This window comes from Drosophila innubila (genome assembly GCF_004354385.1).
Source record: "Drosophila innubila isolate TH190305 chromosome 3R unlocalized genomic scaffold, UK_Dinn_1.0 2_E_3R, whole genome shotgun sequence".
Classification (NCBI taxonomy): domain Eukaryota; kingdom Metazoa; phylum Arthropoda; class Insecta; order Diptera; family Drosophilidae; genus Drosophila; species Drosophila innubila.
The window spans coordinates 8,599,693-8,743,871 of NW_022995380.1; the positions used below are offsets into that span (position 1 = coordinate 8,599,693).

At 38.3% G+C, this 144,179-nt stretch overlaps 3 protein-coding genes and 1 long non-coding RNA gene across 5 annotated transcripts; 2 read left to right on the top strand and 2 right to left on the bottom strand.

Annotated features, from left to right (window-relative positions):
- The first annotated feature begins 2,471 nt into the window (after positions 1-2,471).
- Positions 2,472-29,497, top strand: LOC117792478 (ankycorbin). The gene is made up of 8 exons (XM_034632640.1): positions 2,472-2,586; positions 2,776-2,891; positions 16,384-16,657; positions 16,713-17,025; positions 18,270-21,113; positions 27,688-27,967; positions 28,036-28,156; positions 29,112-29,497. The coding sequence occupies exons 1-8, from the start codon at positions 2,472-2,474 to the stop codon at positions 29,495-29,497; spliced, it is 4,449 nt and encodes a 1,482-aa protein (XP_034488531.1).
- Positions 29,498-32,978: 3,481 nt separating this feature from the next.
- On the bottom strand, positions 32,979-80,439 carry LOC117791652 (nephrin). Of its 2 annotated transcripts, XM_034631463.1 has the most exons (17): positions 80,290-80,439; positions 60,689-60,821; positions 58,936-59,150; positions 58,756-58,866; positions 57,826-58,038; positions 57,592-57,761; positions 55,963-56,098; positions 54,576-54,712; positions 51,975-52,113; positions 50,329-50,477; positions 49,349-49,499; positions 48,266-48,483; positions 46,472-46,646; positions 43,422-43,704; positions 40,315-40,559; positions 38,981-39,160; positions 32,979-34,545 (listed from the first exon to the last, which is right to left on the bottom strand). In XM_034631463.1, exons 1-17 carry the CDS (start codon positions 80,426-80,428, stop codon positions 34,481-34,483), a joined length of 2,859 nt encoding a protein of 952 aa, XP_034487354.1. In that variant the 5' UTR covers positions 80,429-80,439; the 3' UTR covers positions 32,979-34,480. The 2 variants fall into 2 exon arrangements, with proteins under 2 accessions (XP_034487354.1, XP_034487353.1); XM_034631462.1 differs by lacking the exon at positions 38,981-39,160.
- Positions 80,440-125,140: 44,701 nt separating this feature from the next.
- Positions 125,141-125,953, bottom strand: LOC117791404. Its single transcript, XR_004618043.1, has 2 exons — positions 125,627-125,953; positions 125,141-125,554 (listed from the first exon to the last, which is right to left on the bottom strand). It is a non-coding gene; the product is annotated as an uncharacterized LOC117791404 (long non-coding RNA).
- A 13,514-nt stretch (positions 125,954-139,467) lies between these two features.
- Positions 139,468-140,853, top strand: LOC117790648 (actin-binding protein IPP-like). Its single transcript, XM_034630150.1, has 2 exons — positions 139,468-139,621; positions 139,681-140,853. Exons 1-2 carry the CDS (start codon positions 139,554-139,556, stop codon positions 140,825-140,827), a joined length of 1,215 nt encoding a protein of 404 aa, XP_034486041.1. The 5' UTR covers positions 139,468-139,553; the 3' UTR covers positions 140,828-140,853.
- Positions 140,854-144,179: the final 3,326 nt, after the last annotated feature.

Below are 144,179 nucleotides of genomic sequence, written 5' to 3' on the forward strand. Positions count from 1 at the left end.
TAAGGTAAAACTTGACTGAGGTTTAAATTCTAATTGAATGAATGTTACTTATTTAGGAAATGTATTCAACATATATTTCAATTAAAATACATAAACATAATTGTGTGCTCCATCTACATAAAATAAGGGAAAGTTAGGATCAAAACAACAACAGCAATAAAATCGATTTTCCAGTTCAATAATATTAAGAGTACATAGAGTCGAATAAATAACAAAATTGAATTAACTTTTTATAGGGGTTGGAAGTTTAGGAAGAATAATTACTGAATGTGAGTGAACTTTTTACGACAAAACATTGCTGTCAAATTACGTAAGATTTCTGATAAAAATAAAATATGAATGGCTTTTTTTTTAGATTACTTTTATTTATTGTATTTCTTACAATAAATTTAATATATGTCTTGTAGTAAATATTTTTCCAAATTACAACGATTTAAGCAAGATAAAGTTAATGTATTTGACGTTTGCTTCTATTCCAAATCATTACATATGTATGTATCTTTATTAAAAATACATAATTTTGAAAAGTTAGTTTAAATAAAGTAATACTTCTAAGACTAGGAAGACGCTTTGTTAAAAATGTTCTGCTTGACTGTACATTTGATCAAGTTGTCCTTACTCAGTTTCGCAACTGGCAGTCAGTTTTAAGTAAATGAAGATTGCTTTAAATCGCATTTGTGTCTCAATTCATTGCCAACTCGTTGTCGGCTAATGAACCTCAAAACTCTTTGCATTACCAAGCCACGATTCTTTTCACAGTCCGTTGTTGAGCTGCTTTCGCTAGTTGCCAGTAAAACTTTATTGCATTTTACTGCGGCTCGAGTTCTTTTTTTCTTTATTTTTTTTTTATTAATTTATTAAAAGCCAATGCCTGTCGACGACAACGATGACTATTCGCGATTCGAGTGGTTCGAGCGATTCAAGCGACTCAAACGATGCGAACGCATCGTAAACCTTGCCAAAATCATCATCAGGCGGCGTTTGCTGCAACCCACTCAAATGAAATGTAAATCTCGCTGCGGGCCGCACATAAAGCAGCCGTAAGGCAACAAACGGTGGCAAGCAGTCGTTGTGGCAGCAGCGAAATAAGCCGCACTCGCAATGGCCTGCGATTTACGTGCTCTCAAATTTAATGCGGTGCGTTGGCAGCACTGCCAATACACCAAATACACCAAATACAACCAACATGGTCAACATTGCCGCCATCATCGCAAGCTATCTGCGTACTCGTATTTATTTAATTCCATTTTGGTTTTCAATCAACCGATAGAATTTGCGCAGCTCTTTCATTTATCGCTTTATAAAAGGCAAAAGCAGCTGTTGTCATTATCATTCTCATCGTCATTATTATCCAACAGGCTTGCTTTAAACATTTTTCATGCTACTTTCCGCATTCTCATAATTTATGCATGATGATTGCCAGAAATAAACCAAATTTTGTGCAAGAAAAATATTATACTCTCTCACTCTCTCTCTCTCTCTCGCTCTTTTTCTGTCTTGCTGGCTTGTCATTATTTTTGGAAAACTATTTGCCACGCGATTTAACAGTGAAATTTACTTTGATATCGCACAAAATTCGAGTAAGCAGCGCTTATGTGTGAAAAAGGGAAATTTAAATCAAATGTGAACACATTGAATTTTTCATAGCATTTTATAGTATACATCGCAGCGTTGACAAGAGGGTGAGTCACTTGAGGGTTGGGGCAGGTCGATTGGTTGGTTGCTCTTGCCACGTTGTCGTTGTCTATTTGGCAGTTGCCAAAGCGTCGCGTCGTCTAATTCCCCAGTCAGCTATGGCATTCAGTCAGTCAGCCAAGCTCCAGAGTGCGCACATGTGCAAGCATGTATGTGTGTGTGTGTGTGTTGGTTTTTGCTTTGATAAAAACCGAAATTAATTATTGAAAAGGCCGCTGCTGAGAGTCTGCCTGCCTGTTGGCATAACATCGCGTCGATTCGCGCTCATTTCATGTCGCAGCCTGTTGAAATTTTAAAAGGCGTTCAAGCGAAAACAGTTGGCGCATTAGTGCAAGCACACACACACACATACACACATGCATACAAATGTATACTCTGCACACACACACACATACAGCTTCCGTTTACGCTTGAAATCTCAAAATGTATTTACTTTGTGTGAGCAAAATTGTCACCATTAACCGCAAGTGGCAACTAGTTTGGTGATTAAAAGGGGTAAAAGAGAGAGAAAGCGAGAAAGACAGAAAGACAGAGAGGCAAGCAGCAAGCCCGCATTCTACTACATACAAGCTTAAGCGAGCAAACAAATTAGGATTTAATTATACATAGCCAAAAATCCTTGAAAGAAAAGTAAAAACTAAATTCGTCACTTGTGCGTTTCATTAACTTTTGTGAAAATGCAACAAACCAAGCGAAAATGAGTGCAACAACAAATACAAGTGGCAGCAGCAGCAGCAACAACTCCAAATTCAACGACAATAAGTATCTCAAGTATTATGCAACAACGTCCAAAAGCGACACCTGCAAAACCACCGCGTTTAAAGGCGAATACAGGCGAAGTTGCCACCAAAAAGCAGTTGCAATTTGTAAGTCCATTGCCACGACGCTCACGTGTGCCATCAGCAGCGACAATGACAATGAAAAAGACAATGCTGTTGAAAACAACAACGACAACAGCAACAACAACAGCAAAAACAAAAACAGCACGGACAACAGCAAAAACGAAGATGCCAAAGGAAACTCCAACAGACAGCAGCAGCATTCGAAATGTGGATGCCACTGCTAACGTGGCAACTGCAGCTGCAACTGCAACTAGGACAGCAATAAAAACTCGTCTCGCCGAGGGTTGCAGCAGTTTAATGTATGCGTGTCAGCATGGCGACATTGTCCAAGTGCTCGCCCAGATACGAGCCAAGGTAAGTTTGAAAGGGAAGTGGATAAAGGGGCAACAATACATAGTAAACTGCCAAGTTGACTTCTTTGGCGCCCCCAAAATATAAGGAAAGCCAAGTTAAAGCCAACATCATCAGGCAGTTATCTTAACAAAAGCCTAAAATCAGGCGAAGGTGTAACAAGATTTTAATCTTTTTTGTTGTCACGATGAGCAGGCGCAAAAACTTAAAGCCAGAAGGATGCTAATACCCTTTCGGTTCGCTTCAGCTCAGTTCGGCAGCTGAAGGTGTTTGGCAGGATGACAAGCAAGTCTTTAAATTTCCGTTGCAGTCATTTGGCCGCATTGTTCTCTTCAGCTCTGGGCCTAATTGCTTCATAAACATTTCTACAACAAGCCAAAAACATAACAAAAGGCCTCCACCAAAAGTCTTCTTCCATTTTGGGTGTGCTGTCGGGTGTACGGCTGGTCGAATTAAAATGCTGTAAATGGCAGGACATTTGAAATTGACAAAATAATCCTTAGGCTTAGTTATGGCTCTGCAATTTGGTAGACGGGGCGAGTTTGCCTGTTTTTGGCCAAATGTTGAATGGTCTAAACGCTGTTTGGCTCATTTCTCGTCTCGTTTCGTCTCGTTTCGTTTCGTTGTGTCCTCGTTCGTCATGCGCCTAAATATGCCAATTTCCCATTTAATTGAAATTTGAAAAGTTTTTAATTGAACGCAGATAAATTTCCAAGGCTCACTAATGGCATCAAACTGAAGTCGCTCATTCTACCAGCTCTCCTTCCACTCCCTTTTCAAATTGTCATGTTGCTAGTTTTGCAATTATTATTGTGGGAAGGGTCTGACAAAATGCTTTCATTTCCGGACCGTTCAAGACTTGTGCCTTTGGCTCCATAATTGATATTGACGCCAAATTTGATGTGAAATTGCCTGGCATTGAGCAGTGCCCATTTGAGATACTTTTGTACTTTTGCGCGAATAGCAAATGCCAACGACATCGACATCGACAACACCAATTTCACGATTGGCCTTCAGCCTGACGTCAGTTCACTCAGTTATGTAATTGTTAAATGGTATTTTTGGGCTGACTAACCTTGACGACGCCTCCTCGCCCTCTTATCATCCTCCTCACTGGTTTATATTTGCCTGTGAAATATGCCAAATGTTGGCAATTATTACTTACTTTCCTGACGCACCACAATGACCTGTAATCAACAGCAACAATGAGCGCACATTTTGTTTGATTCATAATTACAATCAAAGCAATGAGCATGTCAAAATTAAATATGAGTATTCAGTCAGAAGTAACGTTTCATCCTTTACCATTGCTTAATTAAATTTCACATTCCGCCTGAAAGTATGCAATGAAATTTCATAATGTTATTCGACACTTGAGATATATCTTGAATGTATTTTGAAGGTAAATTTGAACCATTGCTTCAATTTAATTACATTTATTAGTATATATATATTAAGTATTATTAACTATTTATTAAATTTAACATTTTCTATACAATTTTATGCCCGTATGTGTGCTGTGAAATGTCTTAATCAAAGACTTTGATTCGACAGTTAAGGCACTTTTCATCCTTTATTTGACAGCTACTGAACACGAGACTCTTCACAAGTTTAAATTACTGTTCCAGATGTAATTTAATTTAAGTTTGTGTATATAAATTAAAGCGATATGATTATATTTAATAAGTAGTATGTGCAGTCAACTGTTAGCTTATAAATATATAATCTCACATGTGAAAGTAACTACTCTCTTTTTTGCAATGTACACTAAAGCTGACTCCGCTCCTTAGATTGTTTCTGATAAGAAGCATTCTTTTGTTCTTTACCAGTACATAAAGCTTACTTGTTTGTTCATTCAGACTCGAATTTACACTTATTTCTTTGCACTCTCAGTCCTTTTTTGAGCTGGCCCATCTAATAATGTCGCCCATTGGTAACAGCTCTCAGCAATTCTTTTTAAATTTGTAATTTTGTTGTTGTTCATGTTGTTACATTGAGCGCTAATCTTGTGCCTTTTAGGCATGTTTTAATTTGCCTTGACTCGATAAGGCAGCGTAACCTATTAAAACTTTTGGGGGTCTGTAGTCGAACCGTTCTGCCAGCTGCGTTTGTTGCTGTAATTTGGCCAAAAAGGACTGCCCTATTGTAATTTTGTTTGTAGAATATTTTAAACAATTCCTGTTTGTCGCGTTGTTTTCGTTCGTTGCTTGCTTTACATTTTATGTATGTTTTTTTTTTTAATTAGGATTATGCCTAATACCCCAATAGACTGACTGACAAAGTGACCCACTGACTGACAGACAGCAAGACGTTTATAAGTTGGCAGTTTAGTTGTCTTTATGGCTTTCTTTTCGGTTTTTCATATGTAGGTTGGGACTCGAAATATTGCTGTTCAACATGTCGTATGGGTAATAAAAACTAGTATCTAGTTGGGGAGTGAGGCAAATTGAAACTCCTTTGTGCTCATACAATCCTTGTTGCCGCGTTGCCGTCTTTGGAGCTACTTAAGAGAGCACTCAGCAACATTCATCGGCATTGTTTACTTGCCTTCTATTGTTTTGCTTAAACTTTTCATTGATGTTGGTTTTTCCAACCCACTGTACCGCTACCGGCTGTTGTCCTCGTAGTCGTTTTTATTGTCTTACTGTGGCTGTTGTTGTTCTTGATGTTGTTGCTGTTGCTGCTGCTTTTACCAATTAAGTCTTAATTTCTTAGAAAATAAAACTTTTTGTCTTCGAGCATTGTCTGGCACGCTGCAAGCATTTCCTCATGCCAACAACCTCAATGTGCCTCAATCTCAGGTACCTAGCACCAAGCACCAGGCACCTTAGCGTCCAGGTCTAATTTTATTGTTACCCTCGTACCACAATTTCGTTTAAAATTCGAAACTGAAACTTTTCACCACAGTTTCTGTAAAAAGGGGGTAAGTAAAGTAGCGAGAGGGGATCTTAGTGTTGTCCATCTTTACGAGTAGGTGCGTCCTACAGCACATACAAAGCGAGCAGCCTCCCGCAGTTACCTGCAGGTGTAAATTATTTATTTTCACTCAAGATTTGATCCCCCTGCTCTACTATTGACCAAGCATCTAACCATCGGCAGTCGACCAAGCTAACAATCTCCCAGCACCAGGCAAAACTTTTGTTGGAAAGTCAGCTGCAGAAGTTGATTTTTGCTGCTGCTAAAGCATCAAGCAGCAGTCTTTTGTTTGCTGCAAATAATATTAACAGTGGTACGGCGAATGCTCAGAATACTCGTAAACATGTTTAGCAAAGACGAAGCTCAGCTACATTCATATCCTGTTAGCTAATCTCAAGTTTTTAGAACGTGAAGAAGAGTTACTCTTTAAGAATAAAAATAAAATCAGTTAAGTGAATGTTAGCGTTGCAAAATAGACTGTTAGTTTCGGCTGTTACTGTTATTGTATAAAATTTATTATTGCTGTTATTCTTGCTGTTAGTTAACCTATCACTGTTAAGGGACATTCTTAAATTTAGCAGTGCACCGTTACTGTTATTGCTGCTGTTACAAGATCTGTTTATTTCTTGATTCTGCTATTACTAACAGTGTCAATATTTATATATAATTTTTCTTTTATGTCTGCTGTTGATATAAAAAACTCTAAAATAATCTGCTACTGTCAATTAGATGAAAAGGAAAGAAAAACAACAAATCTATGTAAGTCTGTCATTACAGGGTATGCATGTACTAGCTTCCGCTGAAGTCTGTGCTAAAACTGATGAGTCTTTGGCTGTGTGGCATGTTGAAAGTTGCCATTCGAAATAAATTTTTGATGTGAACGCACTTGTTTCACAGAGAGAGTGCAAAAGTTTGTGAAAAATTTAATATTTAATACACGACATAAAGTTACAGATGCAAACGCTGTACTATCAGCTAATAACCAGACTTTTAAAGAACTGATTTGAATTGTTTAAGTCTTCCTAAACATATTTCAAGTGTCCGCTTGAAGCGAATAATGCAATTTGGCATTATGCTGAGAGTTTCCATTAGCGTTGATTGGTTGACCTTCGACCTGCTATCGGAAAATTGCTATACCATTTTTTAATTACGCTTCTCTCAATGCACTTTTATTTGGCCATTTGTTTTTAGTCTTCTCTGTTTTTGTTGCCGTCAATGCGCAAATTATTATTAATTTGGACTCGGTTCAGTCTGTCTACACCTTGCGCGGGGGCGGGAGGATCAGGGTGGAGGGGGCGAGGCCTCGCCTTCTGTTAGCTTGGCCTTCGTTTGGTAATTTTAATTGCAATTTTTGCTTTTTGCTGGCTACCCCCGTACCGCTTTCGATTCAACCTATATAAGGCACTCCTTTTGGCCACGTTTGTAACATTTTGTTGAAATTTCATTAAAAATGACGTCGAAAAGTTTGCATTCACCCAGTTTCCGTTTTAGTTTGCGCTGAGACGAATTCACGTTGACTGCATTCGCTTTCGGCGCTCATTTATTCAATTCCAATTCTGTTCCCATTCTCAGTCACCATTTTCATGTCCATTCCCATTTTCCATTTTATTCAATGCTCGATTTGTTCGTTTGATTTTCTCCCGTCTCGGTCATTCAAATGAAGTATTTTACAATATCTATTTAACTTTAGTTGCAGTCACTTTAATTCTTGATTAATCGCCAGTTGTTCGTCTCGTCGACGCTTCGACTGTTGGTTTGTTTCGACAGTCGACTTTTTCGTTTGTTGTTTTCGAAAGGTAGAAACCAAATTGGCGCGGTATTGACGAAAACGTTTGTCTGAAAGGCTGCCAAAGCAATTTACGCTAAAATAAGGATAAATCGCGCCCATTTTCGTCTGTTTCCCTTTTACTTACCTCACTTTCGGTTCTATTTTATGTTCATTTGAATTGCCAGTCATCGGCGAATTTCTTGTAATTACTGGCAGACCAAATGGCCCAGCCGAAAGGCTTCCCGAATGTGAGATGACTTCATAAACTTGACCTGGTTGTGACTGTGAGTGGCATTAATTGAAAATTGATTAGGCCTGTTGCTGTTGGCTTTGGCTTTGACATTCAAATTCGACCATTTGAACATCATTACGCTCACCTCAATGCTAAATTTATAGCCGCATTTTGACAGTTCTGCATGTTCAACTGTAATTAATTACGTCTAACTTAATGAAGGCCAGCAATAGTCGATATAAAAGTCAGCGTCAATGAGTTTAATGAATGACCCCGGAGTGTGAGCCTTTTGAGTCATGAGAAAAATGTGTTCAAACCAATAACAAAGTTGGCTCAAATGAGCATCAGCTAATTGAGCAAAAAACCGCACAAAACTTTCCATCAGGCTAACCAGACCAGACCAGAGATATCATATGTATGGTAAATGCAACTTCCATGTGTCCATATGTGGTTGGTCTACTCGTATTTAGCCTGTCCGGCTGGCCAATTAATTAGAAACCAACAGACAATTAGATGATGATGGGCAGCTGTGTGGTTTAATCAAAGGATAACTGTCTCTATGGCTGGCAAACTTTGAAATGACAAATTAATTACTGAAATCATAGAAATTTGTCTTGCCACGACAGTCGGTAGTTGTGCCGTGCCCCATTTTGTTGTCAACTGTTGTTTGGCTTTCGAAATGACTTCCGTTGCGGTCAGCCAGCTCCACTTCCAGTTCCACTTCCAGTTCCAGTTGCAGTTGCAGTTACGATTCTCGAAGTTGCAGCCGAAGTTAAACTTGTAACTGTCCTGGACTGTCTCCCAGATACATATAAAGGATATCCGTGTATGAATTTGCTTGCTACGCAGTTCGGTTGCAGTTGCAACATATTTGATCAAGGAAACACTGGGGAGGATAATCACATGTGAGCGTAGCAAAACTTTTGCCAACAGTCCAACAATATTTGCTCAAAGTGCATAATGACATGAAAAGTTGACACAAATGAGCAGTGCTTGTTACTAATTTTAATGCGCATCGGCGCTCTGTTTGAGCCTGGCTAAGAGCTGCTTCTCTGCATCTTTCCTTTTGTCAGTTTGTTGGCCGGCAAAGTTTTTGTTGCGGAAATTACTTTGGGTCCAGCATAATTTTTAATTGAGCTCAGCTAGAGCAAAGTTTGGTAAATATTTTGTAAACTTAATTTGATTTAGAGAAAACTTGAGCCTTGACTTACAACTTGGCCAATGAATTATGCAGACGACACTTCACTGGCTAAATCCAGATTAGCCAATTCACCAGTTTTACCTTTTGCGTCAGCTTGTCTTCTTAAAGTATTCATAAGTTACATTTTGTACACTTTATATAATGGCCAAAGGGTATAGAAAGGGGAAAAGTTATTAGCATATGACGTTTTTGCAATGTCAGAGTTGAAATTTTAATTAAAATTTTACTGTAAATAAATGAAACTTTACTTAATTTTTTCGCACGTCAATTACATTACTTTTTGCAATATATTTAAAGAAATGTTAATGAATGTGACAGAAAAGGATATTTAATACAAAGATGAAATTTGAATTTAAATACTTCTTATAATTGACTTTGCTTAAAAACATAAATGTTAAATAAAGACAAACTAAAGCCATTTTGCACTACAAAACAAGACGAAAGTACAGTAAAGTACTTTTACTTAAGATTCCAATATTTGTGCTTTTTTAATAATATTTACATAGCATTCAGTGATAAATGAGTTCTCCATCATTGTGTATATTGGACTATCAGATGCTGGTTATGGTAATTTGTGAGCCATTTAAACATCGAAGAGGCAGAAAATTGCTGCTCATATTTAGTAAACCGTTTACCACCTGAGATTGAACGAACCGGCAGAATGCCGACAAAGTTTGTAGATCAAAATGAAAGTTTGCCGTTGTTGTTAATCCGTTTGCATGGCATAAAAACTATGCAAAAGTTGAACACAGTACACGGTACACGGCACAGAGTAGAATGTAGAATAGAATGTAGAGAGAAGAGAGTTGGGTGCGGAGCGCACACACACACACACACCACAGTATGGCATAATAATAATAATCCGTGCGGCAAGCCTTAAGTCTACGGGTCGGAGAGATGCACGTGGCAAAGTAGCTGTAAATAATTGCCAAAACTACTTAAGAATGCTGCGCAGCGAATCGCTTCCTGCTGTGAATAGGGGGATAGAGGGGAGAGAGGAGAGGAGCAGTAGACAGAGGAAATGGGTTGAGAAATCTAGCACTAAGACTATGACAGCCACAACAAAGGCAACGGCAACGGCAACGGCAACTGCAACAACAACGGCAACTGCAATGCATGCAACAGCTATTGTTAGTTTTGGGCCTTGTTGCTGTTGTTGTTGTTGCAGCTAGCAACGTGTCACTAATTAGAAGTATAAAAGGTGCTGCAACAACAGTTAAAGAGCTGTCTCCATATCCCCTCTGCGATCCTGCCTCTTTATTATTCTCTTTATCCCATCTTTACTTTCCAGTCTCCGGCTGGCTGTGCACATTGTCTGCTAAGCATGTAAATTGTAGTCGCTGCTTGAGACGAGACCATGACCACGCCCACATCTACGCCCATGTCCATGACAAGGCTTAAAGCGTTGCCTGTACTGACAAGTGCTTGTATCTTCGTATCTTTGTATCTGGCATGTACGAAATACCTGCGCATTTAGTCGCTTGCATTAATTAAAAGCTTGACTGTGTTGGTTCTGTGTGGATGCGATTAACATATGAATTACGTATTGTGCGCATAAATTAGGCCATTGAGTGGAACTCGCTTGCTGGTCACTTGACATCTTAAGCCGTCCACAGGGCAATGGCGACCTTAAGTCGCCCGCAAAAGAGTTTCCGGTATTCAATGTCTAGAATCTGACTCTTTCTATGGTTGGGATTTGCCTGTGGTTTTGGTTTTTTGGTATTTCCCACAGGAAAATGCGATGTGGTCTTCCTGAGCCGAGGATGTCCCTGTTCTGGCCCTGTCTCAGTCCTGTCCAGTCCAGTCCTGTCCTGGCCTTTTAATGTGCCATTCTGCTGTCGCGTCACACATAATTATGGCGGATGTGATGCCCAACGAAGCGTTAAGTTGAATTCTCGGTTCATGTTCTCTCTTTTGTCGGCTGTCTCAGGGTTCCCCCCGCCCCCCTTTTTTTTTGCCCGCATGCCATTTGGCATTTGTGCCCTTCCATGGCTTTCAGACCATGCATGTATTTTATTTTTTATGCATTATCATGTAACTGCCTGTCTCTCTATCTCTCCCTTTCTCTCTCTCTCTTTCTCTTCTCAGTCAAATGGTTGTTTTTGCTGCCGCTGTGTCTTCTTTCATTATTATTTATGCTTTATTTATATGTGTACGCACTTCCTGCTTGTAAACAATAAAATCTATGGGTACACCATGTCGTATGCGTCATATCCATATAGATATTCAAAAGGCCAATGTCTTTTGTGAGCATTCGGCTGCTGCGACTTCTGGACGTCTCCATTTCATTGTTATGCTAATGCATTACGATATATGAATAATAAGCCCTGGCCAACACACACAGAAGTTATTTGAGATTCGAGTTGGGGACACATTCACAAACAGTCGCCCCGGAAGTGCAAGCGCTTGAGTTATGCAAATACCATGCGTCAAAGCCACAACCGAAACGTGGCTCACAGCAAGTTTTAAGTTTAGTTCTTGTCGTTGTTAGCCTGGCCGGAAAGACTTAAAATCATTCGAGCTGCCGTCTTGAGCTTTAGCTTAAACCAACTTAGTAGACTGAATGGCAAATATAGAACTCAGATATACGAGTAAGTGTACATATGTTTTCAGTTTATAACCACGTTGGCCTAACTGTTTCTTTGTTGTTACTGATTGTTGTGGGCCATAAATCGTACCGCGTATTTCAAATGCCGACGCTAGCGAATTGTCGCTTAATCAGGTGAATTGCGATACGAGTATTCTGACCCAGTTTACTTGTTTACTGATTCACGTAAATGGCGACAGCAAAACCGATGCATATCCTGCTGAATCACGCTTTAATATGTATTAATGGGTTATGTTTAGATACATTTAATTAATAGGCTATTTCGACTCCCACTCACATTTGCCACATTTGCTCACATTTGAATGTGTCAGATTTTTGGCTTTCCGCGACCAAATGTGAAAATGTTAAAACATTTTCCATTCACCCGATATGAATCAGCGGTTAGATTTCAGTGCAAAAATTCTAAATAGCTGGAAATAAGAACATTTTCAATTTTATTTTGCAACTATAATTCGTGCAAACTTTGTGCTAAGTTATTTATTGAACAAAACAGCTGGTTAAAGTGATAGTTGCTTTATTTCACGAGTTTATCGATAAACATCGCGTGTTTGATAAAAAAATTATTGAAATTCGCCGGGGCAAATGGCAAAAAATTATAACATTCATTTTGAATGAGCCAAAATGATCATTCGTACTTTGTACTGAAATGAAGTCCACATTCGGGCCAAATGATGAAAATGGCGTCGGAAATTGGCTTAAGGATCTACAATTATTCGACATAATATCCTTTGACTTCTTTAGTTTGGAATGTATTAAATTCATAATAAGGACTGGCTATATCCCAAAGCTATATATAATCCTGATATTTTAATTGGGTTGCTATAAAATTTTTATAGGACGTAGGAAAAATAGAGCTACAAACGTTTATTTGGAATACATCTAGCAAACGTATTATCTTTGATAAGACCAAAGCGGCAAAAGTAAGAAAAAACTAGATAAGTGTCCAAGTCCTCAGATTATTTGCTAGCATTGCAGTCTAGAGTTCATACGTAAAGACAAATACTCATCTATAAAAAATAAAAGAATAATTTTAGTAGACCTTCTTATTATAACCATGATTTATAAGAAAATAAAAAGATTTGATGAATTAAACATAGCAATGCCTCACAAATGTTGTTGACTAAAGGAGTTTTGAAAAAAATTTGGTAGGACCTTTTTAACCTGGCGTCGTTGTTGTTGCCATTGTTGGCTTTGTGGCTTTGCTTTTATGTGGCACGAGCGTGTTTTATTTGTTTTCAAAACTATTAAAATGGCATAAACAGCAACAGCAACAGCTAAAAGACTGGGAGTTGGCATTGGTCTGGACTCGACTCGACTCTACGCTCAATGGCAATGCCGAAGTTTTATCTTAGCTCGGTTTATGCACACAGCACAGCAGTGGGAAGTGGTGGGGGGGATTTCTTGATTGAGAATGGAGTGATGGAGGGGGGGGGGGGTTCTGTGTTAAGCAGCTGGTGCTGCTATTGGAGCGCATTGTTGTTGGACGTATTTGATTATCGCATTTTATTTTGTGTTGGGCCAAAGTAGAAGTTGCATGCAAATTCGCAAGACACCGACACCAGTTATAGCCGGGCGGGACAGGGGCGTGGCAGGGGCTGGAAATGAACGGGACGTGACGGATGTGGAGACTGGAGAGGCAACAATCACACCAACCATCAACGTAAGAATAACAAAAGCATCCCCTTCCTGCCTCCTCACCACCCTCTTTTCATACCTTCTCCTACCCAACGAGCTTTGACCCCTAGCTTGTTGACTGAGAGACGCTATCAAAGTTTTGAGGTATCATTTGAGTTTACTTGAATTATTCATAATCCGAATGACAGCAGAGGCTCGCTATAAGAAACCGAGAATGACTCGGATATAGCCAGGACAACACAGTAAAAAGGACACCTAAAGATAAAACCAACAGGCGCCCAAGAAAACTCATTGTAAATACTTTTACTTTTTTGTTTGCTTGAGTAATACGAAATGCAAATTTTTGGCCGTTTTTTAAGCAAATAAACCCAATAATTCCAAGAAAACAATTTTGATTTAATAAACAGAAATATTATCGAAACAATAAATGCCCTAAAAAAGCAGTGACAATTGAGGGAGCTTCAACTGTGATGAGACAATTAACAATTCATTGTCCTTATTAATGAAAAAGAGAAACTGTATAAGAATTTGTATTGGCTTCAGCTGCAATCTCTCACTCATCACAACTCTCACTTTCTCAGTCACAGGAAAACTTCATGCAAATTTCAAGTCGACATCCAATTAGAAATATTGTGCTAAAAATTTCAAAATGTTTCTAACTAAGCCAAAAGCTTCAGTTTAATCGTTTTAGCTAAGCCAAATTTGTAGTCAATATTAATACGTTTCATACTGCAGTTATTTCTGGCCTGCCAAATATTGGAAACACGCAAATTTTCTGCTAGTTTTATTTAACTTATGCTGGCTTTTCTCTTCTTTTTCTTTAGAGGCAAAAGTTTTGTCTTAGTTTTTTTGGGCTGCTATCGAACTATTAGTTGACTCGGTTTAATGTGCAATAAATTGAACTACAACGACTTTGGCATTTACTGCCGTCAAAAATATACACAGTTCAGCGCCTTTCCTATCTCTTCGCATTCCCCCCGCCACGCCAACTTCCCGCCAACTCCACTTTTTGGCCAGCTGACAGTCACGCGATGGCTTTGCGCCTGATAAAAACAGAGAGAGCGACGTGCTTAAAATGTTTTTCTAAAAATTGAATGTTGGTTAGAAAAGCAACACATTCAATCATTCTGCCCAACTGCCAAGATGGCTGTAACAGACAGAAACTACTTTAGCTATAGAGAAATTGTTGTAACTAAGATGGCAGGAGCGAAGTGAAAATAAAGCCGACGAGTTAATATACTTTCTGTTGCATCGCATGTTCACTTAAAGTAGCTTCATAAGACTTTTCAATCTAGTCATTTATAGCTCATTTAAGTCCTATACCCTATCCTCTGATGATATACGATATTACCTCCAATTCAACTCTATACATTGAGGCATTCTATGGTGTAGATAACCTTATGATACGGTTGAATTACGAGTACACTCTTTTATCCTTCGGCTGTGCGAGTGGAGTGAAAGTGGAACGCGATTCGTCGGAGTTATTTAAGCAAGGTCTTAGCCTGATATTCCACTGTTTACGTGTAAAATGGCGCTGATTCCGACAATTTGGCAATATCTGGAGTATAACATTTTTGGGTTTGCGTGCCACACTCAGCGTCAGCGTCAGCGTCATCCGTCGCCGCAATGCGAACTTTGAGGCAACGTCGAGTTAAGTCTTAGCATAGTTCTTCAATGGTGGCGACAGTATTTTTTCAGCACTTGACATGTTTTGACACGCGGAAAAGGCGACGCTTGAAACGGTCTCGTTAAGATGTTTGCCAACCCGTTGGAGTTCGATGTTGTGCTTCGCGCCAAAATGGCAAATGTGAATTTGGTAGGAGTATAAGTTGTTTTTTTTTTTGAGTCGAATTGGCCAAATTGCGATAACACACCTCGAGTGGTGCAAGTGCAATTCACCACGTTGCCACCAAACGTTGCCAATCGCAACCAGAAGCGGCACTTGCACTTTCCAAAGCGACGCCAACTTTCCGCTTTGTTTATGTTTGTATTCGTTGTTGTTGTTGTCGTTGTCGCTGTTGTTATTACTGTTGGTTGTGGCCATTGTTGCTTTAGTTACTAACAAGCAACGGCCACAGGCGGGCCGCAAATGAAAAGTAATTTTCAATTATTTATACATATCACAAATTTCACGTGATTAACGCGAAAATATGTTCAATTATTAATTGTTAAGCTGCTGTTTAACATGTTGCACTCGAAAGTCGTCGTTGCATTAACATCAGCTCCGTTGCCATCATTTTGTGAAATATAAATTATTTAATTACACACGCTACACTGCATCCACACAACAACTGTTCGTGCTCAGCACATATCGCACATTTGAATTAATATTAACATAAATTAATTGCAAACAAAAAATGTGAAAAAAAAACAAGCAAATTGAATACAAGAAAAACATTCGAGTGTAATTAAAGTTTGTCTTCGTGCCTGAAAGGGACATAGGACTGTAAAGGGGGAACTGCCAGAGATACGTAATTAATAATGCCACAATTTATTAAACAGTTTCACTGCAAAATGCAAATGACGTTTTAATTAGTTTATTAATCGTTTCACATTTCACATTTCGGAGATGCGTTGCCACGGCATTTGTATATCATTTTTGTTGCATACTTCGAGGCGCGAATGTAAAAAGTTTTCTACATATTAGCAAGGATTGAATACTGAATACTGCTATATATCTGTCCTATGGCAGCTATATAAATATATATGTTTAGTACAACTGAGATTTGATGAGGTTGATTGAGATTTATGCTTATAATAGACAAGCGGTTATTAGACAGCATGATAAAGTTAATAAATTGAAATTTAAAATTAAGGCAAATTGACTTACACGTACAAAAATATTTTATTTACTTTTAAAACTACTTTTTTGACGGCTTGTTATTAAGACAGCAGAATTTTTAAAATAATTCAAATGCAATTTAATTTCAAATTATATTGCTGTCGACTTTTAAGAGTTGTCAATAATAATTAAATAATGAAATATGACTTATTTGTTATATTGCAAAATACGTGACAGAATTAAATTGTTTGCTGCAATTTTAAGCAGTTAAATTTATAGCATAAGCATAACTCTGGCTTAGAGCAAAGAATGGATCTCAATAACCCGCATTCCTGCTTTCATTCCCTTTGCAGCCCCAATTGCTGCGACAACGTGACCGGAGCAACCGCAACGCGCTGCATTATTGTGCCGCGCAGGACTTGGAACAGACTCGCGACCTCGTGGCGGCGGCAAGCATTGCGATTGCAGCTCCAGAGCTGCTGGAGTCTGCCGACGAGGATGGCTTCACGCCGCTTCACTTGGCTGTTATTCAGGGCAACTTGGCAATGGTCAATTTGCTGCTAGCGAACAAAGCCGATGTGAATGCGGTGGACAATGAAGGTCACTCGGTGGTGCATTGGGCAACGGGTAGGCAAAAGATTCCCACGTATTTGAACAACTAACTGAATTTGCCTTTCTGCAGTGTGCGGCGAAATTGAGGCATTGCGGGCGGTTCTGGCAGCTGGAGCCAATGTGGCAAAGCCCGATGTTAACGGCGGCACGCCCCTCCATTATGCGGCCCAAATGTGCGGCGCCAGCTATGACAGCAAGCTGCAGTCGAACTCCAGCAAGCTGGCCCTTGAAATTCTTGGCATTCTGCTGGCGCATCCACAGACCAGCGTCGATGTTCAGGACAAGGATGGACGACAGCCGCTTCTCTGGGCCGCCTCTGCGGGCTCCGCCAAAGCGGTCATAGCGTTGGTGAAGGCGGGAGCACGTGTCGAGAGTGCCGATAAGTGGGTTGACCTCAAGATCTTTAAGTCATATGTACTATAATTATTATACTAAGTTATAATTTCAACGGAGCGAAGCAGAGCACACATAATTTTTAGATAAGCATGAACAGTTTAGTCGCATTTGTCGGTCTGCTTTATGCAAGCTAGAGTCTCGGGTTGAGGAAGATATGCACAAAATCAAGGTTTAGTATAAGTAGCTACGCGCGTGGCAGACCATATAAAGTATATATGGTCTTGATCAGCATCAATAGCCGAGTCGATATAGCAATGTGCGTCTGTCCGTCTGTCTGTCCGTCTGTCACTCCGTCTGTATGAGCGCCTAGATCTCAGAGACTATAAGAGATAGTGCCACCAAATTTGGTATGTAGATTCCTCTATATTGCAGGCAGGTCAAGTTTGTTTCTTTTTTGAATCAGACCACTATATATAGAAACAATCCGGTCGAAAATCAAGTTTTAGTATGAAAAACTTTTTTGTTTTATGAGATATCTAAAGCAAACTGATACAATAAGCATATGACTTAGTTTTATATATCCTGTCCAAAGTTGGTTGAAATCGGACCACTATATCATACAGCTGTCATAGGACCGATCGGGCGAAAATTAAGTCTTAGCATGAAAATCTTTTATGTTTTATGAGACATTGTAACCAATATGATAGAATATGCATTTAAGTCAACTAAATATTTTTTAATTTTTTCAATTATTAGTTTTTGCCATAGTAAGTACGGGGTCTCCGACAGTCGAGTATGCTCGACTGTAGCACCGTCCCACTAGTTTTATCTAAATATTTCATTAAATGTCGATGGAAATTAAAACTTTTTTCATAATTTTGTTTTTATTACTTGATCGTTTTTCACAACCTTTATTTTTAATTACATAAAAAAAGGTTTTTAAATTAAGGTTACTTTATATGATTCAATCGTTTTCATTGTCATTTTTGTAGAATTTAATTAAATTTGTTTGTAGTATTATTTAAATATAAAACCATTTTAAACTTTCAGTTAAAAATCCTATATTTTAGCATGTATTTTATAGACATTCGTTTAGGATATAATTGTTTATTTAATTATTTTTCTGTGATCCAATAAATTAAGTTTTCCCTCCGTTAATTGTTTTTTGTTAAGGTCAAATAAGTAGATAAAAATAAGGTCTGTAAGGGTATCAAGTCTTCGGTGTGTAGAAGACAAATTGTCGTTCTCCATTTAATTGACAATTGTTAAGATGTTTTTCATTTGCTTCCAGGGACGGACTCACTGCACTCCACTGTGCCGCATCTCGTGGCCACACCGAGTGCATTGACACGCTGATCAGTCTTTGTGGTGCACCCACAGATCTCATAGACTCCAACGGCTGCACGGCGTTGCATTATGCGGTGACACTGGGACATGCGGATGCCACAGCTCGACTGCTCGACTTGGAGGCGGATCCCAATCGGCAGGATCGCAAGGGAAGAACGCCGGCACATTGTGGCTGCTCCAAGGGACAGTTCGAGACGTTGAAGCTGCTGAAGGAGCGTGGCGCGAATCTCTGGCTACGCAATGCCAAAGGCGATCTGCCCCTGCATGAGGCAGCTGCCTCAGGTCGTCGGGAGCTGCTCGAGTGGCTGCTGAATCAGCGGCCCAAGCAGGTGAACACCACGAGCAACGATGGCCGCAGTCTGCTGCACATTGCGGCCGCCAATGATTACACGGACATGTGCAAGCTGCTCCTGGACTATGGAGGCGATGTGAATGCCCTATACCGCAATTCCCGTGGCATTGTGCTCACTCCCTTGGACTGTGCCCTGCAGCGTGGACACCGCTCGACGGCCAAGTTTCTGCAGTCTCACGGCGGACAACCCTCCAGCAAACTGAGGCTGGCAGCTCGACGGGGGAATCCGTTCCATGAGGGCACTGTGGCGGATCCGGTGCGACCGCTGAAGTATGTGGAGAAGGAGGAAGTGCACGACTTGCGCAGCTCCAAGAAATATGTGGTTTATCTCAAGCGCACAGACTCCGATGGAGCTGCTGCGGATGACGTGGGCCAGGACGAAGGGGAGGAGAACGATTGCAGCTGCACGGAGCAAACGTATCGCAAGGAGCAGCGTCTGGAGCACATTTGCCGACGCCACAAGCGTCGTCAGCTGCGCCGACGAACCAACAGCTGTGGCGAGAATAAACATGAGAAGTGCGGCGACATTTGCCGCTCCAAGAGCAACATTGAGATCCGACGACGCAAGTCCAGGGAACGCTATGCCAGCACCAGCGACGGCGATAACGACGAGGATGACGAGGACTCCTGTGAGAATTGCTGTTATCACAAGCGACAGAAGCAGCGTGTTGTCCAGCGCAAGAGAACGGTGTCCACTCGCAGATCCAAGGAGTTGGCGGACAGCGAGGATGAGCAATCGCCAAAGCCAGTTGAGGAATCCCCTAAGCAGCTGCCCATTATGCCGGAGCAGCCACAAGCCGAGAGCAAGTCCCAGACTCCTCTCAAGGAAGGAACCTTCATCAAGTCACCGCCACAGAGCGCCAAAGGCGAGAAGCCAACGGATGCGGAGCCGGACACCTTAAAGGTGGCAGAAAGTCATGCCTTGGAGCTAACAGATGAGGAGCTGGAAGCAGCCAAGTCAGTGGTCACCCAAGTGGATGTGCATCACGATGCTGAGCTGCACTCAAAGTCATCCGAGGAGTTGCCGCCTGCTCAGGCTAAGCCTGAAGCCAAGCAGGAGCTCAGCGAGGAGGATACCAAGCTGTTGTCCAACGAGGTCGAACAAATGATCAAAATAGCCGCCACAGCGCTGAGCAGCGAGTCCAAGAGTTCCACCGAGGAAGCCACTGAAAAGGAGAAATCGGAAAGTGAAGAGCAAATGAATGCAGAGAATGAATCCAAAGTTAGTTCCAATGCCAACTTGGCGCATATGGAGACAGCTGAAGCAGCTGCTGCTGTCACGCCCACAACGCCACCTCCAGCTCCACCTCCAGCTGCTGTTGCTGCTGCTGCTGCTCAGCCGAAAGCCGAGCAACCACAGCCAGCTGCCGTGCTACCACCGGGTCCTCCCGCAGAAGCCGCAGCAGCAGCTGAAAAACCCGAGCAACCGCCGGCTGAACCTAAAAGTGAGACAGAGGCGACACGTAGCCCAGGCCCAACCCCTTCCAAACCGCAGACTGAGCCCAAAAACTCACAGCAAAAGCCGAAAGCCGCACAGATCCAACCACAGCCCCATTCCCAGACACCGCCCCAACCACAGCCACGCCCACAGTCCCAGCAGCAACAGCAACAACAGCAACAACAACAACCACAACGGGAACAGGAATCAAGACGTTCCTTTACGCTGCTTCCATCCGATTCGGCTGAAGATGAGCCAGGCAGAACGGATATTCCCCCCGCCGCCGCCGCCGTCGTCGTTGATGAGCCCGAACGCAAGTCCAGCTTCACTGTGCTGAAGAGCGATGAGTCCATGGGCGAGCTGGAGGAGTTGCCACGTCCCAAGGACATCGATTTCAGCAGCAACAGTCAAGTGTTCCAGGTGGTGCACGATGGCAACGTCAGCTCCAAGTTGCCCAGTGCATCGGAACTGGACAAAGCCGACTATGACTATGAGGAGTACGACGATGGCGACGATTATGAAGATGAGAATGGCATTGATCCGGAGCATGACAGCGCTCTGCGTCGCTTTCTGAGCAGTGGCCATCGTCAGGGCGTGGCTGGCGAAGCGGCAGAAGTGGGCGTAACTAGTGATGTCACTGCAGCCGCTGGAGTCTATGATGGACTGGCCAACGGACGCAAGCGGCGCCTGAAGAAACGCGTGCGAAGCGGCGCCAAGTCGCGCAGCAATTGGAAGCTGGCCCAGGAGACGAGGGACAGCAACGTGGCCTTGGCCACCACCAGCAAGGATCAGGATTCGGGATTTGAGCCGAGTCCCCGTGCCGAACGCACCAAAATACCCACACCACGTTCATCACACACGGCCATGCCACGTCGTCCCATTTATGCCACACTCGACGGACGCTCTTGCAGCAGTCGCCTGGAGAATCGCAAGCCCGGAGACAAGGGAGCCTGCGACATGGGGGCCGTCACACGGTCCATACAGCGCAACATTCGCAGGTGAGTGTGCCGATTTCAGGTAACTGATTCCTCAGCATTTAAGTGGCCAATGACCAAGATTCATTCGCTTAAATTAATCACTAACGCATTGTTGATTTGCCACCAACCTGGACTGTCGTCTCCGGTCTCCAGTCTCCAGTCTGCCTTTTACTGCCCGTAGATTTATTTACTTGATGCTTGATTTTAATCAACTTGAATGTCCCAGTGCCGTCGGAGCATTCATCCTGGATTCGCATTATATCACGCACGCTGTAATGTAATCAAAGTGGCGGGCGCCACAGTCGCTTGATCTGAGTCTGAGTCTGGGTCTGGGCCGCCTTAAAGTTAATTTAGTTGGGCACTTAATAGCCTTGGAAACATTTCTCATTTTTGAACATGGCCAAAGCGCCGTGGCGCCATTGTTGGGTCTGGTCAACAAATAAATTGGCCAGCTTCCGCAAGCCATAAAAATGCGCGCTTTAAAGTTATCATAATGCGGTTAAAGGCAATAAACGTGGCATTAATGTCCATTCTCCATGTACTTGGGCATTAACGATGCCCACAATACTTTTACCTCAATTGTGCCAAGTGCTAGCCATTATCAACTACATTGAGCGGTGGGGGAGGGAACGCTTGGGGGGCAACAAACAAGGGATATCAATTAATATATTTTCGTAATTGAGCTATTTTATTTTCTCTCAGCTTGAGTAAGAGTGCAGTGCTCTTTTTAAAGTAGCTATTTTTATCAAAAAAATTCAAATATAATTAATGCATCATATTTATGAAACAATGAATATAAAAAATAAAAATAATAATCATGAATAAACAACAATTAATAAATAAATATTTACAAGTTCACATAAATTATATAAATATTTGACTTGACTTACTAGTCGATTTTTTTTTTTAATCGATTTAATTATCGCGATTGATCGTCAAAAATGTTATTGAGTTAAAGTACTGCAAATTCTTGTTTCTCGAAAAGTGAGTTGTGGATTCTTCGATGTGTTTTTTCTTCAATAAGTAGAAGAGACTGACATAGTATTCACTCTCACTTGCTGCTGCTCAAACCACTTTCACTTGATTTGTTTTTCTTAAAGAGTACAATTAATTTAGAGTTAATTGTCAATAATATTGATTTATTTTCAATTTAACTTTCTCGCGCTTTTAATTAATTCATAGTTGTCAGAGATATTTGTATCGTTAAACGCATCCGCAGCGGATGCTATTATATTCCCTTTACCCCTAAAATGCCTAACTTTGGCCGGATGTTCGGACGCGGATGCGAGTGTAGAAGAACCAAACAATTGTCGAGGCAATATTTATTGTTATTATTATAATAATTATTATTTTGGTCGGTTGAAAAACCATTTATAAAATGCAAAAATCAATTTAAATCAGTTGATTAAAATTGTGAATGAATGTAAAACAGCAGTTAAATAACTGAACAGAGGAATATCGTATATAAAATTTAAAATACTTGGGTTAACGCATTTATTATTATATATTTTTGCATCGGCATTGTAACATTTTCGGTAAATTTGGGAATTAAATTTTAAAAATTGCTTTAAATTTGTAGTTTTAAAGACGCCGCTTTAATCATCAGAGAGATTGTTGTTTGTGATTGCTGATTTATTTTAATTTATACGAACGGTTACAAATCCGAGAGCAGCCCCCAGACTGTTGTCATTAGCTGAAACGCTCATTTCCGGCAAAGAGTTGCGCATTTTAATTAAGTAGCAAGGTCCAACAGCCACTGACCACGCCCCTCGCACCCACAGCAAACGCCCACCTGCGGTGAGTGTTTTGTTTATGCAAAAGCTGGCGAAAAATATGAAAAGAGGACGCAACTTGCAGTCGCCGAGTCGAAAGAGAAAGACTTACATTAACAAGGCGCTAATACTAATTGTAAGTGGAATTAGCGGAGATTAGCGAATGAATCTTAAACAAGAAGGCGACCATGAAGATGAAGACAAGTAAAACGCAGTTAGACTGTTGGCATTTGTTTGAATTGCCGTCAGCGACCTTGTTGCGGAAATCCCTTCCACAATAAAGGTATTAACTCTAAATGCTTACTTCGATTTCCAAAATTAGTTTTTCACTCGTGGTCGTTGTCAGTTTGTTTCTCACATGATTCATTTACCACTTCTACATATAATCGTATACAAACCTATTGCCATTAATTTATTTTACGCCTATTATTTATTTAAGATTTTAGCTGATTAAATCTTAAGCGAAACTGAAAGTAAAAGTAAAAAGTCAATTGTAATTGTAATTAAGGGATTTGCATAGGCCACGCAAGAAACTTAAGAAACTTAATTAAATTTGAGTAAGCACGCTTTTATTAATTTTCGTAATCTGTCTGGAGGGCTATGAATAATATTTGGAGAAACAGCAACAGAAACGAAATTCATAAATAAACAATAAATAATACATTTTTCACTTGACTAATAAAAATATTTACGCGGCAGCTCATTCACTCGGTTTGCAAAAGTCGAGCTCAAAAGGAAACTGGCAACTTTTTCGTCCTTTTTCGTGTAAGGAAGCCAATGCAAATACGATGCGTATACGCAATGTGCGCCAAAGTCAAACAAGCATCTTGCTTACCAACAGTAACGAAATTTTTAACAAGTCGACAGTGTGAGTCAATTAATTCATGCAAAATACATAAAAATTCAACGGAATCCACTCGAGGGACTGTCGGCGGTGGATTGCCTGTTGGTTGGTTGGTTGGTGGTTTGCTGTTGGTTGGGCGGAAAAAGCAAATCTAAAGCACCCAGAAGAATTCTCGTGGTCAGAGGATTTTGCGCTGTCAGCTTACACTGCACTGTTGGCAAAACACCATGAAAAGTGTGTAAATAGAGAATTTTATTTATATCAGTAGCAGGTTTTTTTTCTGTATTATTTTTTTTTTTTTTTGGTTGTTTGCTGATTTTTTTTTGTGTTGTGGCAACTTTATTTTGCTTTCTCGCTTTGGCTCTGAACAGATTAAAATTTTATCTGACGCATAAATTAAACAAATAACTTGCCAGCATGGCCTGTATCTGTGTGTGTGTGTGTGTGTGTGTGTGTCCCAACAGCACAGGTGAGATTTGAGATTTGGGATTTATAATGTGCGCACACGTAATTGACATTGTTAAATATTTGGATTTTCGTTTTGCCTCGGCCAACTTTCACTTTCGCTTTCACTTTCACCTTGTGTGTTCCTGCTGATTTGCTGATGAAGTTTGCCAAACGTGAGTCTATTAGGTCAAATGTATTTATGTCATAAGCTTATGAATTTTGTTTATACATACCCACTCGTATTCTCCATCTTTCTTTACTCATATCTCTTACTGTCTCATTGTGTAATGAACATATTAAATTAATATAAAGCTCTGTGCAACACTTTGAGCTGCAGTTTGTCACTTTAGTCACGCGATTGAGCTAATGTTGCCACCTTACAGCATGCTTCCTTCTTCTTCCTACCTTTCTCTGCTCTCTTCTTACTTATTTTCCTTGCTTTTCATCTCCTTTTTTTGCCAGCTCGAACTTATTAAGCTTTTTCAGCAGCGCTCTTCAAACTTTTGAGCTTCAGCCTCAGCAAGTTGGCGTTTCGATGAAAAATGAGGCGAAAAAGTTTTCCAAAATAAAAATTATGAAAACCGGTAAAAATTTGATTCTTTTTTTTTAAGTGTCTCCGATTGATGCCCCACGTCAGCTTGAATTGCCATCAAATTTGAGAGCTGCAAATTGGCACACAGCTTATTGAATGCATCAAAGTGAGCACATACGTTTGGCAATGTGTGTGTGTGTGTGTGTGTGTGTGTGTGTGTAGGTGTGTGTGTGCTTGCACATCAACACCCAGGCAAAAGGTTTCTTAAATCGTTTGCATTTTTGTTTGCTTTTGTTGTTTATGCATTGCAAATTGCTGGCGGGCTCACAATTTGTTGCTGTTGTCGCTGTTGTTGCTGTTGTTGCTGTTGTTATTGTTGCTGTTGCAGTTGTTAGTGCAGCTTGTGGAGCGCTTAATTTCTTTGAATTTCGTTGTCACTCGCTGTGCCTTTTTGGGCCGTGTTTCCACTCCATCCACTTTGGTGCAACGCGCACTATTTGCTTGTCACATTTGTGTCACAAACAGGATGCCGACGGCGGCGTTGCAAGAATGGTTGGGCGGTGGGCGGCTCAAAAACTGGCCGGGGGGCGTGACAGTGAGTCCGGCACTGAAAAATGTAGCACACTGAAAATCAACGCGCACAAGAAACTGCAATGAAAGTTGTGCTAAGCGAACGTAAAACGGAAACGGAAATCAGCAGCAACAGCAACAGCAGCGGCAACAACAGCGGCAACAACAGCAGCAACAGAGGCAGCATAAAAAAAGCGAAAGAGAAATAAAAAATGTGCCAAGGACACAATTGTAAAAACTATTTGCACTGGCAGAAAGTGACGAGCATTTGGCCAAGGCAACTAAAGCGAAAAAAGAATCAGCAAGCGATGAAGGAAGGAGGAACGGTAGTTAGGTTAAAGGGAGTGAGGCAAAGGATTTGAAAGTGCAGCTGAGTGAAGCCAAAGCGAGGCGTAAAATTGAAAAGCGCTTGGACAAACAAGCAGAGCGTTGATGCCACAGACGATGACCAAGTAGATGGCGATAGAGATGTAGATGGAGATGGAGATGTGGATGGAGATAAAGCTGTAGATGGCCGATAGCCAATGGGATTGCAGTTGCAGGATGCAGATACTTGTGCAGTTGAAGATGCCACAGCGGTGTCTAAATAAGCGGAAGAGAGATTTCCAAGTAGCTGTGTTGCGGCTGATGTTGCAAGAGCTGCTTGTGCACCTAGAAGGGGCAATTTGTTACGCAGTTTTAACGCTGCAAGCAGCACTTTGCTAAGGGAACAAGCAGAAAAAGAAAAAGGAAAATAAAACAAAAAGGGCTTTCAGCATTTAGCTTCTTCTATTCGCCCCTTTCATTATTTGGCAAATTGTAGGTTTTGTGCCATTTTTGTTTCAAAGTCAAATTGTTTCGCATAATTTTGCAACAGTGTCAAGCGGCAACTGCATAAACTGTGCGTCCCCCTCTTGCCACTCTCTCTGCTCTGCTCTTCCGTCCGCCCTTTAATTCGCATAAACAATTTGAGAGAACGCTGCTCAACGTTGCGCCATGCGCCGAGTGCACTCAACAAATTTGCTCAGTTTTTGGCCAAAAAGGCGGTTGATATTCCAAAAGTTGTTGGCCCGACCAACAAAGTTTCAAGTGCTTTAAGAGTATTTTCAACAATCCAAAAGGCGATTTTAAAGCCAATCCCAAGACGAGTCAAGGCATTTCAATATTTGCTTAGTTTTTTTAATAACAATTTCAATTAGATTTTATGGCATGGCTTTTGTCGGCTTTAATTTGACTCTCTCTCTCCCACCACTGCCAGCTTTTCCATCTCTCGATTTTGCTTGGCTTTATGTTCTCTCAATTATTAATAGAATTTTCTTTTTTTGCGCTCACGCACTTTAGTATTTTTGAAATTTTAATAACATGATGCCTTTTATTGCGTTTCGCGCATTGTGCGCATTGTGTGGACGGAGAGCCATCCAATCCCATTGCTCAGCTTGGGGTTTGGGTTCGGATGCTGTGTCAGGCACAGGCATAGCCAGAGATTGAGACAAAAACAAGTGGGAAAGGCTATAGTCGAGATCCCGACTATGGGATACCCGTTACTTATTTCAATATATATAAAAGTACTTTAAAGAAAATATTACCTAATAAAAACTACTGCATACTTTTAGGTCATTGTATTGAAATATTAACTTTATTAATAACTTTGGTTAGCTATTACTCCCGTTCTACTTGTCAGATCTTGCTGCGTCTAAGTCAGATTATAGATAATATTAATAGATAACGTTAATTAACATAAAAACTGTATTGTCTTAAAAACTGTGGCTGTGGTGGTTTTTCGCGATTTGTGGGGGCAGAGGGGGGAGTGTCAAAAATTAAAAACAAAATTGATCTGCGTGGGGTCAATAGAAATCTGCATGCCAAATTTGGTGTCTCTATCTTTTATAGTCTCTAAGATCTAGGCGCTCACACGGACGGACAGACGGACAGACGGATGGACGGACAGACGGACATGGCTCAATCGACTCGGTTGTTGATGCTGATCAAGAATATATATACTGTATGGGGTCGGAAAAGCCTCCTTTTCCCTGTTACATACATTCCAACGAATAGAATATACCCTTTTATATATTTTTTAAGTAACGGGTATAAAAAAGACAGAGAGTGGGAAAGAGAGAGAGGAAGTGGAGGGGGCACAGCAGGCGCACGGCCTTTGTTTGACTCGCGAAATATCAAAATGACAATTTACGTACATTTGCAAACATTTATTTTATTCGCTGGCTTGCTGATGATGATGATGAGATGGCAGACAACAGACGTCGGACAACACTAGCAGAGGGGAGGGTAGTCGGGGCGATAGTCGGAAGCCGGAAGATGGAAAAAGAAGAACAATGCTGCGCTTTTCAGAGGCAGCCTTTTATTTTCGCTGCTTGGTTGCCATGACGCCAATGTTTACTCATTTCTCTCTCTCTCTCTTTGTCTGTTTTTATGTGTATACTTTTTGCTTAGATACTACATGGAGCGCAAGATCTTTCAGCATCTGCTGGAGCTCAAGTCGCTGCAGATACGCTCCAACAAACTAAACGAATCGGTGCTGGTGAAACGCGCCGTTGACGACTATCACAAATCATGCGTGCTGCTGGGCGGTGAAACTGGCACAAGGTTGCGGCGTTACAATTTCAGCGAATATACATTCAAGAACTTTGAGCTCTTTCTCTATGAGACGCTCAAGGGACTGCAGAAGCCGGGCACCAACAACTTTCAGAACATCAACGAGGTCTACGAGGAGGTAAGTGCATCACATCCCAGCTCTCACACTTGTTCCTCTCAATCCTCTAACATATGAACTGCTTGCAGGCCGAGCGTCGCCTCAGTCCGGATTACAATGCGTATGAGAAGGCGCTGCAGTGCACCACGAAGACGCATCGTTGTCTCCATGCTGCCCACGCCTACACGGGCATTCCCTGTGCCGCCTACAGTAAGTCAGTGTTAAGCCCCTAAGCAGATCTCTGAGAGCGTGAAAAATGGCACCAGTTGGACACTCCGACTCGCAGACAGTCGACTTGTTACACTTATTTTTTGTTGCCGCCATTTGAATGGGTCAAGCGGATGGCCAACACTCGGCATTCAACAGAAACAGAAACAGAAACAGAGCAAAAAAAAAATACTGAAAAGACGTGGGCGCCAAATGCGCCGACAGCATTAAAATAAATCCTAATTACGAGCAGTTTATTCATTTGACCGAGCAGCTGAGCATTAAAAATATTTTCTGCTTTTGACGCTCCCCTTTTTGGCTGGCACGTTTCGTATTTTTAGCTTTTATTATTGCTTCTGTGGCAGCTCCTTCCAGCTCCATCCAGCACTTGGGCCCAAAGGATGCCGCCGGCTTATGCCAAATTAAAAACGCATTCATTTCTATGCGGCCCTCTGCTTTCAAAAGACATCCAAGTCAACACAAATCCCTAGCCTGAAATCGCGCTTAATCCCGCCAGATGGGCCGCAGTGTTGCATGCAACAACAACAGCAACGAGACTAACAAGAAAATTAAGTCTTTCAACTGAACTGAACTGAACTTCATGGCAATTGGCTTCTTTTTTTTTTTGTTGGCATATTCTAGTTGAAATTTTTGCGCGTTGGCTTCATCTTGATTTTTCTTTGCGAGCTTTTCATTGAATGCAATTTTACAGAGTGTTCTCGCTGGCTGTCACCTGACACATGTCTCCCCCGAGTCGCCATTCTCCCCTTCCACTTGACACTGGCAGCTGCAATTCATTTCGAGTGCGCTCATAAAAATGGCATCCACTTAATTAGGCTGATCGCCATGGATCATTTATCTAATGTCGCAATTTCCTCTCACTCCCTCTTTAACTCACTCTCTCTCACTCTCTCTCTCTCTCTCTCTCTCTCTCTCTCTCTCTCTCTCTCATGTACAGTTCCCATGATGAATCACCACACGATGCCCAAGTTTGGCTTTGGACCATATAAAAAAGCCGGCAGCGTCAGTAGTTTTTATCTGCCAAAAATACTGACCAGCGGACGCGCCTCCAGTGGACGAACTGACGTTGGCGTCGGCGTCGACATTGGCGTTGGCATTGGCAGCGGCGCTGGGAAATGCAACCATAAAGTTGCTCTGGAGCTGTCACACGGAAAGAGTAAACAACTAATTTCACTGCCAGCGGATAAGTTGGACAGCAATAAACGTTACTATGTGACGTTCACAGTTAAGGACTCGCCGGGACAACAAAACCAGCAGCATCATCAACAACAACGGCAATCAAGCTCGCTTGCAAACGCTGGCGGAGATGCGAGCGGCAAGTAGCACGCGGCGTATACGTAATGTGACATGGCTGCAGCCACGGGCGTTGGCTGCTGTGGTTTCGTTCGCGATATTACCCATACGCAGTGTGTGCCCAACAACAGTTGTCGTTGTCGTTGCGCCAAATACATTAAAACAATGCGACATTTTGTATTTCAGCCGTTAGCTTTACTTTTTATTCGACCGCCCGCTGTCCAACTGCGCTTTTTGTTGCTGTCGTTGTAGCTCTTGTTGTTGCTGTTGCTGTTGTTGGTGTTGCTCTGTTTGTGCTTTTTGGTCTGCTTGCTGAGCATCTTTTTTTCGCTGCACTTTAAGATGGCCAACTGCTGATAATGGATGATGGCGCTGCGCTGCGACTGTCAGTTGAAGTTGTCACGCTAGCAGCGGCAACAGCAGCTTGAATTACTTATGTAGAACCTCCCCCTCTCCCACACACACACACACACACAAAGCAGTTGTTTTCTACTCTGTCCCTTTCTCTCTGTCTTCTGTGTTGAATTCTGTTTTGTTTGCCATTCAGCTGTTTGTCTGTTAGCGCTCTTGTTGCGCTTTTATTTCACTTTTTCATTATCATTTTTTCTTCTTCGTTTTTTTTTATTTCCTTTTTTTGGTTGTCATTGCTTTTGCTATTGCTGTGTACGCTACTAATGCCACAGATAAGCGTTGTTATTAACGCTCGGCTTACCAGCGCCAACCAAGCAGTCTCTCCCTCTCTCCCTCTCTCTCTCTCTCTCTCTGTCCATCTTTCTCTCCCTCTCGCATCTTTTGTCTTCGGTTAAAAGCAACAGCAACAACAACAGCAGAAGCAACGACAACGTCAACGAATGAATAAATGTAAAATATGTACCATGCATTTCTTTCTTTTGGCATTTCAACATTTTTACTTTATTTGCAATTTTATTTACTTGTCTGTGCCCTATACTAGAGCTGCTTCTTCGCTTTAGCAATGCTTTAAGCAATCAAAAGATAAAGAATTCTTTAATTGGAACTCACTTGAGATATAAACAAAGAAGACGAGCCTTACGTAGTTGTAGATAGACATGCACTTACCTGATCATATCGTATTTGTAGAGTTATCAAGATATTCCAGTTGCGGTGCAGGTATCTGCTAGTCGGTCAAACTGTCGACAGTCGTTGCCTGCGTTGCCAACCACTTCGCTTTTGAGTGCATTGTAAATGGAGAGTAATTGCATTCAGCATAAAAAAGTCCAGAATATAAATAGAAATTCGCTTTATTGTAATAAAATAAAAATAATGAATACTATAATTTTAACTATTAACAGCAATATGATTTAAAGAGTTTACAGTTAGATTTAAGGCAGCTGTTGCAAAATAAAAGTTGAAAATATCTGAAATTGAAGTGTGTTTTTTATGACAGGGCAGATGGAAAAGGGGGAGAAGAGAGAGGAAGAGATGAAAATACAATGACACGACCGCTAAGAGAATTGTGCAAGTCATGTCCTTGGCACAGATTCGCGCTGACTGCTCCTCTAACAGGCAGACAAAAAAAAAAGAGAAAATAGTAAAAAACAGCCTCGACAACATTTGTGGCTTGTCAAATTTAAGCTGTCGACCCGGCCAGGATGTCTACGTTGCAGGAGCAGCCGGATCGGCCATTGCAGTGATGATGATTTCATTGTGATTGTGATTGTTATGGTCCTGCCGTCTGTCGATGCACGAGGGAGTAATTTGGGGAGGATGTAACAACTCCATTGGCGGTCTTGTCAACAAAAGAGCCCAATAATTGCTGCACTGCATCAATACCATTATGGCCTCCCTCCTCCAATTGCAGAAGCTGTCCTACGCTAATTGAATTCAAAGCTGACATTTATGGTCTCTGAATGGATCGTCGTCGGGGAGCTGTGCCAGGCATTTAGTTGGCGCATTAATATTTTAACACTTGTGTCCCAGCTAAGCACGCCATTGTGTATTGTGAAGGCCAAAAGAGTTGGCCAACCAGCCATCCTCTAATTTGCTTGTGAGCTTTAAGGTTAAGCATTGATTTTGACATTACTATTGGATTTTAGTATAGCAATATTACAGCTTCACTGGAATCGAATGTAGAACCAGTAAAAAAATACGAAAAGTTAGCACAAGCAATTTATTTTTTAATTTATTTTTATTTTATATATATATTAAGTGTCAACCAAGAACAGTTGACTTAAGCTTAAAATAAAATTAAAGTTGAAATTATAAAAAATAAAACAAATAAATAATGTTAAAGTATAAAGTACAAAAGGAGATCTTAATTACTTTTCAAAAATAAATAAATCAATAAATAAACCGAAGCAATAAAGCATTTATTTGGGAAAGCAATTTTCTAGTGACGTAAATACAAACTTTTTATCGAGCTCTATGGTATATCGAAATAGAAAATAGCAAAAAAAAGAATAAAGTATTTTTGTTAATCATTTTTTATGGTCGCTCATCAAAAATGGAGTGACTAAACCTAATTCTGTAATTTAACTACGGTACATTTTTCTTGAATATCGATTCAATCAACTCGATGGATCGTCGACAAAATTATCGACTTGAAGTGTTCGATAATCGATTCCGCGTAAAATCGAGTTGTCGATATTTTAACGTAGTTTTACATCACTACAATATTCAAGATATTCAATTGTCATCAAGAGATTAGGGGGTTATTTAGAGAATCTGAAATAAGAATACAAGAATAGAGTGCATAATATGATATTGAATACTTGCCAAGCTCGTAGACTAGAAAAAACTAAAATAAATACAAACCTAATGATGCCCCGCCGCTTAATTAAATTCCAAGTAATATTTAGAGCCAGAAAGAGTTTAATTGCAAGTACAAGCATGAGCTTAACCTACTGAGAGGCCACGTTGTAGTGCAAGTTTTGGCTAATAAATATGGCATGAAATTCAGCAAACTGGTATTAAATGGTATAAACTGCAGTTGAAAAGTTTTCCAAGAGTTTGCTTCAAATTTCATTGACTCCATCGACAGCATTGACTTCATTGCTCCATTGGTGGCAAGTGTTTTACGAGTAAACTAAACTGCAAACAAGTTGCAGCCAGTTTCAAGAGGGAGCTGCCTACTCTCAACGTTGCCGGGTAAATTAATGAAGTCCGACTTAGCTGACCGCCTTTTTGTTGTTTCGATTACTCGCTTCGGGTGGCAATCAGGAGTGCAGTTAATGAAGGCAGTTGGGGGTAACTGTAGAAGTCTGGAGCAGGTTCATTCGCTGGAGGATTTGGGATAGCATTAATATCACTTAACCCTTGGGTAAAAGTTCTAAAAACTTGGCATTCATCTGCAGCCTGTGGGTGTAATTGAAATTGATTAAAAATGCTTAGACCTGGACTTCATTTTTTCTTATTTTTGAATTCAGTTTATTTATTTTAAGTATTCATTAATATTATTAACACACTCAGTAGTTTCGTCTTAATTATTAAATATATTTATCATATAATTTAAATTTAAATATATGTTTAAGTGTAATTTTATTTTTTATTTTTCGTAAATCTAACCACGCCTTAAAAACAATCAGTTTAGTTTTATCAATTTATTCAGAGAGAGACACAGAGTTAGAGTGAAAGAGACAGTCACCGAGACAGAGGCAAGGACAGAGAGAATAAGAACTCATAGGAGACAGTTCAATTTGCCCAATTCCCTTTGCTTTGTCTCCAAAACTATTCGGTTTTTTCTCTTTTTGGTAAAATTTTAATTTATTTTATTACGCATACGCAGTGTATATTTTGCTAGGCTGCCATTTGGTTTCGTGTTATCGTATTTGGTATTCACATTCACATTCAAATACGACTACATGAATTATATTTTATTTAAGATTTGTTGTTGTTAGTCGTTTGGTTACTTCAGAGTTATTTATTTATAGCATGTACATACAATGAATTAATTCGTATTATTGTTGTTGTTACTATTTCTTGTTCTGCTTCTGTTTAGTTATATTTTTGGGCCTGTAATTTATTTAACATTTATTCATTATGTTTGCGAAGTTTGCGCTTACTTTTCAGCCTGCCTTTGTTATGGTAATAGAATATTCATGAATTCATATAAATAGTTGCTAACTTGGCCAGCAATTTTCTTTTGTACAAATCTATTATGAAAATTGCATAAATTCAAATGCAAAAATGGGCGTGGCGCTTGGGGGCAATTTCTCGAATTTCTGTGAGTTAGCTGCAGGACCAGTTAACTGAGTATGGCTAATCGATATTGATATCAGTTTTGTAGTAATAAATTCTTGAATATCATACATACGCATACAGATACAATTCATGCAAATATATTGCAAATGTGTCCTAGTTCCTAGTCTGAGTTATATTTAATTACTCTTCATCTGTTTGCTCTTTGAGTCTTATTACAATTTAAATTTATAATGTAATATAGTTAATCTGCCTAGCGACTAAAAGATTCCTATTAACTAGCTTAACAACTTACTTGTTCAATAATTAAATTTATTTAATTCAACATTTAAATGCAGTTTGATTAATGTTTGCCCGGTATTTCTATGTACATTTGATGTCGCTGCTGCAATTGAAATTACAGAGGCCAATACAAACATTTTATATTTTGATTTTCAACAGTAAGAGTGTATGAGTGTGACAGTGAGTGTGTTATGATATTTACAAAATTCACTTTTTGATTTGAGTTACAGGATTGCTGTGTGTATTTATAGAGCAAGGCAAAGGCAGCCATTTCCTTATATCCATTTATCCCTTTACCATTTCCATTTCCCGAATATGTTTGCAATTTATGCTGATGCACAGACAAGGATATATGCATAGATGCACTTATGTAATACCTTTGACATTAATATATTTAAATTTATGCTAAAAATTTACAGCTATGTACGATAAAATGAAATGCCCATGAATTACGAGTATGATGCCTAAAGCCTTCATAGTGCAACCTCGTGGCGATGAGAGCGGCTCGGCCTGGTGTGAAGGGGTTCATGTATATATATATGTATGTACTGCGGTAGATATTATTACTTTTTACAATTACTTCAGCGTTGGATCCAGAGTCGTAAATTCCAATTCACCGCGCGGTAATATCAGATCCGGGTCTGCAATATACACTTTGGTTGGTTGGCATAAAACAAAATCAACAACAATGGCAAGCAGATGTGTGTGGGTGTTGTAAATTGTGTGTATTAGTGTTAGTGTGTTAGTGTGTGTGCGTGTGTGCGTGTCAGATGCGGGCGGGCGGTCGGGAAGAAAAACAAAAGTACAAATTGTGTTTACCGATTAGTTTTGCTTATTTCATTGTTTGTTTATGTTTTGTTTTTGTTTTTGGCTTTTGTGTAATTCACAACACTTGCAAAATGACATCATATAACAGTTGAAAATTGTTTTGGCAGCAAATAAAATATATATAAAAAAAAGTTGTAGAAGCAAATGGAAATCGTAACTATTAGCAAATATTAAAAGCGTGACCAACTGTGCGCCGATAAGAGCAACAACCAAGCAAATAGTCAAACAAGTGAACGATAACAAAACAACAATAACAACAACAACAACAACAAGAACATCATTTAAATATTATTAGCTATACGAAGCATTTCCCCAACATGGTCAACATCGTAAACATAAAATAATTTAACAATTTCTTAATTTTTATCGCACATTCAGACGCATTTATGTCCGAATTCAGTTTATTATTGTTAGTTGCTTGCCGCCCCAAGTTCGAGTGAAACTTAAGCGCCATCTAGCGCTCACTGGCGGCATTCGCCATTGGTTGTTTACGATTTTGCAATTTGTTATTTGACGTTGCGTCCCTGTGTTATATTTTATTATTATCGCCTTTTATGTCACATTTGTGTGGCGTCTTTGAGTCATAAAGACGCACAAACTAAAGCAACCGTTGTCAGAATGTGCGTGTAGCAGATATAGGACACATATATATGTGTGTGTGTATGTGTGTGTCTTTCACGCCATGCCTGGCAGCCTTAAAAATGTCAAAAGTCGCAAAAATGTTGCAAAAGCAAATAGGGCAAAGAGAAAGTACTGAGCCAAATGAATAAGCGTTGGTTGACATTGAAGTGCCACACAGCGTAACCTATTCTGTGTGTGTGCGTGTGGCAGCATAGGCCGCATCAACAATGTTGCCAAAGCAAATTGTGCGGCACTTCGTGTGGTTCTGCCACAGACATCAAAGTAGATGCCAGGCCAAAGGTCTACAGCTTATACAACAACGTACAGCTATCGCTTCGGTGGATGCTACCAGTTTTATGGCATACTTTAAGGCGCCTTTAAGTTAACTCACTTGCCGCTGAGGCCGCAACAAATGATGTGTCTCAGTGCTGCAAGATGGCCGCTTTTTCACTGCGGACTCAGTCTTAACTTTGTCTAATTAGACGAGTGCCGCTGAAGTGCGCAAGAAACCAGCACGCACACATTGAGAGACAGATGTGTTACACACACTCGTGCAAGGACGACTACACAAATGTTACCCAGTTGGCGTCCCGACTCTTGACGCGACACACAAACAAACAAACACACAAAACAATAGCAACAACAACGAACGAGACAAAATGAATGGTGCAACATGAAATGAAACAAATGTGCACAAAAAAGCATAAGCAAAAACAAACACACGAATACACACTCACACCCACTTCAACACACACACACACACATACACATATGTAAAACTTTAAGCAAGCTGAAAAAGTCAAACGCATTTGCTGTCTCTCTCTTTCCCTAAGCATTTCTACAGTGAAGCTCCATTATGAGGCCACCTGCCTTTCAATTCGCATTTGTGGGTGGAGGAAGGAACTTTTTCAGGCTATATGCAATTAAAATGGTTGGCTAATGACAAATGCATCAACCAACTTACATGCTGCTTGCACTTGTATGAGTGGCTCAATTCCTTGACTGAAATTACTGCGCTCACAACGCTGAGCTACTGTCTGACCTATGACCTCGAAGTACATTAGTTCTCATATGATGATACAAGTTGAACAGATGAACATTTTGGCGCACAGACAAACGAAAATAATATAGAAGAAAATCTCTGTAACATAATATTAAATTACAAGTAATACAGAAACAAAATGCGGAAATAAGTTAGGTTATGTAAGAAAATTCATTTTTCCTAGATTTTGTTAGTCGATAAAAGTGTCTTATGTAAAGCTTGTTAATTTTGTTAGGAATATAACATGAAAAATAAATAAATAAAATAAAATTAAGTTTGCAAATATCTAAGCTTATTATTTTATGAAAATTGCAATTCACTGGAAAAGCAAAGTGAGAAGTGAAGTAAACTGAAGAGACAAACGATGAAAATAGCGAAATTAAAAGTAAGGTATGAAGTGAATTTGGGATGTTAATTGAAAAGTGAAGTCAAAGCGGAGAAAGTTGTGAAGTGTAAAGCAGAATGAGAAAAGGTGAATAGTAAATAATGTGAACCAATTTTGAGAAACGATGCGAATTGCGGCGAGAAAACAAAACGCAAAGTGAAATGAAAAGCGAAGAGAGAAGTAAAGTTGAAAATTTACTTAAAACTGGTGTATTTATTTACATCTTAAGCTCAAATAAAATAAACAAAACAACATACAAATAGCATTTAAAATGGGAAAAGTATTTAAAAGCAAAGCAAACAAGTGAATTATAGAACAATATATAATAATAAAAAAAAAAAATCTCTTAGTTCACTGGCTTCAACATTTTTTGGTTTCTTTTCCCCTCTCAACGCATTTACTTCTAGACCTTTAACCACATTTATTTTCCCGCTTCGCGACCACTTTGGGCCCTACTATAGGGTATTTCTTATGCGACCAAGTTAACGCTGTTTGTTTCACACTTGTGTTTTCCTTTCTTTATTGAGAGAGAAGCAACAGTTTCAGCATTTTCCCAAAAGCCAAGGCGCACTTTAGTCTGACTTCAGCAGTTGTTAGTGTCTTGTAAGCAAGGCCAAGTCAACTTGGTGTGAGTGTGTGTGGGAATGTGTAAGAGTGTGTGTGTGTGTGTGTGTTGAAGTCAGAGGGCAACTTTGGAGAGGCTTTGCAAGTAAATACAGACATACGTCAAGTGTGAGAGTGTGTGTGCCTTTGGCGCACATAAATTAAAAGTTGTCAGGGAAAAAGCTAAGCAAAATGTACAAATACATGAATAAAGCAAATGAAAACGCTGACAAAATCAAATGTGGCTAATTTGTGACTTTTGAGTAAGGCAGAATTTCCATTAAGGAGACAGCAAACGGAAATGATATGAACTGTGTTGGGGTGTATTATATATTTAAAATAATATCACGTATACGTCACATCTGCACATTAAATAATATTTGCATTTGTCGACATGTTGGCATCACATCCACTGTGCGTTTGTGCTTTTTAATTTAGTTCTTTCGCAATATATAATTGAAATTAATGCAATTCAAAAGTTGAAACAAAGTCTACACAAGCTCACAAAATAAACAGAGCTCCGTAAATTTGTTGCAGTCACACGATACACCATATGCTCATGTGCGTGTGTTTGCATTTGCATATGTATGTGTAAATACATATGAGTGCTCGTAAAATGTATCTAACTTTGTGCGCTTGTATCTGCTGTGTGTTCCAATGCTACACGGACTTGCTATGTTGCATATGCGGCAATAAACAGACAGACATAAACACAAATATCAATATGGTACTTTTTAAATACAGTATTAGACTAGGAAACTATTTTATACTGCCTAAATTAAGTAATAAAGGGTATACTAAGGGTATGCTCTCTTCACTGTATCTTATCTGACAGTTCTTAAAAGCTAGTTTGTGTTAAAGAAAAGCTTTAAGCCATATTGGCACAGAGTACAAATTAGTCTCAATCTATTTAAACTACCAATTGATTTTTAATGAAAATATAGTATTAAGCTTTTCTGAACAACGTCGATAAAAGCGGCTGAGAGTTCTTTAAATGTTTGGGAAAAGCTGATTATTTGCTTGAGTTGAGCAAAATGCTGTTGCACTCACAACAAAGCAAGGCACAAAGCTAAGAGGATTTCTATTTCCACAGACACGCACACACGTGTGGCTGCAACAATTACGAACTGGTTTTGACTGCAACAGAAATCCCATCAGCAATTTGAAAATGCCCCAAATTAAAAGAAATTTGTAGCTTTGTTGCACAATTTGTACGGCCGACAGAGACAGAGAGCAAATGGCAAAGACAAACGCATATCAGAGATCAGAGAAAGCTAAAAACCCAATAAAAATAGTGAAAGAATTGTGAACGGAGGGGGAGTGAGTAAAGAGACAGAGCATGACAATGACAATAAATTAAAATGTGAAATCAAGTATATTGTTGTATTTTATTGCATCCGTTTTTCAAGCACGACAACTCTTGGCTTAATTGAAAAGCTGGTAAAAGCTGTGCAGGTGCTCGGTATTTAAGACATGCATGTGCCCAGTTCTTTAACTTGTTTCTCCACTCGTTGTTGTTATTGTGTTTGTTGCAATTGCATTTGCTGTTGCTTTTGCAGTGCACAGATTTTAGTTAGATAAAATTGAGTTTGCATACATTTGGGCGGCCAGGCAGCTGCATTGGCAGCTGTTGCACAAAACTTGGCAGCAACTGGTTGGGGCATGGCCACGACCACGTCCGACATTGTGGCTGAGACCGGAGCAGCTGCACGAAGGTAACGATGACTGCTCGACGCTGGCTGGCTGGTGGTAACAAGCAAAGGTAGCAGGACATCGCCTACGAATGAGGGTAACGTTTCAATATATTGTTAAAAGCACCACAAAGTGTGGTGTAAAAAGGACTGGTTCTATGGAGGAAGGGGAAAGACTGGAAACTTGAAACTTTACTAAAGTATTTGTGAACTATGTTGCCTCTAAATATTAGGCAAGGTATTTACAACCTGAAGTTTACAATGTAGTTTGATGATTAGATAAGAGCAACCAACAGTTACAAAGTCACACAAAGAAAGAGAACGAGAGAGGGAGAGAAAGAGAGTGAAATAGTGAGTAAGAGAGAGGGGAATATAGTGCTACTGTTGGACAGGATGTCCATGTCCATGTCCATGTCAACTAATGGGAGAGCAGGTGAGCTAATCTGTGTGCACACATTACACATACGCACTGTGAACACTTCAAGTGCTGGTCCTACTATCAGAAATAAGTACTATAAATAAATCAATTTAAATCGAACCATTTCGATCAAAGCTAATTGGAAAATTATAGAGGGAGAGAGAGAGAGAGAGAGTGTAAGCTACTTTACAAAATGAAATAAAGGCCAATTAGTAATTCCATTTGTACGAGTATTGCATGTACAAAATGCAATTCCAACTATTGTCGTTCCTCTTAAATTGCGGCATTTAGCCCCATTTGAATTGCAAGTGTTTCAAGTGTGCGTGTGTGGAAAAAATAAATAATATTTATTAAGCACAAGCCAGCCCACATATTATCCAGTTCAACTCGACTCAATGCTAAACTCACATGCACTTCAAAAACATACAACTAAAAAGTGAATGATCATTTTATTAAATTGATTTAATTTGCTGTGAAACTCAAGCTAATCTACATAATAAGTACTTCTTGTATATACACAGGCCAGGCAATTCATGTTGATGAATATCTCTAAAGTATTTACAGTCAACAAGATTCAATTTAATTTAGTTTCGATTCAATCAACTTAAAGTATGAATACAAATTATTATTATTATACTTGAACAGAACTCAAGAGCTAAAAAGCAAACCAAGTGGGATGCAAGACAGAGAAAGAGAGAGAAGAAGAAAGGAAAGAGATAACTAAATACTTTACATACTACATTACATACTAAAGATAGACAGTTTGATACTTGACTACGTTTATGGACTATAGTTTGTTGAGTATAGATTTTGGAATAGTACCGTTTAGACTGGGCTGCGCGTACTGTATGAAGCTCTCGGAGATGTAATGATGTGGCCCGCCAACGCCCACAATGCCACCACCGCCGGGGCCAATACCAACACCAGCACCACCCCTTCCACCACAGAGGTGCGAGGTCGCAGGTGTTATGCGTGCTCGTATCTCCGCTGCTCGTCCGCCGCCCTCCTCCAGCTCGTTCAGTTCGTCCTCTTCAATGTACATCGAGGGTACATCGTTTCGCGCCGGCCTGTGGGACAACAAAAAAAGAAGAGAGAGGAAGAGATGAAAAACAAGTCTTACAAATCTATTAAAACTTTTCACACACAAAATCGCTTTGTCGATGGCAGCAACTTACTAATAGTTCCCAAGACGATGTCCACTTTTTTTTTGCATATTAACAAAAAACGGAACAACAAACTAGTGGGAAAAGCAACAGTCGGGTGAAGACCACTGTAAGAGACCCTGTACACACAAACATATATATGCTTCTTATATAAAATTAAATTTTTTATCAGAGGTGTTCTACAAATCTCTAACAGCGCCAAAGCAACCCAAACGCAATTGTTGAGGTTCCTGAAACAAGCAAGCATTGCATTCAATTGTCTAAAAAATTGTTAAGAGATTTTACAAAATGAAATAATTATTGATTTAAACAAAGTTAATTTTTAAATTGAATAAAAATACATAAAATTAATTTTTTATAATTTTGTTAAATATATGAAATAGTTCTCAACCTAAAAGTGTTGTTGAAAATGGAAGAAAGTCGATGTTTTTGACTTCGAAAATATGTTCGAAAAACTCAGTCTCTTACATTTGAGGAACACCGACATTTCGACGGTTGTTTTCAAAAGCATTTCTCTTCAAAAACTCTAAAGCTTTCTGAAACACACCTAAGAAATATGTATCAAAAATTAATTGTTGAGCTGATCAAGAATACCTATACTCAATAGAAGCTTCATGCTCTTTAAATACAGGGTCTCACAAGTTAAGCGACCTCCCTTCACCTAACCTCAACTCGTTGGCCGCCACAAGTCAAACTTCAACATGGGGCAGCCATTGGGGAGCAACTGCTGCTGCAACTTTGATGCCATTTCACAGAGGGCATTTTTTCAATTTAATCGCCAGTCGCACGTGGCGTATACGCAATGCGACCACAACTGGTGTCAGTTGCGAGGCACATTCAATAAACTATTTCCTTATTAGCAACATTTAAACTTAATTAAAAGTCAACTCTTGCCCACGCGAATGCTAATTAATCCATGCCCTTATCAGTTGCAACTTGTGGCACACAACGTGTGTATGAGTGTAAATATTTGTACTATTACTTTTGCCACAAAAGGCAAATCATTCAAATTTATGCACTGGCGCAACTAAAAACGTAAACAGTGAAGAGTTAAGTGAGAAGAGGTGTGGGAAAGGGGAACAGTTGTAATGACAGCGGTTGAAATTATTTTAAATTCGCAATGTTACATATTTATGTGTGTGGCATGCCTCACTTTGACATAATATGCTTAAACGCTGCGAAATCATTTAATGACCCGCGTAGAGTCAACTGTTTATTGCTGTTTTAAATAATTCTTTTTAATTAATGTTTGATCATGCGCACAGTGGGGCAAAATATAGTTGTACATGGCTAAAGTTCAGGTGCTAAAAAGGGCAAGGAGATGGACTGATAATATGACGCTTGGTACGATTAAGCACCAATATCAATGTGAAGGACAGCTAAATGGTCCAGAGATGTAGATAGAAAGAGATAGAGGGGCAAGAGAGAGAGAGAGAGGGAGACACACACACAAAGGGCGGAGCTAATGCCGCAGCAACTGCAAGTTTGTCTTTCATTAGCTTCAACTCGCACCTGGCCACAGCTCTGACAGTTGACAGAGTCCGTAAAGAGGGATAGACCAGGGAGAAGGGCAGGGAAGATAGAAGAGGGACGCTAAGCAGCTGCTTAATTATCTACTCCTTGCTGGGGCGACCCTTTCAAAGCAAACGCTGATTTCTTATCTTAAACGAAACTCACTTGGCACTGCGGCAATGGCGGCAAAGCAGGCAAGCTACTTCCGTTTCCGTTTCCCTTGCCGAGAGTAGAACGAGAGAGGAAGAACTTGTATGTGCGTGGGTGTGTGAAAGGGAACCGTTCATTATGATTCTTTTACAAGTTCTTTTGTGGGTCGCAGTCAGGTGCAGGTTTAATTAATTTAATTACAGTCTAAGCATAATTTAGTGGGCAGCTGCATGAACTTCGTTTAGCCTCAATGCTCCTGCCCATTTCCGTTTCAGATTCGACGTCAGGCTAATCGATTCGGCCATTCCTGGCCAGTTGCCTAATGAACCCGACACCGTTTTGTGGTTGGTCATTGATTTAAGCGTACTTTAAAACTAAGTTGAACATTTGAAAGGAACTGCATTGAACTATACTTTATTTCCTAAATTGTATCTTTAGATATTGCATTCATTTTTTAAACTCGAAATTTGTTTACACATTTAAACTGTACTTAACTCAACTGAATTTTATATATGCATTTATTTCAGCCTTGCAACTTTCGCCATTAATTACATTTTGTTATTAAGACGAGCGCAAAAAAGTATGCAACAAATTTTTCAAGCCTTTGTTTGCCTTGCTTTCTGCTCTTTACACGTGCGTTACATAAATAATGCTGTAATTATTTCTGAGCACACACACAAACATACTGGCCCAACCGCAACACAGCAAACAATTTTATTATTAGTTTTTATATACGCTCAACAGAAAACAATAACATCAAGGCAAGAAAGGGACTTTCAACAGCAGATAACTCGACTAAGTGATACCCTGCGCCAGTGTTGTTTTGTTATAAGTCGTTTTACATAGTGACTACTGTGATATCGACAACTTCGTCATTAATAGGGTCATATAGTAAGTAATTTTGATTACTAGTCAAGAAATATTATTTTTTCAATAAGCAAAATCATCAAATTTATAATTTTTTCTAAGTATTCGTATTGACATCACGATTGTCCTATAGTCACTGTAATTTCCTCTACAAATTTATTAGTTTGTGTTACTACTATTAATACCAATTGCAAGTGAACAACCCTTCTGTTCAGTTGACTTTTACAGGGTACTTACCGCATGCTCTTGCGCACTTCCTGCGGCTCAGGTGGCCGCGGCCGATGTCGACAGACAACGACGATGCCGGCCACGATAATTGACGTCACAATGACGGCGCCTATCGCCACAACGGCGGCGAGTATCAGCAGCGTCGATTGCTTCTCCGGTCCGCTGCCAATGCTGGCGCCAGCGCCGACGCCAACCGCCGAGCTGCCGCTGCCACCGATGCCGTTGCTGCTGCTGCCTCCGCCATGATGCGTGGTTTCCGCGGGCGTTGGATCCTCCGAGAGTATCGATTCATCTGTATGTGGATGGCAAGAATAGTATTGTAGTTTCTCTTTTTCTTTTGAAAGTGATGGGATGGTTGGGGTTGGGTTTAGGGGTTGGGAAAGCACACACAATGATTTGTTATTTGCTTGAAATTAGTTTGATACGCGCGCCGAGTTTTCTCTCTAACATTTCTTTTGCTTTCTTTTCGCCATTTATTTATTTGCTTTGTTTTCTTCTGTGTGTTCGGTTTTGCTTAACTGATTGCTTTAACTGTGTTTGTGTTTGTAATTCTATTTATTTATTTATTTATGTGTGTGTTTGTGTCCTTTTTCTTTTGTTTCTGGTTTGCCATTTTGTTGACTGTTTCTGTTGCCGTGGCAAATTGTGTTGAAAATTGAAATTAGCCAAATTGGAAGACGTGAGGGTCGTCCTTGACTCGACTTGGCTTTAATTGTCGTTTTCCCCTTTCCTACGTTGCCAATCAAGTATCTTATTGCCAGAGATTGCCAAAAGCTGCGGCAATTATTAACAACATGAGAACGACATTGTTTATATTTATTAGATTTTCAGCAGAGAAATGAAAAGATGAGCAAGCGGAAATTGTGCTCTCAGTGTAGTCTGTCTGAGCTGATGATCCCTGTGGCAAGATTTATGCGATACATTCGTTTATGTCTGTCCAAAACTCACCTGCCACCTGCCACCCACCTGCAGCATTTCCGCTCCATTTGCGAGTTGAAACACTGCCAAGTGTGGCAAGTGGCATGTAGCAAGTGGCAGAGCGAGCATTTATGTGGAAATTGCCTACACCTGCGGCTCAATTTAATTTTTCTTGTTGCGGCTGCTTGCTCGGCCTTTTCATTCAATTTACTTGGCCCATTCTTATTAGCCCGTTTCTCTCTTTTAACCAGTTGCTGAGTCTTGCTTCGGTGTTCGGCATTTGACTTTTGACTTTTAACTGTGGCTTTTGTTTTCAGCTGGCAGCCTTATCCAGTTATTTGCTTTCTCATTCGATGAGAAGCCAAGAGTAGATTTCTCTCCTGCCCTGTTTTTTATTGGGCAAAATGTAATAAATTTACCAGATTTTCCAGATCTTCCTGTATTTCTTATTACTTTACTTTTTTTTTTTGGCATAAACTGATTTAAATCAGCAGCAAAAATCAGCGTCAAGCGTCGACGGATTTGCTATTATTCACACGTAAATATTGTTACTTCACTTTGGCTGCTGTCTTTACAATTTATTACCACACACAAGAGAGCAAAAGACAGAGAGGAAGATAGAGAGAGAGAGAGAGAGATGGCGAAAAATCCCAAGCAATGTGTAAATAATAGAAACTGCGTAGGCGTCTGACGCTGCCACTGTTAAAATTTCGCATAAATTACTTGTACTTGAAGCGCATTGGAGCCTTCGGGAGATCCTTTTGCAGTCCTTGGCCTGGCTATGTCTATGGCCCTTTGGTAATTACAGCTATTGTACCAAGGCCTGAATGGTCGCACTGCTGCTGTCCTTAATGCGACCGCATAATGCTGACAGAGAATCTCTCGACCAACCGATTCATTTGCTTACAGACTGAAAATGTTACTGAAACTGTAGATTGACCTGGTCTCCTACCCTCATTTAATTGAACATTTGCGTATCAAACACAATTAGGTGCATTAAATTGGGTAATATGTATGTGTGATTTATGGTCAACGCACCGCGCACCGTTAAGGCAAATGGAAAATGGCGAAAATGGCCAAACAATGTGGTAGACAGACGTAGTTGGTCTCTGGTTTGTTTGCTTGCAAACGAGTACGAAAATGAAAATGAAAACGGTAATGGAAATGCAGATAAAAATAAAAATCAGCATGAAAATAATGACAACGTTGTTGTTGTTGGAGTGCGAGTGCGAATGCGAGGCAAACAATAAAAGCAAAGTGTCTACGGCGTCCCGTTAAGCAAAACGAAAATTGAAGCAATTTCACTTTTGCCTTTGCTCGATGGGTATGAAATAAAGAAAGGCAATGCCAATGACACACACCCCTTACACACACTCACACAGCTGTTGTTATATCGTTAAGCATGGGGTAAAATGAAGAGGCTGTCGTGGCACGCCCTTGCGTATACGTAATATGCGTATGCGTGCTACGCTCTTCCTGTTCTTCTCTCTATCCTACCCTACCTATCTCTTCTCTCTCTCTCTCATGCTCTCCGCTTCTCTGCCTCAATGATGGAAAATGCTGTAATGCTTTACGCATCGCTGCATAACTCAGTCAGTGGATTAGAAAAGGGCGTCTTCAACGCCCACAATGAAAGGCAAGACCTGCCGCCAGGACATCAGGTTCTGCTTTATTCATTCTCTTCTTGTTCTCTGCTTTCTTGCTGCCAGAGACATGTGCACAGTTTTCGCGGCGGCTGATTGAAGACGATTTTCCTTGAACTTGCGTTGATTTGAAAATGCACTGAAGCGTTGAATTAGACACAGCCACGTCGATTGTGTGCAGAGAGTGAACAGTCAAAATCAGCAACTACAACCCAACTCAGTCAATTCTATTGACTTGGCCAAAAAAGTGACCCATAGCTGGCAACTGGTAACTGACAACTGGCAACTTGGCAGCAGGCAAATTCTGCCTTTGGCAATTGGCAAATATTTTGGCACACTTTATTTGGTCGAGACCAGAGATGTTTGCGAGTGCCATTTTTCTATTTTTTTCCTTTGGTCCCGTTCATCTCTTGGCTCGGGAACTCGGGTACTCGGTTATTCGTTCAGTCGCTCAGTCGTTCAGTCGGTTATTCGGTATTTCGATATTCGGGTACTCACCATATGGTCCCAGTTGTGCAGCCACGCGCACACGTTCAATCACCACCGGCGGGTCGCTGCGTCCCTTGGCGTTAACGGCATAAACTAAAAATTGATATTCACGTCCCGGCTCTAAATTATTCAAACGAAATTGTGGACTGTTCTCCTGCATGCGAAAGATGGGTGCAGATGTAGCCTGGAAAAAAAAACACAACACAAAAGCAGCAAAGATGAGATTAAGTTGAAAACAAACTAGTACAAAAAGATAAAGTCGAGCGAACTCGACTGTTATTTGCCTGATTCATAATACAAATAGTGCTAAAAAAAAAAAAAATTAATTTTGAATTATGTTTAATGTTAAATGTTCATTTCCGTTGCATACATTCCTCAACACTAGGGAAATTGCAGTTTGTATATTTGCAATTGTTTTTATTATTTTGATTAACGAGGGCATTGCAATATTATAAAATAAATATGATCTACCGAAGAAGTCTCTATAAAATCTAGACATTTTAACAGACAGACGAGTATATTTAGTTAAATTGATTTAATATTCCATTGATATACTTTTACCTGTTGTGCACATTTTTATAGACCCTTTGAACATTTTAAGTACAGGGTCTGAAAACAAGGCTATTAACATATCTCTACTTTTCGCTGCGTTATCTGTTTTAAAACGATAACCAGTTGACAGTCTGAGATACAACGTATGCTTAATAATATGCTGGACATATGGCTGCACAGCATGTCATGTTTATTTGTTGCCCAACTTTTGGGACAACAAACACAACACATAAATAATTATTCATGCCTAAAAATGTGCTTTTATGGGAGGAGTAGCTACTGCAGAGGGACACATTGTTCTGTGCAGGACGTTGTCTGAAATTTTAAACTGAATATCCGTTTGCCGTAATGGGACACAATCGAGTGAGCTTCGTTGGTTACGCACAAATTCCCACTCAAGTAAGCGTAAGTAATTTATGTTGTCCTTGCGGCGCATTTGCCACCAGCTCACCCGCTCACCCACTCACCCACAGAGTGACCAAGCTGCTGTCAATGGGACTCCCAGTCTTCCCACTGTATCCCTCTGCATCCCACTGTATGCCATTTTTATCTAGCGTAAAACTTTAAAGCACAAACGGTCCAACATTGGTCAATGTTCATGTCCTGCTCGTCATCCTGTAGTCCCTGTCCCTGTCTCCGTCTCCTTCTCCCTCATTGTCTCATTTTCTATCTGCATCTCTGTCTGTTTCTTTGCGCTTGGCTACTTTGCTAATAAACTCAACTCGGCTAACGCTGCATGAGCAAACCGAGCAAGTTGATTCCCCTTCCTCACACAGGCAATACGCTTCTCCTCTCTCCGCCGTAAGCTGCTGAAAGCAACCAAACGAAATGAAATGAAATTTTCATATGATATTCTCTTTTACGAGTAACAGAGATAATTTAATAACTCGGCATGAGTTTGCCATTGGCTTATGGATGCGATGAGATGGGTCGAGTCGAGGCTTGTGTCCGGTCTGTCCACTCGGTTGGTTAAAATGCCCCGCCCACTTTCAATAGCAACTTATAGCATTAATTACGTCGTCCTTTTTCCGCTCGAAACGAGCCGAAACTGAACTGAGCTGAACTCTGGCTCTCATGCTCTCAAAATCATATTTATTAATAATTCAAGCGGAAAAGTCAGAAAGAACGAGCACACTAATTGACCATATGGACATCGTGTTTCTTAACCTAATTTTAATTTCAGAAGCTTATCCTTTTATGTCCACTGCATGTCTTGTTTGCTTGCTTGTTTTCGTTTGAAGCTCAACTCACCTGATCATTGAGCGTGGAGATCTCGTTGTCGTTTTGGCCAAGCGTCTCACCAAACTGACTTCTACCCCCCGCAGCCGCCTCGCTGGCATACAGTAAATCTCCGCCCACAACCTCGAGCATAAAGTATTGAGAGAGTCCGCCGTCGCTGCCCGCCACACAGACCACCTCCAGGACGGTATCGTTTCTCAGCTCACACGCTTTGGGTGCCTCAGGAGCATCTATAGAAATTAAGATATTAAGATTGTTATACATTTTTTGGAATTTATATTTAATGTATTGTATATTTTACCACTTATTCTATTTAATTCAATACTATCTGTATTGCTTTTTAATTTAAAGTCGATCATTTCTGAATATGTTTTCTAATTATGTATTAACGGTTGTCTATTTTTTAAATTTAAAATTAAACTGCATATTTTTTAAATATTTTCTGGTGTTTAATAAATACAAATAAATTAATAAAATAGTCAAATAACTGTGCAATCAGCTTTAAATTACAAAATTAGTATTTGAGTTTATAAATTAAATAATTTTAATAATTTTAAGCAATTGTTTTTCAATATAATCTTAGTAGTCGATATTGATAGAGTAATATATAAACATTAGATACTTGTATAAATGGTTACTCATAGTCAGAGTCATAAAGCCTGCCACATTGTGCCATAATTTGCATGTGAATTTGGGCATTTTGTGCAAATAAAGGTGTGGCTAAAGACACGCCCACAGTTTGCATTAATAATGGCCAAATTTGGCTGACAGATATGGCTAATGATGGAGCTATATTTGCAGAACGGGCGCTCACATAATTATTTGTCAGAAATTCAACAAGGGAGCTGGAGTTGCATGCAACTGACTCTGCAAGACACACACATACACACACACTCATACACACAACGAGTAACCAATTATGTAAGTAGATCCTTAGGTGTGCATAAAGTAATGCATAGAGTAAGACCGACATCGACACTAAGACCGACACCGACACCGACGGTGTCTTGTTTAAATTGCACACAATGTCTACAGACAGATTGGACGAAATGGGGGTAGTAAAGGGTTGTGGCAATTTGCACCTGCTGTACTTACTTGCTGGCAATATGTGTACGAGACATGGCGCCGTCTGTCTGCCCACCACATTGCTGGCCCAACAAGCTAGAGTTATTAACTCGGAGTCGGTTTGTGGTAGATACGTCATAGTGCTGGTCAAACCATTCGATTGTATCCTGGAGTTGAGCACCTGCAAGCAGAGCGGAGGCACGAGAAAGGATTAGAAAACGTACTGCAAACGTTGGCGAAAATCATTGAAGCCAGGCAAGCATAAATATATTGCAAGGCAAATACGTTTTTATTGCAATGCAAACACTGTTGGATAAGTCCCAGCTCTAGTCAGGTTCAGTCGAAGTCCTGTTGAGCTCAGTTGAGTTGAGGTTAGTCCAGCCGAGAGAGAGTGCTTCTCTGCAGATTTCCAAATAACTTTTGCGGTAAATGAATTACTTTATTTATTGCGCACAGCTGTCCCAATCCTTAGTTGACTCACATGCGAATCTCTTAGCCAGCTTAAACTCCTTTCTCTCTCTCTCTCTATATTTTTCTGCTTTGAATTTAAAATGAAAAGTAACCAAACAAACCAAAAAAAAATACAGCTTTTTCTGGCATTGCGCAGCTGCTTCTTCTATTTCAACTCCCTGTAGCTGTTGCTTATCGACTTAAACACCCTCCCACTCAACTTCTATCTCTAACTTTACTGCTGCCAAGAAATGCACATCTTGTACATTCTGATTAAATTTTAATTTAGTCACGTACAAACGTTGCTGTGTCCCGTTTTGTCATTTGTTCGTCAGGGTTCGAGTCCACAATTAGAGTGCAAGTATTTAACGCAAGTTTTGCTAATAGCTGCGCACCTTTTCAGCTTTCAAGTGAATCAATAATTGTAGTCAACTGCAGCACGTCTTAAGTTCTCAGTTCTCAGCTCTCATTGCGTAATTACAGTTGGCAAGTCAACTTTTTGGGCCAGAACTTGCAGTGTACAATTGTGAAATAACCCCTCGATTCGAGGTAATACTTACTGGCGACACGTTGCGTGTATTGTTGTACGTCCAACTGAATCTGACCGACTCGGGCGGATCGGCGTCAACCTCGCATTTGACCTGTATTGAGTGCATGTTGATGGCTCCAATGGAGGTTTGCTCTGTGCCCGGCTTACAGCGCGGCGAAACTGCAAAATACAAGCACAAATCACAAGGGGAAAAAAACAGGCAAACAAATATTTAAAAATAAAAAAGTTTTCATTTTTCTTTTTTCAAATTTTCTTTTAGCTTTCAAATATGAACAGGCAGCTCCCGCTTGAATTCCTGCTTACTCCAAACCCCTCCTTGTTATGGAAAGGGGAGCAAGCAGTCTGCACGTCTCTGGAGCTTAGCTACAACGACAGAGAATACACAAAAAGAGGCTAAATCCAAGAGGAAGCCGAGCCTGATACATAGCCTTGGGCATAGTAATTAACATGTTTCCGTTTCATGAACGTAAGGACTTGCGTTGTTTTTATTCTGTTTCTTCTCTATATGCACAAAAGATGCGAGTAAATGTGTGTGTGTGTGTGTGTATGTGTTAGTGTATGTTTAGCAGGTATTGAAGAAGATGTTGTCGAGTTTACTTTCACTTGACGCTGGCTGTAAAATGAGACCAGATACGAGAATATGCGGAAGTTGAGCTCTAGCCCAGGGCCAAGTCTGTCTCTGAGAAGCATACACACACACACACACATACAAGAGCAGGTGTACACGCATATGTATACGTTGAAAGGTCCCCCTTTAAAATGTAAGTCACGTCAAGGCTGATAAGTATTTGCAGCTTTATTGCTTCTTGCCGCTGTTATCACAACTCGACTGCAATTCAGCACAATATGCTGCCCTCTCTCTTCCCCCTTTTGCACAACTTGTTGCTCAACTTAATGCTGAGAGTTATGTTAGCTTGAAACTTTTAAAATTCTAACTGTAAAGTACTTTAACTGTCGTAAAGCAAAAGAACGCATTTCCGACTTTCCCGGCACTGAAATGTGCAACTGTTTCCTTTGTAGGATTTTCACATGCACAAATAATCGCCAAAAAAAAAAAAGTGCTTCACTCTACAAGGAAGTTCTCAAAAGGTAAACGAATTGATTTCAATTTGCTGTTAGATAAGCTTTACTAAAGGATCAATTGAATTATTTGGTTCACTCGTCGCTTTATGCAATGCACATTAATCACAAAGTGAAATATTTCGTGTCGTTTTTCCCAAAAGGCAAAGCGCGCGAGGTTTATGAAAAAGTTGCCATAGAAAAAAATTGCCAGTTAAATTTATAGACAAAAGTTTTCCGTGTGTAAATCAATGGCGGTTATTTAGACTAGCGACAACAACAATTTCACAATTGTAAACAAGCACGCGTTCGCATCCACCACTACAAACACACACACACACACACACACACACACACACACACACACACACATGGGCTTGGCCATGCATAATTTCTAAGCAATTTCCTCATCCGCTGCAAAAGTTGGCAACTTTAATTTTTTTGTAGCTTTGCTTGCAGCCAGTTGATTTTATTTCGCAACTTCCGTTTCCGTTCCGCCATGTTTATTCATCATATTGTGCTGCAATGTTCCCGCTGCTGTTTCTTTATATTACAATAAAATTGCTGCTGTGGCAGCTGCAAAAGCTGTTTACTTACACTGCACTTTCAGGGTGAGACTGGAGCTCCGCGTCTCCCCCTCCGTGTTCGTCGCCCCGCAGGCATAGGCCCCCGCGCTCTCCCGCTCCAGCTGTGTCAAGTGCATGATATCCGTGCTCTCGCCAGACATTCGCATGCCCTGAAACAATAACAAAAGCAGCAACAATTGAAAATATAATAAACAACAATGCAAGGATGAAAATGTAATGAAGATGCTTTAAGTGCATCTGAAAATGGTAGATGATTTATTTTCTAGCAAATGCTTTATAAAATTTGTGAAACGAGATCTTAAAGAAAAACTTGTTTAACTTCGGTCAAGATTTATGTGGAAGCACTCGGCTTGCATTTTAAGTAGTTTTAATTGATCAGTTATTGGAAATTATTAATAAAAACTCGTTCATTGAATAAGGGAATGACTGACAGGTAATCAATGCACAGTGTCAAATATAGGATCTAAAAAAATATCTATATTCAGAGATGTTTTGCGATAATTATATAACAAGAAAAAAAAAATGAATGGAAAAAATATTTGTATCAAATCAATTTCAAATTCTATATCAATGGCTTTATATTTAATATCTTTTAATATATAAATATCAGCTGAATTATCACAAATATTAATTAATTTTTTAAAGTGATGCTCACGTAATTCATTATAACGATAAATACATTAAATTATGCTTTTATAAATCAAATTTACGTTCTGTTGATACTCAGTAAAGATATAAAACAAAACACTGTGAATAGAATATTTCAAATACTCAATTCAAAATACAAATAAATTCAATTTGCATTCGAGTGCTGTATTTCGCGCATTGTTAAATTCTAAACTGTGCTAGATTTTAATGAAAACAAAACTTTCGCTTCTGCCCCTCTTCGCCTTTGCAACACCCTTTCAATTCAGTACATTCCAATGTGATTTCAGTCGCATGAAATGCAATTTCTAATTAATTTTTTCCATAATAATTGTGCAGCTGTCAAAACTTGAATTCAGAGTTGCATTTTTGTATTTAAAATATATGTAGCTTGCATTTAATTCATGGCAAATACCCTGTATACGTGAAGACGTACAAAAAGTAGTTATATACAGAAAAAAGTAACTCTGTACATTTTTAAGTGCTGGATTGCAAACTTTTTTATACTATATTAATGCAAAAAAAAAAAAAACAGGATAATGAATGGTCGATCTCTTTCTAGTAGCGAATTTGGTGTTCTTTTTTCCATTAAATAATATTTAATATTACTTTTATAATATGTTAATTTGCAAATTAAATTAAAATGTAATGTTGCAAATCATCAGAACCATACAGAAAGCGATTTGCAAATGCATTATGTAATGAATCGTTAATGCATTTATTGCCGCATATTTAGCAGACAACTGAAAGTAGGCAACAAGTAGCAGATATTAAATAAATATAAAAAATATTCCAATTATAATTAATTAATGGTAATGTTTGTTTTAGAATCTGTAGTAATTGTGCTGTATACAATATGTGCACAGAATACTTTTAGCAGCTTTTGTTGATGATAAAAAGGTATGTTTTTGAATTGGAATTGAAACATACAACATAACATTTTAGTTTTCTCATAATGTGTAAGTTATGTGCAATCTATTATCAATATCTGTTGATAACCGTGCCACATTAAATTAATTTCGAAATATAGCATTATAAAGCATATAAAAATGATAAACTTTTGGGTTATAAGACGAGCTGTCATCTGAAGGAGTGACAAAGTTTGTTTTCTTTTTTGCTGCTGTTGCTCTCTTTATGTAATCTTCTGTGCACATTGGCACATCGTTTTTCACAATTTTTGTCAATTTTGTGTAAATTTTTGTTTGCAACTGGCAAAGGGCAAAGCCCGCTGTGCCTTAAATATTGATAAGTTTTTGATCTTGCGCACAATAGCTTAGAGTAATTTGTTAAATGCGTAGCTCTAAGAAGCTGAAAGAGCAGAAAGAAGGCGAAGAAATATGATTTTCTGCTGTGCCATGAAAAATGATGATGTTTTCATGTGAACAAAACTGTCAAAGGATGTCAAAACCTTGCCGTTTTATTATAACAACAGCACAATACATCTTAGGACGAACAATGATGGTCAAGCTTTGTGGCTTTAATGCGATTATGAATGAAAGACGCACCCTGTGGTTCGCTCCGATTGGCAGCTCATGTGGTTACATTTTGGAATCTCAGATCTGGTTTACTTGTTGTATGATTAATGCTTAAATAATTTGTAATACGAACTAGTCTTCAATTAAAGGCATAATGGCGCAATTATATACATACAAAACTGTCATATATCAAGTATACGCACTAAGTGGGCGGTGTAACCCAATAGGCCACATATTTTACGCCTTGAGAGTGTTGAGGGTTGCCCGCAGCGTTTGAAATTTTGGCGTTGCAAACAATTTTGTTATTAAATTAAACCGCAAAGTGTCTGCTTAAGTTGCCACAAGAATTTTGACAACCAGCAACAGCGGGAAGAGACGAGACCTCAGCAATTGATAATAAAAATTGCCAAGAGTTTCTGGCTACTTAATGGGCATTGGTCAGCAGTTGTTGGTCAGATGAAGCAGATGGCTGAAATCAGTTGGTCACTTACGTTCTTGAACCAGGAGTAGCTGGTAACCGGAGGTCTCGCATCCGCACGGCACTTGAACGTGACATTTTGGCCCTCGGCACGTGTAACCATACGGCTGGGATCCTCGTTGGCCAAGTGCACCGACACGGAGGGCGGATCTGCAGGCAAAGAAAAGAAAAAAGAAAATAGAAAATAGAAGAAAATTGAGATAAAGTGAGAGGCAAAGTTAGTGTAGGAGGAGCGCCAAATCAAATGAGCGCTACAAATAGCCGGATAAAAGTCCGAATAATAAACGCAAATGGCTCATAAGGTGAGTCCAACAGTCGGCCATTGCGTAATGTAGTTAACTCAAGCTGCCGTTGTCGCTCCTTCTGGTCAGTCTGTTGCCTTGTTTCTTTCTGTATGCCGCTTGACTGCACATCCCTTACCGGAGGCCAACACGGCCTGCTTTTTGGCCATAAGCCAAAATGGGTCTATTAGTTACGGTTGTAAAAATCTAATACGCGACCGAGAGAGAAACTGGCGCCAACAGCGCGTCATATCCGGCCGCCATCTTGTGTGCGGGCGTGGCACAAAACTATGGCGTCTCTTGACGTCTCTCGGCAAAAATTGCTGACGTTTATGGTGAATTATTAAAAATGCCGCACAAAATTAAATAGAAATGAAGTTCGGCCTGAGGTTGTCAAGAGCAAGAGCTTCTTTAGCTTGTTCCGAGTGCAGGTAATTTAATTTCGTTGTTGCTTTTCGCTACGGCAGGAGTAATGTAAATCGGAAGCCGGAAGCGGATGTTGCCAATATTATGAGAGGAAACGGGAGCAGTTACGTAGCTAGGCGAAAAGCGAGCACAGGAAACATAACAGTGCAAATTTAATCAAGTCAAGTCAAAAGCAGTTGGCAATGCAAAAGGCCAACAAGCAGCAACCGAACAACGAACAATCATGATGATGATGATGATGATGCTGATGACGACAATATGACTGCATTTTATAAGCTGCTTAGAGGCGGACCAACAGGTGGATCTGTGATCCCGGGGCCAAGAGTTGAACCATGGCCAAGAGTAGGCCTAGAAATGCCTGTGAGAGTCGGAAAAAAAGACAGAGGAAGTGAGAGCAACCGAGGGTTGTGTAAGCTCAGGTGCCCTAATCAAATAATGTTGCTCTGGCCCTAATACGCTTCTAATTGGACTTGCCTGGACGGAAAGAGCTTTCAGCAAAACACACACACTGTGAGAAACACACACCTAAGCCTCTCACTCTCTGTGTGTGTGTGTCGCTTTGTTGACATAATTGAAAGTATGGCCAGTGTTCATTCAGCAACAGTCGCAACAGTTCAGCTCTCAGCTACAGAAGACTCACAATTGTGCACATGTATGTGTATTGCTTGTGTGTGTGTGTGTGTGTGTACTTACATGCCACACGTATAATACGCTTGTCCTCAATGGCGCCGCCGGAGAACCAAGGATTCGTAGCTCGACACGTCAATTCCGCATTGTCGTTCTCCGATGTCACCTTCAATGTCAAAATGCTGGTGGTGATGTTTGCATCCTGCGAAATGCACAATAAAGTGAAAATATTCATAAATACAATGCAAGTAAAAATGTTAAAAATAAGTTTACGACTAGTAAATAATTGTTATTAAACTTACATAAATTTTAAAGTCTAGTCGGATAAAATTTATTGTTATCCAATCTTAAAGCAAGAATAGTACGCCAAACGAATTTCGAATATTTTTTTTAGAAAACCAAAAAAAGGAAGAAAAAATAAAAGGGATCATGAACTAGCTAAATTAAAATAAATCAAAAAATCAGAGTACAAATATTTTAATTGTAGGACAAAGAAAATGATATAGATTTTATAGGACTTTAACAAAAGGTGACACACAATATTTGTTATAAAAATGTTATGTTCTTTAGCTGGTTAAATTTCATGAGTATAAAAAATTCCCATGAAAAGCGATTTATTCCATATATTTCCATATTAAATGCTTGCTAGTTTTCTTCTTCTCATTTTTGGTTTCAAATTCAAAATTCATATAGGGAATCAGCAAGAATATCAATCTGTGCGAAAAGATTGAAAATCATCTTCAGTCTGAAAGGCAGGCAACAATGTTTTTTCTGTCAGACTTGGCAACGTGCGTGTTGACCTGTCCATCAATTCGTTGGCAACAGTCAAGCTGAAAATCAAAGCCATGTCTGTAATGAGCAACATGCCACAGATCCACATCCTGTCGTGTCTTTGTGAATATGTAATGCAAGAGTTTGCCTGATGCCAAGTCAAGGCAGGAGTAAAAACGTTCACGTGTCCAAGACATCAACATCAGTTTGGGCTCGAATCTCCATTCATTAACCCTGACATAATTAAAAAGCTAAACAGGCAACAGACAAACTGGGAAACCGAAATCCCAAAGAGACGTTTTAGAAGTCTTACAAATGTTCTTCTCTCCTTGACATAGAAATGAAGTCGTCTTGAATATGCAAGTCAAGCACAAGCTGATAAATTCAAGGCTCGTTACGGAAAAAAGGAAACGAAATATTTTCTCGACGCTTTCCACATAAATTCAAATAAAAATTCGCACATTAGTCGAGTCAATGTCCTGGCGTCCAGTGCAAATTTGTATAGCTTGACTTGAAAGTTTTCGCCAGTGCACTTCATCAAAGTAGTCCAATGGGAGGAAGCTGTAAAGTGAAGAGGAGCGAGAGGAAGGGAGAGCAGCAGGGAGCCAGCCAGGCGGACGACCCCTTGAAGTCAACTTGTCTGCAAGCTTTTGGCTGCTGTTAAAAACTTTGCCCGCCGCTCACGTCTCCTCTTAGAGTCAGCCAATGGTCACTGTTGTTGTAGTTGCACTTCAGAGGTTAGCAAAGCATCTGTGTGTGTTTGTGTGCTACAGCTATCAAATGTCAAACGTAAAAAGCCAAATTTGTCGGGCAGAAAAGTTGCCGTTGTCATTGTTGTTTCTGCTTTTGTTGCTCTGACCAAATTCGTTTGACAATTTGCAGCAATTTTATATGAGAAAGATGGTCAACGGTTGGGACACTCACCTCCTTATCACTGTGCAGCGTGACCTCGGCATTGCGTATGGGCTCACCATCCAAAAGCCAAGTAATCTTGGCAGCCGGATACGAACCCCACGATTCACAGCGTATGGCCATCGGATGTCCAGCTGTGAGTAGATCATTGGGTGTTAGGATCTTCACTCGAATGGGTTTCACTATAAAAACCAAATGGTTATTGGTTACCAGCCAGAATTCTTTGTTAGCGCAGTTAACACTTACGGTGAACTTGCACGGTGACATCTTTGGTGACAGGCTCGAGGAGACGTGTTCCTTGTGCCCGGCACTCAATGCGCGCTCCATAATAATCCCGTGTGGTGGTGCCAATGAGCAGCTGATTCACCATGACAGTGGCCCCCTCCTCGACTGAGGTGTGACTGGTGCCGATGAGCTCGTGACCGTCCCGCCACCAGGTGACCTTCGGCGGTGGACGACCTGAAAACCGAACAAAGAAGTGAATGAGAAGCGAATTGAGAAGTAAATGTGAAAAGCTGCCATCTCACTATGGAACTTTCTGCCTAAAAATGTAACAAAAATCAATATCAATATCAAGAAAACATATATAATATATATTGTACTATAGATGTTACAGCCTTTCAAAGTTTACAATTTAAATATAAAATTAATCTGTAATTTGACGACAATTTTACAATCAATATGAACCACAAATATTATCTTGCTATTATCTGAAAAGTAAGAAAATGTGTACAATTTATATTTTATTGATAATTTTTTTTACCTTCCAATGAAATATATATTTTGGGAAATTAAATGTTCATGTCTCTTGTTGTAGCACAGTAAAAACAAAGTTTAAATAAAGCAGAAAAATAATTCTGAGAATTTTTATGTATTTTTAAGGCTTAAATTTCTGGAAAATTTTATTTTTGGTACAATTGACTTTTTGGGGAAGAAAATTATCCAGAAGCACCACTGTGCAGTTTTTCAATTGGCAGCCAACTGTCGTATGAAATGTGGGCGAAGGTCGTTGCCACATGTGGCACTCAATTGACAGGATTTCTGAGTAAATAAAGCGCTGCGGTGGCAACTGGCAACTGGCAACTGACAACTGGCAGGCTTAATGGGTCAAGTCGGGCAAACAGATGTCAGCTGTCACCTGTCACCTGACCACCTTCTCCATCCCGCTCTACTTACCTCCCCTCACTTGACAGCAAAGAAACAGCTCGTAACCCTCGCGAAATGGTCCTGCCATTTGGGAGATCTCCTTGCCCTGCGCATCAAAGATGCGTGGCTCCTCGGGAGGCACTGCGAATAAACAAAGATAGAGATAGAGCTAAAGGGAGACAGACAGATTTGAGAGGGCTTCAAACTCACCCACTAAAGTTAGATTATGCCTAAAGTTGCGAGTGGGCGAGTTAAAGAAATCGATGCGACAGCGATAGACGCCGCCATCCTCGGGCTTAACATCTTTAATCTGTAGGCGCGAGTCCTTGGGATTATCGCCGATGCTAAAGAACAAACGTTGACCCAGATCGCTAGCTATGGCCGCATGTGGCGCCAACTTCACATTGCCACCGCGCGAGTCCAGACTGCAACAAAAAAGCCAAACGGTTAAGTGTGAATTTAGTGTGGGGGCGTGGCAAACAGACTGAGAGTGAGAGAGAGAGAGAGAGAAGGGGTAGGGGAGTAGAGGTGCGCTGATTATACATCATAAATAAACATATGCAGGCAACTCTGGGCCATTAGTTGAAGTTGGCGCCCAGGTTGTCCTTCTGTTCCCATAATTTACGTCCATAAAAAATGACGCTCAATTTGCTCGAGTGTGTCTGTGTGTGTGAGTGTGTTTAAGTGTATCTGTCTGTATGTGTGTGTGTGTTTGAGTATTGTATTGCTGCTGCGTTTTTCGAATTTACCTTCGCTTCGTGCCAGTTTGCGACATTGGCAGCTTTAGCGTAAATTGCAGCAATTTGTTGCTGTTTTAGCAAATTACTCTGTTTATTTTATGTACAAGAGTCCAAACACTCCCATCCACTTGAATTGCTGCAGTCGTTTATGATTATCGACTGGTGGCCAGTAGTTCACCTGCAACTCGCTTCGTGCCACATTGTTGCATTCTGGCTGACACAGATCCCTGTTGATTGTAATTATTGTAGTCGTTGTTGTTGTGGTTGTTGTTGTCGTTGTTGCTAGTGCTCCACTTGAAATGCGTGCGGCACATTGAAAATTTATCAAATGAAATGTATAAAGCAAGCGAGCTCTTGGTATGTGTGTGCAAATTTGCTACACTTTAGCGATGGCAAGTGTAATCGGATGTGCTTTACATTTATTATAACAAAGTGGATTATGACGGTGTGGACGAGAGAATCCTTACCACACACATATATACACAAATATCTTCCGGGTCCTGAGCTAAAATGTTGTCGCCGGAATTCAGTCAAACGCACAAAACGAACGCAGAAAAAATAAAGTGAAAAATTTAATCGTTGGCACGCCGAAGACTTGATACCCTTATAAGCACATGCATTCAATAATAGTCCGGATGATTTTTGACCTAGCGTTGCTTTGACAGTTCTATGACATAGTAAACCTATTTATAATTTTTATTTTTGTTTTCTGCTTATTGGTTTTAAAATGTTTGCTTGTGGGACAATCATAAAATTCAATTCAAAACATTTCCTCTAATTTGGCATTGGGGCAATCGAATTCAGTTATTATCGCTCTAACAGGACTTCACAAATTGGCTTAGGATATATTAATATGAGCATACCAAATGCAGTAACTTAATGCGTCACACATTTCGTGACAGGATTATAATGTCCTCTACTATAAGGGTATAAAAAACAACGAAGGGAAAAATGCGCCAAATGTGATGGCAGCAAAGGATGTTGACGATTACTTCACGTTTTTGATGGATGGCTGTTGCCTGCAGGTTGCGTGCGGGTGTGTGTGTGTGTGTGTGTAGGTATATGTGTGTGCTACTCGGGTGTAACATTTCCGCTTGTCGGCAACACTTTACGTCTGTGCCAGGCTTAGATGCTTCAACTAAACAGTTTGGCCAGTCTTTGAAATTGATTTGCCGTGCGCTCTCTCTCTCTCTCTCTTTTTCTCTCTTACTGTACTAACTTACCTGTACAGCGGTATACCGGTGGTATCCTTGAACCAAAGCAGCAACTTCACCGAATCCTGCGGCGTTGGCGGCGACAAATCGCAGGGCAGCTCGACGGTCTTGCCGGTTGCGGCCCAAACCAAACGTGCGGGTACTGCAACAAAAAAAAAGACGGCAAAAGCAAATGATTTATTTTATTTATTTGTATATTAGCAAAGCAAGGGAATGGCAGAGCAACCAATTGAAGTTGTCAGGTAGGAAGCTGGCGCCGTTGATAAAATATATTTATTTCTTATTTGCACATCCTGCATGATTCGGCTGATTGTTTGTTATTTTAACACAATGCTTCCGCTTCTGCGAATCGCAAACAGATACACACTGCAAAAAGGTGGGGGCTAACAAAGCGAGGGGGCGGTGCTCGGAATACGCCCGCTGACACCCACGCCCCTGTCGGCTGTCATTGTCATTGTCGTTGTCGTTGTCGTTGTCGTTGCCGTTGTTCGACTCTTCCGTTTGCCGGTTGTCGGCATCAACGTTGTCCTTGTCTTTATTGTTGTTGCTGTTCCCTGTCGAGTTTTGTTATTTTCCAGCGGAGACAAAACAAAAATATTTCTTTTTATGCTAGGCTGCTTCACCACGAATTTTTGGGCTCGTGTTTTGTATTATTTCATTTCGACAGGGCAACCTGTAAAATTGTGACATTGCTTCCGCTCCAATGGCTTCTTTTATTTTAATAAGAGGCGCCCACGAAAAAAGCATATTGCTGTTCAATATACACTAACAACCAAAGAAATGATTTTTCCTGCGGCCAATGCGTGTATTCTAACGTGGGTGGATCCAGCTTTCGCTTGAAAGAAATGTTCTGCACAAATTATTAAAAAATTTAATGGATTTTCTGCTTGTGGTATTCTGCAAAATCCACTCAATTTCGAGCACTGCATACTAACGAACATCTCGAGCGTTGGACACCGCAAAGCAAAAATGTCAGAAACATCAACAGCCAGCACACCAAGAACAACAGCGCAACAAAAAACGTCGCATTTGTTTTGTAAACAATTTTAAAAGACATTTTTCACCTGCTTTTTTGTTGTTATTTCATTACGACACCCTGTACATGGAGAATATGGAAGTTATAGCTTCAAGCGAATTTATATGGCAAGTATCTGTGAGCCGTATAGATTTTTAGTCTCTAGACTTAGGTGTATGGGTTTCAAAACATCTTATGACATACATACAAACTCAAAAGTTTCACAACATTAAATTGAAATATTTTTAATCACCATAATTATATATTTTGCAAGTATAAAAATGAATTATTATTACTTGGTGATTTAAATTATAGTTTAGCAGAGGGTATCTCTTAGTCTAGCAGCTTCCAACCTCCGAGTATTTTCTTGTGTGTGTGTTTTTTTAGAGGGGTTATGTGTCGTCTTCACGGCACTTTGATGTTCAAATGTTTTTCCGAAAGTGTCGAAAGTGAAGCACAAATTTAATCGCAGCCTTAACTCACTACCGTTTTCATGCCTCACCCCTCCACAACTTACCGCCACTCACTCCCCTACTAGGTGCCATTTACCTGCACAAGCAAAAGGATTAGCGAAGCGACAACCACAGTTTCATGCATACATTTTTGAAATCGCCCCGCAGAACACCCGACTATGAAAGTATTAGAAAATTATTGAGATGCCACCTCGGCACGGAGAAAGGGGAGAAGAGAGAGCCGCAAAGCCGCAGGCCATTTGTTATATTGCATTGCATACTTTCCGGGGCGCATTCGCTGACAGCTTGAGCTTGAGCAAAATGGCAAATATGGCGGCGAGGCAACTTCCGCTGTGGCAATTTGTCAACGCTTTGGCTTGTGGCAAGGCTAAGCAAATGTGAGCGCTGCAGAAGCTAGAGGCGACACCTAGTCGTAAATCCTGATGAATGGCTTGCATGGAAGAAACAGGCAAATTGTGAAAAGTCTTTAGTTTATATTTGCATAGCTGTTGCTGCGTTTGTTTGTCCGTCTAATTAGAGGCAATCAACAAAACTGCAACAGCTTTGAAGTCGTCCAGCAGCTTTGTGCCGCACGTGCGCCCTTCTCTCTCTCTCTCTCTCTCTCTCTCTCTCTGTCTTTATCTCTTGACTGTGCGTGCCCCAAATCATATCTATTTATAATTGACTGTGGCATGCTCCCAGCGCGCTGGCGGCAATCGTCTGCCCATTTTTAATGATTTACGCATTCGTTTAATTCTTTTATTGGCAGCCCAAGGGACGATGACTTTGATGTGTGTTCCGTATCCAAAATACAGTTGGCTCCTCTCTTGAGTTTTGAATTCTATCTACCTGCCTGCCCTCAACAAATGCTGCTGGTTCCCATTTCCCATTTCCCATTTCGTTTTGATGTTTTGTTTTGACACATCACATTATTTGCGACTATTTTTAGTCGCTTGTAAATTACTTAACACAATGTGAAGTCGCTCGGGTCGAGGGGACGATATACAATTGGAATTTTTGACTACTTGAACAAAGATATTCATTCATTCGGTGGTTCATTATTTAAACATCGGTGAGCATTTGACAGGCTCTCAACATGGATCAATTAATATCCATCGAATGTGTTGAGAGTTGTAAAGAGTGCTAAGAGCTTATGTCTCTATTCTGATTTCAAATCTAATTAAGGAAATGTTAAAAGAACTTCTATTTATTCTCAAATACGGGCTGGCTATAAATAAATAAGCCATTTCGTTTTTATGAAGATTTTACAGAAATGTTTGAAATGAAATAAACCATATTATCTTCAGCTTTTACTTAAGGTCTAAGACATAATCCCGTTTTATGTGAGTCTGTCTTGTGTTTTATTATGCAATGTTATTTAAAAGTCTGAAAGTCGGCATGATTTTGTGCAGATATTACGCATACGCAGCGTGTGACTTTGCATGCATAAAACAGCAGTTGTAGCTGGCCGACAATCTACTTTCCTCGCTTGTGTGGGTGCCTCGTTGTGTGTCCTCTAAACAACCCATTAATTATGCGGGCAACAAACAGCTTCTATCTGCTCAGCAGCTTTAACAAAATAGCTTGCACTTTAAATTTAATTTAATTAATTTAAAATGATGTCAGTGCATGCAAAACTGCCCACTGTCCGCAAGTTTAATGAACCCAAAGCAGGGGTAAAAATAATGAAAAAGAAATGAACATTTTTGGGGGGAAAATACAATAATAGAAAATCAACAAAACGTGTCGCTAAATAAACTAGATATCAACGGCAGCGTGCCAAATGTGGCACGCAATGTAAACAACAAAAACAACGTGTTCAGCAGCACATACACAAAAAGAAAAAAACAAAATAAATGGCAAACAAAGAGAGGGCAAAGAAAAAAAAATAAATAAAACAAATAACTTGGCAGCCTTTCAATAACAGCGCATTTCTGTGACTTGTTTTAGTTTTTCAATTTTATCAAATCGCTTTTATTGCACAATTTTTTCAATACATTATTTTATTTTCAAAGTTCGGTTTATGCCACCTCCGCATCCTGCATAGAGGTTGCTTGATGGGCGTGGCATGTTGCGTGTAGCGTGTTTCAAGCTAACGCCACATTGGTTGCGCTGCGGTTTCTGTTTGTTGTGGTTGTGGCATTGAGTTCTATGAATATCTCTGCTTGTTGCATATTTTTGAATAAAATAATACAAAAAAAACACATTGTGCGTTTACTTTCAGGTGCGGAAACTTGAATACTCTATTATCTGTGATTTATGCAAATGTATGTTGAATTTGGTTTAAACAAAGTCAAAATGTCGATTCAAGAAGATTTTCTTTTGTGAATTAAGTTGAAGAAAGCCGAGAAAATCAATTCAGTTAAAGATAAATAGTTTGATATAAGATACAGAAAGATCAACTTGACAATACATAACGTTAGAGACATTAAGCTAAAGAGAACGAAAGAAAAGCAACTTTAACTGATAGATACTTCACAAATGCTTGTCAAAATTCGTTACAAACCCGCTAATACCCTGTTGGCATAGAATTATGTCTGTATTTGTATGTGCGTATAAGTTCTGTGGCTTTTTACGTGGTTTCAGTTTGATTGAAACATTGGCCAATACACATAAAAGTCAATTACATGCATACAATGAAAAAGAAAGTTAATTAAATGAAATTAGTTTAACTTATCCTTTCAAATATTGTACATAGATAAGGCTATATGTGTGTGTGTGTGTGAGAGAACTGTTAGCTGTTGCTAATGAAAAGTTTATTTAGAGCGCTGGCAACTTTGAACTAAATTAGAGGCAATTGCCAAGATAAATATTTAAGTTTCACTATTCACAGCTGCCGCATCTGCCATATGCTCAGCGATGCCTGCCACAAGTACAACAACAACTACAACAACTACAACAACTAGAGTTGCTTCAGTTTCTGTAGCTGCTGCCCTTTTAAATATTTTATGTAGCTGCCTTTGTCCTGTTACATTTTTTGCCACGCTGCGGCACATTGGAGCAAATTGTTTACATTTAAATTGTACATTATGGCAAACAACACACACACACACACACGGTCACAAAATGTTGCAAGTTGAAAGCGAAAGTGGTTGGCAGCATCCCAGGCACAGCCTAGTGCCACATGCCACGCCTTCAGCTCTGGCGTAAGTAGTCAAAGTCGTCAGTGACCCTAATGTACTTTCTCACACTTTTACCATGCATTACGGACTAGCTAACAGCAGCAGCCATTTTGCCCAGTAAACACACACACATGTACAAAGAACTTTTTAAAGTGCTTACTCACACACTCACACACTTGCACACTTGCACACTTTTGCTAATATACATGCGAGTACAAGTACGGCAGTATTTACTTATAATTAGAAATGCCAGCTTGTTTCTCTGCCTCTTTCTTTCCTTCCTTCCTTGCTTCCTTCCTTCTCTCTTCCTCTGACTCTTGTTGTTTTTATAGCTTTTTGTATGCATTTCCGGTTGCCAGGAAATAAAGCTAACAATTTTTAACAGACAACTAACCAAAACTTGTTTAACCTTTCCCCTTGCCTTACCACACTTTTGTTTTTTGATCAAAACCATAGCTCAAAAACAGTTTAGAAAAATTATTTAATAGCCAAATTTTCAACTATAAATACACAAACATATTTGGCCAAATTGCTGTGTCCGAAACGTAAACAAATTCGTTGGCGCCAGTCACAGATCCGTGCAACGCAACCAAGCAACAAATGCGGCAACGCGGCAAGTCAATTAGCCAAAATATGTATCTTAGTGTACATAAATATATTTGGCAAGAAATTTTGTCAAGCTGTTTATGGCTGACACAGTCGCTAGTTGGCATCAGCATCAAAAAAATATAAGTATTAAGGAAAGAAATTCTCTTCTTGGTTATTTTTTCGTAAGCATGTAAATCTTAAAAATTGCCTCTGATTTTTGCCTTTATTGTTTCAAATTTGTATACCCTGTTAAGCTACAGAACAGATACTGAGGCTTAATAAAATCTTTTGTATATAATTTTTTTGTATTTACCCAACAATAATAACAGATCTTAGATATCTATCAATATCAGAGGAGATTTACAGCTTCTAAAATCTAAATTTTTATGCCTGAATGTGAGTATTTAATTTAAAAACTTGTATTAGCCCAGTAAAATACATCAAATTGATCCTACAGAGTATATGCACTTTTAAAACCTTTCTTATTTGTTGAGTTTTTTTGTTGTTGCCATTGTTGTTCTCTGTTGAGGTCAGTGAAAGTTTTTAAATTAAATTCAGCGACGCCATTTTCAATTAGAAAAGTTCGCTACCAAAGTTGTTCAGAAAAGAAATTCATCGTTGGCCTAAACCAGAAAAAGCGAACTGAGTCAATGCCACGCAGGCAGCCGCAGGGTCTGTGTGTTGATGCCACAGACACGGCGCGCCGGAGCTTGCTTCATTGGTAGTCTTTGCCTCATCATCGAGCTTTTCAAGCTGTTATCAGTTGTTCAGTTTCCTTGGGGCGAGAAGGCTTTTGCTTTCAATTAAAATGCGTTCGCTGTCATTTTGGACGCCGTATTGCACTTGCTACGTGATTTCATAATACAAAAACCTTAAAAAATATTCCAGTCAGCACTTTGTTGTCCTTGTTTTTGACGGCTTTGTTGGTCGACCATTACGTGGCGCTTTTTGAGTTTCCATTTCAATTTTCTCTCAGTTGTATTTTCGACGGCTTTTGGCAACTGTTGCGCGTGAATGTTGTGCTGTGGCAATGAAAGCCATTCAACATTAAATTTTATGAAAACCCTATAGTGAAAGTGGTTTAAATCACTAGCAATAAATAAGTTGATTACGTATACGCGATGTGGCCATTAAAGCTCTCACTGCTAATACGTATTGTATTGCATTATTAATGCATATATCAGTTACTATATTCAGTTCTCCTCTCCACTGTCTCTGATTGTATTTTAATATTCATAAATATATATATTTCCCGCATTTCAATTGAAAATTATTGAAAACATTTTAAATAACCGCAATTACCGCATATACTGGCAAACGATGAAAATTATGAGTAATCCATGTTAATTGCCGCACGTTTGGGAATTTTCAAAAAGAGGAGTTGACTACCAGCTTGACCCAGCGGTCGCTCTAATAGCGCTTAAAGTACTTGATTTAAATTATACGACCAGAAGTGAGGAGGGAATATGGCAACGCTTTGGGCATTGCGCAAATTCGAATCAACTGCAGTTTGCACATGTGGCCATGATTTATAAAAATTTATACGATTTTAATTTTGACCAAATGTAAAAATAAACACAAAACGAATGGCAAACACCCAACGAATCGAGCATACTCTTCTCTCACACGTATAGTAAAAATATTTCGTGTACATTTTGTTACTTAAAGTTAATAATTTGTTGACTTTCAACACCAAATTTCAAACCAAATGAGATGTTTACTGTTGGCTAGATTTGAATTTCTATGCTTAAAACTCTTTGACCAAATGACTGACTGATTAATTTTAGAAATTATAAACTCTACGTATTTATTTGATATATTTTAATGGAATAAAATACACTCTCAATACCAGTTACTAACAAATCAGATTCTTCCCTTAATATTATTGTTCATTTAACTGACAGACTCATAGCAATAGTTAGGGGAATTGTTTGCCCTGCTAAAGGGAATGAAAATAAACCGCAATGAAAACATTGCACCGCAAATTTCGTGGTGGGAGGTGGGGCAAACAGCATGTTGTGAGGACAACTGCAACTGGAAAATAGTGAAAATGAGCAAATAAATTAAAAAGGCATACAGCAACAACGGCAGCAATAACAACAACGATGGCAATGGCAACGGCATTTAAAAGTAAAATATGGCAACGCCATGCAGCAAAACATTTTTGCAAACGTAGCAGGCAGCCACAGCAACAGCGGCAACAACAACAGCAGTAGCAGCAGCAGCAGCAACTACTGCAACATGCAACACATGCTGTGCAACATGGCACAAGCTCGTGTAGTTGCAGCGACAATTTTGGGCGTCAAGGGCTCAGGACTCACTGTGCAGCGGGCGCATTCGCTTAAAACTAGGACAACACTGAGGCAGCAGCAACAACAACAACAGATCCTTTTGTACTTGGCTGCAGCTGTGGAAGTGGCTGAGACATGACGCATTATTTACAGGCGTGTTTATTATTTTCAATTAAAATAGCCACTGGGCACTTTTCATAGATAAACATGCCCCTCCCTCTATCCTCCCCTCACTCAGCTGTGACTCATGTCCCTGGCAGTAGCAGCAACAACAACAACAACAATTGTGAACTAGGGGCAAGCACTAAAGTAACTCACAGATGCCAGCTACAAATAGTTCTCTCTAAGGGGCTTTTATTTATAGTTCATCTTCAAGTTGTTTGTCGTAAAATTGCGTAAAAATCATTTTTGAATTTGTGCCAGTTTTTTTTCGTTTTAGAAACCGAAACAGCAGCATCAACAACCAGCCCAATACCTAGTATATAACATTCCTATATATACATATATATATAATATTATATGTATACATATAACAGCATATTTGTCTCTATATGCATTTGTGATCAGAGAATTTCCCCGTGACACAAGCGAACTTAAAATAAATTTATGTGTTTTTAATACAATTTAATTATGTCTTTTTTTCTATATTTGCCTTCACCTGGATTTATGCCCCAAAAAAGCGACATTTTTGTTCAAACTGTTGCCCATGTGTGCAATTGTTTATTTTCAATTGTTTTATGTCTAAAGTTTAGGATTAGATAAAATGTTGAAAGTGCGCCGTAAATTTTAATAACGATAGACAATAAATCAGCTTTAATTGCTGAATTCCCCAATGGTTTATGCTATGCAATTTTCTAGACAATCGATTCATTTATGACATAAGAGTGCTTAAGACATTTAGAATTCTTGGAAAACCTTTTACTACAAATAAAGCGACGTTGCATCTAGCCTAAAATGTTAGACTTATTTAAATTAAAGGCTTTAGATACAAATGGCTTACAAAGACTATGGAATAAATGTTAAAAATGCTTAAAAATATATTTATTTATTCTGTCAAATTTAACAAAAAGCTATTCCATTTGAATATGGGTTGAATTTTAATATAGTTCTGACAGTTTAGAAAGAAAATAACTTTAAAAGCATGTCAACAACACTGATTGAATTTTCAGTCAACACATATTTAAAGCAAAGTATTCTTGAATTTATCACGGCGCCAATGCAAACTTTTTAAATTTAATTTCCAATATGTATGAAAAAAAGGCAAAAAAATTGAAAATAAAATGAAAGTTAATATGGCGCCAGTATTGGCTGCAAGGACTGTGGCACGCACAGCCGTTGGGGCAGCTGTGGCAGCAACAATGGCAGTGTGGCAGTAGCTTTGACTATGACTGTTACCGGAGTGAAAATCAATTTAATTGCAGCTGACAATTAAATTTACGGCGACACTTTACATTTTCCTCTTCTTTCCTTATCTCTTCTCTCTCGACTCATCATCGCCATTTCGCTTCCTTCGCTCCTTGTTGCCTGTTCTCCTGCAGCTGCTGGTTGTAATGCCAGACAAATGTCGCGCTGATTTCTTGTCAAACAATTTTTTAATCAGTGTCGCTTCAGTGGCGATGTCCTCGACAAGTCGTCGCACTTTTCCTCCTTCCAGTTTGCTTGTGATATTTAATTTGGTTTTCGCATTTTCGCATTTTCCCACTTTCCATGCTGCTGTCCAAGCTACTGGTGTTGCTGTTGATGTTGCATGCCACGCATATCAGCTGTTAATTGCCTGCAGATTTTTGACTGGCAAGTTGGATGTGGCATGCGGCATGCGGCATGACTGAGTCACTTTTGGGTGGCAGCGCCAGCTGCTTAATTTGACAAATTCGCATGACGACGCTGACGCGACTTGAGCCTAATTAGGCGCCGAGTTGGCCGCCTTGGTCGCCTTGGACATTTCCAAGAATTCCCAGAATCGGGTCGTTACTTTTTATGAACTCCATATGCATATTACGATAATAACAATAACAAAAGAGACAGATAAATATGCCGCCTGCAGCGTTGTTTGTTGTTTGCATTGCGTAAACAAATAATTAAAATAATGAGACGCAACATTTTGTGGCAATTGCAGCTGCAGCAGCTGCAGTTACAGCTGCATTTGCCATCGAGCGTAAAACGCACAACTTTTTCTTTCTTCTTCTTTCTGGCTTTCGCTGGGAACTTGAAGTTTGGCCCATTTTCGAGGTCGTCATTTACCCTGCAATGTGTTGTGCACATGCTGGCAAAGCTTTTAATTGTTTCTTTTATTTGTTTCTTTTTTTTTTAACTTCTGCTTTTGTTTAACAAATATGCGTCAGCTGTCGTCCACACGACTCCCACAACAACAACAGCCATAATAAGTTGAAAGCGCGATTATTCTTTTTGTTGCCGCTAATTGATTTATTTACTGTGTGTGGGGAAGGAAGGAAGTGTGTGTGTGTGTGTGTGTGTGTGCGTTTTGAAATAAGTAATTTTATGCTAATTTGCCTGTTAATCATGCTGCTCGAACTCTTACTTCCCTTTCCCTTTCCCTTCTCCTAATGTGTGTGCGTGGCACAAATGAAGTGTGAAGTGCTGGCAGGCTTGTTGTTGCTGTTATCGTTATTGCTGTTGCTGTTGCTGTTCTTGTTGTGCATTGATTGCTAATGAGCATGAACATTTAGATGATTTAATGCGGCGCCTTTTCACCCGCACAACCAACTTGAGCTTCAGTTGTGAAATGAAAGCAAAGCCAAAGCAAAAACTTCTCTCTCTCTCTCTCTTCTGATTGTGCTGCTTGTTGTTGCTACTGTTCAATTCCAGCGCCCAAGTGTCGACAGGCGCCCTGGAAAACTCCGTTGACAATATATCAAGTATACGTACGCTTGTTTATGGCCACGCTTTGCAGCCCGACTCTCAGCTCGCAGCTCTCAGTTACCAGGGCTGCCAAGGGAGCTCCTTTTGGTCCCATCCAGCTGCCACATTGGCCAGACTGCCATAACTCAGAGGCGGCGCATTCAATTTGGTTGCTGCTGCAGCCAAAACCTCGCCACACCTCAGACTCCGACACGCCCCAAAAACACTTACTGTGTCTCTCCATCAGTGTGTATGGCTGTATGGATGTGTGTGTGTATTTGTGTGTTTGTTTGCCATTTTATTTTATATTTATTTGCCGCTTCTTTTGCCATTTTGTGCTGTGTGACATTTCTGCTGTTGGCGCTGCCGCGTCTGAGCGACAAAATCCGCTTTTACGAGTTTATTTATATGCAAAATATGTAAATTTACGATGCCAACAACAGCAACAACAGCAACAACGTCAGCAAATAAGGCTTGTAGTATTTTATGCATAATACTGCATACTTTTGGGCGTTCTGTATTTAGATTTACAAGTGCGATTCCAATAGATCCGCAGCCTGAGCTCCAGTCTGATCTGCGCCTCTATTTGGTTTATGTGAACGTTCAATTTGATATCAACATATATATTGCATTATGCGATTGCTGAGCAATTTTTGACGCAAATCAAATGAAATATTTTTGTGTGCGTCCGGCAATAATTTAGATAATTTTTTCAGCTATTTTTCTTTTAATTAAAACCACAGCTGACAAACTATTCGCATTTGGTATGTTTATTTACGGCTCGCTGACGATAAATAAATCGAAACTGCAAATGCAACAGCAGCAACAACAACACGATAAACAAAGGCAACTGCAACTTAAAATGCAGCAAATGTAATTCACTCTAATTTATTTACTCCGACTGTTGCTATTTATGGCATTTAGTTTTGCTTTGTTGTTTTTGTTATTATTGTTGTTGTTGCTATTGTTATTGTTGTGCCATTTTCAATTTGCGACAATTTATAGCAACATATTATGCAAATCCAGTTCCTAATCACCAAGCGGCAACACAAAAAAAAAACAAGTAAATATTATGCAGGCGAGTGTGCTCGAATTGGAGAAACCCTGCTAAAGCGTCTTATTTAATATGTTTAGTCATAAATTTAATTATATAAAAGACTTATAGTATATATATACCAAAAGTTACGGCTATGTCTATGCAAATAGTACATTTCAATTGTATTCTCATCTTTCATTACCAATCAAGAATTTAAAACTTCACTTGTCACACACACAGTGTTTTTTATAATACCTGAATTTCTTGCCTTTTCTTTATTTACAGGGTATGTCAAAATTACTGCATGTAAATTAAAATTTAATAAAAATGCAAATTACGCAAATTACACGCCAGTTTTTCAGCATGCAACGCCCATTTCCGTTGTGTAGACCACGCCCCAGCCGCCTAATTTTCAATTAACGCTTAGATAAAACAAAAAACAGAACGTGTGTCAAGTCCAAGGGTCAACAAAACAAAGGCGGCGCCATCAAGTGGAAAATGTTGCAAAACAATTGAAAGGCAGTTTAAAGTGTATGAAGGGCTAACGATGGGAAAAGGGGACAAGGGGGGAAACCGTGAAGTATGCGCAAACGAGTTGATTACATGTCTCGAATAGATTTGCCAATGAATTTCCAATGAATTTTATTGCGAATTAGCAGTGAAAAAAAACAAAGCCAAAGCCAAAGGCAGAAGCATTAGCAATGGCAATGGCGTAAAGGCAAAGGGCGAATGCCGTTAGCTTGTCAGGTTCAAGTGATAAATTCAATTTTCCACTTGAACGCCAATGCTCCCTGCCCCCTTTCCCCCTTCCCCCATTCTAGAGCCCTTTGACTCACTCGCAATGTGTGACTAATGGCGCTTGCTTGTTGGCGGCAGCAATCAAACAGAAATCATAAAGGCGTGTTGTCCAAACATAAACATAAACAGGCGGTCTGGATCGCCGCCTCGAACAAAAGGTCACACCATCCTCTGACCCCGCTTGAAACAGCTTGGATTTGCCAAAAGCGCATGCCGAACAGCGATAAAAATTACAGAGCTGAGTCCGTTGGGTGCACTGAAGCGTGGGAGCTGCAAGTGTGCTTCTTTGGGTCTATACTTGTAACGCTAGGCGTGACCAGGGTCAGTTGACTGACTGTGAATCACAACATCAAGCGTGCCTCAATCACTTTGGGTGAATCACTTTGAGTAAGCAGGGAGACCACAACAATGATACCCTGTATAAGCTAAAGTAAATAGAATTTAATTTAAATTTTAAGGATATACAACAAAAAATATTCCTAATAATAATTTTATTTAATGTGGACAGCTTCAGGAATTAAAAGAGCTTCGACTTTTCACAGAAGCTCACGTATGGAAATATAATAAGTACAATTTTTAATTGGTAGACTGAAGCATTTATTTTATGAAATTCTGACTTATGACTTTCTATATATAATATCATCTTAAATTTGATTAAAGTCAAGTCAATAATTTCGCAAACTGCAGCTAACATTATAAACAATATTAGCTTTTCCTTTTTTAAAATATTGGAAAAATGTCGAGTTTAGTTTAAATTTCAATATAAACGACCCTTTGTCAAAACTTGATTCCAGTTACGTTTAACTTCATGGTAATTAAAACTGTAATTTAATAAAAATTTCATGAAAATCTTCCTTTTTAAGTGGATCAGTCGCAAGTGCCCAAAACTCTTCAACTTGACCCGCAGCTTAGAGTATCGATAAGGTCACAATGGGATTGCGTGTCTCGAGACGGCGCTATGATATGGATACGGAGTATCCTCTGTGAAGAGCTATATATTTAAAGACTAAGTATGGCAGTGACATTTCCATTTTTCCCCCAAACTGTGCAGTTGAGTGATTTGGTCTGATTCTCAGTCCCAGATCCTTTGACCGGTGGCGTTTTCGCTTTTAATGCGATTTTGGCATGTGCAGACAAACGAAAAGTGGCCAAATAAAAGTGCTCATAAAATTGAATTTTTTATGAGTGCCTTATGCCCGAAAGGGTTAATTTCGGTAAAAATAACCCCCGTGAAGCGAAGTGGAAAGCAGCAAAGGCAGAGGCAGAGGCAAAAGCAGAAAGGCAAAGGCCAAATCATGTTGACAACAAAAAACGTTGTTGGATTATGGTCCGATTATTTGGTATGAGGTTCTCTCGCCATTTGTTGATTCACACCTTTCGATTTTGGTTTGTTGGGAGGAGCTGGCAAAAAAACTGGGTCCGTAGTGTTGATTAACGGAAGCATTACTCACTGAGACAGAGAGAGAGAGGAAGAGTAGCTCAATCAAGTGCAAATGCAAATGTTTCGAGCAGCTAAAAATATCAACACAAAAGGATGTTGAGTACTATAAAAGCGAGTAATTGTTAGTGCTAGCAGCAGTCTTCTTTCCTCCCTGCAACTCCCTCTTCTGACTCCCTAGACTCACTGTGGCATTGGTGTTGCATTTAGTGCGCTTGTTAAGGCCAAACCGAATGGGAAGTGAAAGGAGCAAAGCAAGGGGAGAAGCAAGTTAAAAAGTCATAAAATTATATTTATTTCATTTCGTTGCCGCGTAATGCGGCACTAACGGGGCGCTGGCAGCCTCGCGGGTGGCATAAGCAGCCGCTAAGGAGGATGTTGCAGCTGTAGCAGAAGTCGAACTCCAACTCGAACTCGAAGTGGAAGTCATAGTCGAGGCAGAAGCAGAAGCAGAAGATGTGCTGTAGATTTGCTTTTTATGTGAAATTTATATTTCAGCGCTCGAACGAGCAGCGGCAGTCGGTGAAATAACAAAGAGCGGATCTGCTAAAAAGCGGGCGTGGCGTCTCAAGGGGGGGGAGGAGAGAGTGTGACTGGGGTTAGGACAGCATTTTCACACAACTATTTGCCGCTTTTATGGAGGTTGAAGCTTTGACTTTTTGCCAGAGGGGCAAAGGGAAAGGCAAAAGATGCTCTGTTCTGTCCAATAGAAATGCTGAGAAACGAGGAAATGAGAAAATGGAAATGGCAATGGAAATGCGCTCCATCGTTGTGGCTTTTTAATGTTTTCTTGTTAAAGTTTATTGAAAAACTTTGGACAGTCACGTTTGAGTAGTCAGCGGGCGCAGTAACTTATAACTGAGAACACAAACATATATATACACATTTATAGAGATATATCTGTATATATACATACGTATCTGGCCCGTGGCAGGCCAGAAATGAAACAGCTGCACGAAGTGCACGCCCCAACGCCCATGAAAGTGGAGCAAAGCGATTTTTGCCATTTCGTGAAAATAACGAACGAAGTAAACTTAACAAATATTATATTTTTCCGTTTTGTTTTTGTACAAAAGAAAAAAATAAGCTGAGCAATAAAGAGAGAGGGTACAATGGGAGGCGCTATGAAGGCGTGGTCATGTTTGTTCATAATTGAAATTTCGCGCTAAACAGGAAATGGCAGTTGCTCAGTAGCCACTTGTTCCATTTGGACCCCGTACTTAAAAATAGTACAGGGGTCTATTGGGTTTGTTTTAAAGAATATGTGCGTAACAGGCAGAAGGAGGCGTGGCAGACCCTATAAAGTATATATATTCTTGATCAGCATCAATAGCCGAGTCGATATATCAATGTCCGTCTGTCCGTCTGTCTGTCTGTCCGTCTTTCTGTCCGTCTGTATGAGCGCCCTAGATCTCAGAGACTATAAGAGGTAGAGACACCAAACTTGGTATGTAGGTTCCTCTATGTTGCAAGCAGATCAAGTTTGTTTCAAAATTCGGCCATGCCCCTTTATCGCCCACAAATCGAAAAAAAAAAAAACATATTCAAATTATAAGAGCAATTTAAAAGTTAGTGACACCAAATTTGGTATGAAGATTCCTCAATATTACAGGCAGATCCAGTTTGTTTCTTTTTTGAATCGGACCACTATGTCATATAGTACCCATAGGAACAATCGGTCGAAAATCAACTTTTAGTATGAAAAACTTTTTTGTTTAATGAGATATCTAAAGCAAACTGATACAATAAGCATTTAACTTGGTTTTATATAATCTGTCCAAAGTTGGTTCAAATCAGACCACTATATCTTATAGCTGTCATAGGACCGATCGGGCGAAAATCAAGTCTTAGTATGAAAACTTTATATGTTTTATGAGTCATCGTAACCAATCTGATAGAATACACATTAAAGTTAACTAAATATTTTTTAATTTTTTCCATTATTAGTTTTTGCCATAGTAAGTACGGGGTCTCCGACAGTCGAGTATGCTCGACTGTAGCACTAGCACGGCCCACTAGTTTTTTGTTATTGTTGCCTAAAAGCTTATGACCAGGGTCTACAAGAGGAGCTGGTGGTGTGGCTGTGGTGGTAACAGTTCATAAACAAGACAGACAAATGCAATAGCAGTGCAATATGTAGTTATGGATGGAGGAAAGTGCATTGAGGCAAATGAAGAGCACATGTTTTGAAAAACATTCAGGAAAATCACCCACAGATGGGGCATCTTTTGTCTTCGCTTGAAATATCTATTTTGCTGGAACAAGTTCAATTTGAAGAAAAGAAAAAGACTGAAATGATAACACAAGGAATGGAAGTAATGAATTTGCTTTTCAGCGTACGCATTGTTATTATAGTATTGTTTGTGTTATCAGCTTCTATATTTTTTTTCTATATTAAATTTTAGATTGTTATCAATCTGTGATACTGATGTCTAATATTTATATTTAAATTTATATACTTCGAATTTTTGTATTTACATATTTTGCGTTCATTGTGGTTCACATTTGTTTAAAAAAATTAAGTTCAAATGTCAAAATGGTATTTAATAAAGTGTTTAATTTAATTAATATTTAATAGTTCAACTGCATTATATTTATTTAATATTATTTAACGAAAAAGGATAGAAAAAAATTTGTATTATATAAATTAAAGTTATTTAAAATTAAATATTTTCTTGTTTATCATGTAGTAGTAAAAATAATTGCAAAATTTTCACATACACATTCAAATTAATTACTTTAATTAATTATAAATTAATGCATTTTTATTTTTTTTATTATATTTTATTTAAAAATATATATTTTCATTATTACACTTCTCTTTTATCATTTTATAAAAAACAGCTTAGACAGCGTTTTAGGCACATGTGTGCGTGTGTGTGTAAATATTTCTATGACTTGACTCAAGTCGAGTCGATACTCTGATTTATACTTTATTTTCTTTTGGCCCTGCAATGTCACACCATCTATTCTGTCGATACTTCCACATTCTTTATAAAGTATCTCTTGCAATTTTTCTGTCTCTCTCTCTTTCTCTGTCACACTGTGCATTATTCTATACCATTTATTTTGCCCATTCTTCTGCCTGCTGCCTTCTCCGTTTGTTCCATCCGTCCTCTGTCCTCTGTCGTCTGTCAAGATGCATCGCCAGTTGTTCCCACTTTGAATTCCTCCCCGCCCGCTTTCCCACCGAATATCTGAGGGAACATCCTTGCACGTACAGTGTGCACTGTGACATGTGCTTCCTCTGTTATATTTCAGTTCGTTTTCGTCTCCCCACAATATTTTTGCTGTTATTTTCCACATGTGAAATTGAACTTTGCATCTTGGCGCAACGTGCCAGCTACATGCATTTTATTCTCTTCTCTTCTTCCGTCGCATTTTTTCCCCATTTTTTTCCATTTTACAATTTTTTTCTCTTTTTGCTGGCTGCACTTGACTTGTGGCGCTTCTAAACCCCCTCCCCCTGCCCCTGCAATGCTCGCCCCTTTGTTGCTTGTGACGTTGTTTTGACACTGGGTACGCGCGCGCGTGTTTATAAATAAATATATATGCATACTATACGCGTATGTATATGTATTTGCATCTGTGAATATTTCAGAAATATTTCCACGCTTCTGTTCCCTGTGGGCACACATGTGTCACCGGGGATTGTGCGGCAGGGGGAGATTCTAAGAGACGCACCCTTCTTGCCATCTTGTTATTTTTTCTTTGAAGTTCATAAAAATTAACAAAAAATCAATTTACGAGCACAAATAGAGCGCTGATGAGGACTCGACTTTGACTGCCGCTCTAAATGTTTTGTTTACGTTGCAAGTTGAGCGTTGAATGCCGCCTCTGATCTGAGCCGCCACGCCCCTTTGTCCCAGATGCACAAAGGGTTGTTTAGTGTAATAAGTGTGTGTTGTTCAGCTACTAACATTATTTTTGTTGTTGCGTGTGTTGATTGCCCATCAAAACAAAGCCTGTAGCTTGCAGCATGTGGCAAGTGGCAAGAGGCAAGCGCAGCAGGAGATTTGCATAGTTAACAAATCCAAGTGCTAATGCCCAAAGCTTCAGTTCGATATATAGCTATAGTTGTTGTACATATATGTGTATATGTGTATATGTGTGTGTGTGTGTGTGTGCAACACAACTATAGTATACGTGCTACGTGCTGCAGCAAGCAGGGAAAGCAACAGCACACAAAAAAGTTGTGAGCATAAAAATAGCGACGATTATGATGAAAATATTCATGCGACAAACGGAAGCCGTCGCCAAGTGGCAAGTGGCAAGTGGCAGGAGGCAAGAGGCAGGAGTTGTTCCAGCATGTAATCCCCCTTCGCCACACAGAATGTTGCATGCCACATACTAATATTTTGCAATTGTAGGCGAGTTGTTTATGTGGCAATGTTACGCAGCACATTCGAGTTCCACTTAAAGCATCATCGTCATCATCAGCGTGTGTTTCTGCCAAATGTGGAACTAGCATGGTGCAACAACATGGGGCAGGGCAAGCAAACACTTGAGTTGAGTTGCTTGAGTTGCTCAAAAGTCAAATGGAAATGCTCTAAGCTCTTTCGAGTTGCCCTGCTAATAAAGCAGCACACATAATTAAATTTAATGCTCGAGGCACAGACTAAAGGCAATCTAGACAAGGGAGGAATGGGAAGCAGCAAGTAAATTCGAGACTAAGAGAGACTGCGGAGAAATGTCTAAATCCAAGCATCGAAATTCAATTTAATACAAAATCCCGCGCATCGGCATCGTGGCAATGTCAAAGCGAAATAGAAAATGCCAGAAAATGTGTCTCGGTTTTGGGCCACAATTTATGACAGGATTTGGCCAAAACCGAACGGCAACAAAAGACAGATGGACGGACAACAGACAAGAGACGGCACCCCAAAAAGGAAAATATGCTGATGTCGATGTCGAATTATGATTTGTTTTTTTTTTTTTTGTATTTGTCGAGTGGTTAGAGAAGGGCAGCACCCAAGGGGGGATGCTAAATACGTACCCAAGGAGGGAGTGACATGGTATGGGGATGATCGATCCTGTGTTGCCTGGGAAATAAGATATGGCCCAAGTTGTTGCTGTTGCTCTACAAATAATCTGAGCGTAAACTACAACAACCAGTTGATGGCATCGTAAAAAGCATGCCATGTCACAACAACAACACCCACACACACACTTCGACACACTCACATGCAGACAAACACTCAGACACATTGCTCGACCTCGCAAATTATAAAGTTGTTTGGCCAAAACTGCTGCCTGGCAAGTTTCACTTCAAGTTTTCCGAATTTTTCTAAAAAAAAAAAATAAAAAATAAAGAAGAAAACTGATGCACGTCTTATGTAACGCACATCGATAAGCATTTTGGCAATCGTTGTATGATTTGCAAGTTTGCACAAAATACTCTCACAAGCCAGCAGTTTGTGCAAACGTGTGCGAATATATCGAGAGTCCTTCTATCTCTCTTATCGTTGTTCCTTTCCAATCGCATGTTGAAGTGTGTGTAGCCTCAAGAGGAGAACAACTGACCCAGAGCTGGCCTCAGGGCAGAGCTTTACATAACTCAACTTAATATATTTATGATCCGTTTCTGGAGAGGACCAAACGGGCAGTAGGGCAAGAAGTGTTTGAAATGATGTAAATATGATTTTGAATCAGTTTTTGATTTGAACTTCAACTCAAATTGAATAGTTTATTGCTTTTATTATACTCTACAGTTGAATATGTCATACGATTATAAAGAAAGATTTAATTTTGTATGCTATTCTAGTTAAATTATATCTGAAATTTGTTTTTTTGTTGAGTTTTATTAAAAAAAAAAAAAAACCCCCCTAAAATATAGCTTTTTTAGTACCTATTGCTCGAAAAATTAAAATTTAATTAAGTGTAAATAAAATAAAAAATTTAATTACACTAAAAGAAGAAGCAGCTCGCAAGAATATTTAAATATTTGTATTGTGAAACTATTTTTTCGATTTATCTTTTGCTATGTTGCTTGGTTAGATAATTGTACTTACTGTTTTTTTGAAAATCCTGTGACTCCGCGTCTGCACGTGATCCCTTCGGCTGCAGGCAGAGCAACAACAACAGCAACAGGACGAGATTTGAAACCGCTTTCCAAGAGTCCAAATCCAATTCCAGATTCAACGGCCACATCGCACACTTTCTGCGTGATTTTCGATGTGTGTTGTGGTGTTGCTGCTGCTGCTGCTGTTGTTGTTGTTGTAAACTTATTGTTGTTGTTGCTGGGATTGTTGATTGCATTTTTGTTTGTATTTCGTGTGCTGTCATTAAAAACTGCATGGCTGTCATTGCGTTGTTTTCGAACGCAAAAACGTCTCGTCATTTATGTGGCAGAGCTTCAATTTGGCCCAAAAAAGAAAAACAAGCGTCAATGCGATGAAGCTGAAACCAAACTCATGGCAAATACCAACGACAACAACAACAAACGATGCTGACGTTAATAAACACACACACACAAACACACTTTCACTCTGTGTGGTGTTGTTGGCTATTTCCGTTTCCGCTTCCGCTTTTGACTTTAATGAAGCGCCAATGCGCCTTTAGTTGGCTTTGACTTTCACTTGGACACATAAAAAGCACATTTCCACTCGCATTTATATGTGTACGATGCTTTTGCTGCCTTCAAATCGATAGCATGTCCTGTGTGTGTGTGTACTTCCAATGGAATCTTAATGTCCTTTTACATGTTTATTTGCACTTTTATTGCCTGACAGATCTGCAAATAGAAAGAAGCGAGAAACAAGAACGTGAGTTGAGTAACTTTTTGGAATCTCCACAACCAGACAACAACTTTGATCCATTCGAATGCTGAAACCATTGTTGTTGTTGCTGTCCGAAATATGAAAAGTGCTAATAAAATTGTTTACTGACTTTTCCCCCCACCACAGACACATTTAACTCGTAAACTTGACTAAGGGTTGAGCCAAGGAGCTCGAAATTGGATGTTTTATGCGTCCGAACGCATCGATGAAGTGCGATTAATGGCGCAATTCAATGTGAGACTCGAACGAGACTTGTAATTAAGGCAGGCAGCGGTAGATTGATGTATGTTGCAGCCCCACAGCTGTGCAACCGATAAACCTTAACCCTGCCACACACATTGATGATGTGCCCGAGGTCGTCAGTTCGTCTGTTCGTTCTATTACCCAACCAAATGTTGTGCCTTTTAATTGCGTGCTTAGCGCAGGCTCTGCTCATTAAACAACGCATCAAAATTGATAAACCCAACCCTGCCACAACATTGCTGCCACCCTCAACCTCTGCAAAGTGGCAGCGATGCGTTGCAACCACGCATATGTCATGGTTTGTTTGACTTTGGCTGCATTTATGGAGTGAGTAGAAGCACGTGGACTGATTCTGATGCTGCCATTGCCACTGCCACAGAGGAAGCACGTATCGTTGTTGCGGCTCACCTTAACCCAGAAAGCCGCCAACATTGCCGAGCTTGTAATTATGCAACATTTTGTATTGCGTGTGTGCGTTTGATTTTAGCTGCGGGTTTAGCGGGGTCAGCTGCGTATCTCTTACCTGCTGCTGTTAATGAGCAACAACTGACAGGGAGAGAGAGTGAGAAGAAATAGCATATAAATAAGAGAGAGCACACAAAAAAAGTTCATAAATTTTTATGAACTTTCAGGAGACTGAAATGTGAGTTTGCTCTTGGGCTTCTTCTTCGTTGTTGTTGCTCTCATTATAATACCCTGCCAGCGAGTAGTTTAAATTTGTTATTTAATGTGTAATGGAATAAGTATATGTATATTCATTTGAAGCAATGTTAATAAAAATGATTACAGACCCTACTTTTATCTGCAAACTCTACCTATATCGAAATTGTCTTGATAGAATTACTTTATACTACAGGTATCATAGAAAAATCAAAGTTTAGTTTGTTTCTTTTAGTTTCGTAATGAATCTTACAAACTGATTACTATATCATATAATTCTCAAAATAAATTTAGCTTTATAATTGATTTTTTTTATATAGCTCAGTTATCTGCAAGGGTATCCAATCTGTATCATGCCGTACATAACTTATCTTTCTGCTTGTTGTTGCCATTTGCATTTATTTGCACATTTACTAATTTTTTCCCATAGAAATTTGTTGCCGTTTCGATTTGTGTTACCTGCAAATGAGCGAACAAACACTCGAAACGACATCGTCGTTGGCTCTGCTGAAACTTTGCTCATTAGCAAATTTCAGGCTGGCATCATATGCTCCTACTTCTTTCACAGCTCCAGCTTCTGCTCCTACTCCTCCACTTGCTCCTATCGAGCTGACTTTCATTACATCACATTAGTAGTTTCTGCTGCTCTTGGCAGTTAGTTAGAATATTTTATTACTGATTAATTAACTTGGCAGCGGCAACAGCTGCGATTGTCTTATGTCTTTTAATTGCAAATGTTGCCCAGTTGCTAATTATAAAAGTTTGCCATGCGACATTAGAGTGTGTGTGTTTTCTGATCTGAATTACTTACTATCAACATGTTACATGTTTGCTAAAAGTGTCTGGGGAACAGACTTTATTCTATGCATAAGTCTGACCTGATATTTATAGTTTGACATATTCATCAACTAATTTAAGTCTGAGCGACACAAGGTCCCATCTATCCATGAATATCTGTTTATTTTGGCTATGGGCTATTGATTGGCCTCGACACAGGTGTGTGCCCGAACTTGGCATGTAACAACATTTGCTTACCACCTTTTCAGCTGTCTTGAGCCTTGAGCCTTGTCAAATTACCGCAGCCACTCCATCATATTTAATTCAAGTCTTGGTAGGCGCAGTCCACATAGATACACAGACAAACAGACAGACAGACAGAGGAAGACGTGATGTAAATTTATGAGAATATGCTCAACTTTGCCATAAATGTTCATCATAATGTGACACAATTTCCTCAAGATTTAACGCTGCATAAACTCAGGCGCTGAAGCAGCGAATCAAGCATATGGGCGACTGTGAACGGAACTCTGAATGGGACTCAGAATGAGCTTGGAGATGTGCTTGGGAATGGGAAAGGGAATGGAAATGTCAGGACCTTGTGTGCAATTCGCAAGCTTCATAAAGTCAAAGGCGCGTAACCCGTTTTTATTTCATTCTTTGCATAGAAACGGAAACAGGAACTGACATAAATTCGAAAATATATATAATAATAATATTATATGTACTTATAAAAATGTATAATAAATTTAGGTGCACACACAGAGCTAGCTAGTTCTTATCAGCGAGAAAAGAGTAAAGGCAAAGACTGCAAAGCAATCACATTTCTGCTGCTGCAGTGATGTGTGTGTAAATGTGTGTGTGTGTTGACGTGTGATATCATAAGCATGCGTCTGACAAGCGTAAGCACCACTGCTGTCACTGTCACAGCAGATCGCCCTGTGACAATGCCTGTTATTACACCACGCGGCATACTTTTAGCGCCACTCAAAGTACATTTCACTTTCCTTACTCACATGTGTCTGTGTGCGCAAATAAAAGTTGAATTATGACAAAGGTATGCATCAGGCACACAACAACAATAACAACAATGGCCTGATAATGCGCTCTTCTCTCTTTTTGTTGAGCGCGTGTGTGCGCCGTTTAACATGTCGTATGCGCAATTTGTGAAATATGCGAACGCTCTGCCAGCCTGCATGAGCAATAAGTTTTCTTTTACCACTCTGTGTGTGTGTGTGTGTGTTTGTGTGCTTAGTCTGTTTGTGTATGTAAGCAATTAGTTGCCTTTTCAGCTGAAATAAAAGCAAATCGTGCAAGAGTTCACTGTGAGCTCAACCCCCCTTTTTCCTTAGGGGCGTACATAAACAAACAGCAGCTCATTAATATCCTTTATGCGTTTATTACAGGCACCCGGCATCTTATGAAATACATTAATAAATACAATAACAACACCAACAACAACTACGGAAGAAAAATACTAATTAGACAAAACAAAAGGGAAATCGGTTCACGCATGGAAATCCAAATCAATCAGTTAACGCAATATTCTTAATTGCCCTAATTCGTTCACTTAGCCGAATTTCATTTATTTATGCATTCTAATTAGCAAAAAGCAAATCATATTTACCAACTACTCGTACCTATCAATCGAATATATTTGTCAAATTTATCAAATTTCCATGAAATATTGTTTATTTTGCTTTGTTTTAAGCTTTTGTAATTTCCCTTCCTATATAAAGCACTCATATGAGCTCACACATTCATTGTTGGAATTATATTATTTGACTGTTAATCGTTGAAAAATTGAGTGCACTTGAAGTATACGCATTTCACTTAAATCAATTGGTTTTCATCAAGCTATTTACTTAAGCATTAATTAAGTATTATTCTTGAAAGTTGAAAGTTTTAACAGTTTGTAGCTGAGCGTTTTTACTTATAAAAAAACTAATAAAGTATTCAAGAAATATGGGAATACATTTTTTCAGCCTTCTCCATGTTGTCCCTTATTAAATCACTTTTTCAGTGTTTTTATTTTATTTGGCAATTTCTCGGAATGCCTTATCCCGGCAGGACCAGAAAATTTGCCTCGTGCATTTTTTTTTTTGTGCTCATCAAAGATAAGTGCCTTTGGAAAAAATGTTTCTTACAATTTAATCACTCTCAGTAATGAAATAAATTAGTTATTATATAAGTATTATGTCCAGTTTCACGTGAATTTTAAGTAGAAAATTAAAGGTCAAACGAAATATGAAGTGTATTAAAATTATTATGTTATTATAATATTTTTAAACATAAAGATAAAATTTTGCTTTCATGAAATGACATAAAGTTTGCCATATATATCTTGTGATTTAGACAATTTTAAAAATAATTCCTATTCAAGTAATTTGCAATCGAGATATGTATGTATGTAAATATATCAAACACTCTTTTATTTGTAAAGTGGAAGGTGAAATGTTACAAGGGATGAGGTTATTGCCAAAAAAAAAGCTGCGACGTTGTCTGTCATTCACAGGGCACCCCATAATCCAGTCAACACCCCTCGACAATGTGATGCTCTGACAGCTTCATATAAATAAAGCAAATGCCCAGAAAACGAAGCTGGATGTTATTGTCGTTGTCGTTGTTGTTGTTGCTGTTGTTGTTGTTGTTGTTGTATATTCTGGCATTGTGGTTGGCAGCAAATCCACCTTAAATTTGACAACATGCGCCAGTCAAACAGGTGACGCAGCTGTCGCTGATTTGCAGTCCACCTGTCCCCGCAGACGTCCCCTGCTCCACACTCGCTGCTAGGTGTCAATCAGAAATGCCAAATAATTTATTTAAAGTGGTTGAAGAAGGAGAAGAATGCTTAAAGTTTTTCGGAAGCATCCTTCAGCTTTTGTTGAACTTTGTTTGATATTAATGAGGCGGCATTTGTCAGCGATGAAATTTTTGCAATTTAAATTAACATCAGCTGCAATTAAATTAAACGTTTTTAATTTTCAGAAATATTTGCACGTGGCAGTCTCTGCTCCGCCCAACTTTACTGCCTTCTGTAGGTCGAAGCATACCCAAATTTGAATTTAAATTGAAGTTAGTTTGAACCGCCTTTTAATCCTTCAATTAATATTGTTCAGCGTGTAACCTTTCTGCCCCTTTGTACCGAAAAGAAGGACCAAATGTGACCCAAAGTTTTGCGGAACCCTTTTTGTGGCTGGAATTTCTTTCTGTTCGTTTTTTTTAACAAAACACAATTATTTAACGCCTGCGAATCGCTTACCATAAAATACATAATTTATCTTAAGAACTAAACAATTTTACTTGGCATTTTTAGCTATAATTAAGTTTATATTGGCTGCGGGTGGAATGTTTTCACTAAATTACAGCTTGTCACCTGTTTAATCAGCTAAATTGTAGCCACATCCAATGTAAACAAAACAAAGCCAACGACTCCCATCACACATATATTAAATATTTGGACAGTAGGGGGAGTGTTGCCATGGTAATTTCATTAAAGCACATGACAGCGCCCAGTTTTTGTCTTTTGGTGTCAGCTACTGTCCGACTTTGTTTGTCATTCATTATTTATTCTGTTATCAGAGCACTAAGATAAAGGTTCTGACACACACAAGTAAACACTCACAAAAAATTAATTAATTATGTTCTTTTTAAAGCAACTATTAAAGCAGCACACATGGCGCATGAGTAACTTTTGTTGATTTCTTGTTGCTGTCGACCACAACATAAACTCTGGCTAAGCTACTTCTGACATCGAGGGAAATTCTATGTTTTCCACTCTTACCTGGCGCCTGGCCAAGAGCAACAAGACTGGTAGCTTGTTTTCGTATTAATTAGAAAAATAAATAAAAAAGAGCGCTGAGCGTTGACGAATCTCAAATGAAAAGTAAATACAAGTACTTGCTGTACTATAACAACAAGCAGGTCAAAGTCTTCAAGCGTTTCGAGGAAATCCAAGTGAAAACCAATTATAGAAGCCTTTGGGAGTATACGCTTCAAGCTGGCCTGCTAATTAGCTGCAGCTGGTTAGCCAGACATAGTGATCGGAAAACAGGAGCTAACAATGACAAGACAACAATAAATAGAGCGTGTGCTCGACTTTGAGTTGCCTTATATACATATGATACTGCTGACTGAAATTTTAAAACGAATTTCAGCTCTCAATTAACGAACAAACAGAGGGGTTACGAACTTTGACCGCTAGGTGGCAGCACAATAAATTTCCCGGTTCTGAGTTGTGAATAGAAGTCAATTAATTATCATCTGTATGAAGTTAAAAACTATATATATTTAAGTACATAAATTGAGTCTTCATATCGAATTGTAAACCTGGTGACTATAGACTTTTAGCGCAAGTCGAGTCTTTCTCTTTAGAAATTAAATCTGAACATACAATTGTTTATATTCTATAAAAATAATCTTTTCTCTATTGAAGAACTTTTTTATAAATTTGTTTACAGGGTATGCAAACAGTTTTATTAATATGCATAAATACTAAATTGATGCAAATGCATTTGGCATTTTCGTATTTCGCATTTGTTGATGCGAGTCAAAGCGTAAGCTGATTTTTAATTAGCTCTGGCTAAAAATAAAGTGCACAATTGTGGATAAAGCAGAAATGCATTGGAGATTCTTGACATATTGCCAACAGCTGCAAATGCGTTAAGAGCGGGGAATAGTCAAGAGAGTGAGAAAAAGGAGAGAGAAAGAGAGAGAGAAAGGGGAAATGATTGAGGCGTAGCCACGCGTCGCTTCATGGAAATTTGTTTTCCCGAAGTCAAACAGATGGGCGGTCAGCTGGGCGTGCAATAGAATTCGAATTGAAATTTAAATTTAAATTTAAATTTAAAATAAAAACTGTGTGGCATGTTTAGTTATTGTTACCGTTATCGTTATCGGCCACTTTGGCGACAGCCAAAAAGTAAACAATTTAATGTGCAAAGTTTCTGGTCGCTTCGCAGAACAAACAAGCAATCAGACTGTGAATGGAACTGGAAAAACAAGCCATACACCAAAGTTTTTTTTTTTTGCTAATCATTAAAATTCATTTCCCATCGACAGTCAGGACAAACTCACACACATATTGAGATACACTCACACACTGATGTTATGGATGACGCAATTTAGTTTGAATATCTATGGCAGTCACATCCTTCTCAGTCTCCACATCTCCACATACACATGTATCCATGAGTATGTATGTATTTGTATATGCTCATGTATGTAGCTTCATCTTCAGCTAACCGTAACGATGTCGCTGTTATGTACGAGTATGTGTGTGTCTGCGCTTGTGTGTGTTTTCACAAGTGCCTCAAAGCGATTTGAATGCGGCAATTCCTTTTGAATTGATCCCAAAAGTGACCTTTGATTCTCGTTACGATTTCAGTCATTTTCACATGGCCAGGGCCAAAAGTCTCCAGTGACTTTTACTTGCTACCAACAGAGACACACACACGGACACACACACACACGCACGCAGTCGCACAGAGATTGTAACGGGAACAAGGGACATTTTGTTTGTATAGTTTAAGTGCCCGCATTAGTGGCGCATATAAATTTTGTCGCTCGACTCGACAACAACAACTGGCAATTGGCGAAAAAGGGAAAAGCTTGGGAAAAGTCGAAGAAAAGTCGGGGAAAAGCGACAAAAGCGACGAATCGAAGCGAAAATCAAACTAAAACTTCGCCACATGAAAATCATAATTCAAACGTTGAAATCAGCACACAGATTGCCGCTGTCTCTGCATATGTGTGTGTGTGTTTGTATGCCTTTGATTGTTTAGTGCTCTCTGTGTATGTGTGCTTGTTTGTGGGCGTGTGTGTGTGTGTGTACACAATAGAAACTATTGAAAATACGCAAAGCCTCTCTGGTTGCCTGCCTAGCGGCATGTCCTTGTGCTGCTTCTGTGATTTCTACGCCTGCCTTTGACCCCAACCAACCTAACACCCACACCAAACAACTATGAATGCTTTAGTCGAAAGTGATTGACTACAAGATACTCTAAAAGCATGTCTTGTGATTCCCTAAAATGTATGTTTTAATAAGCATTCAAAAAAAAGTAGTGCTAACTAAACGATTTTAAATTATAATTTAAAATTGAAAGTAAATAAAATTCGGCATTGACTAATAATGATTAAATTTTTAAGCATAAAATTTATATTTTAAAAATTTTATAGTTTAAAAACATATTTAAGAATTTTTTAAATTTAAAATAATGATAATAATAGAAAAAAATACATTACAAAAACTTAATATACCCTCGGCACAGGGTATAAAAAGCCCCCTACAAAAAGGGCAGCACTTCTGCTCCCAACCACCCCCCTCCCTTGGCTCCACATGGCGAAAGAGCGTGTGCGTTTTGTTTTATTGCCTCGCCAACTCGTTGCCAGGCTTTTGCTTTTTGCAAACACTTTCCCCGGTGCTGCTAGGGGGCGTGGCAAGTTCCATGCTTCGTAGCCCATTGTGTGGGGATAATCGAAGCCATAAATAACAGGCGCGAACGCGTTTTTTCCTTGGCCAACAACATACAACGACAACTGTGACAACGAGAGCAACAACAATGCAAATAGCAAAAAACCCCACATGATAACAAAAGTGCCAAAAGTGACAAACAGCGGGCAACTGTCAACCGTCCAAAGCGCCACCTTTTGCTCAGCCCCGCCCCCTTCTCTCCATCATCGCCCCTCGAATCGTTAGCAAATCCAATTTGTGCGTGTGTGTCAACAGTTACGATGCACTGTAACAGTTACTGCCGATACGATTGCCGATGCCGATTGCTGCTCCGATTGCTAATAAAGTCTACAAAAGACGGCTCAAAAAGCACGCGGTAAAAAGCGCACGCGACAAAAAGTCGCGTACGTCACAATGTGACACAGTTTTCAATGCGGTTCTTCTAAATTTTGCTGTTGTGTGAATCAATTAAAAATATACATTTCGTTCACTTAATAAATAATTTGCATAAAAGCCGCAATTCACAGAAACACATACATAAATACAAAATAAATTTAAACAAAACACAATTTAAAAAAAAAAAAATAAAATGCAATAATAATAAAAAGCAAAATTAACCAAGCCGCGCGACTTTACATAAACATTTGGGAATTAATTATAAAATTTGCTTATATAATATTCCGTTATTGTTGCCACTTGACGTCTGTTGCATTCAGGTTTTGGCGTTGCATACAATTCTGCCGCATTGGAAAATGTTAATAATTTAATTGCACAACTACAAGCGCAGCCCTAACCCAAAGCACAGCGTGTGAATTTATTTATACTGCCATTTATTCAATTTAATGCACACAAAATCAATCCGAATAATTTAACGGTTATGTGAGTGACAAAGTTATACGGCAGAATTAGCATACTCCGACATTTTAAGCCTCTCAAAGCTCCGTGAGAGCGTGACAAAACAAAAACATGAAAAAAAAAAACGACGATATGACCTCCATTTGTTAAGCTTATAAGCAAAAAAATACAAATAAATTTATATATAATCAAGAACTATTTTCTGTTATTTTAATAAGTAGTCGTATTTTTAGAAAAAGGTTAGATCTCAAAGCACATAACCAAAAAATAGAAGTAACTCAAATAGAAGAATTAAATAAAGTAGATGTAAAAGTGAAAGTTAGAAAAGTATATGAAGAAGGCGTTTAAAAAAAAATATTTAAAATATGAATAACAAGCTAATAAAACTAAAATTTGTGGTAAAAGTACAAAAAAACAAAATTAAAATTACATCAGTTTTACCAAAAAAATTTAACCAACTCAAATTCGCAATTGAAGTATAATTAAAATTTCAAAGCATTAATGAAAGTTGAGATATATAATGTGCACTTTAAGGATTAGTAGTAGAAGCAATAATATCTTAAGATTCCTCTGACGAAACATAAGTTTTTTGGGACACTTTATGGTCGAGAACTCCACGTGGAGTGAACAGTATTTGCATATTTGAAGCATTTGCATATAACCTTGCCGAGCATAAATCGCTGCTGTGTCGTATAATTTTAGACCTGGGGCGAAGAAGAAATACCAGACAAGCGTCTGGGCGGCAACATTACTGGAAAACATGCGAGAAAGAGCGATAAGTTGATGGAGGATGAGAGATAAATCGAAGGCATTTCTTCAGAAGCAGCTCATGAGCAACGTTCTGGAATTCAGAAGGCAGGCAAAGTTGTTGTGACTGAGGGACAGCTGTCGATTATCGGCAACTAAGTACTTACTAAAGATATCTTTAAGGTTTTGTCAACTTAAACGACAAAATCCATTAAGTATTTTAAAGTAAACAACTAATGCAAAAGAGAAGCCAAAGAAATATACAAGATAAAAATACAACATGCCAAAGAAATGCTATAAAATAATATTTAAATAAATCAAAATTAGCCGCAAACTACTTTAAAACACACACACACACACATACACACAGTCATACGTGTGTGTGTACCACAAATGTTTGTCTTTCTATGTAAACTATTTACTCACTTTGAGTCTAAGCATATTTTACAACGAATTTCCATTTTGCCACAAAATAAAACACAAGATACACAGTTAGACAGACAGACGGACAGATAGACAGAGAAACCTTTAAATTTTTCATGTATCTTCCAGATAAACGTCTGGTGTATGTGGTTGTATCTTGTTTATGCATATGTATCTCTCTTATGATGCATCACTTTAAATACGGAAATTTACTTTGAATTTATTTTTGGTCAATGGAAAACTTATGCAATTGTTTTTACTTCTGTTGCTGTTTTGTCGTGTGGTTGCTACTAAGCCGCAGGCCAACTTGCTGCCCAAATTGACAGTGAGTTATGGCAGTCTCTGGTCAGCACTAGAAACAGGAGCAGCATTAGCATCAGCTTATGCTCTTTAAATCCGCCTTTAGCTAGGAGGTTTTTACGAAAATATGCCTGACATATCCAAAAAATGATTTATGTATCTTTCGGCCACCTATGCGTTCCATTAATGAATATCAAATTATTTATATTCATAAATCTTCCTATATACTTGTGTACTTGAGTATATACTATGTATATATATATATAAATAATATGTGAAAGAAAGCGAGACCTTACAGTTGAGCAAATTTAATTGTTGGCTGTGGAAAATGTTAATAAATGTCAAAAGTGTTTCCACTCAACTGACACAATGAGCAACGAGCTGGATTTTGACACTGTCCAAAGCTGAACGTCATTGTGATTGTCATACCATAATTTCATATAATTTATGAGTTTTCAATTTATCATTTCCGCTTTTCTCAATTCGTTTCGACAGTCAACGAAAATGGCTGTTGCATTTAAAGCCAGCCCCAAATGGGGTTGCACTCTGTCTCGATTTGTAGTGTTAAATGTCAGTTCTCATTGACTTGACTTGCGAGGGGGAAAGTTGCATGTGAGGCACACATGTTTCGCCGTGGGAAGCAGTCTCCCTCCCTCTCTCTCTCTTTTCTTTCTATCAGCTTGCGGCATAAGCTCTACTTACATTTTCCCAAAAATAAAACCCGATAAAATATTGCCACTTGTCATCGATGAAGCTGTTCCCAGCTCCCACTTTGCTACGCTTGTCGTGTCGTCATTAAAGTCGTAAGCACTGTCATGTAGCTGTCAATTTCAAAAATCGCATTAGCCAATGGAATTTGTTTGAGTACGTACTCGTATGTGACAAGTGTTGCTGCCGCTGTCTATCTACTTAATTCGCTGAGACTTTACTGCCACCGTAGCTTAACAGGCCGTAAAATCCCGTACCCGCCTCTTACTCAGGCACTAGAGCAGACACTTTTGGGGCTGCACATAATTAGCGTTAGACCCTTAAGTTACCTGACAGAAACTGTATGGAGGTAAATTCTGTGTCTGTCGCAATTCCATGGTTGTGTCAACGTAAATTTGCATTTTAAGGGCGCATAAAAAAGGGCTCACACTATGGAATGTGGCTATTCAGCTAAGCTTTTTGGTTTGGGCCAAATGGTGACAGCGTAACAAAATGTGAAACATGCGCAACAAGAATGAAGATAAGAAACATAAGACTCGCCACAAGGATTAAGCGCAGGCTATGAAACTAAACTAAACTAAGGAATGGCACAGAAAAGGACAGAGCAGTAGAATAGGGTGGACTCCACCCGGTGGAGTAAGGGACACGTTAACATATCAAAGAGTTAACCAAATACTTTAGCTAAAAAATTTGCAAAAGTATTTGCGAAAATATAAGGTTTTAAAGGAAAACTATTGAAAGAAATCCAGCTACACAAATTGACCTTCAATCAGTCAATCTGTCTTGTAATAAATTTCTTTTTAAAAGCGAATTTCGAAAACTTTCTACTGGCATTTCATATTAATATAAAAAGCAAAGTAGGAGTGTGTATGGGAGTGAGAAAATATGTGTACGAGTGTGTAATGCATTTATGCAAAAACCTTGTAAATTCATTATAAGACTTTCAATACTTTCGCACAGTCGCAATTGGCTGAAGAAGAAAACATTAGCATACTTTTGTGACGAAACAAAAGTTTGTTGTCGAACAAATTAACCTTGAATACGCGCCACACACACACACAAGCACAGTAACAGAACAAAGAACAAGAAAAAGTAGAGAAAATAAGAGACTGAGTGAGTCGTAGATTATTATGCAAATTTGTATCTAAGGCAACAATAAGACAATGCCTCAGACTTAATGTCCTTTTGTTATGTGGCAGCTGAATTTATTAATTTTAAGGCGACGTGTGACGTCAGCTGATTAAAGACAAACGCTCGACAAAATCAATAAGCCAGCAGCTATAGCTTTAGCTCTTGCGGTTATTTTGCATGATTAATGAAGCCACGTAATTGATTGTACGGCCACGTAGCGACGAGACGAGAACAGTCGAACTTTGTGCACTTTTTAGACCCCGTAACTGAACAGAAAACAGGGTCTATTAAGTTTGTCAAAGAACAAATGTGCGGGACAGGCAGAAGGAGACATAACAGACACCATAAAGTATATATATTCATGATCCACATATAAAACACAGTTGATATAGCCATGTAAACAATTATATCACAAAGGCTATAAAAGCTAGAATATAATATATTGTATATTGTAAGCGAACAAAGAATGTAGTAGATTTGTGGCTCAAAATTTAGAAATGATATAATAAATGGAAGGGTTTCTTACAGAATAAATACCGGGCCTCTCACAGCCGGCTTGGCTCGATTGCGGCCTTTTCAGCTAGTAGAAAAACTTCAAAAGGCAGCGACAAACAGCTGATTGATGCGTTTGGCGACTATCAAAATGGCTCAATACTCGTACATGAAGCAGCAGAGGCAGATAAGAGGACACGACGCACGTGCCTCATGTGGCACAGCAGAGACCTGGGTGTTGTCATTTGGCTTTCGACTCGACTCGACTCGACTGTGGCTTCGGCTTGGCGCTGTCAGCGACATTTGCCAGCATGATGATGCAGCTTGTTGCAAGCTTAAACTCTGGCACAGGCAACGGGTTGGTTATAAGTCTAGATATTTATGCGTAATACATACCCTCCGCACCGTCGCAGACTCATCAGCTGTGAAGCAAATGCCAAAGCAAGTCTCTGACAAGACAAGGAAGCCTCTTCAGAGGTAGAAATATAGGGAATGTGTGTGTCTATGTGTGTGTATGTGGGTGTATGTGGGTGTGCGGCATTGTTGTCGTTGCTCATGCAGGCGCACAATCATCAATCAAAATCAAAAGCCAAAGCCAAAGCACTTCTGACATTAATTTATTCAAAAGGGATACAAGCAGTTTGCAAGGAACCAAGTACCTCTCTCTCTCTCTGTTTTTCTCTATCTCCCGTGTGTGTGTACACATGTGTGGGTGTGCTATCTGTATAGCTCTTCAATTATGAACACCCACACACAATAGTTATTCAATTTAAAAATGGAGGCCACAATCTGCAAAATTCACATGAAATGCAAATACATAAATCGTAGCATACATTTTGGGGACAACATATACTAATTAATATTTATAAACGATAACTTCAATTTTCTTTCAACTCCCAAAACGCTTAGCATAAATCAAAAGCATTTGAATAATAAATACGAATTATGCATTTAATTAAGATTTGCCACAACAAAATTCCAGCTGTCCGCACCGTTGAAAACTGAACGCTGAATACTGAATGCTAAAAAAAAGCTGTCTCAAGCACTAAGCAAACAACAATTTTCCCCTGGCATTCACACAGATTTTCCTTTTCATTTTCTCCTCGCTCTTATCGCTTTTTTCGGTTTTTCCCTGTTTCCCTTATCGATATCTGTTCGTTTTGCTCGCTCTGTGCCAAGTTGGCGCAAAATTTTGATTTCTATGGCTTGCATCAGTCAGTGCCAAAAGCGGAGAGGAGTGTAAAACCTAGAAGAGAGATATCAAAACGGTTGGACGAATCCAATCTAAATGCAAATGCTCGCATTGTGCTTTTTGGTCCAGCATAATCACAACTGACGCTAACCAACTGGGCCAACAGCGACTGCAGGTGAAATCGCAACACAGAAAGTCAATTAGGCGACTCGCCACTAATCGAAGTTTCTTCCCGATTTGGTGGCCAAGAGCGCGAAATGCATGTAGAGACAGAGAAGGAGAAGGTGAAAGAGACGGAGACGGAGATGCTTGCTCTCCAGGCTGACCATGGCCAATTGTCCTTTATGGCTAATGCCAATGTTGCCGTTGCCTGCCATGGTCATGTTAATACATATTTCCAATTCAATTGGATATTTGCAGCAGCTCGTTATCTTTTCATTCAGTTTAGCTATCTTTTCCCCTCTCTCTCTCTCTCTATCTCTTTTTTTTCAGTCTGTCTCTTTCGCTGCCTGCCTTGCCTATGTTTCTATTGCTTTAAAGATCAATAAAAATTTACAAGCATGTTTGCCTCGACAACAACTACACAAGCACCATTCTCATATGAGTCTACAGCATGTGTGTGTGAGTGTGTGTAAGTATGTGTGCTTACGCTTAAGTATGTTTAGCATGGGATAAGCTCGCTTTTTCATGCTCGCTTCATTTACTCCAACATCCACATCGCCAATTGATAAATTATTGTGATTCCGAGTCGAGCTTGTTCTTTCTGTTCCCTTTTTTTTTTGAGCGCCCTCTGGCGAGCATTTGGCGCCTAAATTGCATACAATTAGCCAGGCAAAAACAATTAGCCAAATGTGATAAGCGCAAGCATAATAATATTATTTATTATCATACACGTAATTGACTAACGAGACGACAAACGTCGCCATCCCTCGACTCCCCGACTCCCTCGACTCCCACGACTCGAATCGTCGCTGAGTCGGACAAATGAGAAACACTTAAATCACACAGACATTCGGGTCAATGAAATATAATTGAGACGTTGCGATAATTGAGATGCCATTCCGTTGCAATTCTGTGGGCGTGGCTGGCGAGACAGAAGACAGAAGACTTGTGGCATCCCGCGTGGCATGGCATTACTTTAAAAATGACAACTGAATGAGACTGGAAATAGAAATGTGAACGAAAACTTGAATTTTCACTGAAAAATCAACACAGTTCACAGCCATCAGTGTTGGCATTCTAGCTTATTTATTGCTATATTTAAAATATTTTAAAATGGAAATACTAATGAAATTTGATAAACGCTTATAGTCACAAAAATAGCATTTGTAAGAATGTATTAAACATTAAATACGAATATTTAAAAATTTAAATATTTTTTGAAGAATTTTCTCAATTGTTTAACATAGTTATGACATTGTCAGTCATTACTTAAATTTAATTTAAATTGCAGAAAAATACTCTAATGAATTAGCGATAAGCGAATGCGATTGTTGATAGTATCATTATTTTTTTTTTTAAATTTGAAAGTTACATAAAATTTTGTTTTTTCTTAGCTAATTTTATTAACATTTTTATTATTAAAAATGTCAGCACTGACACACACCCGCACACACACACACACACACACACACACACATACTCGCTTACAGTGCTGATGTATGCAAATGTCGCATATCAGGAAAACACTTTGAAGGAATTAGAATTACAAATACCAGTATCTCCCTAGCAATGCCAATGCCAATGCCCACGAATTGCTGACAACGCCGCAGCCTATACAAATCACAGACCCAACAACAAGACCTTCAGCAGCACTGTAATAGCGCCACCTCGAGCTTATAGGAATATAATAGATGCAAAATAAATATGCAAAATTCGACTGGCAGCGTCGACGACAAATACATAAATCAGATGAGAAAAGTTCAAATTAAATGCAAACAGTGGCAAAGACGTTGCGACGGCGACGAAAACAAATTGAACTTTAAGCTGTGCGTGGTACGATGCAGATGGTGGTGAGGGTGGTGCGGGTGGTTTAGGGGTGATGCTCGGTCCACAGTGCTAGGCTCAAGGTTCTGTAGATACTTTCGAGGTTTGCTCATTAAAGTTGCTCGTAAAATGAGTACCGATAATTTGCAACAATTTGCATGCTACGTGCAAATGCAAATGCAAATGCCACTGGCAATCCTGCAAGTTGCAACGTGCAACGTTAGTTGCACTACTTTCGAATTAAGTGTACGTGCTTCAGCCACCTTTTAATTGCAAAGTCGATGGCAAACATGAGGCCATTTCATAAATTACGTTAATTGCACATTTTCGAGAGAGATTTTCAATTTCATCCATTGGCCAAATGCATTTATAAATGCATTTCAGCCTAGCACGTGACCTATTAATCGATTGTCTGCCAATATAACAATTTAAGATCTTAAATAGCAAAAACATATGGTATTTTAAACTGATTCTGATTTTGATAAGCTTACTTGTTATTATGGCCCAAGCTTGTGATTTCTATTTATTTTTAAATTGACTTCTTAGATAATTAAAAGAAAAGAAGAGTTTTATCTTTTGGTAGATTATGCTTAATATAATAGGAGCTCATATTTTAATATGTCGACAGAGTTGTCAGTGATGAATGCATTAAAGACACATCAACAATTTATCATTGATAAATAAATGAATTCAACAATTCGAAATAAATCTTTAGATCGCTCAACGCAATTTCTGGATTATTTACAAATTTCAATGATCTAATAGATCTAAAAACTTTCCTTTGAAATTCCAAACATACTGCAAAAGAAAATCTTGAACAATTTTTATATCAGACGATATTAAAATATCAATTGTAGTTTTCATAGCTCACATTGAAATTGTAAATACGTTTTTATTCTATCAACTAAATAAATAATGGAGGCAATTCGAAAAGATATTTTTTCATTTCTCACAATTGCTAAACAATATTGAAAGCATTTCTAATGAAATATTATTGTTTTTATATTCTAATGTGCACTCCAACTGTATTTTGTAATTGTTTATTTGCAGTGGGACAAATGCTGCAGTTTAGCAGCAAATTTATTGTGCATAAAATAACAACATAAATTCGAATAAAATATATATAAAAAGTTTTATTGTTTGACTGCACATATTCACAAACATACTTCCACACACACATACAAGCTGGCTTTCTTTCGAACAAACACACACACACATATAAATAATATTTGCATTTTTGTATGGAAAACATTTATGTGCTATTGTTATTGTTTTCTTTTTGCTGGTGCTTCAAGCATTTTTGTGAAAAATTCAATTTTTCTGTTGCTTATTTTTTATTTTATTTTTCATTTTTGTTTTTTTTGTGAGTATGAAGCATATATTGGTATATATACACTATTTATGTGCAAGTCTGTGAATTTTTATAATATTGTTAAGGTTTTTATAAGTTGTACATGAAATACTTGATTGGGTAAATGAGCAAAGTTGTTTTAGCCACCTCCAACTCTATATATTTGTATCCATCACATTATTATCATTATTATATATATATATTACAGTTAATAGGACAGATCGGAAAAAGACACCATATTAATATAAGATAGATTTATTTGTGTTTTTTATTGAGTATTTTAATCAAAGGAATAGAACAGAGCAATTGGCAGCAAAAATTAATTTCTGTACTATATTAAATTTTTATTAGAGAAAATAAAGAGGGAACAAATTCAAATAACTAAGAGTTGCTGTAGAAATAAGCTGCAAGGGTATGGAATATTCTGTATGTGAAACATATATTTATTCTTTCATGTTTTGTTCTTGTTTCTTTGGCTGTGTATTTTATTTTGTTTTGTTCATATTTTTAGTGTGTGAGTGTGTGTGTGCGAGTATGTTTTAATAGACTATACAACGTATGTGGAGTCGGTAGCGACTTCTGGATCTGCTCTGCTCTGTTTTGGCCTGGTCTAGTGCGAGTCCACGGTTCTGGCTATTATTATTGCTATTATCCTTCGGCAATGGCATTCATATGAGTTTATCGCATGGGGGTGCAGTGGATTTTGTGATTTGCTCTTTATATACACACGCACATATATGTATGTATATGAAGCATATGTGTGCCACATAAGTGTACATACATGTATGTGCAACATTTATACGCATGTATAACCACACTACATACTCAAGTCGTAGCGAGTGATTTTACTTTTGGACCGCTCTGAATTATATGGGAGAGAGAAGTGGGAGGAAGACGCTTAAGCCAACTTAGACAAAGATTCCCTTTTGGCTTATGGCCTGTAGTTCAGGTAACCGAATGTGGCTATAAGACAATTGCTTGAGACCAGAATCCCTAGACTTTTGGCTCAATTGTGTCAGCAGAGTCTTATCTGTGATAGCAGACGCCGACAAAGCTCATCGGGCGCTGAATAAGCGCAAAATAAGATTGTGAAAACTACTGGAGTCGTACTCTGCTCAAAGCTATCCTGTATCTAAATATATTCTACTAAAATTTGTCAGCAGATTCTTGTCATTGATAGGCAGATAAAAGGCAAAAAACTTAGTTGAGAATTAAAGTTCTTTTAAGATATCCTATATCTGTAGCTGCCTTATTTTTAATAGCCGTTTCCAACTGATCTCAAGCAAAGTATAAACGTGAAAGCTTGCTCAACTTGCAGATACCCTATATTCGAATAATTCTTCTCCAACAGAAATAAAATGTCTGGAGTAATTTCTTCTATCTACAGAGACTGAAATTCTTATATAACTCCTTTGTTTATTAATATGTTCATAAGAAATGACTTGACTTTACCAGTTAAGTGCATTTCCAGGGTATTGCAAATGTGTACAAAAATCATTTGATATCAAGTGCAGTACAATTCTAAGCCATAGTTTGCAGCACTTATTTAATTAAACAACAACAAAAATACAGCCTGAGCTTTATGTCTTTGCCTTTGTTATTTCTACACAATGAGAAAAGGACTTTAAGCATTCCCCATGGGAAAGCAACTCAGAGTAGAGAACTTGACGTTGAACTTAATGCCCAAGTTTCAACGTTGAGCTACAAATCTCAGGGAGAAACTCACCCAAAAGTATTCCTCCCCGCTGCTGCTGCTGCTTTTCTAAGTTGGTAATCCAAGTGTAGGGTTATTTTTAGTTTATTTTCTTTTTTATATTTGTATTTTTGCACAGCGAGTAAAAAATAATAAAAGTAAACTTTTCTCTTATTTCTCTCTGTTTGCACTCGTTGTTAAGTGGGAGAAGTATGAGTATTATTGTTCTAACGCACTGACCCGTATAAGGGAAAGTCTTCACAAACAATTTGTATCTTGTATCTTGTATCTCGTGGATGCACTTTCACTGGACTCATCCACCAGACGGCCAGATGACAATTGTGATAAATTATGACAGCACGCGGCAGTTGTCGATGTCGAGTGGGAGTCTGGGCTGATGTTGGGGGTTGGGGTTGGGGATGGCAGTTGCTGTTGTATCTCACAGACACACAGTTACAGCTTCACTTTTACCACTGCAAATGAAACCACAGCGCGTCAGAGTGTCATTAATTTTTGTTCTTTGCTTTTCTTACGCTTTGTTTTGTTCTTCTTTTAAGTTGTGCTTTTATGGCGGCTTTTGCTTGCCTTTATGTACGCTTGTTGTTCTTGCTGACGTTTAAAGTGCGAAAATGATTGCTGCTGTGGGTGTTATTGTTATTGTTGTTGTTGTGGTTGTTGTTTTTTGTTGTATCTGCTGCTGGCGGCAAATTAATTGATGACCTGCACGCAACAAGGTTCAATGGGGGGCGTTGATATCAGAGAAGGGGCGTGGCATGACGCTGTTGCCAAGTGCTGAGCACGTTAATGAGCCAGCATGACATATGCAAATTGCCATATGAATTATTAGCAACTCCTCACACGTTCTCCTCTCTCTTTCTGCCCATTTCCCTTTTACACAACTGCCTTACCTACTACTTAACAGTCTTTACTACTGTGTTGTTGTTGTTGTTGATTTCTTTATTTTGGTATTTTGTATATTTCTTTTCATGTGCCTGCTCTTTCTTTTTTTGCAATTCACTTCACACACACACTTACACACACGCACTCACAAAGCGTAAAGTTGTTGCTTTTGTAAGGATGAAAATTTTCTTTTTATGCTTGCGGCTGTTTTTTATGCTTCTTCTTCTAACTTATTTTTCTTTTTGTTGCTGTTATTATAGCAGCAACAATTTTTGTAATCCGCTTTTGGGCTACATTTCAATTCTTATTTGATTTTTCTGCACTTACTTTCCTTTTGTAGTTGTTCTCGCATTGCTCTTTAAGGAGCCTTTTTTACGTTTTTATTTCTTTCTATACTTTTGTTGCTGTTGCCTGTTTATTTTAACGCGACAACTGTCCTTGTCCCTCAGCCAATCTGCCAATAGGCCGCTGCCCGGGCAACGACTATTCGCACGCACTGTAGCTACCGGCTTGGGGTGCGGTTGACGTCGCTGCCTCGCACGCTACAGATTCTGTTGCGCAGCATTCACGATAATTTCGGGAATGGGTCACGCACTTCTTTGCCTCTTGCCTAATTAGCGCATAAATTGCAAGTCGCTTGTCCAATTTACTTTTACTTTTTTTTAAGTGTGTTTATCCTCTTTTTTATTTTTTGACCCTGCTGTTCGCTGCTCGCACTCACGAAATAAAGCGCGGCAAACGCGTGTCAAAACAAATATAACAATTGCTTCACATAAATATTTAATTATACATATTTATAATGTATTTATCACTTGAATATTTATTGCTTTACTTATTTTATTGCAAGCAATTCAATGTGCGATAAATATTTGAATCCTGAATATTATTTTAACGGAACATTGCACGGACGAAACCGACGAAATGTTCAAGCGCGCACGTGTGCGGACAACGGTAAATACGAGAGGCGAATGAGAGACTGACGAGACCGACTGAACTCGGTCGCGAGCCGCAGCCAACCAGATCGAGCGCCCAATCGAACCAAAATGTTGCGCCTACAATCAGACCAAGTTGTAAGGCAATTTCATCAACAAGCTGTAAATATATAAATAAACATACTATATTGTTAATAAAATATGGCAATTTGGCCACAAGTATATAAATAAGAGCGATGAGCTTACTGACTATTTATAAATTGTCAATTATTGAATGGTTTTATTTACTTTGGCATTTTATAGATATTTTATTTCAATTTCATTACATTTCATTACTCAAACAGTTTTTACATATTTTATAATATGCGTACTAATTAATTTGCAATGAAATTAACCATTAAAAGATGTGTAAATATATTTTGTGTTGATGTTTTTTTGCCGATGCTGCGAAGTATACAAATATTATCAAAGTAAACTCTTTAAATTTTAAAGTTCAAAATGAGAAAAATTCTTAATTAAAAATTGTCAAATATGGGTAAATTTAAGGGTCATACTCGCATTATTGTTTTTATTTCACAGTCTTCATTTAAAATGGTGATATTAATTTCCAGATATTTCAAATCATGATAACTAAAATTTAAAATTCTGACTAAATAATTTCCGAATTTATACGAGAATGATTGCATTTAAATATTAACCTTTGTATAATAAGATTTGGTTGTTAGCTGACTCGAGCTCTTGAATTATTTAATATTTTTTTTTCAATTTAATAATTTTTATGTATTTGTCTAGAAATTGACAACATTAACTGACCAGATTAAACTTTAAAAGTTTTTAGTAGGCTTAAGACTATTGAAAATAAGCGGATGCTGCAACAATAAAAATGTTATTTCACTGTTAAGGGATCGATCAAACATGTTGCATGTCGAACTAGGCAATGTTCGACCTAAGATTTAACGAAGTCGAGGCACACTTATCGGTTGCGTTTCGTTACCCGGTCATCGTGTTCGCATCTTCCCATTCCACGAGCCACTGACGACTCTCTCACATCTCTCGGGCTTGTCTTCTCGGCGATTGGGCTGTGCAACATGTTGCAGCAACATGCATTCAATAGACTTGACCTTTGGCAACAGCCTTAAATGTTGTTCTATGCAACCAATTAATAGACAACCCCCAATAATTGTAGCCATGTGTGAGAGTATGTGTGCGTGTGATTTATTGCAAGCGCTCATAAATCTGCGCTTGAATCGGCTGCGGCAATATAAACAAAAACATGCATAATTTCCATAAATCTTTTATGGCTGCGTGTAAAAACTTTTGGGCAGGCCAATTATGCGCCCAAAACTAGGCACTAATTTGACAGAAAGTAGCCATAACCCTCTTCGACAGGTTACTGAACCCATCTGCTTGAGAGAGTAAACCACAAATTAAGTTATCTGACGGTCAACAGCATTAATGAACCACTTACACTAACACACACGCACACACACAACACTCACACACATTGTCTACTTAGCCATATTAAGGTTCATTGTTATGTGCTTAGATTATTGATACTTGTCGTGACAAGAAAGATAACTTTTTGGACAAAAGAAAAAGAAAAAGCACACGTGTTGTGACTTTGTCGTTTTTGCTTTTGGTTATCACAGAAATGTCAACGACCTGAGTACAGCAGCTCTATTTAATCTCAATTTTCCACCAGGTCATGGTAATTTCAATTTGCGAAATCCACGACTATCTCTGCTTTAATGTACATATATTTATTATTAACTAATCGCATGACAATGTCTAAATGTGTTAAGACAGGGAATAATAGCAATAATAGCAAATAATTATTTATGGAATTCCAAGACGGAGACTTACATTAAGTTTACGATTATAACTGGAAATGTTAAATAATTTTGCACTAATTTCATGGAATTGTAGTTAATTGTGTGAAATTCAAAACGCATTTAATTTAATATTAGACTTTAAATTATTTTCTGATTACAAATAAACTTAAAAAATAAATCATGAAAAGAACTAAGCTAATTATTTAATTTAAACAAAAACATTTAGAAAATTTAATTTAACAAATGAAGTTCAGTTATGTGTTTTGTTCTATGTATGTTTGTTTTTCTTATTTAAACTTATTTTATATACATATTTGCTAACTTTAAATATTTTCGGTTTCGTTAAAAAAATTAAATTATGATTTGAACTTGTTCTATAAACTATAATTATTAAACTCTTATATATTTGTATTAATTTTTAATATCTGCTGTTTTATTAAATTTAAATAACTTTCTTCTTTCCATCTGATATCAATATGTAGCTTTGCAGCATGCTGGAAACATGCTGACAGCATGTAGCTAAGCACTTTCGTTAAGTGTTGCTTGGCACTTGTTGCCAGCAACATGTTTGTACTAAAAATGTGCCTAGCTTGTTGAAATGTTGTCATGAAAAGCAACACTTCCGAAGAGGGGAGAGAACAACCCAAAAAGGCTAACAAGCTGTCGCCGTTGTTGTTGGTGTTGCTGTTGATATTGTTGCACCTTTTGAGTGCCTTCATGCTATTGAAGTGTTGCCCCTGCAGCAAATGCAACCTTCACACCTTCTTTATGGCATTTTGTGTTTGCAACATGATGTGGCAACAACGAGGCAAGTCAGCGCAAATAGGATCAAGTCCACCCCATCCCCTCCCCACCCACCCCTCTCCGCTTACGCTCTTCACATTTTTGTAGACTGTAGATTGCCTCAAGGTAAAGCTGATTGATTGATTGATTGGCAAATGGACTTACATTCTTGGTAGTGGGCGTGGTCAGGGCAGTCTCCTGGCTGTGGCAAGTATGTGAGTGTGTGTGTGTGTGCAGATGCAAGTGAATTGTGTAAATTGTTTGACATGCGGAAAACTTTGCTTATTTCATTTTAATTGCTTCGCAGGCGCATGTCACACACACTCACACACACATATACACATATGTACATATACATATATATATATATGTATACGCACAGTTAACATCTCATTTGCATTGCGGTTGTATCTCCATCTCTGTCTTCATCTTCATCTCTCTCTCTCTGTCTCTCTTTATCTTTTACTATCTAAAGTCTCTGTGTGCTCATTAAAAAAAGCGAAGCAGCTACGCAGAAAAGCGACATTTGCATAAGTTGTGTGTGTGTATGCGTTTGTGTGTGTGTGGCATGCCTAAAAGCATGCAGAACGTGCCACTGACACACAAATGTCAGCAGCAGTCAACAGTCGGAGGCACAACAAAAGCCAAAGTCAAAACTTGCAAATTTTAATGCATCACAAAAACAATTTCAACAGCTTCCTTGCGGAAGCAAAAGACGAAGAAGGAGGAAGAGGAGGTGGAGGATGTGGAGGAGGCAGACAGCGCGTGGTATGTGGCATGTGGCAAGATCGAAGTGCCACACTGAGCTGGAGGGCTTATTAAAAGCCACCAATGGTTCGTCTAATGAAGTTGCCAGTTGCCAGTTGCCACAGCGATGTGGCATGCCACAAGCGGCAAGAGTTACCTACCATTTTTGAGTGTGATTGACAGCTGGACATGCTCTTCCTCTTCCTCTTCCACTGCCACTCCCTACTGCCCATCCCTCCCTTTGACTTCTTAATGCCACAAAAGGCGGCAATTTATGAGGGTGTCATTTACAGTTTTTCGGCTGCGCGCAATTAAAACGAAATGGAGAAAGTCTCATTCCCAGCACGAATTTCATCTCATCTCGTGGCCAGAGATGAAAGTGTAAACTGTTTGCCTGGACAACGATGGATTAACACGTCTCCCTCTCCACCTCTCCCTCTCTGTCTCTCTTGTATCCCTCTCTTCAATCACTCTACGGTCCATTGAGGGTTGACAACCCCCATGGGTTGCCTCGCTGCTGCTCGTGACTTTCTCGTCATATAAATCAAACATAATCAACGCCAACTTTCAATAGATATAGAATTCGATGGAATAGATATAGAAGGTGGAGTAGAAGCGGAAGCGGGGCATATAAATCTAAATGACAAGCATAAGTATATACCTAGAAGTGGGAAGTAGTCAACGGTGTCTATTGGGCCTTCATGTTCCTACTTGCAACGCAGGGGAATTCAATTGTGGTTGCTGGCTTTAAGATAAAAATCTACTGTTGAGTAGTGTGAGAAATTGTTGTTGTTGTCATTATTGTTGACATTGTTGTTGTGTTCATCATTAAGCCCTGTCTAATGGGGCAAGACAAAGTTTGTGGCAAGAGGAAATGTTGCAAATAGGTTTAACATTTAATTTGCAATTGCAGCTTGTAGATTGAGATTAAGAGAGGGAAAGTGACCAAGTTAAACAGAGAATAGAATATGACAGAGACTTCAAATATTTTAGAATTCAAAGAAAATCAGGCTCAAGTGAAATTATGGATTATACAGAGAAGTCAATAGCCTACCTGGTCGAATACTAAGCAGACAAACTGTAATGTAAAGTGTCAAAAGAATGAACCTTTTGAAAAGTCGTTGACATAGCACCAACACTGACAACAACAACATCGACAGGACTCTACCCCCAGAGGACTCAAAACAAGAAATACGTGAGGGCGTTGACAACAAAGCTGAAATGATGCGACACACCTACATACCCTGTTTTTGGAAACAGCACGGGCGGGTGGAATGGGCACATCATCTCATTTGTGGTCATGTTGGCGTGTCAACAGCCCAAAAACAACAACAACAACAAACAAAAACAGCAACAGCAGGAGTTCAACCATATGGTCACCATTTGCTGCTTATTAAACGAATAATCAAAATGATCGACTACGAAGATACCCATTATAGAAGATGAACAAATATCTATATGGTTAAATAGAGGCATTCAGTTAACTTAGATGTGCACATTTCTTATATGAGTTGATGTGCTCTAAAGATACCCTATACGAATTTTATTACTAAGCATGCATGATAGTTGCTTATATAATTGTTTTAAAATAAATAGACTATTCTCTTATTTCACAAAACAAACATAATATTACGTATATATCAATTAAATATTAAATAATGCCTATAATATATTAAAAGAAATATATCATTACAATAAAATATATTTGAATATTTAAATAAATCGAACAAAAAGACTTTTAAACTTTTCTACGTTTTCGTTTTAAAATTAAAATTATTTATTATTTACTTTAATCGTTAATTCTCAATTTAATTTAAAATATTGTAAAGATCTTGTCCAAACAGATTTAAGTAAATAAAAAAATATTTTAATTTTTAAAACATTAAAAAAAAAATAACAAATGTATTTAAATTTGTTAATATCAGTAAAATCATTAAGCTACTAATTTACACTAGATTGCATAGCTTCACATTAGAAGAACTTAAGCATACCTTTCATTCCACATACTCTAACTACAGGGTATGCATTAAAAATGCTGCCTTGTCTCGTTAGTTGTCGTTGTCGTTGTCGTTGTCGTCTGTCCGTTCTTGTCTGCCTTTCAGCGCATTTTTCCCCTTGCTGCATATTGATTTTATAATTTCCAATGTGCTTATAATTAGCCACACCCACAAGCAGATCCTTCCTCCCTCTTTCCTCTCATATTCCCCCTTTGGGGAGCCTTTCATAAACATTTGACATTAGTGAGTGTTTTTCCTTTTTTGTTTTCTTGCTTTGAGTCTGTTTTCCAGTCATTGATTTGCTCGTCCTTGACATCTCCATTCCAAATGTCCATTGTCAGCTGGGGAAGCGGCTGCTTACCCTTCCCACTTCCCCCTTCCCTGTCTGAGTGACTCCCCGCTGACAGTTTTACACCTTTGTGACTAATACAAAACGCGCATATTTAGCGATAATTAATAATCGCCTAGCAACAAAAGGGAACAACAAAAAAGGCAACCAGTTAGATAAGGCCAAAGTGTAGGGTATCTGTATGTCTGTGTATCAGTGTGTGTGTGTGTAGTCTCGCTGTCTGTGTGTGGCATCAAAAGTGCCCAGCGAGTGTCCAGTGCCCATTAGTGCCGCTCAGCGGCTGTCTGTCTGACTTTTCAACTAATATCCGTTCCAACCCCCGACACGACGACGTTGCATGCCACCGATTCAGTGTGTTGCCCCGTGCTGCCTGCCTTCATCGCAGCAACAAACAACAATGCTGCTGGCAACTCTCGCTCTGACAGTTGCCACACATTGCCAAGTGTTTATTTCAGCCCACTTCAGGACTCTTCATGCCACAATGTGAGGTGTAAAGTTTGTTTATGGTCAAGTGGCTTGTCATTTATATATAACATATTATATATATATATATATAAAAAAAAAAGAGAGTCACACCAGCAACTGGACTATGTTTGGGGCATGTGGCACAGTCGACTCTGTTGACACGACACTAATGACCACTCGGATCTTATCTGGACATGTTGCATGGCGCTGAAGGCACTTGTTGCTTGCCCCATCCTTATCCCCCTTTCTCCCACGTGCTGCAATTTCTTTATTCTCTCTCTCTTTCTTCTTTTGTCACTCTCTCAAAATTTGATCAACATACAGCTATTTAAATAACTGTTTTGACAAAATATCATATTTATACTATATCAGGTTTTTTCTTCCGATTTTTTAGATTTATATAAAATGTATTCAAAAATTATCTTTTTTCTCTCTATCAGACTTAAATTTACCACCTCAAAGAGAATTCAATACGCAAAGTAAATATATAGATGTCATAATTTTTGTGAAAACAATAGTTTTTTATTATGTTCTAAAGTGAATCACTTTAAAGCTGCAATTAAATTACTCAAGTGCATTCATTATTTATTGAAATAAAAGATAACAAAACTTTCTTAACTTTAACTTTTAGTCCAACGGAGCATATTTTAAATATTTGACCATAGTCTTTGTACTCCTGTTTACTCCGCATATATTGAAAAACGTGCTGAAACATTTTCAGAAAGATTTTCTAAAAACTTAAGTAAGCTTGCTACAAAAATATAATCTCTGTATGCTTATCGATTCTCACTGAGTGGCAGCATATTAAAATAATGCTAGTCACTAAATTATTTTAAGCATAAACGCATAGAAAGTGTGATAGACACAGGGAAAAAGAGAGAGATAGAGAGAGAGAGGAGAAATCTCAATGTTTGGAAAAGGGAATAATGAATGTAAATAAGTTAAATGCATAAGTTGTTAAAGTGCGCATCAGCATAGTTGCATTTGTGTGAGTGTGTGCTTGTTTGGGTTGTGCAACAAAATTGGGCAACTTGCAACTTTATAGTCCTGCGCTTGGAGCATCCTTTTACTCGAATATTTTTGGTGTTTTCTCGTCGCGTTGTCTGCTCTTTGCCAGCTCAGCGGAAATGCTGAAAATGCTGAAAATGAAATAACTCAAACAGTGGCAACACCAACAGCACTAACAACAACAACAACAACAACATTGGAGTTTGCACGCACTTTATTATAGAGAAATATTTCGAAATTTGAAGCAAGTGGACTTAATTCGTGTACACACAACACTCACCGGTTGTTTGACTGGGTGTTCGACAAGCTCTCTTTCTCTCTCTCTCTCTCTCTCTCTCTCTCTTCCTTTCACTCTTTATCTCTCTGTTTAACTCTTTCAACTATGTATGAGCGCGTGGCACAACGCACCATCATGTTTTCATGCCATGACAGTGCCACAAAAAAGTATCCAATCCCAGTCCAAAAAAATAGACTATAGCCGAGCATGGAATTTCGATTGGCAGCATTTTTTGCGTATCTACCTTTCTGGCTCTACGTGTGTGTGTGTGTGTGTGTGAGAGTGTGTGTGTTTGCATTTCACAATCTTCAATAAAACTGTTTGTACTTTTATTTTTTTTATACCCTGTAAATATGCAAATTACACCTAAGTAAAAAGGGTATAGTATTGATACCAGCAATAAAGTTATTTCGTAATATACTAAGTATTTTTTTGGTTAACTTACAACAACTTATTGAACTGACTCTTCTTCTATCTGTCGGTTTATATGAAAAAAGCGTTAATCTCAGAAACTGCTAAGAGGCAACACAACATTTATTTAACTTAAATATGTTTATAAATCCTCACTTTTCCAATACCTTTCGTCAAGTCCCTGACCTTGCTAATACTAATAACTTGTTATATATTTCATTGTACTAGTCTAATAATTAATATTATTAATATTACTGATACCAGCTTTAATTTTTATTGATCAGATTCGGTTTTTCTGGGTTTTCCCCAATCCTTGCAACAAATGTTTTTTCACTTATAATTCTACATTTTTTTCTTTACAGTTCATAATTTATATTTAATATTAATTTTATTTTTTATTCTTAACTTAACTTTTATACTTTGTAATTTTTTCTTTCCCGACTGCTTTTAGCCGTGCATAAATATATAAATTAAAAAAAAAATATAAAAAAAAGGACAATTTTTATTTTTCCTAAGCAATGGCCCTAAAAATTTATAAATGCAATTCATTAAATTATTTTTTACATTATTTACTATAAAATAAATATATCGTGAAACAAGAAAAATCAGCACATCAGAAATCTGCAATGCAAGAGAATTTACTTCCAGGGTATCTTGTAGCTGAGCATACTCAATTTTGATTTTTCATTGTTTATTTTTGGTTGCGTTTTTCATTTGCTTAAAGCGCACACTATTGTGCCTCCACCTCCAGTTGGAGTTGCCTCCTCCCCTCCTCCCTTCCACCACACCCATTCTCGCTTGCCTCACCATCGTTTGGCCATGCAACTTTGTTGCCTTTTTTTTTTTAACGCTTTTACTATTGCCCATTGTATTTGTTGGCATTTTTTATGCTGTTACTGAATGTGGATGCTTGGTGTAAAGTTACTGGGAATGGGAGTGGTATTGTGTGGGTGACAGGGGGAGGAAGGGGGGGAGGGGGACTGGCAGTTTCATCTCAACTTCAGCTGCAAAATTCGCGACTCAGTTGAGGGCTTTCAAAGGAGGCGGCCACTTTATTTTCATAGTCCGCCTCTTTCACAGCCGCATAAAATGCAACAACAGCAAATTGGAATGTGTAACCGCAACTCGTAGTTAATTTTATTTATTCGCACAACTCGACGAGCTCTTGTTGTTGTCAATGTTGTTGTTGTTGTTGTTGCTGTTGTCGGGCTTTTCTAATTGTTAATGGCTTTAAAGGCGCTTAGGCGTGGTCAATATGATTTAGGCCCAAAAGCGGACAATAACATAAATTAGGCAAACGCTGTAGATAAATTAGCAAAAGGCACATAAACAATTTAATGGCCTCGACCTCAGTGAATGCAACGGGCCCTAACGTAACGCCAGGACGCATTGTCCTTTCCAAATAACTCATAAATGCAGTCCCTGAGAGGAGTGCGGGGGAGGCAGCGGGTAGAGGGTAGAAGGTAGCAGGCAGAAGCCGATAGCATTCGGCAGCTGGTCAACTGGTCTGACATCTGGTCCTGCGTGTATTTATGCCATAAAATGGAATACGAGTACAAATGGATTGAAAAGCGACCCCTGTTGGATCGCATTCAACTGATGCTCAATACTACTATTAATTGCCCTGTTTTTCACCCTCCTCCATCCCCCTGCTCTTATTATCGGTAATAATGCACTGTTTGCCTTTCATAATCACAGTCAAATCGATTACATAATGCTGCCATGAATTGACAGGAGACGAAGGCGGAACTTTATGCCATTTGCAAGCTGGGAAATTGAAACAGGTGGGAACGCTATTTTTAAGGAAGGTAAAAACGCGTCAGTCGAGTTTGCTCGACAGTGAGAGATTTAAATCAGATAAAAAAACAAATAATTCAAAATAAGCTAATACAAATTTTTAGACCCCGTACTTAAAAAAAAGTACAGGGGTCTATTGGGTTTGTTTTACCGAATATGTGCGTAACAGGCAGAAGGAGGCGTGGCAGACCCCATAAAGTATATATATTCTTGATCAGCATCAATAGCCGAGTCGATATAGCAATGTCCGTCTGTCCGTCTGTCTGTCCGTCTGTATGAGCGCATAGATCTCAGAGACTATAAGAGGTAGAGACACCAAACTTGGTATGTAGGTTCCTCTATACTGCAAGCAGATCACGCCCCTTTATCGCCCACAAATCAAAAAAAAAATTTTTCATATTCAAATTATAAGAGCAATTTAAAAGTTAGTGATACCAAATTTGGTGTGAAGATTTCTCAATATTACAGGCAGGTCAAGTTTGTTTCTTTTTTGAATCGGACCACTATGTCATATAGCATCCATAGGAACAATCGGTCGAAAATCAACTTTTAGTATGAAAAACTTTTTTGTTTAATGAGATATCTAAAGCAAACGGATACAATAAGCATTTAACTTGGTTTTATATAACCTGTCCAAAGTTGGATCAAATCGGAGCACTATATCATATAGCTGTCATTGGACCGATCGGGCGAAAATCAAGTCTTAGTATAAAAATCTTTTATGTTTTATGAGACATTTTTACTAATATGATAGAATATGCATTTAAGTTAACTAAATATTTTTCAATTTTTTCCATTATTAGTTTTTGCCTAGTAAGTACGGGGTCTCCGACAGTCGAGTATGCTCGACTGTAGCACCGGCCGACTAGTTTTAATCTAATCCTGAGTTTGAGCTTAAAGACTTTTTGCTTGTATATTTAATAATATACTATATTATGAAGTAAAAATGATTCGGTTTTGTTTATAAAGCTTACAATAGTTTCCATTTTCGAAATCCTCGAAAAACTGCTATTTTTAATTTAAGCAATAATTTATACAATATAATTAATTTTTTAATTTTGTTATTATTTACAAATTACCAAATAATTGTTCTATAATTTTTTTTTTATTTATCTTAAAATGTTCAGCCCACTTCAGTCAGTTACATACGTAGTCACAAAGTTATTATGCACCTATATCACTTGGATATCGACTATAACCATTGCAGCTCCTCCTGTGGGGTGTCGCATCCGTGCTCGGCTTTTCCGCTCGCCCGTGCACCGGAAATGCAAACGTAGCTGGCGTAGCTCAGTGCGAAAAGCGCAAGGAAATTTATTGACAGACACTGCCTGTTAAAGACATGCAATATTCCCACAAACTCCCTCCATTTCCCCCATTTCTTTCTCTTTCTCTCACTCGTTCACTCTCTCTCACACGCTGACACAACTGACGCATATTTTTGCACACACAAAAATTGCGCATACGAAACATGCAAGGAATTTGTAATTAAAGCATTCGCATGCTTCTCTCGTTTTATGGGGCAGCTGGCATCATAATTCTATTTAGCATCAAACAAGAAAAGACAAGACAAGACTCGATCTTGCCTGTCGCCAGCCACAAACAAAGCAATCAATGTAAGCTGATTGCCAGTGCAACAACTTGGGCAACTTGCAAAGGAACCTTGAACTGGGCCTTGTCAACACCTGTTGGCCTAAAGGAGGAGAAACCATTTATGTATTATGTGTGCTTTTATCTTTTGCCAAGTCTTGGCTTTGACCCAATTGATTGTGGCTATAATTAAACGCTCCCTTGGCCTGTTTTCTGTCCCTTTATCTGCTGTATCTTTACATATTTTTTTCTTGCCTCTTTTGGGATTGGCATTTTTGTTTGCTTCCTTTTTTTGGCTGCAGTGTCCTTTGAAGAGTGCTTTTCAATTTTTAATCGATTTGTATGAAATAAAATAAAGCGACACAATTTTTGTGTCCTCTGCGGACAGCTGGCTGCAACATTGGGTGTCGTGTCAGGGGCAAAGGGCAAGTGGCAAGGGGGCACAAGGGGCAAGAGGGCAAGGGACACAGGTCGCACAGCTGCGTCGCTTTTTGCCCGAATTACGTTCGATTTATGTTTATCTTTGAATTTACGAACCGGTTCAGCTCTACTTCTCTCCCTCAGTCTCTCTCTTTCCTTTTCACATACACTTCCCGGTTCGCAGCTATCGAGATGAGCTCCGCCTCTGCCTCAAATCGGGTAGCTTAGTTTAAGCGTAACCGTTTGAAAAGATTTTGAGAGCAGAATCGATAGACAAACATTTATTGTTTGTTTATCAAAATATTTAATAAAACAAATTCTGTTATTTTGAAATAAAAATTGCACTTTTGTAACAAATTTTTTAGGTATACTCAGTTATTTTATTTTTGTAATTTAAATACAGTGAAATTCTGGATAACAATAAGAATATTTTCATATATTATTTTTTTGCTATCCAGGGTATGCCGATAGCTAGTCATGCCTCGATGAATGCGTTTCCTAAGCCGTTATTGCTTTCATTGTGTTAACTGCCATTTGATTTGGCTTGGCGGTTCGGTTTGGTTAAGGTTCAATGCGATTCGGTTCCGTTGAGAGTTTCGGTTGGGGCAATTGTTGGTTTTCTGTTGGTTGCGTTTTGTGACCTGATATCCTTTTCATTTCATTTTCGCTTTATTCCGAATGAAATGGCTGCATTCACTTCATTCGCCCCTCGCCACATTTTCTGGAAAAGCACTTCAAGGCATCAAAATACGCTTAAAGCATATATAAAAGTTTTAAGCATTTCTAGTTTAATCAATCTGTTTAACTTCTTAATTATTGTTTTCTGTAGAATTTTTACTCTCTTTATCTATGCGAAGTTGTAAGAAATGTTCTGTGAAATTTATAGATTTAAACATCATTGTTTTCATGTTAAAATCGCATGGCCTAAGGACATTTATTTTTATGGAGATTCAACTCACTGATCTTGTCTATCAAAAAATGTCCTCTTTTCTGCGTTACATAATTAACAACGCAAGTAAACACTCCTCTACATAGTTTGCTGTCCTTTTAGATTGTCTCTTTCACTGTCTCTTTCATTAAGTACACGTTGTCTCGCTCTTCTGCTCATTAGCAATGACAACAGCAACACAATCGAGAACTGGGCCAAGTCGAAAGTGAATGCATTAATGGCAAACTGCAATCAGCCTGACAGCGCCTTGGATCATTGGCCAACAGTTAAATGTAATTAATTAATTGCATTTTAGCTTATGCACTTTCACCCCCTCACTCCAATTTCTTTAGGGTCTTTCAATTGTTTTTAATGCGTTGCATTCACGCAGCACTCGCATTATAATAATGTTGTATTCAATGAGAGCATTATGAGTGCTTTACATGATACACAAGCATTTGATCATAGTTTTAGTAAATTTTTTAAATTTTGTAGACTGCGGGTTCATGTCCACTCGCATAATTAAGCTGTAAAAGAAATTGGAGCTTAAGTGGTCAACTTTTGAGCATAATTTAAAGACTTCCCTTGGCCTCGCTAGCCGGTCCCCTTTTACCGAATGGAACTCACATTTGGCACATCATTTTTGGCAATCAAACCAATAAAATCAAATGTCAAGAACTATCTGAACTAAGCGCCGCTGTGGGTCATTTCAAAAAAAAAATAAAACACATAGAAAAAAGGAAAAGTTCGACTCGAATCGCATATAGAAAAGTTTACAATGCATTTTATGGACTTTTTACGACTTACAACTTATGTGGCGGGCGCGACGAGTTCGAAAAATTCCTATTTAATAAAAAGCCAGGACAAAAATAGACGTAGCCAATGAAGAGCATAACAAATGACATAGTTATAAATATGTATATGTCTGTATTTGTGTATCTGTATCTGTCCCTTTGTATCTCAGAGTATGCTTCACTTGCTGATTTTATGAGCTCGACACGGACTGAGCACAAAAGGTTCATTTTGTGGGCGAAAAAAGAAAGAGAAAGAGAGAGAGAGAGAGAGAAAAAAGAGATAGTCGTACCTTGTTATTGTTGTACTGTCCCAGTTGTTTGAGTTTTGCCAAAACTAATAAAATTAAATTGAATTGCTTAAAAATTGCCAAAAATGAGGCAAAGTGTCAAAGGGGGCAATGGCACCACAGCACGCAAAAATGGCTACGAACCAGAGCCGCAGCCATGTGGCAAGTGGCATGGTGGCAAGAAGGAGCTCAAGTGGCTTCTTTTTTGGCGTTCCGTCAACGTGCGCGCATTAAGACATTTTGCATGGAATTGAATATTGAGTCAAGGGTCTTATGGCAAAGTAAGAATGAAATTCTTAAGTTTATTGATGCGCCGAAATATTCATACCCTTAACGACAACTCCCTTAAATGGGGATATAAATTGGGCTGACTTTCACTACTTAATTAGCATTAAAATAATTTTTTATGAATATGTGCATTTAATTAATTATTAGTTAATAAAAACCTATAGAAATAAATGGAAGTTGTTTTTGATTTAGCGGAAATGTGAAGAAATAGTTGCATAATTATTTAGTTAAGTTTAGTAAGTATAGCTATAAGGGGCCAGTTTTTCAATGTCTAGTGAAGGGGTTTAATAACTATATCAGAGATACTTTGACGTTAAATTTATACAAATTAATGTAAAATTTGAAAATATTTCTTTGATAAAATTGATTTAGATATTGAAAAACATGAATATAACTTAAGTGTTGTTATAGCACTTGAAAATAAATATTTTTTTAAATATTTATAATACATACATATATGGAAATTCAAATAAATATATGACATTAAGAAAGAAATTAATTATTTATTAATGCGCGTGTCTTAATGGTTCCCATCTTGATCGACCACGTGCTTATGCCTCTCTTCATTTAGAGTAAATGAAATTGATACATATTACAAACATTTTTGGGTTTGCCTGTCTGCCTCAATTGATGCTGTGTCGGTTGGGGCGACAAATTGAATTGCGCTGATTGGCAACGTGGCAACGTGCAACGTGGCAGCTGCACAGGCGGGAAACTCACGACTCTCGGGGTGGAGTGCAGGTTCTTGGCGCGGCCGCAATATTAATGCAATTAAGTGGAAATCGAAGTCGACGTCAGTATCAGTGTCAGCATCAACGTTTATATCCTCGCCGATATCGTCGGCAATGTGACGGTAAACGCATCAGCAAGCCCGATAATGAATTTACTTGCAAACCCAATCAAAAGCGTAAAACGATTTCATCAAAACACTTTGCTGCACACGCCGCGTATAACTGTAATTGCAGCCAATGCAATACACGTATTTACACTGAGAAAAACTGAAAAAGTTTACTCTAAATAAAAGATATCTAGAAATTCTGACATGAAACATGGTCTTATATAAATGTAATTTTGTAACTTTGCAGTTTTAACTTTTGTAAGTGTAAGTTATTATATATGAAGTGTTTAACTCAAACTACATGTGATTTATTTTAATAAATCTTTATTTTTTATAGACTATAATTTAAATGGTCTTTTGTTATTATAACTAAATAAATCAATATATTAATAATTAAAAGCTAGTTACTTTCTCTCAGTGTATGTATGTGCGACAATCCAATGTAATATTTAATTAGATTTGTTGAACGAAAAATGAAATCTGTGTCAAATATCCATAATTAGTTGGCTGCCTTACGAAATATTTTATGGAACACAACTGACAGTCAATTCCATATTTCAATTCATCAATATATGTGTATATTCGACCACACAATTAAATTCAGTGTGTAAGAAATACTATGAAAAAAATGATTGAAATAGCGATTTATTTCAAAAATGTATTGATAGACATTGGAACAAATTCTAAATTAATTTATATGCACTATTTATATTTTGTTTGCAATTTAATCAATCAACTTATCAAAAAAAAAAAAGGGAGCAATCGAGCGTAGAATCTATTTATGATTATGTCAGAGCCATGAAATAGTTTTGAACAAACTTAATCAAAATCGAGGTTTATTAAAGTAAAGTTAAAGTGATATTTTTCATCATATTGAAACATTAGTCAAGTCTGATACGAGAATTTCTCCATTTGGCATGGCTGCTGCAAATTAGCATAGCCTAATTGAACACAAATGGCATCCAATTTCAATGTAGCCCAGACCCAGAGCAGTCCCAGTTACTGGCACGCCTTTAGCACTGGCCGTGAAACTGAAACCCATTGGACTCGCCTCAACTCAACTTGATGCGACTCGACTTGAATCGACTCGAGGAGGCAGGAGGCAGGAGACAGGAGGCATGTAGCTGCCGTAAAGGGAGACGGCGTCCGTTTGCAATTTATGGTGCCATAGACGACCCACAGCACTGGAGTTGAAGGTGGTTGTGGCGGAGAGAGAGCACAGAGCACGGGCAAATGGAGACCATGCTGACTTTTGAGCAATCAAATCGAAACCGAAACGTTTCGCCAAACCCAAATGACTCTCTTTGGTGCGCTTATTATGATATATGGTCAATGGTCACTGAACAGTACTCAGCTGGTCAACTGGCCAACTGGACAACTGGACAACTGGTCAACTGATCAACTGGCCAGCTTGGGGGGTCTCCCTGGTTGTCTGTTGCAACTGAAATGGATATCGACATTTACATACAATGTCCATCTCTACTTCCTGCCATCTTCGCAAAGTATGGAAATTTGATTTTGCAGTAATTAAGATACGACTCAACAAGCACTCAGCACATCTATGACCCAAAAGTCCTCACAACGCAATTCAATCTGTCATACGAATTTGGATTGCCCATTAGATAGTCAGTGCAAAGTGTATGCAAACACCTAACACCCTTCCACACAATCCATACAGCCCTAACAATTTTAGCCTCAGGCACCTTTTTGCATTTTACTTTAAAAAACTTTGCAAAAAATAAAATAAAACTCTAGTAAGAGTTATTAAGTTGAGAATGTGGGACTAGCAGATACCTGTTAATAAGTACTTTCATTTGTAAAATTGCAGTTATAATAATGATAATTCAATGGGAAAGTACGATTTTACAATGAGCACCCACAAAAAAATCTAGCAAATTACTTTAAATAATTAATTAATTAAATTTTGGTTTTCCATAATGATCTATTTACTTATAGGGATCACCTCTTTTTACAAAGCTCCTTATTACAGGGAATTCAAAAATGGAAACTTAAAACTAGTCGGAAAGGCGATAATCGAGATCCCGCCTTAGAGTACCCTTTACTTATTGGAATAAACAAAAGTACTTTATAGAAATTACTTTCAAATAAAAGCTACTGCATACTTTTGGGTGCTTGTATTGCCTTAATTATTAATCAGGTGTGTTCCAGAAATCTCTAGAGTTTTTGAAGAGAATTGCTTTTGAAAACAACCGTTCGAAATGTCGGTGCTCCTCAAATGCCAGAGATTTAGTTTTTTCGGACATATTTTCGGAGTCAAAAAAATCAGCTTTCTTCCAGTTTCAACAACATTTTTAGGTTGAGAAATATATTATATAATTTACAAAATTAAAAAAAAATGGATTGTATGCATTTTTATTCAAATTTATTTATTATTAAATTTGCTTGTTTTCAGGAACCCCAACAATTGCTTTTGGGTTGCTTTGTAACTTTGGTTAGCTATTACTGCCGATCTACTTGTCCGATCTTGCTGCCACTAATGGGGGCGTTTCCAAAATTTTAAAACAAACTTGACCAGCTCCAACGCCAATGGGATCTGCGTGCCACATTTGGTTACTCTATCTCTTATAGTCTCTGAGATCTAGGCGCTTAAACTGACGGAGGGACGGACAGACACACTTGGCTATATCGACTCGGCTGTTGATGCTGATCGGAGTTGCCTCCTACTTCTTGTTACACACATTCCAACGAGCACAATGTACCCTCTTCCTTATTTTTTAAGTAACGGGTATAAAAAAGTACAAAAACAATTCTTTTTTTTGAACATTTCAAAAGAAAATTTTTTGATTGCAAATTTGTGTTTTTCTTTTGTTGCGGATTGGTAATTCTTTTACAGTTTACCTCTACATTTTTCCCTTTTCACTGTTCGGTTGCAAGTTATCGCACTGCCTGAATTGGAAGAACTGTACAGAAATAAAGTAGTAGAAGATGCTCAGCTGCCAGCACACATTACCATTGATTAACACACTCATCCGAAGCTTGAGCTGGCACATCGAAACTTTTTGCAAAGATTGAAATACAAAGTTTTTGCTGAGCTACTGAGTATTTTCTCTTTGTTTCCACTTATTTGGATTCGCATTTGCACTCTGCCATTTATATACTTCTTTCTTCATTCTTTCACTGGCATTGAAAGTCTTTTACATGGGAAATAGATTTGCCCCGTAGTGCAACTCAACTGATATTTTCATAAATCAGCAATAAATATTGAACATGTCACTGGCAGTTGCACAAACCATTTTAAAGACTCGGCAGAAACCAACCAGATAGAAAAGGGAGCGAAAAAGAGACAGAAATGTTCAAGCAAACTTCATATATCAAATTAGCGGAATGAAGTTGGCCACCAACTTTTCGTCGCTCTGCATTTGACAAACGCACTTGAAGCCAGAGGGCAGCAAGAAGTGGGCGAAAAGGGGGCATGGCTCGGCTAATTAATACCAAATGTGTGCCAACAGAGCAAGCGACCAATGCGCAGACGCCCAAAGTTGTTTTGTTTTCTACAATCCTGATTTGCTAGTGTTTTTTTTTATATTTTATTTTTTGACTGCCAGTCAGAGGCTCAACTTTTGAGTTCAACTCCGTGGAGTAAAATTTTTAATAGACCAAGCATTTTAATTACTTTGCCAGTGCAGTGCAAGTGTATGGTGTATATGCATTGGTGTGTTGATGTTCTATTAGTGCAGCTCAGGGCTTAAGCTAGCGGAACATAATTACTCGTCTCCAGTGCAACTCCCGGAAGTCAGCGCTAACGGCAGCGTCAGCCGCAGCCTCACCGGAAACTATGCTGCACTTTGAGTCGTCCAAACGGGTGAGAAACTTGCCATAAAATATTTATATGGCATGCAAAACAGGGCTAACTATACGAGTATAAAGTACTCGCATATAAATATTATACACCAACGCAAACACAACCAGAGTTGCAAGTAAAAAATCACCGTGCTGGATAAAAGTTTACTTCTCTTTTATTTTGTTTGAATTTTGTTGCTAATTAATTGCAAAAGTGTACAAGTTCTGTACATATCCTGTACAATTTTACTTTTTCTGTCAAATGGGATAGTTTTGACATAATCTAAAATTAGTATTCTGCATCATCATCTAAAAAAATTATACATTGGAAAAGAGTTGAACCAACTTTTTGTCAATTTATAATTAAAAATTGAAATACAAAATTTTATTTCCAAACATTTTATATAAGAAGGAAGGATTTTGACTTTTATTTTACAGAATAGCCTTCATAATTTTGATAAACTAAATAAATATTATAGTATTTATTTAATTATTTATAGAAATTAATTTTAATTTTTAATCAGACTTACTAACAAAATTAATATTGGAAAGTGGAGTACGATGGTTCTCTACTTTGCGGCAAATATAAAAGCCAGTGCACTGAGCTAATGAATCCCAAGGGAGCTACCAACCTATTTACAAATAAACACACCTGTGAGTGTGTGCTTGCTTATACATATTAATATCAATTTCAACTGATAGATAATCGTTGTTGTGAACGTGCAGTGATTAACGAGTGTAGTTCATCGGCGCGTGAACGGCTCATAAAATATTTGTCAGCTGATAGGCATAAGTTAGCAGTTAGCCTGACACGCCCACCAGGGAGAGAGATAGAGAGAAAGGCGGTGTGAGAGACCGTGAGGGCAATTAAAGTCAAACTGTGTACATATACACGTAAAGTCAGCAGTTGTTGCCTGCCGGTCATAATGGTTCATGAAATCCATTTGCTACTAAGCAAACATATAAAGTGACAGACACACAAACAAGCCGACAACATACAGACAGACAGACAGAGAGACAGAGCGACAGTCGGACTGACTGACAGACGAACTAAGTTACCCCACGGCAGGTTGCGCCATTGCCATTTTGTTTGCTCAGACCGCTTTGACGCTTTTCAATTTGAAAAATTAAAGCGCTGCGAACGTGTGTGTGTGTGTGTGTTTGAGTGTGTTGTGTGCGAGTGTTTATTATTCCAGTGATGGTCGCGAGCCTCCCTTTATTTATTTATTTTTTTTTAAATTTACATTGCCTTTATTTATTGAATCTTCTCCAAGGGAGACTTACAATAAGTGTAACAAATCTTATATTTAAAACTTAACTAGCAGTCTTGTTGACTTAATATGAACTACGGTGCATCAAGTGTTAACTGCTGGGCTGGAAATTGATTTTTGAAACTGAAATTTACGATTCTTAAATAGTTTATGTTTCATTAATAATCAATTTATATATGTATTAATAATTTGTGCTTATTAAAATACAAAAAATGAGAGCGTCTCATACTAACTCTTTAAATTACACGAAAAACAATCAGACTGTGATCAATTGTGATTTTTGTTACGTTATTTGTGATTTTTTGAAGTATCCCGCTCACCCTTAATTTTTCTTAAAGCACCTAAAAGTAGGCAACAGATTTGGTACATGCACAAGCTGCGGCAATAATTAAAGAAGAATCCAAAAAAAAAAAAGTGAGAATGCTCACAACATGCATGAGGGTGTCTTATGATGTCGGTTGCAGTAGGGTGTACTCCATGTTTTTGTTGGGTCTGTTTGTCCATCGCCACTCATAAAAGTCAAACTATTTTTCAATTTCAAATTTTTGTGCTGCAGCTACAAATCTTCCTCACAGGCGTTGTTGTTGTTGCTGGTGTCTTTGTTGTTGGTGTTGTCGTTGTCAGAGGCTGACCCACTGCCCATAAATATGCTGCGTGCCAGGCCAGCCATAGCGACGACCCAAAGCATTTTGTTGTGTTCCTCAACACTCCTTCGCTCCCTCACCCAAAAATGTAAAAAAAAAAAATTGAGAAAAAGAGAACGAGCAAGCATTTTGTGGTGTGTCATAGGCAGACTGCTATGCAGCAACAACAACATTGAATACAACAACAGCAAAATAAAAACTGCACAGAGCACGCATCGTGTTAGTCGGTTGACCTCAAAGCCAAGTCCCGCCCCAGCAGACAGCTTGGACTTGGACCTGCAACTGCCAACTAATGCTTTTGTATTTTACGCAAAGATATTCATGTACCTCAAGTAGAAAGGGTTGAGGCGGGGCAGTAGTTAAAGCCAAAACTAAACGACTATTGGCCATTTGATATCCACACAATCTGCACACGCATTCATTTATTTTGACCAGATATTTCGTTTTCAGCTTGTGTTTATTTCAAAATGTTGTTCACGTTGCCAGGAGCGACTTTTGACTCATGACTCCAGAGTCAAAGCCAGAGCCAGAATCGAGTTGAGGTACTTTGGCCTGTGGCAAAGATTTTTGCAGTATTTTATGTGAAGGTACCCTGTTGGCCAGTGTAAGTCCCCCAATATCTGTCTGATCCTCGAACAAAATAAGCGAAAGAAAATTAAATTACGCATAAAAAACGCTAAATGCAAATTTGCATTTCCAATGTCGCCGATGCATTAAAAAAACGGCTGTCATTTAAATGGACACACAGATAGTCGGACTGAAGGACCGACAGACAGACAGGTGTTACAGGTGTGCCAGTACTTAGTGTCCACACGCAGCATCACAACCAATGCCCCCGACTCCCTTCCTTGGGGACGGAACACACATAAATATTTACAGCATTTTTAAAACAATTCGTTGCCTTGCTCAATTTATGCTCCTGCACTTAGAGAAACGATTCATGTTTTAAAAGAGATTTATTGAGATTTATTCTGTACTGTTATTAGCTTAAAATAAATACTAAATTTCTATCGTATAAAACATGGTCTAAAATTGAATTTAAAACAAATTAAATAAAATGGGAAATTAGATGGAAAATAAATTGAACTGTATTAAAATAGGATTTATACTTGACTTAATTGGTTAATAAATGGCTTTTGCTAGTCTTTAATTTGTCTGAAAATACAGTTTAGATTTTACTTTAATCTAATCTTAATATGAACTTAATTTTACACCCAGCTAGGGAACTTTTTTCTCTCTCAAATATTACTAAGCATAATACTTATATTATTACCTTCAGTATTATACTATAGAAACGAATGATTTTTAAGCCAAAAGCAATCAAATTTAAGCGGTGAGATGAAATATTTTTTCAGTGTGATTGCCCCAAGAGGCATCTGGCGGCGTTCACAGGATTTTGTGGCAGCGGCATGTGAAAATGCAATTAAGTTGTAAATATGTTTTTGTGTATAAAGATGATATGGAGGTTTGGCAGGCATGGGAGTGTATTCGAATCGGGTGGTAAGTAATAAAGCTCTTGAAAAAATTGAAATATAATAACCAAAACGCTGTCAGATAAACTGCAAGTCACTGAAAAGAATAAAAAAATGCAGAAGAAATCGTAAAGGCATAAAGAAGATATATACAAAAAACTGAATCGATAATAAAAGTCTTGAGAGAACTGAGCCATAAGTTTTGCAGCTCAGTTTTAGATTAAGAAGAACAGCAGAAAAAATTTTATAGAAATTTGCAAAGTTTCAAAGAGATCTCAATTTAAAACAAGGCTGGGAAGATTCAAGGAAAGTTGATAATTCAATTCTATATAATAATAATTATAATTATTTAATGAGAACAAGAAACAGTTTCTTAGGAATTTACTTGTATTAAATATAATATATTAAAATTTTCAAAGCACAAAGCGTTAAGAGATCCATTCTATATAATAATAATTATAATTATTTAATGAAAACAAGAAACAATTTCTTAGGAAATTACTTGTATAAAATATAATATAATAAAATCTTCCAAGCACAAAGCGTTAAGAGATTAATTCTATATAATAAAAATTAGAATTATTTAATTAAAACAAGAAACAATTTCTTTGGAATTTACTTGTATTAAATATAATATAATAAAATTTTCAAAGCACAAAGCGTTAAGAGATTAATTCTATATAATAAAAATTAGAATTATTTAATTAAAACAAGAAACAATTTCTTTGGAATTTACTTGTATTAAATATAATATAATAAAATTTTCCAAGCACAAAGCGTTAAGAGATCAATTCTAAATAATAATAATTATAATTATTTAATGAAAACAAGAAACAATTTCTTAGGAATTTACTTGTATAAAATATAATATAATAAAATTTTCAAAGCACAAAGCGTTAAGAGATTAATTCTATATAATAAAAATTTGAATTATTTAATTAAAACAAGAAACAATTTCTTTGGAATTTACTTGTATTAAATATAATATAATAAAATTTTCCAAGCACAAAGCGTTAAGAGATCAATTCTAAATAATAATAATTATAATTATTTAATGAAAACAAGAAACAATTTCTTAGGAATTTACTTGTATTAAATATAATATAATAAAATTTTCCAAGCACAAAGCGTTAAGAGATCAATTCTAAATAATAATAATTATAATTATTTAATGAAAACAAGAAACAATTTCTTAGGAATTTACTTGTATAAAATATAATATAATAGACCGAGTGGGATAGTGATATTTTTGGAATTAGTAGAAGTACGTGTATTTACTTTGCTCATGTTTCTAAGTTATAAGTACGCCTCAAGCACCACTCTGCCACTTCAAATATTGTTCTAATAGCTGGAAAATAATACCCTTCTTGATGTTGGCTTATGATTGATGTCAATGTCAGGCAAATATACTGCTAATCATTGCCACAGACATGGCTCTTTTCCAGCCTCAGAAAGGCGTTTCCCTGTTTACATTTTGTTGTCATTGTCGTTGTCGTCCTCGTGATTGTTGTTGTTGTCGCGCAGCCTTTTGCTCAAGTATGACACGTTGCTGCTGAGCTGCCATCAAGTTTAGCTGATGCCCCATAAATGAATGTGCTCGTAACTTGGCAGCCGGATGACGTGGCGCCTCTGCAGCCAAGGCTTGTGGCTGACTTGTCAACTGTAACGGAGCAATAAGTATTTGTATCTTTGTATCTTTTGTGCTGTGAGCAATTCATGAAATATTAAATACGCTTTGGGTTTCAGCTTGCCACAGAAGGGACGGGGGGGGCAGCGGAGGCATTGTTGAAATTAAATGATTCCAAATAATGTGATTATTGTGCCCAACCATTGTTCTCATCTTTTGCCATGTCCTTGTCAGCCAAGCGAGCGCACACTCCCACACACAAACACACATTGACAATGACTGGGCTGCACTTTAATCTTCAATCACTTGACTGATGTTTGCTGCTGCTCCAGATGAGCACGCCTGATTGAGCATCACAAAAATGTGCCATTCACTGCATATATGCCACAAATTTTATGATTTTTAACGCTTTTAGTGTCTTTTTCTCATCTCATACTTTTATATTTTGTTTTTTCTGATTTTATCGATATGAGTAGTTAGTCAACGAGGAGGAAAATCAAACGACTAATGACAACAGGGCGGCTGGGAGGTAGTCAGGCCAATTAGGTGCCCGGTCATGTGCATTGTGCATATTGCCTTGAGGCTCCATCGCAATATCTTACATAATCCGAGCATGCACTAATTCAACACACACACAAACACACACACACGCACACCAACACCGCAAAAACCCAACGACTTTCTTGCACAGACACAGACACAGATACAGATACATAGATACTTGTTCTATTCACAGTCTGCAAGAGAAACTCAATGGGTCATTTTGCAATTAAGCTGCACTTGCAGCAAACTTCGCAGTCATGTATCCGCCTCCCCTCCCAGCTGCCCCCTCTCATGATGATGATGATGAATGAGTTAAGCGGCCGTTGCCGCTCTAATGAGATACTTTTTCAGTGCATCTTCCAGAGCATTGGTAAAGGACCAACAGCAAATGATGCAATGCTCCATCTCATCTCGTCTCATCGCGTCTCGTCTCGTCTCATGTCATTTCAACTTGTAACTATGTAATCTATGGCATGTCAGTGTCCCTATCTGTATTTGTATCTGTAGCTCTGCAAGTATCTTTCTGTATCTTTCTATCCATCTATATATGCCGCATGCGTGTCCGGGCACTAATTGCGTCTAATTGAATTGCAATTGACCGTGAGTTGGCGTATTCCCCACTCGCTTTTCTTTTTTTTGCTTTGTTTGCCGACGCGACAATGACAACAACAGCAACAACGATGAGCAGCTCTTGATGAAGATTTACGCAGATGCTTTGATTTGTGTCAACAAAGACGACACGCCGGCAACTGCGATGCCAACAATCGCATTCCAACAGTTACACATACATACACACATGAGTATAACACATACATGCATTCACATGCCGTCAGTCAATCACTTAGTTCTGGCGCCACAACAATAAGAGCAATGACAATTGCATTATTATGATATATTAAAATATATTATCATATAATTGCGGGTGGTCGTTGGCGTTAACTTATGAAAAACCTCGACTCTTCTTTTCCTTTCGGAATATTCGATTGTGTCAGTAGAATACTTCAGATAGTTAAAAAAAAAAGAAAACTAGCAATCGTCTATCTTCCAGACAGGAGTATGTATTTTTTAAATTCTGTCACACTGAAAATTGCATTTATTTTTAATAAATATATCTAAATATATATGAACACTATGTCAGTCCACGAGTCTGTTAAGCTTAACTTTATTTTGATCTATTTATTTTCAAAAACTAAACTATAGTTTACTTTTGATTGTTTAATAATACCGAAGCTTATTCTGTTTTATTGTTTGTTAATATTTGACTTTGAAATTTTGAATTATGATATCTGTTCTCTCATCATTTTTATCATCTTATTTTTAACTGCAGCACGCAGCTCTGGTATTTCTTTGAGTGGCTTTATTTGAAGATAAATATTTTATTGTGCAAAATTCTTTCATTCTCCCTTTAATATGCTTGATACTTGATGCTTCTGAACCATTGTTCTTTTGCATTCTTGCCATTGCTGTGTATTACACCGACAGTGCCACTGTCGTCACGCCTTTTGTCAATTCCATCCCACCATTGACCATTACCTTTTCCTTTTCCACCGTCATCCTAACCGCTTTTTATTTCATCCTTTTTGTCGTTTTTATTCTGATTATCATTCTCCTTAGAGCTTCCACCTCCATCGCCACCTCGACCACCACCACGCCCTCCTTTTCCGCCCCCACCTCCATCCTGCCCATCTTGACCACGTTTTTTGTCATTGTTTTTATCATCTTTTTTATCATTATTACCTTCTTTATTATTATCCTTGGATTTGGCAGCTCCTTCACCACCTTTGCCTCCCTGACCACCACCACCTCCTCCCCCTCCACCTTTACCACCTCCTTGTCCCCCATCTCCCCCTGTACCCAAGCCTCCACCTGTTGATCGATTTGCATTGTCATCTTCTATTGTACGCATATTCAAACTAGTTTCTGTAGCTCTAAAATTTTAAAATTTTAAATTTATGACAAAAGAAAAAGGGGAGAATGATGTGAAACTCTTACCTTCTTTCAATAGGTATTTAATTTCGTCACTAGCGTGATTATTCTACACAAATTCCTGCGCAAGTGATACCATAGTGACATTGGGAACAATCTTTAAGTATATCATATTAAAAAGCCCGTTTGCAGTTGGTTGAAACAGAAAATTGCTCTTATAAAACATTCTTATTTTTATTAAATTTCTTTTTTATATTTTTAATATTTTGTTGCAAGTGTTGCGAGTATATGAAACAGAAAATTGCTCTTATGAAACATTCTTATTTTTATTAAATTTCTTTTTTATATTTTTAATATTTTGTTGCAAGTGTTGCGAGTATATTCAAATAGACAATGGATATTCGTCGCCACAGTTAAACACCTTTTCTTTTGGCAAATTAACAACTTATACGCCAAAAGTTTTGCCAAAAAAGTTCTTCTCCGTTCTGCGCTGTTTTGAAAGTTGGCAAAGCACCTGTTCCCGCACCTTCCGGCTAACAAAGTAGTGTCCCCAAAGTGGCTAAAAATGCTTAAAGGAAATATGAAAAATCGATTGAACAAATAACAAAAAACCGAAATAAAAAACAATTTTGTGAGCTTTTCAATTTCATGTCGCGTTTGTTGTTGCTGTAGCTGTTGCATACCAAAATTTATGTTTACAACTTGCAACCAAGAATAAAGATTGTGTTTTTATGACGAAACGCGCAAAGAAAGAGAGAGAGAATGAACACTATTTTTCCAAACGCAATAAAATAAAATATTGTTGCAATGTGATGTTAGGAAAGTGTCACTGATATGTCAAACTAACAAAACATAAAACGAGCATAAACAAAATCAGGCCAGACCAGGATAAATATTTAAAGTTATCTGTGAAAACTTGGCAAGTGGCCTTAGAGGGAAGTCGAGAGATGGTAAAGGGAAGAATGTTTCTCACTTGTTTGTCTTTGCTTAATCTTTAGATAGAAATTTGTATAGCAAAGTTGTAGCTGCCACACAGCCAACCTGCCACTTGCCCCCTGCCACGTAGCATCTGTGTTTGGTTTTTTGTTGTGCAAAGTTTTGTGCATTATTTTTAGAAGGAACAGCAACAACAATTACTTGGCACACGGTGTGTTATTCTTGCCATTGAACTTACACTTCAGATGGGGGGGACACCTGGACAAACTTTGAAACAGATCAGCTCGACAGACGCACCATCATCATCATCATTATCAGCAAGGAGTCATCATTATCACTGTGCCTTGTCACAGCTTCTGCTTAGCTTGAGATTCTCTTATAATTTACAATCATGTCCGTTGTGAACTTTGATCCTGATTTACACACTGACAATGCTGATGTCGGCATTTGCTTTGTCATTGCCCACAGCCTCCCCTTTCTCCCCTTTCGCCCCTTTGTGTCTGCTGCTGTTATTTACAACTGGCAGCAGCCAACACAGTTAATTTGCTACCCCGATGGCTTTTGTGCTGCGTTTCGCTGGACAGCTCGGCGTATACGTAATAATTGGATGGCCATGAGACTTTCCACATAATTAGAATCGCTACATCGACACATCCTACTCAAAAGGAACTACAATGTGTGGTCTAAGCATGTGGCAAATGCACAAATTGGAGTTATTCGAAAGATTGATGGGATGACTGGTTACTCTAGTATATAATTATTAGTTTAATTTATTACTGTTTGTCGCATTATAAGTAGTATCCTAGTATCCTATGCGGATACTTTTATGATAATATGTGAAGTGAGTAGATAACTATCTGGCAAATTAAATTACAAGAAAAACATTTAAACAAGCAATTCCAGACAACATACTCCAAAAAGTATGCTATGCTTTTGCATGTACAGTTCTTGGAAATATGTATTCAAAGTAACAATAATTTTCAACACGAAAGAGAAGTTTGCTTACAGATTTCAGCAACCTGTTGAACTCTTCTCCCATTCGCATAGAGTTCTCTCTCTCTTCTCTTTTTTATGGTCCCTTTAGGCCCAGTTGATTCACTTAAGATGAGAGCATTTTTCGCTGACAGCTCTTGCTAACAAGTGCACAATTTTTATTTGACATTAAAATGTTAAAGTAATTTGCCCAATTAATCAGCGATGTCAGCTCAGCCTCCTCTGCCCAGCTCCCAACAGGACTGCCTTGGCAATGTCGTGTCCCTGCAGCAATTGTCAGTGAACTTTCACAAGTTGCCACTGTAAGTGCATGCAAAATTTTCAATGCAATTAAATTTCTTACAAAAAAAGAAAAGTTGGCTAAAACGGCTAAAAAAAATGTCATGTAACTGTCAGCGTCGTGGCAAAGAGAGAGCGAGAGAGCGAAGTTAAGTGAAGGGAAGAACTCTTTAAAATGTTGCCGTTAGCATTGCCACTTAAACACACATAAAAGCAGGCATAGAGAGCGGGAGAGAGAGAATGAGAGAGAGAGAGGCATACACGTGTAGAGCTGTCGGTCGAAGGCACGCAAATCGAGTCAAGTTGAATAGGCGGAAGCAGAGCAAGAAATGCGATTGCCAAATTGAGTTGAAGGTTTCGCTTGACTGTGTTTTGTTTGGCCAAAACTGCATGAGCTCAGTTGCGCCCTTTGCTGTCTCACAGATGCCGCTGTCGTTGCTGCCGTTCACAGACACTTGGCACTTTGCTGCAATTTTGTAGTTTTGATAAAATTTCGCAAGCATATTAAAAAGTTTTGCGCAACTTGGTTTTTACTTTTGCACATGCCATACAGGCCACTGGAGAGAGACGGAGCTGCGTGTTGGAGGGGTGGGCGTGCCACTCTACACATGCCACTGACAGGCAAAAGTGGAAGTGGAAGTGGCAAGTGGCAAGTGTATGTGGAAACGGAAGCTGCGCCAGCAATGGCTTGTTTGCTGCCAAAAAAAAAAAAAACATATATATATAGTAGTGCACTTTGCTATGCTATTTAATTTTGCAGCTCAAAGGATTGAGAAACTATGGGCAACGGAGCAACGGCGACATTTTGCATGGCGAAAACTTTTCAACTTGTTTATGTGAAACTCAGACAGCAAATTCAGTTAGCAGTGCAACGGCAAATAGTAATAATAATAATTAAATCTAAAACAAAAACGGATCTAACTAATTAAGAAAAGAACTTGCAAAATTATTTACAATTTGTGCTCATAAATTTAACAATAATTGTCCCAAAATGAACTTCACACACCGATCTATGTGTGTGTAAAGTATTTTATTTATTTACAATATTGTTAATAATGCCAGCTGCAGACTATGCCAACTATTGCAGCATTGTTTGCGGCAATTAAAATCAATTGAGTGTTGCATACTTTTGTGCGCAGCATAAATTTTATATGCTTATGTGTGTATATGTGTGTGTGTGTGAGCTGTGTGTGTGCGACAATAGCGGTTTTGATTTTACACAACTAAACAACTTCCATGTGCATTATTGAATATAGCCAAATGCCTGAAACAGCAAAATTGTTGCCATAGATTCAAGCAAGTTGATAGTGATATAATAATTTAACAGCCGTTTCTCGAAATAAAATCACGAGCTCTTTTTATAGTACATTTAAAATTAATTCTAACATAATCAAAAATACCACAATTTTTGGTCCACTTTAAATAAAAATATATATTTCTTTTTTCAATTGCCTACGATGAAAAAACATCTAAGCCAAATTATAATAAGTTCTTTTTATGTTAAATTAACTCGTCAATAAGTAAAATTAAGAGAAATGTGAAATCAGAAATTAAATTGCATATCACATCCTAAAATCTTGAACTTATTCATTTTGTATATCTGAAATGTGGGGCATGTATGTTTTTGATAGTAAATGCAATTGTTGACTATAAGACCGCAAGCGTTTTCATTGTACAACAGTTCATTATAAATATGGTAAATATCGAAGCACATGCAAACACTATTTAAAATTACTTTGCTGTTCTTTATGTTGTCGGTACTCTTGTTGATTAATTTTCAAATATCAAGAGCTCACTTTGGATATAATAAATAGCAATTTCGATATACTGATGTTTATTTAACTCAACAAATTACAACAAAAGTAAGCGACTGCAGAGTGGTTGCATGACTAAAACCAAATTTCTATTAAAAAGTGAATTTTTTTTATAAGATAGTGGGGTACAGCAGTAAATTATGCTTGTATTGTGCCAAGCCGTGCAGTGTGCCATTCACACACCATCCTAATACACACACACACACACATGGTAATAGTCTGGTGCCTGTCTGCCAATGTCACAACAATAACAGCAAAAAATAAGAAGTTTTAGCTTTTGGTTTGTATTGGTTTGTTCGTGTGGTTATGCGCTCTATATCACACACCCACACACACACACACACACACTCACACACAAAATAAAAGTGATTGCATTGGAAAACGCTGCTGTCAGGCAGGATGAAAAGCGCGTGGCTGCCTGCATTTGATGGATGAATTCGAAGCCATGAAGCAGATGTGACAATTCAAATACCAAAGCTCAAAACACACACACACACATACACACACTCTCTCAAACTCTCTCACACACATGCACACTCACAAATAAACAGGCTGGCAAACTGTTATGTGCTAAAAAATGCATTGAACAATATGAGTCACGGTTCGTCGAGGAGTCACGAGTTTTTATTGAAATTGAATTGTTGATAAGTTCTGTCAACAAAGCGTTTGATGGATTTCCACGGGGAGAAAGAAGAGAGATTGGGAAGGCAAGAGGCGTATAAGAAAATACAGGACATTTAGCTCCCATAAATTATTTGTATATTCTCTGAATGTGTATATAAAATGAAGTGATAAGAAAATATTAAAAAAAAATGTAAAGCTTAAACTGAAATGATAATAATAAAGGAAGTGTGCTTAAATTATTTCCCATTGATATCAGAACCAAATTATTTGCCTGCAATGTCAAATAAAAAAATGGATTTTATATGCAATTACCTGCTTCTAAAAGAAGAGTTATAAGTAGTGTAGTTTTGTGTACTAAATTTACTTATAGGTTGCCGAAATGTTGCATTGCTTTTAGCACATATATGAATCGTTTGTCAACACAAACACACAGAAACACACTTCTGAGCATATCAACAAATGTTGCCAACACTGGAGCCACAATGTGTTTAATTTGTGGCTGCCACACAAACAGAAATATAAACGGCAAAAGGAAGAGAAATAGAAAAAGCAAGAGAAAAAGTGAGAATCAGAGAAGTTGACACAGTCAAGTGAACGCGCTGTAACCCACATTGGGGCAAGACAAATCAACATGTTGCTGACCCAGAGTGCCACATGAGATGTCGAGGCAGAAGGAGAGCGAAAGAGAGAGAGAGAGAGAGAGAGCGCGTCTGCGCATTGGAGAAATTTGGGAGATGGCATCTTGGACTGGGAGTTGGAAATTGGCCCAATACTCAATAGAATTTCTCGATTGCCTCGGACACGCGAATGTTTGGCCATAAAACGCCTAATTCTTGTCTCTGTTAAATGAGTGCAATGCAAAAGCCAAGTACATGGGCCTTAATTAATGATTTGTTGTTCTTGGCCAGACTTATAAGCTGGGCCCAGACATTAGAGGGTATACAATCAGACCTGATTTTCGCTGACAAATGAAATGAAATGCAGACGTTAACCCATTTGGGCTTCTTTTCAAGCAGCTTCAAACAAACGCCAAAATTACTGCACATAATAATTTGTCAAATTATGCCAGAGCTTAGCTAAAGGTATCTCCCCTCGTCCCTCCCATGACCTAACTTGACGCACCTGAATAGCCAAATTGTCTGTCAGGCATTAATCAAGAGACATGAAGCAAAAACGCCGAGCAACAACTGAGTAAGAGGCCGACTCAATTTATGTGCCGCAATTAATTGTGGCGCCTGTGGAATTGGAATTGGTGCTGGAAGGCTGGTAAACTGGCTTTAAGACTTGGCTACCATGGCCCAAAATACTTGTTTGGCTGCTGCAATTTGCAGCTCATTTAAATTGCAGGCCCGTAAATCACGCGGCCAACATGCAGCATTTGCTGCTTGCGGCTCACAAATCAAGCGACAAATTGAAATAAAAGTGGAGAGATAAATGAAAGAAATCCTTGACAACGCCGCAAAGTTATGACAGTCATAAAAACGTTGTGCTGCTCCTTTGCCATACTTTTCCCTTTGAAATCAAGTTAATAGCACACTTAATCACAATCGTTAAACAATTCGCACTCGACGCATTTAATTAAATGTTGAATTGATTGAAGATTGATTTCTCTTTTTTAATTTCTGGGACTGTTCGAGTTGGTTAAATTAAAACATCGATTTTGTGTTACCATGTTTCTCTAATTTGTTCATAATTAGTTGTCTTATTTTTTCATCTTCACAGGACACTTACCATTTTTGCCATCATGCCACCTTCGTAAGCGCTATATAAACATTTTCATTATTTCTTTTCCAAAGTGCTTAGATCGTTGCCACGTAACGGTTTATTAAATGAGCCTGCCTGCCGTTTGCTATTTACCAAATCGTTTTCTACCCCTTTCCCCACTTGCCCATCAAATTGGTTTTTTTTTTGCCTTGCTTTGAGTGTGCCATTATTTTATTTTGTTTTTCTCCTCTTGCTGGAGGTATAATGAATGTATGACCAATTTTGAAATGAAGTAAGTATATTTATTTATTACATTTATCTGCTTATCTGCTTACAATCGATTACAAAATTAGCTTATCAGATACATATGAGTTATATGGGAGTTAAATTTCGAAAAAAATTCACCTAAAACGATTAAGGAGTTATTTTTGGGAACATTTCTCTTTCCTTGAATTAACTTTTTAAACTTTTGTAGAATTAGTTAAACAAGAAATTTATTTAAATGTCTACTGATCTATCTATCTAGTAAAATGTAAATGTTTATAAATTGTAAGTTTGTTAAGCTTTCGGTATACTCAAGTTAGTTATACATATTTGTATGCTGGTATTGTGTATAATCAGAAAGGGTATTTAGATTACAACTGTCCAAAGATACTTGGGATTTTTTTTTTTGCTTTTGCTTTTTTGCACTCTTTCTGCCATTTCGCCTTTGTCGCCAGTTATTTGCCTTTGCCTGCTTTGACAGCTCGTCGAGTTTATCCTGTCAATACAAACCCACCTTTTTACACCACCCACACACACACACACACACAGTCAGCTATAAAGATTGCTTGCTTGTGACTAGAGGACATCACTAGCATTGGAATTGGGCTTTCATTGACTTTATCGCAGTTGACTGTTGGGATTGATCGATTGACTGATTGATTAATAGACACTATGCACATTAATTAGCCGGCTGGCTGCCGCGTCAGTCACTTAAAGGATTTAACTCAAGCTTCTACTTAAACTCTGACAATGACCAAGTGGCTCAGCTGAAATCTTAGGCTAGACATCTTTCTTCCAATTCTTTATTAGAAATTATGACAATTTGCCATTTGTTTGACCCTCTTGGGGGCTCCAAATTTATGTCTGTTTAATAAACTCATTACAACTTTGTCTATTTCCGCACTTCCACAAGTGTTGATTAATCAACAGATTCATATGCCAAAACCAAAAACTTTACTTCGACATTTAATTAAAAAAGTTGATATCTCTCTATTAAGGTATGCCTATGCAAGTTACAGTAATGTACTTACAATACATTAACTACACTATTAACACATTTCACTGTTTATATTTTACTTTTTTATCAGAGCTTCAACCTTCTTGAAGTTTCTGCTTACAGTCTACGAATATTCATTCAACTTGAATTGCATCGAACTAAATTTTTTTTTTTTTGTGCAGTTGAAACCTGAAACAAGATCATATTTGAGATACTTTTCTTATGCGTTTTTACTTGTCAGCAAGCCCAGTAAATCATAAGTTATCAATCTATTGTTTAGTCGACCAATTTGTTTCTTATGAGAAACATTTATTTTCTTCCCAGTTTTTGCAGTATTTTCCATTTAATTATTTGAATTGCAAAATATCTTTAAATACACTCTACTTATCAAAGTCAAAAGAATCCATATACAAACTGTTTATATTTTCATTAATGGGTTGGCTCACTTTAATTCAAGTGAATGATGAATTTTGGTTGAATCCGACAGCTTTTATTTCCATCGTAATTAGTGTGTAAAATGTTTTCATAAATTTCTCTCTCTGAGGTTGATTAAAATATTAACAGAGTAACTGAAAATTATGAATAATAATATTATGCACTGCATTATATCAAATTACGTAATTTTGATTATGAAATAACTTTATTTGTTATTTTATTGTTGTCGCTTCCGTTGTTGTTGATTGTTTACCAAATATGATTTTGACAGCCAGCACTCGGAAAATATTCAGGCTGCATATTATAAGTATAATTTGCTTTTAAATAAAGCAAACATATCGACCAAAAATTTGAAAACTCTTCTTCAATTAATTATGTGCACATAATTGGAAAATGTTAAAACATATTAAACTAAAACTAATTTAATGGATAATTTTAATAATTTAATGATTATTCGCGAAAAGCAGAGAAAGCTCAAATGGTTGACTCTGCTATACCAAGCAGTTAGACAGGGTAATTGAATATTATTATATATTATTTCTGATGATTAGTTGGAATTGCTAAGAATTTTAGTTTCGATAAATTTATATATATAAAATTTAGAGTGTGATGTTTGGAACAAACTTTGTATGCAGGGCATTTGTGTATTCACATGGTGCTTGTTTATTTCTACTTAGAAAGAATGCACCACATTAAATTAAATATGGCCAAATATTTGGAATTTATATGGAATTGACAGTTGCAAACATGTGCAAATGCATTAATTAAATTGCCTTAAACAAAAAATAAATTAGTTTTCACTATTTATTTATTATTTTTCAGCGATTATTTGTTGTTCTCGATATGCAATTGCATTATTTGCCGGACTATGTGGAAAAGCTTTTAGTAACAAGAATCCCAGTAAATATTGTCAAAAAATTTATTGTATACGCATTTTGATTTAACTACGCAAAAACTTTTACAAATTACATGAGAAGTACATATTTAATTTAGAAAATTGTAATACAAATGTGATTAGAATTAATTAAAAATACGCTGACACTTATCTAATTTGAAAGGATCAACTCGACTTCTCTAATTAAGCAAGCAAATGTATAAGTAGCTATAAGGGGTTTACTTTTTTTAACAGCATTGAAGACTACAGGATATGTGAGATTAAAATAGAGAGAGAGCGAGTGAGTGTGAGGGAGGAAACAAACAGCCAATACTTCCCAAGAGAAGCACTTATTATTATTAGCACCAAAGTTTGTGATCTGGCAAATTTGTTACCAAATAAATGGCCCTCAACTTAGGCAATAGATGATTTATACTTTTTGTTATTATTGCTCTTATTGTTGCCCTTTTGTTTTCTATTAAGCAATTGATGATGCTGTGTCTGTGCTCCTGTCGACGAAGCGTCGTCTGCATATATAAATTATATTTTAATAAGAAAACAAACGAAAAATTCAATGGCGCCATAAAGCATAAAGGGACGCTGAAAAGTACTTAAGCACGTGCGTGTCCTTGTCCCTCCATCTGTATGTGTGCTGAAAAACAATAAGCGTGTGATTCACGCACACACAGACAGAATGACAAAAGTAAACAATGAAACGGAAACAAAGTATAGAAAAACGCACGCAGACGAGTCGATTAAGTAGCATAAAGTGATGATAAATGCGACATTGAGCAACAATAAATTCTGCTTTTGGCCCTTGTTTGTCTCTTCGTTTCAGCTTTCGACTCAGTCTCGCTTGTTGTTATTATTTTTGTTTTTTTTTTGTGAGCAGTGCTTGCCATTGAAGTGTTTGACTTATTGATGCTGCGTGCTGGGATTAGTGCGGGGCCAACGTTGCGTATGAGCAACGCAAACAACAGGGAAACGAGCGCGTAGCGTTGATTATTAGCATTTTGATGTCGAATCGACACACACACACACACACTCAGGCGTGTTTATGTTTATATTTTCGCTGTTCATTCAATTGTATTGTTAATGGTAATTTGAAATTCATTGGCGAGTTCCAATAAGCGACAATCCCATCGGCTTTATGCCACTCTACACTCGGCGCCATTAAAGCTTAAATTCAATTTCAATTTCAGTTTCAGTTTCGATTTAATATCTGTCTATGTTGGCGCATCAAGTACATCATTAGAATTAGAAATGTACACGATTGAGAAAACAGCTTAATGTTCAACTTGGCCTAAAGGCGGCTCACTTTGCTGCCTGTATTTGGGCTAGTTTTGAAGCCCTTTTTTCTGCTTCATTGCGGTCAGCACAGTCGCGCCAAGGCAAAGGTATAAGTTTTCCACTTAGCAAAAAAAGGAAATAGAAGAGAGTGAAAAGAAAGCGTTTGGTATAGAAAATGTTTGGATTTGAATTTGGCTTAGGTTTGGATTTGGGTTTTGGTTTTATTTAGTTCGCCTTGCGCACTTTGCTTTGCGTGTTGCCACAAGTTGTGCCACTTGCCACCGCAGCAAGAAGCAAGTCAAGGCGAAGCAAGATTACTTTGGTCTACATTGCATTAAATATTGCATTGGGTTTTGCATTGAAAGCAAGCAAATCTACGAAACTGAGGCTGCTGGATGCCCAACGTAACTGGTCGCATTACGTTGCAACTTGCAGCTGCACCTGCAGTTTTAGATATGAAAGATGAGCCGGCAGAGCTGAAGCACAGCTCTATTGAATATCACATAATTGTTCCCATTACAAACACCCAGTTGGGATAAAGCTCTCAGTATAGGCAATTGCTTAATTGCAACTAAGCTGAGTTTTCCCCTTTGCCTTTCTCCCTGTTGCCCTTGTTGCTGGCAAGCTGTCCGTCTGCTCGATACTCACCTGACTCTTCGACTGCCTGCTTTGTTTGTTGTAGGCACATAAAATCTTGGCCAACCTTCACTTGCAGTCGTTGCCTGTAATGACTGAAATTTGTGGTTGCTCAGATGTGAGAAGTCTGAGTTAGCTCGGAGCCAGCTCCAGTTGCTTGCATAGATAAACGGACTCGGAGCACTGAAACTCAAAGCAAGCACAGACCCTGAGCTAAACTAGCACTAAAAACAAGTAGCCAAGGGATACAGACTTTGAGTATTTTGTGGCAGGGCTTAGGAGCTGCTTAAATGCAATCTAAGTGGTATTTTCCTGGGCCTATTTGCTAGCCGCAAATTAAGGTGTTAATTGTACACAAACATTGGGTAAATACAAAACCAACAACGACAAAATCCAGAGAAATGTAAGAAATAGCAGGAACTAATAGGTAAGAATCCCCAAGTCGGGTATGCACAACTTGTAGGCAATCTCTAGTTCGCTGTGGTTATGAGAAAACATGTATAAATACATAAAATAAACATATATATGCATAAACATATAAATACAGGTTAATATTTATTATTTTTAGAATACAAAGAGGATAACAACGTATTCATAATACATTCCCCCCTTTAAACATATGCGTACATGGAATATAATTTGAGTAAGCATTGATTATATTGTACCCAAATAAATTTAAGTTAAATTTTACGTTATAACGAGAGCGAAAAAAGCGCAATGGAAGTAAATGTAGACGATACTGGCCACATGCCAAGGCTCGATAAGAATTGGGAAATGGATGAATTGTGAGTATTTCTGTAAAAATGCTAAATAAATAAAAAGCAATTGTCTCGTGTAATTGCAGGGATAAAGAAATTCTGAAGAAAGTCGCAGATTGCTGCTCAATTCATGAAAAGAAGCCACATAGGCGTCTGAAACCTCGATCATTGGATGATATGGGATACGTATTCGATGAAAACTTAAAATGCAACCTTGTGTGCAACCAACAGGTATTGGAGGATGGTCTCATCAAAATGGTGGAGAACCGACGATATACAGATATCGAGGTGGATGTGAGAGGTCACATCTTCAACTGTCATATGGCTGTGCTACAGATCTCAACGGAATACTTTAAGAAATTCCAAACATTGGATGCCGTGCTCATCGACTCAAAGGATGTAACCGTTGTAGGCTTTGAAAAGGCTTACGATTGGATGACCAAGGCAAATGCAATTCCACCGCGAGAGAACATTGTTGAGCTCTATATGACAGCCAAGTATCTGAATATGCCGGAGTTATTAAAGCAGCTGTGGTTTTACTTTGAGGATCGCAATCAGTTCAGCGAGGGACAGGCTTTTAAACTCTTCTTAGAGACAGTGCCCTATCAGGCAATCACACTTCAGAAGTTTCTTCTCACTCGAATTAGTTACTTCTTTCTGTCGGCCATAAGCACTTTGGAGTTTCTGCAATTGAATGCAGATCAAGTCCATGCCATGTTGGATAGTAATGTGGCAGGGGTCAATAATGAATTTGAGATTCTCATGTGTGCTCTACGTTGGTTGATGTGCGATTGGAAGCGGCGCAGAATACACATCCATCTGCTAATGTCTGCTGTGCGATTCGGTCTGATGCCTCCTTGGTATCTGCTCTCCCTAAGGGCCAAGCAAACGATGCCTGAACTGCAGGAAATCTGTGAAGATCCCACCGTTCTGGAGATGATCAATGAAGGACTCTCGTATTCCGTCACACAGGAATCCTTAAATAAAGTGTCAATGCAGTTGCAACATGGCCCACAACGTGAATGGATTATTGATGAGCATGCACCCCATCATCATGAATACAAGTGCCCTAATTGGAAGTGTCTAGACTATGAAAAGTTTAGCACCTATGTCGACAGAGTTATCAATGTCGGGCCGCTCTTCTACAAGTCTCTCAAGCCCAAGACGTCTGCCAATTTGATGCCCTGCTGTCAGGAAACATTAGATACCAAAACTGTATTGAACAATAATTAAAGTTTTTTGATTCGATTACATTCAAAGGTGTCCGAATCGTGTGTGTGTCTGTGTTTCATTGTGTGTGTGCTTAAGTGGGCGCAGCAGTTCAAAAACACACCCTGGGGTGCCATTTAATTGCTACAAATAATTTCATTAGCCTCGACCCGCCGTTCGGGCTTTGGTTTCGCATTCGCATTCGAGTTCGCATTAAGCGTTTCCAATTAGTTGAATGTCAGCCATTTGCTGAATTAATTGTCAACGTTTATGAACTAAGCGTAAGTGCCTTTCTCGTGTGTGTGCATGTGTGTATTTTGTCTATAAGTGGCCATATTTATGTTAACTAAATACATACAAATAGTATGACAGCACATGTATTACGTATGCGACACGTAATCAAGAGCAGAAAAAATTTTAAATAAATACTAAAGTCATAGCAACAACCACAACTATTGTCCAAATATTTTCATAAAATATCACAACTATTATATAAAAATATATTTGCTTAAAAAAAAGTAATTCATTTTCTTTTATTTTGTTAACCAGTTTCAACAATCTATTTTCGGATTTCCTGTATTGCTTTGCGCCTTAAATTTAAATATTATTTATATAGTTTTTTTTTTACCATAAATTAAATCATTTTACGGGGTATATTGTGTGTGTGAAGTTAATTTTTCATATATTTGTATAAGACTAATATATGTTCTGAAATGGAAGCTATTTTTTAGTTAGCTACAGGGTATAACACAATCGGGCAGTTCGACAAGCTTTGAATATTTTTAGTGAGTTAACAAAAACAATAATTTAATAAATGCAATGAAAATCAATTGACTAATAACAAAGTGTGGTTTTGGCAAGAATTCAGCGACATTCCCTTCTTCTGATTTATGCTACCCACTTTCGTAAATATTTTAAAGGATGCATGGTATAACAACAATGCATAACATTTTGGGTTTATTGTATATTATTTCATTGTCTGCAGTTAAGCCGCTGTCGATAAATCAATTACTGAACAGTCGCTGGCAGATTATCAAGGATTTACTTTTTTCCATCACCCTTTTTATCTGTCCCTGTGTGTGTGTGTGTGTGCGTGTGAGTGTGGCATAATCATTTGCAGTCGCAGATAAAGTTGAAGATAGCAACTGAATGGAATAATTGACGGTGCACAAAATAATGATTGATGAATGCAATTAAAAGTGAACAAATGAAGCTGCAATTGAAGCGAAAAGCGATTAATGACGTTGACTGACAATCAGATTGAGGCTGCAGCTTAGAAATAATACAATTTTTCATACAATTTAAATCAGGGACTGTAATTATTATAAGTTTTATTATAAAACTCAAGAAATAATCATTAATTTTTTTTTGCTGAAAAATAATGATTGTTTCATGAGTAAAATAATAAAAATCAAGAAATAACTATTATTTTTGAGCAAAAAATAAAACTCATAGCATATGAGGCATAAATTTTAAGGTCATGGTGAAATTGGATAGATTACCCTTGAAGAAAAATGTTGGAATATTTCTACAGTTACTATGTAGAAGTGAATGATTTTTTCAATTGATAAAAAAAACAAAATTATCATTATTTACTGTTTTTGTTTGTATAGCTGTCTTTTTGATCCTTAGACTTTTATAAACTCTTCAGGTGCAAATTACCTTGTATATACTTTGCAAATGCATTGGATATTTCAACTCTGCCACAGCATGGGGCAAGCAGTAAATGAAATTGCAACAGCAACTGCAAATTCAATATTGATTGCACATTGGCATTGATTAGCAGCGGCGGCGGCAGCAACAAAACTGATAATCCTATTGTGGTTTTGTTGCCGCTATTTAATTGCCGTTACGCTCACACACACTCATACACACACACTGACACTCACACACATACACTCTTATGGCAGCCGCATGCGACAAACAAAAGCGGCTTTACTTTTCATGTTTTGTGGCTGCTGCGTTTTGAGGCGCCATTACTCACATCGCTGAGAATGGCAACGCGAGTCTTGCCTGTCAGCAGCAAAATGGGGCAAGCTGTGGGGCAAGCTGTGGGGCAAGCGGTATAGCAGGGAACAGGGGAGTGGAGGCTAAACTATTTGGCAAAAGTTTTGGGGCTATTGTTTCAATTGTCAAACAAGTGGCCAAAGTTTGACAAAAAGTTTGCTAAATTCCCCGGCCGCAATTTAAGTGCTTCCCCCACCATTTCCCCCGCTACCATTCATACAACTTGTTGTCAGGACTTAAAGCCTGATTAGCTAATTGCCTATTTCTAATTTGACTTGTCGCAAATTTCAATTAAAATGCTTTCTGATAAGACATCAAACTTTGCAATTTATTACACACTCTGCCACACAATGGAGGGGTGAGGGGGTGAGAGGCATGCACCTTCACTGGCAGCAGCAGCTTAGTACATACTCAACAAAGATGCTTATGATTTTCATCTTTAACGGAAAATCGGTAATCGGATTTGACATTATTTTGGTTACTACACAATTAACAAAGAACTTAAGCACTAAACTATTGTTGCATGCAACTTGCGGAGCAAATTCCGGCATTTAATAGTGGTATAATATCTATGTGAGTTGAAATATACACATAATCCTATTGATTCTATGCGAGTTTATGCTTAAGTATAAAGAGGTAATGCTGATATTCTAATGAAAGGTATTAAACTAGTAGAAAAGGTTAATTATCTACAATAGTCTATTTCTTAAAAGGGTTTAAGTATTGTCCAACCATTTCAGAGCGGAATTTTGTTAATGCAGCGGCGACCACAACTACAAGTCTGAATAATTCGCTTATTGCAATTAAAAGCAATTATGCTCGCTGTTCTGGAAACCGCAAACTCATTAGCTTGGTGCACCAAAGCCACAATGCACCAAATCGCTTAACCACAACAACAGCCACATACTGGTATGTACTTGTTGTATTCCTACATGTATGAGTGTGTGTATGTGTGTGTGTGTATATGGAACTGGCAGTCAGTTTGTGAATTGGAAAGGTCTTTTAATTTAAAAAAACTTGATCTTGCATTTTTTGGACAGAATCTTAAGGTTTTTGACATGCGTGTGAAGTGCTTCCAAACAGGCTGACTAACCCAATGAATGGTTGAGGTGGATGAGATTGGTGTTTGCTTAGAAGGTTTTATTCATATGTTGGACATGTGGGAAATTCCATTAGGAAGTTTTCTTTGTTTGCATACCATTTGCATCTCTAACGGAAAATAAAATAATTTATTTGTGGTCAGCATGGGTCGGTTTTTTGTTCGCACAGATTTTATGTCTTGTGTGAGTGTGTGCATGTGTGTGTGTGGTCTGCCAGAACTCACATTTTACGAGTAGTATTATTATAACTATTAATATTATTATTTTGT

Bases quoted from the DNA above. Each gene is read 5' to 3' on its own strand.
- LOC117790648 (XM_034630150.1), top strand. From the start codon at position 139,554: ATGGAAGTAAATGTAGACGATACTGGCCACATGCCAAGGCTCGATAAG. The intron at 139,622-139,680 runs GTGAGTATTTCT...GTGTAATTGCAG, and splicing joins AATTGGGAAATGGATGAATT to GGATAAAGAAATTCTGAAGA.
- LOC117791652 (XM_034631463.1), bottom strand. From the start codon at position 80,428: ATGTGGCCGTTGAATCTGGAATTGGATTTGGACTCTTGGAAAGCGGTT. The intron at 54,713-55,962 runs GTAAGTACACAC...CTTTGCCTGCAG, and splicing joins GCGTATTATACGTGTGGCAT to ATCCGCCCTCCGTGTCGGTG. The intron at 52,114-54,575 runs GTAAGTGACCAA...TTATTGTTTCAG, and splicing joins GCTACTCCTGGTTCAAGAAC to GGCATGCGAATGTCTGGCGA.
- LOC117792478 (XM_034632640.1), top strand. From the start codon at position 2,472: ATGCAACAACGTCCAAAAGCGACACCTGCAAAACCACCGCGTTTAAAG. The intron at 17,026-18,269 runs GTGGGTTGACCT...ATTTGCTTCCAG, and splicing joins CGTGTCGAGAGTGCCGATAA to GGACGGACTCACTGCACTCC. The intron at 28,157-29,111 runs GTAAGTCAGTGT...TCTCATGTACAG, and splicing joins CATTCCCTGTGCCGCCTACA to TTCCCATGATGAATCACCAC.